This window comes from Brachionichthys hirsutus, chromosome 6, assembly GCF_040956055.1.
Source record: "Brachionichthys hirsutus isolate HB-005 chromosome 6, CSIRO-AGI_Bhir_v1, whole genome shotgun sequence".
In the NCBI taxonomy this organism is placed as follows: domain Eukaryota; kingdom Metazoa; phylum Chordata; class Actinopteri; order Lophiiformes; family Brachionichthyidae; genus Brachionichthys; species Brachionichthys hirsutus.
In genome coordinates this window covers 15,136,925-15,280,496 of record NC_090902.1, presented here as the reverse complement: position 1 = coordinate 15,280,496, position 143,572 = coordinate 15,136,925, and the positions used below count along the sequence as shown (strand labels likewise).

Below are 143,572 nucleotides of genomic sequence, written 5' to 3'. Positions count from 1 at the left end.
CTGCATCATTCTAGCACTCCTGGACAAACCAGATGTGTGACACAGCTGTTACCGATCAGAGCGGCGACCTTCGGACTCGACGGGAGGCGGCTCGGGTCAGATTCTAGGATTCTAGTTCTCGTTCAGCTCCGGTTTACTGTGATTGGACAGTTTGAGCGGTGACATCATCAGCCCGTTGCCAATCAGTGACCCGATGAACCCTCTAAGAGCATTTCCTCTTCACAGACACACAACCGGACCGCTGAGATCCGCTCACTCACCTGCGGCGAGTCCAGCCCGGGCTCCTGGCTGTGGTACTGGGGGGTCTGGGGGCTGAAGGCCTGCTGGGGGAGGGGCGGCGTGGAGCAGAAGCCCAGCTTCAGCCTGCTGGACAGCGGCTGGTAGATGGCTGGGGGCCAGTGGGCGATCTCCGGGCTGGCGAAGGCGGCGGCGGGTAGCTGGGGGCGGTGGGAGGGGCCAGCGGGGACGTTGATGCCGATCCTCATGTCGATGGCTCCGCTCTGTGTCGGCGCCAGGCTGGCTGCCGGGACTGTGGCGTCCTGTGACATCATCAGCTGTCTCTGCAGCGGAGCCAACATGCTGACGTCTGTCTGAACGTCCTCCATCGAGTCCACATCAGACGTGTCCACCGGGTACGAGTCCAGCCTTTTAGGCTCCCGGGACTTCCTCTTGAACTTCTTATTGGCGCCCGGCGTGCTGATCTGTATCGGCTCGTTGATTGATCTCTTGCAGGTATTACTCAGTGAATGCGGGTTCTTCATTGTCCAACAACGAGTCCAACAAGCTGAAGACAAGTCGAGCTGGACGCCGGTTTAACGCTCGCCTCGTGGAATCATTGTTGCAAACAGTCGATCAGGACTTTGCCCAAATGTTTAGTCCAAGTCAAAGTGGAACGTTTCAGTTTAGAATGTAAAAAGACAACAAACGTGGAACACTCGCCGTCCAGCCAGCAGCCGGCAGGCGTCCTGTGGCGCCGCTCCGTCTGCGGAACAATCCACAGTGGGACATCTGCTGCTCTGCACAAGTCCTGCCTCCGGACCGAGCCCTGCAGAGACAAGTCCTGCCTCTGGACCGAGCCCTGCAGAGACAAGTCCTCCCTGTGGATCTGCAGAGACAAGTCCTCCCTCTGGCTCTGCAGAGACAAGTCCTCCCTGTGGATCTGCAGAGACAAGTCCTCCCTCTGGCTCTGCAGAGACAAGTCCTCCCTGTGGATCTGCAGAGACAAGTCTTCCCTCTGGCTCTGCAGAGACAAGTCCTCCCTGTGGCTCTGCAGAGACAAGTCCTCCCTCTGGCTCTGCAGAGACAAGTCCTCCCTCTGGCTCTGCAGAGACAAGTCCTCCCTGTGGATCTGCAGAGACAAGTCCTCCCTCTGGCTCTGCAGAGACAAGTCCTCCCTGTGGATCTGCAGAGACAAGTCTTCCCTCTGGATCTGCAGAGACAAGTCTTCCCTGTGGATCTGCAGAGACAAGTCCTCCCTCTGGCTCTGCAGAGACAAGTCCTCCCTCTGGCTCTGCAGAGACAAGTCTTCCCTGTGGATCTGCAGAGACAAGTCTTCCCTCTGGCTCTGCAGAGACAAGTCTTCCCTGTGGCTCTGCAGAGACAAGTCCTCCCTGTGGCTCTGCAGAGACAAGTCCTCCCTGTGGCTCTGCAGTCCTCTACGTGCACGCGCTGGCGGCCTGCAGCGGAGCTGCGTGCGTGCGGCTCCAGTCAGTCTGCATAGCAGCACTGAGAATAGCCCGCTGGTCCCAGAACAGTGAACCGGATGCCTGTCTCACCAGCAGAGCGGGACAGCGTCCTTCACCATAGTATGAAGCCGCGACGGGAGCAACTGTCCCGGTACGGGCTCAGCCGTCCCCGGTGAACGGTAACGATGGGTCGGTCCGGTGGGACACCGGTAACCGGTAGGCTGCTCCGGTCCCGGTTGGAAGCCAAAGGGGCCGATGCTGAAGCTCGGCTGGCGTCGGTCTGACTGAGGCTCCAAGACCCCCCCCCCCCCCCCCCCCCCACACACACACACACACACACACACACACACGCAAACACGCGCACACACAGACGCGAGGGAGGGGAGAGAGAGGGAGAGAGAGGCATGATCTCTTTCTCTCTCAAACTTTAAATCATTCGGAATCGTGTTCCTCTCTCTCCTTTGTGTGAGACATGGAGGACAACAACGAGCACGCAGGGGACAAAGTCCCCGTCTCGTCCTTCAAACGGTCCCCTTGACCTTGAAACGCTCGTTTTCCAGAGCAACTCAATGAAAGCAGCCAATTCTCACTTTAGAAGCCGGAATCAACACATTTGACTTTGACTTGCGTTCTTCCTCCAATGGGGGGCGCTGTGACACAACTCCGGACCCGACCTGGAGGGACCAGAGGGTCCTTTGTTCTCTGCTGCCACCTACTGGAGGCGGCGGGGACTGCGCCGCTCAGCGTTCTGACCCTTTCCTCGAATGATAACATGATTGGCTCTGTTAGATATTTGAGTTCTATAAAGGTCACTGCCGTAGAGCATTCTGGACTCTGTAGTCCCGAATGCTCTATGGCAGTGACCTTTATAGTGGGCGTGAAAACACCCTCCTCCCGGGGGGTGCTTACATTCGTAAGTAAGAACATCTGTCCAAATTATATATATATAAAAAAAAAGAATAGGATGTTCATCAATTTTGACCCACATCAGTTGATAGGAAACAGCAATTCAAAGCCCTAATCAATAAGAGCAGTGCCATTGGGACTGATGTTAGTGAGTCTGAAGAAAACAACAAGACTTCATTTTATTACCACAAAGTGTGTAGAGATAGAGAAACTGAGTGTTTGTGCAGCCTGTGTATTGTTTTACCTGCTGGTGTGAAATGTCTGCGCAAACACAAACCCCCCGAGCAGTCCCTTGGACAACTTTGAGCAGGATCATAATAATACAATTTATTTTAAACGCACTTTACATTTGATGTCTTCACAGACATCTTTAACACCTCCCTGGAGTCCTGTCGTGTTCCAGCCTGCTTCAAGTCCTCCACCATTGTCCCTGTCCCCAAGAAGCCAAGGAACGCAGGACTTAATGACTACAGACCGATAGCACTGACATCTGTAGTCAGGAAGTCTTTTGAGTGCCTGGTTCTCCACCACCTGAAGACCCTCACCGCCCCCCTCCTGGACCCGCTGCAGTTCGCCTACCGAGCCAGCAGGTCTGTAGACGACGCAGTCAATCTGGCCCTCCACTTCATCCTGCAGCATCTGGACTCCCCAGGAACCTACGCCAGGATCCTGTTTGTGGACTTCAGCTCAGCTTTCAACACCATCCTCCCGGGACTGCTCCAGGACAAGCTGCTCCAGCTCGACGTGCCTGACTCACTCTGCTGGTGGATCACCAACTTCCTGACGGAGCGGAGGCAGCATGTGCGGCTGGGGTCTACGGTTCGGACACCCTGACTATCAGCACCGGATCCCCCCAGGGCTGTGTACTTTCCCCCTGGCTCTTCTCCCTGTACACCAACTGCTGCACCTCCAGCCATCAGTCCGTCAAACTGATTAAGTTTGCGGACGACACCACCCTCATCGGGCTCATCTCGGACGGTGATGAGTCGGCCTACAGGAGGGAGGTGGACTGGCTGGTGTCCTGGTGTAGCAGCAACAACCTGGAGCTGAACAGCCAGAAAACAGTGGAGATGATTGTCGACTTCAGGAAAGTCACAGCCCCACCGCCCCCCCTCGCCCTCACAGACACCCCCACCCCCATCTCCATCGTGGACTCTTTCCGCTTCCTGGGCACCACCATCACCCGGGACCTCAAGTGGGAGCCGACCATCAGCTCCCTCATCAAGAAGGCTCAGCAGAGGATGTACTTCCTGCGGCAGCTGAGGAAACTCAAGCTGCCGACCCAGATGTTGGTGCAGTTCTACACCTCCATCGTGGAGTCCGTTCTCACCTCCTCCATCACCGTGTGGTACGCTGGCGCCACCACCAGGGACAGACACAGAGTGCAGCGCATTGTACGTGCTGTGGAGAAGGTGATCGGCTGCAAGCTGCCATCGCTCCAGGACCTGTATGTCTCCAGGACTCGGAGGCGTGCAGGTCGGATCACAGCCGACCCTTCCCACCCTGGACACGGACTCTTTGACCCTCTCCCCTCAGGCAGGAGGCTACGGTCCATCCGGACCAGAACCTCCCGCCACAAGAACAGCTTCTTTCCCTCAGCCGTAAGACTAATGAACACTTAATAATCCTGCCCCGGACTCCTGAATACAACTTGCACTGTTCCATTTGCACTGCGTGATGACGATAGTTTACTGCTGCTAGTACACATCTGTGTAACCACTCCGGCTGCTGTTGATGTCTGTACCTGTATAGTCTTTGTATTTTGTCCTTAATGTTAGATGTAGCACGACTTCACCGAGCAACGTTCCTAGTCTGTGAACCCTCACTGACAATGGCAATAAACCACTTCTGATTCTGATTCTGATTCTGAAAGCAAATCTCAAAGTGCACAATAGTATAAAAATAAAGAGCATAAAAACAAGAGATAAAAATCAACAAATAAAACAGATAAAACTAGAAAGACAGTCAGAGATTGCAGACCCCGCCTCCAATAGACTATTGGATCTTGTGAGACAGTAAACAGGGCTTCCGGATCAGAGGGGCCAAACCTGCTCTAGCTTGCTGCTCCGGAACGTACTACAAGACTCCTTCTGGACTCTTTTTCCCATCATGCCATCCGTGTCCCTCCCTCTTAAAGTGGCAGTTTACAGCACAGGCACAATTCCAGATGTAAAAATAATTCTAGAATCTGGATCCAGATCCAGATCAACGCCATTCTCGGGGAGGACCGAGCCACGGACAGAACCTTGCTTGTGTAAAAATTTAAAGTCGATTGGGTTACTAGTTTTTGAGTTATGCGCTTGGACAGACAAACAAACAGACAAACAGACAAACAAACGCATCCAATTGCAATACCCTCGCCTCCGCTTCGGCGAGGGTATTGAACAAGCAAAGGATGAGTGTCCTGTGGTCCCGCGACAGTCCTGGAACTCCGATCACAATGGCGTCTATTAGCTGCGTAAAAACGTGTGAATCTCGTCATTATCTGGAGCAGCCAGCCACCGTGGAAAATGGAAAATTATTTTTAATTTAGGTTGGATGTTTTTTGTGCGCAACGTAGATTTTCGCTGCGTGGAGAGCGTAACAGCTGTGCGTAATCACGCACGAGCGCACCTTAGAGGGAACGCTGGGGGTGTGTGTTGTTCATCTTCAAGCATCAAGAGACTTAAATAAACAAATGAGCTTGCGCTCAAACTTTAATGTCGCAGTGTCTTTATCGTCCCTTGTGCTCCATCTGTGATCCTGTTCTGCCCCCTACTGGTCACATAGCATATCACCATTACATATCAAGACTTCACTTCACTTCACTTCACTTTTATTGTTTTGTCCCTCGGAGGGCAATTTGGTTTACAGCAGTTCCACACACTTTGTACAACGTTTAAGGGACATGTAAGACAAGAGTTATGTTTAAGGGACATGTAAGACAAGAGTTACGTTTAAGGGACATGTAAGACAAGAGTTTAAGGGACATGTAAGACAAGAGTTACGTTTAAGGGACATGTAAGACAAGAGTTTAAGGGACATGTAAGACAAGAGTTATGTTTAAGGGACATGTAAGACAAGAGTTACGTTTAAGGGACATGTAAGACAAGAGTTACATTTAAGGGACATGTAAGACAAGGGTTACGTTTAAGGGACATGTAAGACAAGGGTTACGTTTAAGGGACATGTAAGACAAGAGTTACGAGCAGCATCGTTGTAAAGGTGAATAGTATCCATGATAAAAACAGTGCAAACATGCAAACCGGTTACATCCACACACAAACACAGGCAGGGTCACCTCCTTTCTGCGGCGTTCAGGGCCCTGATGGAGAGTGGGACAAAAGAGAACTTGTATCTGTTTTTAGTAACCGGGGGGAGTGCCAGTCGAGCCCCCGATGGAAGCAGCTTATATTCCTGATTTAGGGGATGATTTTTGTTCCTGTAAATCGACTTGGCTTTCTTCAGCAGGTGAAGCTGAAGAACTTCATCCAGACTGCTGAAGTTCACCCCGGCTACCTTCGACGCTACACGGACGATGTTTCTCAGGCAGTTTTTGTCCTTGATGGCGAGGTTACCATACCAACAGATAGCCGAGAAAGTGATGACGGATTCAATGAAGGCACAATAAAACATCATCAGGCTCCTGTCCACCTGGAATTTGGCGAGCTTCCTCAGGCAGAAGAGGCGCTGCTGGCCTTTCTTGCAGAGCGTCTCACAGTTCACGTCAAATTTGAGCTTGCTGTCGATTACGGTGCCCAGATATTTGTATTTGGGCACCAGCTCCACTAGGTGGTTGTTAATAGTACTGCAAGGAGGAACAGGGGATGGACGTCTGAAGTCGATACACACATTTGTCTTAGAGGCATTGATCTGGAGGAATGCTTCCGTGCACCAGGTTGTAAAATCATCTAAGACCTGTCCATGACTGACTTCCTCATCGCTTCCTCAGGCTGACAATGGTGGAGTCGTCAGCGTATTTAACGATGAATCTGTCCTCATGACGGCTCAGACAGTCGTTGGTGAGGTGAGCCTGTGGAAGATGGAAGGAGGCCGGACAGTGTTCCATTCACTCGTACCTGTTGTGATCTGTTAGTCAGAAAGTCAAGAATCCAGCCAACTTTTTTATTTTTCCAGTAGAATTTAGTGATGGCTGAATCCAACGACTGGAAGCAGTTGGAAGTTGGTTTAAACGGAATCATTGAAAATAAATAATTGATTTGTGGTAGAATTTTCATTTTGATGGTGGCTATTCTTCCCAGAAGGGATATCGGGAGGTTATTCCAACGCTTCAGATCACTGCTGATTTTATCCAGAAGTGGGGTGAAGTTTAACTCAGACAGTTTAGTTGAAATATTTATGCCCAGGTACTTTAAATTGCCCGTAGGAAAGGAGTAGTTTGGGTCCTGGTCTGCAGGGTTCCATGACCTTTCTGTAATGGGAAGTAATGTTGATTTTGTCCAATTGATGGAATAGTCTGAAAGTTGTGAAAGTTTAGCGATCAACTTGAATACTTCCTGCAGCGAAGCCGAGGGTTCTTGTAAATAAAGCAAGATGTCATCAGCATATAAATTAATTTTGTGTTCTGACACCGCACGCTGATTCCCTTAATCCTGGTATTTTGCCGCACTGCTGCTGCTAGAGGTTCAATAAATATTGCAAATAATAAAGGAGAGAGTGGGCAGCCCTGCCTGGTACCTCTCTGCAAGGTGAAGCTCTGTGAGGTAATCCCGTTGGTGGTTACGGTCGCTTTGGGAGAGTTATATAATACTGACACCCAGTGAATAAATGACTCTCCAAACCCAAGCTTGTGTAGGACGGCAAAGAGGAAGGACCAGCTAACTTTATCAAAGGCTTTTTCTGCGTCCAGCGATACAACCACTGCCTTTTTTCCAAGTCGCTGCGACATACTGATCAGATTTAGCAGTCTTCTGATATTGTTGGTGGAATGTCGACCTTTAATGAATCCTGTTTGGTCGCTGTGAATTACAGTCGGGATCACTGTCTCCAGCCTGGATGCGAGTGCCTTTGCTATCATTTTGATGTCGGCGTTGATTAATGTTAGAGGTCGGTAGCTTGAAGGGAGGGTGGGGTCTTTGTCCGGCTTCAGTAGAAGTTTAATTGCTGCTGTATTCATGTGGGGTCGTATATGACCATTGTTTTTCATTTCTGTCACTGATCTGAAGAATAACGGCGCTAACATAGTCCAGAAATGCTTCATAAATTCAGCCGGGAAGCCGTCCGGGCCTGGTGCTTTGCCGTTAGGCATACTATCTAGGGGGCGCTGTGGAGTTCATTTATAGACAGCGGAGCTTCCAGAATGTTCTTATACTCTGTTGATAGTTGAGGAGTATTCAGATTACTGAGAAATGCCTCAATATCCTCCGGGTTGGGTTTATTAGCTGCTGAATACAAGTTGTGGTAGAACGTGTAAAATATATGATTGATTTCTTCTGGTGATTGCGTGCACTCACCATTTAACCCTTTCGTTGCTGTTATGAGAGATCTTTCTCTGTTACGTTGGAGTTGATTCGCCAGAAACTTGCCTGATTTGTTATTATATTCAAAGTCGTTGTATCTCAGTTGTTGTAATATGAACTCTGTTTTCTTTGATAATATATCATCTAGTTTTAGTTTTGTGTTTTGTAGTTCAGTCCACGTTTGATTGCTTGAGTTTGCTGCGTAAGCATCGGTTAATAGTTTAATTTTCTCCTCTAATTCCTTTTCCATTTTCTGTTCCTGTTTTCTTTTGTAAGAGGCATATGATATAATTTTACCTCTGATTACGGCTTTCCCTGCTTCCCAGAGTAAAGACGGAGATGAGTTTGGAGAGTCATTTGTTTCCAGATAGTCTGCCCACTCTCTTCTTATGACCCTATCAAATTCTGCATCTTTAAGCAAAGAGGTGTTAAAGCGCCACGTCGACGGGGGTTCAAAGGTCGCTGCGATTTGTAAGGTAAGCGTGACCGGAGCATGATCGCTGATAATTATAGGGTTAATTTTAGTAGAAATATTCTCAATCACAGAATTATTTGTGAGAAAATAATCAATTCTTGAGAATGAATGGTGCACAGAAGAAAAGAACGTGTATTCCCTCTTCATTGGATTTTTTAATCTCCAGCCGTCGCCAAGGCCAAAATCATCCATATATTCCAGTAGTACTTTGGCTGATTGTGTACTGTAGTACTGGAGCGATCTACTGATGGATGTAGAACTGTGTTGAAGTCCCCGCCGATGATGATAGTTGATTCTGCTGTTAGCTCGAGTAGCTGGGAGAACAATGTGTGGAAGAAGGCCGAATCATCACTATTAGGAGCGTACAGATTCACAATTGTGTATAATTTACTGAATAATAATGTATCGGCCCTCTGGATCCGTTACAGTGTTGTTTAACGTGAAGAGTAGTCTCTTGTGTATTAATATAGAGACTCCTCTTTGTCTGCTGTTATAGCAGGCAGAATAAACTTGACTGAAGTTTGTGTCTGTGAGTAATTTCTCTTCTGACTTTTGTAAATGGGTTTCTTGTAGGAGACAAATGTCTGCTTTTAATTTTGAGAGATGCTCTAAGATGTTGATTCTTTTTGCCTGAGAGCGAGCGCCACACACATTCCAAGATACCAAAATGAAGTTAGACATACCGATGGTGAGCAGTCAGGTCTAAATGTGTGTATCTCTGTAAGCTGCTTACTATTCTCTGCATGTGATAAGTTAAAGTCAAGGTGTTCAGAATCAGAAGAATCAGAATCAGAATCAGAAGTGGTTTATTGCCATTGTCAGTGAGGGTTCACAGACTAGGAACGTTTCTCGGTGAAGTCGTGCTACATCTAACATTAAGGACAAAATACAAAGACCATACAAGTACAGACACATCAGCAGCAGCAGGAGTGGTTACACAGATGTGTACTAGCAGCAGTAAACTAGCGTCATCACACAGTGCAATGGAAAAGTGCAAGTTGTATTCAGGAGTCCGGGACAGAATTATTAAGTGTTCATTAGTCTTACAGCCGAGGGAAAGAAGCTGTTCTTGTGGCGGGAGGTTCTGGTCCGGATGGACCGTAGCCTCCTGCCTGAGGGGAGAGGGTCAAAGAGTCCGTGTCCAGGGTGGGAAAGGTCGGCTGTGATCCGACCTGCATGCCTCCGAGTCCTGGAGACATACAGGTCCTGGAGCGATGGCAGCTTGCAGCCGATCACCTTCTCCACAGCACGTACAATGCACTGCACTCTGTGTCTGTCCCTGGTGGTGGCGCCAGCGTACCACACGGTGATGGAGGAGGTGAGGACGGACTCCACGATGGAGGTGTAGAACTGCACCAACATCTGTGTTGGCAGCTTGAGTTTCCTCAGCTGCCGCAGGAAGTACATCCTCTGCTGAGCCTTCTTGATGAGGGAGCTGATGGTCGGCTCCCACTTGAGGTCCCGGGTGATGGTGGTGCCCAGGAAGCGGAAAGAGTCCACGATGGAGATGGGGGTAGGGGAGTCTGTGAGGGCGAGGGGGGGCGGTGGGGCTGTGACTTTCCTGAAGTCCACGATCATCTCCACTGTTTTCTGGCTGTTCAGCTCCAGGTTGTTGCTGCTACACCAGGACACCAGCCGGTCCACCTCCCTCCTGTAGGCCGACTCATCACCGTCCGAGATGAGCCCGATGAGGGTGGTGTCGTCCGCAAACTTAATCAGTTTGATGGACTGATGGCTGGAGGTGCAGCAGTTGGTGTACAGGGAGAAGAGCCAGGGGGAAAGTACACAGCCCTGGGGGGATCCGGTGCTGATAGTCAGGGTGTCCGAGACCGTAGACCCCAGCCGCACATGCTGCCTCCGGCCCATCAGGAAGTCGGTGATCCACCAGCAGAGGGAGTCGGGCACGTTGAGCTGGAGCAGCTTGTCCTGGAGCAGTCCCGGGAGGATGGTGTTGAAAGCAGAGCTGAAGTCCACAAATAGGATCCTGGCGTAGGTTCCTGGGGAGTCCAGATGCTGCAGGATGAAGTGGAGGGCCAGATTGACTGCGTCGTCTACAGACCTGCTGGCTCGGTAGGCGAACTGCAGCGGGTCCAGGAGGGGGGCGGTGAGGGTCTTCAGGTGGTGGAGAACCAGGCACTCAAAAGACTTCCTGACTACAGATGTCAGCGCTATCGGTCTGTAGTCATTAAGTCCCTCCGGTGGCCTCAAGGTCTCCATCTCGAATAAAAACCGCTGCTCGAGTTGGATTTCTCTCCTGGTACCATGTGTTGTTCATCTTCAATCAAGAGACTTCTTCATGAACAAATGAGCTTGCGCTCAAAATTTAATGTCGCAGTGTCTTTATCATCCCTCGTGCTCCATCTGTTGTGCCCTCTACTGGTCACACAGCATATCACCATTACATATCGAGACAGTGGTGAAGCCAGCATATTTACATGTCAGCACATGCTGGGGAAAACAAAAAAGTTCAGTCCTAGATTTCCACTGTGTGTAAATCCTTTACCACAATCTGAGCAACTGAAAGGTGTCTCTCCTGTGTGCGTTCACATGTGCCTGAGAAGCACTGATTTAAATGGAAAACTCTTTGTACAAAATAAACTAAATGGTTTCAGTTTGATCTCCACTGTGTTTCTGCGGATGTTTCTCGTCACCAGAGCTCGAAACACATTCAGAGGAGCTAACTGGTGTATTTTCAGTACTACATTCAGGTTCTTTGTTGTTTCTCAACTGATCCGAGTCTGACTGAGGTTCACTGGTCTCCTCCAGGTCACAACTGTCCCCGTCCTCTGGTTCAGAGGAGTGTGACATCTCGTCTTCCTCCGGTTCTGGGCCTCAATATTCTCCTCCATCAGCCTCTTTTTTCATCACATGAAAGAAAGCTCATACGTGTCATTTAGAGCACAGTGAGCCGAGTGTTAGACAGCGACGAGTCCATCCCGTCTGTCGCTCTGGCTTCTTGTGGTCTCCGTTCTTCAGTGAGGACCAGGACAACCCAAGAAATATTGTGTCAACAGAGAACAGACCATGAGCAGAGGCTGTTCTAACAGGAAACCCGAAGGCACCATCTAGTGGCGAAAAGTGTAACAGGCCAAAGCAACTTCAGCGATGGAGTGAAGTCACACAGCAGCACACCAAAGGTCCCATCTTCTTGTTGGGTCCACGTGCAACAGAGACCAAACCGAAACACTTTGTTCACAAACAGGTTGCCATAGCAACTGAGCTTACGCCATAATGAACTTGTTTTATGCGAGTGAACTGAGTCAGACAAAGCCTGGGTGAGATGGGCTCTTCCTTATTTGACAAGCGTCCATTAAATAAATAAGAACATGAAATGAGATTATTTATTGATCATTTATTCACAATCGTTTAAATGTTCAACAGTAATAACCATGAAGTACGAAGCGCTAAAACGATTAAATATTCACCTATAAAGCAATCAGCTACTTAACCACAAACTGCTGACTGCTAACAGGAAGTCAACCATCAACCGTACCCCCGGTGGCGGGAAAGGCTCACGGCGTTGGGATCTTCGTCTGCGGGTTCAGTTCTTCTGAGGGCGACGGGGCTGCGAGCCCAAAGACGCAGCGGTCTGACGGTGGACAGGCTTCAGAAACCGAGACGTGGAGGAGCCAGTCTGGTGCAAACGGGCAAACAGAGGCTGTGGACGCTACGTTATCTGTCCTGCAGTCTGAAGGGACGGACCAGGAGAATAAAAGCAACTGGAATAAGATCCAACTCGGGCTTCGGACTCCGCTGAAGTAAATCAGAACGGGGGTGGGAATCCATCTTCACCACTTCATTCCAACTCAGTCACGATGCAATCGTAAAAGAAGAGCTGGCGCATCGCCGTGACAACACAGCTCAGGTGTTACTCCTTAAGTTCATTGGGCGATTGAACAGGAACTCAGCAGGAAGCTGAGCTGATCCAGATGTGGGCAGATACTGGATCGATACAGATGGAACTCAATCTGCTTTTAATGGTATTGACAAGTCAGTGTGGAATTTGGGGCAAAGCATCTCCGGCACCAAGACGCCCCACTTTATTCTCACCAGACAGATGGCGTGTTTGTGTAGCTGTACACACCACATCACACTGCTCTCACAAATTGGCACTTTCATTTATTATTTCAACTGTTGTTACTAAGACACTTGTGTTGCTCTAAATGAGAACCGCTCTAAATCCTTTACCACAATCTGAACAACTAAGGCTTCTCTCCCGCGTGGGTTCCCATGTGCCGTCTTAGACTTCCACCTAGTGCAAATCCTTTACCACAATCTGAACAACTGAAAGGTTTCTCCCCTGGGTGGGTTCTCATGTGCCCGAAAAGCGCCGATTTAAATGGAAAACTCTTTTTACAAACTGAACAACTAAATGGTTTCACCGTTTGGTCTCCACTGTGTTTCTGCGGACGTTTCTCGTCACCAGAGCTTGAAACACATTCAGAGGAGCTAATTGGTGTATTTTCAGTACTACATTCAGATTCTTTGTTGTTTCTCAACTGATCCGAGTCTGACTGAGGTTCACCGGTCTCCTCCAGGTCACAACTGTCCCCGTCCTCTGGTTAGGGTTAGGGTTAGGGTTGGGGAACGTCACCTCTCTGGCGGGGAAGGAACCTGAGCTGGTGTGCGAGGTTGAGAAGTTCCGACTGGATATAGTTGGCCTCACCTCGACACACGGCAAGGGCTCCGGAACCACCCTTCTTGAGAGGGGTTGGACTCTCTTCCACTCTGGAATTGCCACTGGTGAGAGGCGCCGGGCAGGGGTGGCAATACTTATTGCCCCCCGGCTCGGTGCCTGTATGTTGGACTTTACTCCAATAAATGAGAGGGTAGCCTCCCTCCGCCTCCGGGTGGGGAGACGGATCCTGACTGTTGTTTGTGCCTACGGTCCAAACAGCCGTTCAGAGTATCCACCCTTTTTGGAGTCCTTGAAGTGGGTACTGGAGAGTGCTCCTTCTGGGGATTCCCTCGTTCTGTTGGGGGACTTCAACGCCCATGTTGGCAATGACAGTGAGACCTGGAGGGGTGTGATTGGGAGGAATGGCCCCCCTGATCGGAACCCGAATGGTGTTTTGTTATTGGACTTCTGTGCTCTTCACAGATTGTCCATGAATGAATGAATGAATATATTTATTAGATAGAATGTTAGAGTACAAGTACAGTCACACAGTAGCATGTATTACAGTACAAATAAAGTCAAACATCCTGTCTAAGGAGCATTTCAAAAAAGCCCTTGCGGTCTTGTTTCCGTTGAAAGTCCTTCGTACATAAATCATCCACAATTAACAATACAAATTTAACAATACCAATAAAAATAAAACCAATATTCAATAACTCAATTTATGCAAAGTAACATTAGAAAAATAAAATGATTTTACACCGCCGATGCAAGCTAACAAGTAATCGAAAATAAATTACACCACTGATGCAAAATGACAATGAATGGCAATAGTTTACATAAATTACAATAAATTACTAAGGCAATTAATGTGCAACGTAGGTGGACAAAAAAGGGGGTGGGGGGGGGGGGGGGGGGGGTTTGATCCGGAGAGAGGCTTGATGACTATCTCTGTTTCTGTCCCCCTAAAAGGTGTATTTTTTGGGCCGTTTTGAAGGAGGCCAAAGAGGTGCATGTTTTGAGGGCGGGAGTCAAACCGTTCCACCCTTGGGTGGCCGTATTGTAAAAAGATGATTTACCCATGTTAGTCCTGTAGGAGGGGGTAATCAGGTTGTTGTTTGAGCTCCCTCTAGTGTTGTGGCTGTGGGTGTCACTAAATCTGTGGAGGTGTTCCGTCAGGTATGCAGGGATTGAGGGGACTGAGGGCAGAGCTGCATTGACTATTTTAAATCCCAATCCCATTTTGAGTTGTTTAACCCTGTCTTCTACCCTGAGCCATTTTAGGCTAGCAAAATGTCCAGGAAGAAGGTTGGTCATGGGCCCCAGATTGAGGAGTAGCCGAATCAGTTTGTTTTGGAAGGTTTGCAGCCTGGTTTTCAGGGACATTTTGATGTTTGAATACCAGGAGGTGCTAGCATAGTCAAAGAGGGGCTGAACGAGGGCTCCAGCAAGCGTCCGGAGAACACTTTTGTTGAAAAAAGCAGACATTCTGCCCAAAAATCTTGTTTTTTGATTGACTTTTTTGATCACCTTCGTTGCCATACTATCGGCAGACAGGTATTTGTCAAGAACACAGCCCAAATAGGTAATCTCTTCTTTGCTGGAGATGACTGTATTATCGACTGTGACCTTGAAATCTTTAACATTTATCTCACGTAGAGAGTGTTTAGACCCAAAAAGAATAGATTCTGTTTTACCAAGGTGTAGTGACAGTTTGTTATCGGTAAGCCAAGTACGGATTCTGGTGACCTCAGAGCTGAGAGCTTCCTCAACCTGCACTTTGTCCTCTCCCGAAATCAGGAGTGCTGAGTCATCAGCAAACAGGAACAATTTGCAGGTACAGGCAGCACTCATGTCGTTAATGTATAGGAGGAACAGTAACGGCCCTAGAATGCTGCCTTGAGGAACCCCACAGCTCACCGGGAGGGACGAGGACAAGGTTCCGTTTGTGTCTACCATTTGTTCTCGTCCCTCTAGGTACGATTTCATCCAGTTTGTTGATGTGCTATCAAACCCAATCGCCCCTAGTTTATTCAATAGGATTGAATGGTTAACGGTGTCAAAGGCCTTCTGGAGGTCCAGCATAACCATGCCGCAGTATTTGCCCGAGTCTACTTCACGCTTGACGTAGTCGGTCAGATATATGAGGCACGTGTCAGTGGAGTGGGATGTTCTGAAGCCCGATTGGAATTCAAAGAGCAGGTTATGCTCGGCGAGGTAGCGGTTGATTTGCTCCTGGATTATTCTCTCCATAACCTTTGAGATGGAACAAAGGATGGAAACAGGGCGGTATTTGCCAGGTTCTAATTTGTTTCCTTTTTTATACAGAGGGATAACCCGCGCCGTCTTGAATTCCTGTGGGACGTGGCACTGATTGATGGATAAATTTATCAGATGGGTTACTACGGGGGCAATAGAGACAGCTGCGTCTGAGGAACCGGGTGGGTATGTGGTCGAGGCCCGTTGCCTTGTTAGGTTGAAGGGCAATTTGTTTTTTTTAGCACATCAACGGTATTTACAGGTGTGAAAGAGAAAGTGTCCTTTTTAGCACCTAGCTTCTCATAGTGAGTTTGGATGTGGTCAGAACCATACAGACCTGAGTGCGGGGGGAGTTTGCTGACCAACAGGGTGGCAATAGTGGTGAAAAAGCTGTTAAAACAATTACCTAGCACCAACCTGTCGGTCTGGAGCGAACCACTTGAGTTAATGCAGATATTACTGGTTTTTGTTTGGAGTCTGTTCCTGCAGCCTAATTGTTTTAGGGCCTCCTACAGTTTTTGTGGGTTGCTTTTGTTTGCCTCAATGTTCTCATTTAAGAAATTCTTTTTGGCATTTTTTATCATTTTGTTAACCTCATTGCGTAGTTTTCTGCTTTTTTCAAGTAGTTCCTCGTTGTTGGGTTTTCTGTACTGAGAGTAACATTTGTTTCCGAGCTTGATGGCATTCAATATTTCCCCCTTCATCCAAGGTTCTGTACGGGCTCTGACCCGAACAGCTGTTATGGGTGCTATCTTATCGATTACGGACAGAAATGCAGATTTAAAGGAAGACCAGGTCCCCTCGACAGAGGCGGAGTTTAAAGCATCAGACCAATCAGTTTCCTCCAGCGCTGTTGTTAGAGCTTCTGGGGAGTAATGCTTCATGGTTCTGCAGTTTATTGTGGTATGACAATGGGCTGCAGGTCTATGAATTTTTCGAGTGCAGAAGATCATGTTGTGATCACTTAGACTGCACTCGATGACACCACTGTTTTTGATTCTAGATTTGTCCGATGTCAGGATTAGGTCTATGATGGTTCTAGAAGTGGTGCTTACCCTTGTAAATTGCTGAATCAGCTGGGTAAAGTTATGCAGATTACAGAAGCTGCTGAAGGATTTGAAAGTGGGAGTGTCTTTCCGAAGGACATTGGTGTTACAATTTCCTATCAGAATGACCTCCGAGCTTCCCAAGCCGATCACATGCTTCTCCAATAAATCATAGAATGAATTTTGGTCTGGGGGTCTGTATACTGCGCCAATGACCAGAGGTTTAACTCTGGGATAAATGATCTTTACCCAGACAGACTCTGTGTCTGTTCCTAGTTCTGGTAGAACGGTGAAGTTGAGGTCTGATCTAACGTAGATGCGGACCCCGCCCCCATGACGGTCCCTGTCCTTCCTGACAACAGTGTAACCCTTAATCTCAATCTCAGTGTCTTTACAAGAATCATCCAGTTTGGTTTCAGAAAAGGAGAGAATTCCAACCTTACCGTTGCCAAACATCGATGTTAACTCGGACATCTTGGATTTGCATGTCAAGCTGTTCACGTTGAGATGAATAATGTGAAGACCTCTCCCCGAGAAAATGTTATTCATATCTTAGTAGAAGATGTTGGATAAGATATTGGAATCAATGAACAATGAACAAATGCTTCAACATGCTCGAGTAACAATTGGAAACCTTTACAAACAAACAGCGCTAATTAAGAGAGTGGAGGAAAAGGAGCAGCAAGGCTCCGATCACGAGCGTCACATACAAGCTCTTGAACAAAAACTGATTGGAACGCAAGAGATCAACGACAAACTGTCGCCAAAATATGATTTTGAAGGGCGCTAAAGGCGCAACAACATAAAAACAATGTGAATATAGGGACCCGGTCCCAACTAAGCTGCTTAAAGAAGTCTTCCCCTCAATTAGAATTGCTTTGCTAAATATAATTAATTTATCCCTACTCACAGGCTATGTACCCAAGTCTTTAAAACAGCAGTCATTAAACCGCTTCTCAAAAAACCAACATTGGATCCTGATGTCTTGACTAACTATCGGCCAAATTCAAACCTTCCATTCCTGTCAAAGCTTCTAGAGAAAGCAGTTTCCAGTCAGCTGTGTGAATTCTTACAAGACAATCAGTTATTTGATGTTTTCCAGTCGTGTTTCAGAGCTCATCATAGCACAGAGACAGCATTAGTTAAAGTCACCAATGACCTTTAATAGCGTCTGATAATGGACTTGTCTCCGTGCTTATTTTATTAGATCTCAGTGCAGCCTTTGACACAATAGATCATCAGATTCTGTTACAGAGGCTGGAACAATCTGTTGGTGTTAGAGGATCTGCATTGAACTGGTTTAGATCATATTTATCTGATAGATTTCAGTTTGTACGTGTTCATGATGAATCTTCTACGTACACTGAAGTTAAATATGGAGTTCCACAGGGTTCAGTGCTTGGACATATTCTGTTCACGCTGTATATGCTTCCCTTAGGTAACATTATTAAGAAACATAGCATAAATTTCCACTGCTATGCAGATGACACACAATTGTACCTGTCAGTTCAGCCAGACAAAGTCGATCAGTTGGTTAGACTTCAGACGTGCCTTAAGGACATTAACTCCTGGATGACCGAGAACTTCCTGTTATTAAATCTAAATAAAACTGAGGTTCTGGTTCTTGGGCCGAAGCATCTCAGAAATGTTTGTTCTAGTGTTGTAGTTGAACTCGATGGCGTCTCAGTGTCCACCAGCACCACGTCCAAGAATCTGGGGGTAATCTTTGATCAGGACCTGTCCTTTCAGTCCCAGATAAAGCACGTTTCAAGGACTGCGTTCTTTCACCTTCGGAATATTTCAAAGGTCAGGCACCTACTAACCCGAAAAGATGCAGAAAAAAATAGTCCATGCTTTTGTGACTTCCAGACTGGACTACTGCAACTCCTTACTGTCCGGCTGCCCAAAAAGGTCTATTAAACATCTCCAGCTGATCCAGAATGCAGCAGCTCGGGTTCTGACGGGAACCAGACTGAGAGAACACATTTCCCCTGTTCTGGCGTCTCTGCATTGGCTTCCTGTTAGGGAACGGATTGAATATAAAATCCTTCTACTCACTTTTAAAGCCCTCACCGGCCAGAGCTGATTGTGCCATATTGCCCCACTAGAACCCTAAACACATGCAGGTCTCTGCTTTTAATTAATTAGTGTTATAATTAAAGTCAGTGAACATCAACCTTCTGGTCTCTGGTCAGAACCTCTGCTTAAACAGATCGTTAGCCTTCCTCAGGAACTGAACTGAACCTCTGCTGGATTTCACAGAACCGGATCTAGGCAGACTAACCAGCACCAGCTGCTCTTATTTGCTTTATGGATCGAGCCCTTGGACTGGTTGCATGTGGAGAAACCAGAACGGACTCCTGAGCTGGACTTCCTGAACTCGGACACACAAACATGGTCCTTTGATTTAACCCCAACAGTATTCAGTAAATGTACCGATCTCCATCCCAGCAGTGAGAACCAGAACCAGAACCAGAACCAGACTGGACCAACCTGCTCTCCGGAGGTGGACTCGAGGACCCAGAACAGCGTCCAGCAGCTTCTGTCCTCCCCGAAGCTTCTACGTTTTCCTTCTCAGTCTTCTTCTATGATGGCGGTAGTCAAAGGGCTCTCCAGCTCACTGCTGCCACCGTCTGGACAGGAGGGTGGATCAGAACGGCTTTGATCCTGATAGACTCGCCTCCATTTATAAATATCTCGTTTATCCTGAGTTGCCTGCACACATGTCCACCCTGATCTGTCACTGAGCATGCTCATGCTGTTCCTGAAGACTGTCTGACATTCATCCTGATTTAGCATCATTCAGTTTTACCACACTTGAAACAACTAATAATAATAATCATACATTTTATTTATAACGCACTTTATATTCCGAGGAATCTCAAAGTGCTACAGGTAAAATAAAACAAGGTGAAAAAACAAAGTACGCATCATATAAAAACAGAAATAGGCCAGGCATTAAAAAAACGTTACAAAGCATAGACGTAAAGAATTAGGGAAATTATTTTCTAAAAGGGAAGGTTTTAAGTCCAATTTTAAAAGCCTGAATTGACTGAGATGCTCTCAATTTCTCGGGGAGGGAACTCCATAGGGGAGGGGCTGTATGGCAGAAGGCCCGGTCGCCCTGGTGTTGGGGACAGCAAGAAGGTTAAAATCCGATGAACGGAGACTTCTGGTAGCAGGTTTGGGGGGGGGGGGGGGGGGGGGCATTTCCATAGATGCACTGATGTGTGAAGAGGGCAATCTAATATTCAGTCCTGGTGGAAATGGGGGGCCAGTGAAGAGAACGGAGGATGGGTGAGGTGTGGGCGTATTTACGGAGGATGGGTGAGGTGTGGGCGTATTTACGGAGGATGGGTGAGATGTGGGCGTATTTACGGAGGATGGGTGAGGTGTGGGCGTATTTACGGAGGATGGGTGAGATGTGGGCGTATTTACGGAGGATGGGTGAGATGTGGGCGTATTTACGGAGGATGGGTGAGGTGTGGGCGTATTTACGGAGGATGGGTGAGGTGTGGGCGTATTTACGGAGGATGGGTGAGATGTGGGCGTATTTACGGAGGATGGGTGAGGTGTGGGCGTATTTACGGAGGATGGGTGAGATGTGGGCGTATTTACGGAGGATGGGTGAGGTGTGGGCGTATTTACGGAGGATGGGTGAGATGTGGGCGTATTTACGGAGGATGGGTGAGGTGTGGGCGTATTTACGGAGGATGGGTGAGATGTGGGCGTATTTACGGAGGATGGGTGAGATGTGGGCGTATTTACGGAGGATGGGTGAGGTGTGGGCGTATTTACGGAGGATGGGTGAGGTGTGGGCGTATTTACGGAGGATGGGTGAGATGTGGGCGTATTTACGGAGGATGGGTGAGGTGTGGGCGTATTTACGGAGGATGGGTGAGATGTGGGCGTATTTACGGAGGATGGGTGAGGTGTGGGCGTATTTACGGAGGATGGGTGAGGTGTGGGCGTATTTACGGAGGATGGGTGAGGTGTGGGCGTAGTGGTCTGTGCTCCGATTGCTTCTCTAGTTATTGAATGAATCTACTCAGAAGTTCAGGAAGGCTGACGTCATCGGGGTCGACCCCCCCCCCCCCCCCTGTTGTCGGAACGTCTCTCGACTTGTTTTCTTTCTGTTGATGCCACAGACAAAGGGGCAGCTGAGGCTTTAAAGCCCCCCGTGGGGCATCTAGCAGCAGTCAGCTCAACGGAGGAGGACGCCACCTCAGCCAGGACGGGCTGAGAGGACGTCAGACGGGTGAGACGACCCGTGCTTGAAGATGAGACTAAATACTCATCACCCAGTCTGTGTACTCCTTTAACCAGAATCAGAATCAGAATCAGAATCAGAATCAGAATCAGAAGTAGTTTATTGCCATTGTCAACCACTTGTTAGTAATACTTTTACTATGAGTACCGCATATTTAACAGAACTCCTTTTGTTTAGGTAGATAGAGAGATGGGTACTTTATTAATCCTGAGGGAAATTCTACATGGGTGGCGCAGTGGTTAGCGGTGTTGCGTCACAGGTTCAAATTCAACTTGCGACCTTTCTGTCAGGAGTTTGCATGCTCTCATGTCTGCGTGGGCTCTCTCTGGGTTCTCTCCAGGTCTGCGTGGGTTCTGTCCGGGTCTGTGTCGGTTTTCTCCGGGTCTGCGTGGGTTCTCTGGGTCTGCGTGGGTTCTCTCTGGGTCTGTTTGGGTTCTCCAGGTTCTCTCCGTGCCTGCGTGGGTTCTCTCCGGGTCTGCGTGGGTTCTCCCTGGGTTTTCTCCTGGTCTGCGTAGGTTCTCTCCGGCTTCTCTCCGGGTCTGCGTGGGTTCTCTCTGGGTTCTCTCCGGGTCTGCGTGGGTTTTCTCTGGGTTCTCTCCGGGTCTGCGTGGGTTCTCCGGGTTCTCTCCGGGTCTGCGTGGGTTCTCTCTGGGTTCTCTCCGGGTCTGCGTAGGTTCTCTCCGTGTCTGCGTAGGTTCTCTCCGGCTTCTCTCCGGGTCTGCTTGGGTTCTCTCTGGGTTCTCTCTGGGTTCTCTCCGGGTCTGCGTAGGTTCTCTCCGTGTCTGCGTGGGTTCTCTCTGGGTTCTCTCCGGGTCTGCGTGGGTTCTCCGGGTTCTTCCCACAACTAAAAACATGCAAATTTGGTGAACTGGTGCCACGAGATTGCCCGTAGGTGTGAGTGTGAATGATGGTCCTGCGATAAACTGGCGGCTTGTCCAGGGTGTAGCCCCGCCTCTCGCCCGCTGACTGCTGGGGCCCTGGACTCCAGCCCGACCCGGTAACGGACAACGAGGGAACTTCTCTAACCCGTTGCTCTTAACACATACGTGTAGATGAAATACACAACGTGTGTTTTGTGGCACACGCGTGTTGAGCAGCCTCCCTCACCACGGCAACCCCTCCCCTGTTCGGAGGGGCGGGTCCCTCCAGGTTCTGCGTCAAAGACCGACGCCCATTCTGCGTTTCTGGCCGACGTGAAGAAAGCCCTCGGCCCAGAGAAGTCCGCTCGGCTCTTCCGGACCGTCTGTCGCTACGAGAAGACGGACGACTACGACGCGCTGGTGGCCGCGGTGGTGAGCCTGTTCACGGAGCGAGACGAAGACTTCGGCCTCCTCCTCAGTGAGCGCTCACGCTGGCGTTGCTTTCATTGGATGGGGCGGCGGCCCGGCTCGTGTCTTCACGTGTCTTTTCTTCAGGGTTCGGCGTGTTCATTCGTCCTCACCACAAGACGCAGCACAAACGCACGCTGGACGCTCTGGCAGGTCTGGCTGACTGTGGCCACGACGCTCCTGCTGCCCGGGGAGGTCAGCAGACTAAAGGTCATTCTTACTTCTGCTCATTACCCTCGCCGAAGAGGAGGCGAGGGTATTGCAATTGGGTCTGTTTGTCTGTCTGTCTGTTTGTTTGTTTGTTTGTCTGTCCGAGCGCATAACTCAAAAACCAGTGAACCAATCGACTTGAAATTTTTACACAAGCAAGGTTCTGTCCGTGGCTCGGTGCTTCCCGAGAATGGCGTTGATCCGGATCTGGATCCAGATTCTAGAATTATTTTTACATCTGGAATTGTGCCTGTGCTGTAAACTGCCACTTTACGAGGGAGGGACACGAATGGCATGATGGGAAAAAGAGTCCAGAAGGAGTCTTGTAGTACGTTCCGGAGCAGCAAGCTCGAGCAGGTTTGGCCCCTCTGATCCGGAAGCCCTGTTTACTGTCTCACAAGATCCAATAGTCTATTGGAGGCGGGGTCTGCAGTCTCTGATTGTCTTTCTAGTTTATTCTGAATTAGTGCTGACACTTTCACACATTTGGAAAGTTGGCATCGAAACGAGGGCAGTGAAGGTTGTGCCTACACTGCCCCCGGTGGCTCACCGTGGTAATGACATCCATTTCTGTTGCCACTTCCGCAGATACAACCAGCGTCATATTTTATTCTATAAATCATCCATCATATAACTTTTGCATAATTGCAACAAGACTTAGAGTAATTGTTCTTGTTTTTCCCCCCCAGCTCCATCTTCATCTTCATCACCTACTTTGATGACACAGAGCAAGATTTCCAGTTTCCTCAGCAGCCAACGGGAATAGAATGAAGGTTACAGCCACAATGAATGACGAAGTCGTGGTTGTGAAGTGAAGCAGCCAGGAACCGTGTTCTGTCTGCTGAGGAGCCGTAACAGTGAGACTGATTCTGATTGGACCAAAGAGCCATGATCCGTCTTTACCCGCCAGCGTTCACAGCAGGGCCCTTCGTGTTTCTGTACCTGAACAAATGCAAAGTAGATGAATGGCTGTGCCGAACGATCCTGTTGACACAGATAATACTGCAAAACTCTGCTCGGATGAAAATGCTTGTACCGGTATTTCAATGATAAAGGTCTGGAGAGAAAGCGTGAAGAACGTCCTCTGGACTTGAACCGTCCCAGCTGAGGACGTGGCTTCACTCAGATCAGCCTCGTGTAACGTTGAACCGTCAACCCTGGAAAATCACTCCCAGCTTTGGAATAATGTCCTTTGAGGCCTTTTTTTTTTTTAAATAAAGTTTTCAACAATGGAGGATTGACATTTGCTTGTTATCTGGTTACGACGCTGTGGAGCTTTTTGTTCGGACGCTTTTCTATCTGATCGATGACTTTGACACATCGAACACCTCAACAGTTGTTTACTTCTAGAAGACAATAAAATCAACACTATTTTGATGTAATAACACATTTATTATTTACATTAACCGTACGACCGCTCGTCTGAGGGATCCGGGTCAGGCCCACTATATCCGGACCCAAACCATCAGCTGACCCGTAAGTTGCGGTTTGTGGTGACACACGCCACGAATCGGAGGGATTCTCGCCGCTCGGTTGGTCATCAATGTTGGTCCGCGTCGGCAGCTCTGGTAGCTCTGCAGCTCCGTGATCATCGTTTTTATATAAAGTTACGTAATCTTAGTACCGTGACTCGTACTCTACGGCGTTACTGCCTACACTTCTCTGATCGCTCCTGCGCCGCCATTTTCCTTCCTCCTCTCTGAGTCCTCACCTTTTCTTCACATTGCAATTTATGGTGATCATCCACCTAGAAACAGCAATGCTGCCCCTGGGATGATATTGATTTATTGTTAGAACCGGCCCGCAGCCCGCAGATCTTTTACACGCACCAATACTACATTTCCCACAATGCAACGGTGACGCACCGAGCAGTCGGCCGCTTCATTTCAATATTTATTAGCGCATCAGTCGTTAGCATAACAGTAAAGTTAGCTTTCAGATACACATCAAATGGCAGAACTGAAGGTGGACCGGGGGTTTCAAGGTGGGAGTCGGAGTCCATGTTCATGGAGGTAGCTGGAGAACCTGCGTGTCTCCTGTGTGGAGGAAGTGTGGGGTACTGAAAGAGTATAATCTGAGACATTATGGAACGAAACACGGACAAAAACAAGAATACGGACACGGAACAAAGGCTACAGAAGGTTGAGGAATTAAAACGAGGCCTCAAATCTCAACAGGCTCTGTTCAGAAAAGCCAAATCACAAAGCAGGCTGTCGTCAAGGCCAGTTTTATTTTGGCACAAGAGATCGCTAAATCAGCCCGGCCATTTACAGACGGTGATTTCATCAAAGACTGTCTGCTTAAAGTTTGTGATGAAGTTTGCCCAGAAAAAAAGCAACTCTTTAAACGTGAGCCTGAGCAGGAACACCGTTGCCATGGGAATAGACCAGTCGTCCATCAATCTAAAGAGCAGCTTGACTATATGCGGCCATTTTAACATTTATCAATGAGCATTCGATCAGTCCGGCCCTCGGCTTGGAGCTAAACTTTTTATTTGGCCCTCCGTCCAGTTGACTTTGACACCCCCGCTCTATAACATCCGACTCCTGTTGATCCAGCTCGTTCTCCTCGTGCCATTTGCAAAGATCCACCACAGCAAACCTCCAATGAGAGGCAGGCGGGTGTCTGATGGAGTCCAACGCCTCCGAAGCCCGTCCCAGCAGAGGGGGCTGCGGGGCTGGACCGAGAGACGGCGTGCCGTCTGCCCCTTTGCTCTGACTGGCTCAGATTCCTGAAACACTGGTTGGCTTTCAGGAGACTGGTTATCCGTCTGACGTTCTCCCGGTGAGGACGTAACGACGCGTCTTTACAGGGTTTTTACGTCACCCACAACAGATTTCACGACTGTCCTTCGTGGACGGTTCAACCGTCGAGATCAAAGGCAGCACTCGCTGCATACATGCGGGCGTTAGCTGCAGCAATGGTCTTCAGTTTCTGCTCATTCAAGCTGGTATGCTATTTAGCTTTAGCATCCATATCAACACTTCTGGGATGCTTGGGGGTTACGTCATCATCCCGACAGGGACTCGGCTGGCTTCCAAACAGAAAAATGTTCGTCGTCACGTCATTCAATAATTAATGCTCGTGTTTTAGGGTTTGATCCATGTCAGTGAGCAGAGAACTCAGAAGTCGTTGCCGTAAATCCAGAACCCCAGCAGGAAGTAGTTCATCTGTACCTACGCGAGCCACCCCAGGTGGGTTCTGGGGCAACACGCCCACGGTCTGACAAGCTGCAGAACTGCTGCTCTATCGCCTCAACCAGAAGGTCCCATTCTCAGCAGAGCGGGTTTATCTTTCACTGTAAGCAGTATTAGAGAAAAACGATTGGACGAATTTCCATTCAACTTGGTCGGGTTGGACTTATTAAGAGAATAAAGGGAATAAAGGGAAGAACCGACCGTTTTTTAAAAACTATTTTACTGACGATATTTAGCTACAAGACAGACTTTTATGAAACTGGGATGAATTGTTGGGAGGCGGAGTCAGCAATGTTTTGTTGTTTAGCACTGCACAACACAAGGCTCCTCTGGTTACGTGTTTTTTAATACAACACAATTACTATGACACAGAGGCAAAGGGTTGGGACCGGAAGAAAGCATAATTAGTGAAATACCACGTTTCTGGAATGACCAATAATAATCTCATCTACCAACAAGATCCAGATTCGAATGGCAGGTTCCCCGAGCCGCATGACGAGGATCCGCCAGCGACGGGATTGTCGCCGTCACGTGTGATGACATCGTGCTCTCTGAGGCGCAGCGTCTGCAGGCGACACTGACGGGGCTTTCGGAGCTTCGTCGGTTTACAGTTATGGACTTGGCATTCACCGGGAAAGGAACGGAAGTGTTGACGGCATGACATTTGCCCTGATAAGACCGACTGACAGCGTCCTCCGTTTCGTTCCTCTTCTCTCACCGAGCAAGCCGTGATGATCAGACGGGTCTGATGCTCAGCGGGAGTAGAGCTCACGAGTCCTGCGGTGCGTTTTCAGTGGAGCTGCTCCGTGCGGCTCTTTGCGGTTTCTTTTTGTAGCTGGGCCAGCGGCACACTGGACAGCAGTGTCTACCTGCAGCCAACCAAATCACAACGCACTGCTGGTGAAAGGCGTGGCCACAGGGCAGACCCATCAGCAGCTCCTCGCTCACAAAGTTCTCCAAACACACCACACACTCCGAGCAATGCAGAATGTCACAGGGCCACCATGACCGACCGCAGGGCTCATGCTGAGAAGCACCGTCCGGCGTGAGGCGGCTGAAGGTGCTTCCCCTTTCAGCCGATGGACAGACGCCATTCTCGTGACCCGAGGAGGCGGATGTTTCTGCAGCAGAGTCCACGCTGACTTGTGATTTATTGTTGTCGTTGTGTTTGCAATATGATCTCTTGCGCCTTTTGTAGCTGGAAGGAGGTCTGCTGGGACTGCTGGAGTCTGAATCCGTCTCTTCTTCCAGGTGAAGACCAGAACGTTCGCTTGCGTCTCGATCAATAGCTCTGAAAGTCCAAGTTGGCAAGGATTTAATGTAGTCCATGTTTACCAATGGGCGAAGCCAGAGATCAGGGAAAGCCAAACGCTCAAAGAAGAAGTTTGCATCATCCTCCCAGTCTGATTGGTCTGATGGGAACTGTTGCAACGACGCAATTGGATGGAGCAGACAGGAAACGTACCAGTCCCACAAACTGGCCAACCACTCAAGGTTGGTGGTGTTGTCCTCTTGGCTTCTGATACCATGACGCCGTTTCTTCTCAAAGTAGTCGACCAAGAGCCCATGGGCCAGGTAGGTGGACAAGAAGAGAGCAGGGTGGGACGAGTAGAAGGTCCAGTCGGCTCTAACCAGGCTGGCCAGGGTGGTGGTGTCAGCATATCGGAGCAGCTTTAGACTGTAACCATACAGACTATCCAGATAGGGCAGCTGGAGGAGAGCCTGGGGAAGTGATTGATCAGATTAGTACTATCAGTTTAGCCATCCACTCTGTTAAAACAGGACAAAAGGTTAAGGCTGCATCCATAGCGATGCCACTTTAAAATGAATATTATTGTTGATTTAGCATAATTAAAAAAATATCTTATCAAAGATTGTGTTCCTGGTTGGCTTTGGCAGAAGTGTATACAGGAAAAGAGGTGAGTGAAGAAGAAGTGGGACATTGAGAGGACAGGGGGGAGTAGACAGGGGTACAGGAGGCGGAGCTAGAAGTGGAGGAGATGAAGATGCTGAGGTTCTCCTTGGGAGTGACCAGGTTGGACAGGATTAGAAATGAGACAATGAGAGGGACAGTGAAGGTTAGACGTTTTGGAGACAAGGTCAGAGAGACCAGACTTTGATGGTTTGGACATGTCCAGAGGAGAGACAGGGACTATATCGGTAGAAGGATGCTGAGGATGGAACTGCCAGGGAACAGGGCTAGAGGACGACCCAGGAGAAGAGACATGGACGTAGTGAGGGAGGACATGAGAGTGGCTGGTGTTGGGGAGGACGATGCAAAGGACAGGACTAGAGGACGACCCAGGAGAAGAGACATGGACGTAGTGAGGGAGGACATGAGAGTGGCTGGTGTTGGGGAGGACGATGCAAAGCGGAGAGTTAAGTCAATGAATAACTGTTACGTTTTTATCATTCATATATTGAATACTAGAAATTGGTATACAGTAGTCCCTCATTTTCCGCGGGGGTTACGTTCTAAAAATAACCCGCAATAAGTGAAATCCACAATGTAGTCATCTTTATTTTTTTTCAATTATTATACATGTAAATAAATGTTTTAAGGCTGTAAAACCCCTCACCACACACTTTATACACGTTTAACAGTCAGGCATTAATCTAAATAGATTGTTTCAGTATTATAGAATGAAACCAAAGATCAAAACCTTTTCAGAACTAAACATTTGTTTGAGGAATATAAATATATAGTACATACAGTAAACGTTTTCCTGTTAATAATGTTAAGGCGTGCAGGTCGAGGAAAGAGCCGCTTGGAGTGCAGAAGAACAAATATTCTACTCGTGCTGTCTTTAGCCTCTCATGCTGCTTTATTGGATAGCTTAGCACAGCGGAGCGGCAGCGGCTACATGTATCAACAGGAAGAAACAAAACCCAAAAGGGACGTGACGTTTATGCTCCTACAAAATAAAAGCCTCTTTTTACACAGAGAATAAGAACGCTATAAAACAAACGCTTAACAAATAAACACAATAGCTTTTAGAAATAACAAATTTAATTTTAATGATCAACCTACGAGGTTGAACACATGAGAAGTTATTAATAGCAACTCGCGCGTATTTCACAGTTCCTCTGACCGCGCCCCTTCGTCTTGCGCCGTCTCAAGGCGCGTTCAAGTGCAAAAACAAAATTGCACTAAAAAGCTCCGCGAAGCAGCGAAGTCATGGAAAATGAACCGCATTATATCGAGGGACTACTGTACATGCCATTTATAGCATGTTTTAACAGGGGTTACACATATGTATGTATGTGAATATATACAAAATAATTTTTTTAAATTGTCGTCTTGCCCTCCCGGGTGGTACGGTGTCTAATCCAAGCTCGGGTTCTCTACCAGAGGCCTGGTAGCTTGAGGGTTCTAGCAGGATCTAGCTGTTCCTAGGACTGCCCTCTTCTGGACGGAGATGTCGGACATTGTTCCTGGTATCTGCTGGAGCCATGCACCTAGCTTGGGGGCTACCGCTCGCGCGCTCTCTCTCTTGCGCTCTCTCAAATTATTTGACATTCCCTTTTATTTGTACGTTTTAATTGCTTATGCAGATTTATTGATTTTTACATGCGTAAAAATTGTACTGCGTAATTGTGTTTCTGCGTATTATTGTTTCTGTATATAGAGTATGAGGGGTATTTATTCAAGTCGGACTAAGTAATACATCACTGAAGGCCGAGGTGTGAAATGCACGGCCGGCCACTGATATACACACACATATATATATGTAAATAAGAGACCCATATTTATACATATATAGATTAATTCCTACCAGTACAGGAAGCCATGTCACCAGCAGTACGGAGTTGTAGGTTCCAAGTGTTCTGATCAGAACGACAAATCGTTTCACTGTTGCTCCCTGTTCATAAAAAAGAATTATCAAAATAAAGACAATTCAAAGTTAACCTTTGCCTGTACAAAAACACAATTTGTGTTCAGTGTCTCGTCGGCATGGTGACGCAGATGCCACAGAGACACTGAACACAACGGCCAAATCAGGTGTTCTCTCGTTTACGCTAACGGACAAACCCCAGACAAACAAGAGACGGCAAGAATTGTTTTGAATAAAAATGATAATTAGGTAATTACCAAAGTTAAATGCATGAATGTTACCTGTGTAATGAAGAGATCCATCCAGGCCAGCAGGTTGATCAGCACAAGACTGAGAACGAACAAATCATTCACCTCCGGCTGGACCGAACGCAGGAAAGTATCCATGGCAGCCAGGGTAAGAAACTCCCCAGTACTAAAGATCAGAGGGGAGGGGAGGGGCAGGGAGACAGGTGGACAGACTATGTGAGAAAGGACATTACCAGATTTGACCATAATTCTTGTTATTACCTGTTAATTATTGTTATTATCGGCTAATTAATGTTATTACCGGCTAATTATTGTTATTACCAGCTAATTAATGTTATTATCGGCTATTTTTTGTTGTTACATGTTAATTATTGTTATCGGCTAAATAATGTTATTATCTGCTAATTGTTGTCATTACCGGCTAATTATTGTTATTATCTGCTAATTATTGTTACTACCGGCTAATTAATGTTATTAGCAGCTAATTATTGTTATTATCTGCTATTTGTTGTTATTACCAGCTAATTGTTGTTATTACCAGCTAATTATTGTTACTACCGGCTAATTATTGTTGTTATCGGCTAATAAATGTTGTTATTGGCTAATAAATGTTATTATCGGCTAATTGTTGTTATTACCAGCTAATTGTTGTTATTACCAGCTAATTATTGTTATTACCAGCTAATTATTGTTATTACTGGCTAATTAATGTTATTACTGGCTAGTTAATGTTATTTTCGGCGAATGTTTTTTATTATATGTTAATTATTGTTATTACCGGCTAATTGTTATTATCGGCTAAACAATGTTATCTGCTAATTGTTGTTATTACCAGCTAATTATTGTTATTACCGGCTAATTAATGTTATTACATGTTAATTATTGTTATTAGCGGCTAATTAATGTTATCGGCTAATTATTGTTATTATTGGCTAATTAATGTTATCGGCTAATCATTGTTATTATCGGCTAAATAATGTTATTGCTATATGCTGTACGTTGAATGTTTTTGGGGCATTGTCTCTTTTTGGCCCGGACACCTTATTGGCGGTTTGGGTTGTTTTGTATCGGCAGGTCAGCCTTTTTAAAGATCAGTGATTGGCCAGAGAATTGCTATTGGCACCACCGACCCCCCGCCCCTCCCCCAACAAAGAAAGTTGCAGCACAGTCGGAAAATGCCTCTGCGCATTTCTTGACGGCCACAAAGGAAGTGTCGATTCGACAACATTCCCTTTTTCATTTTGGTCCGGTATTTTCAGAATCCCTGGTTTATTTGTGATTTTCCTGCGTTTACAGATTTCCCTGTACTAATTTCCACACCGTTTAAATCCGGTTTTCCTGTACAGAAATACTGAGAAACTATCTTAGTTGACAGGAATGATGTTGTTGTGGTTCATTCTGTCTTAATTGTACAGTAAGTATTTGAATACGTATCTTTTGTTGTGTATATTGTATACTGTAGAGGTAAGCCTCATCATTACCAGTACCCCCTCAGCGTAGCAGGACAGTCGCCATGGGAACCAGATAAATGTTTGCCAGTCACCTTGAGTGGTCTTCACAGGTTAATTAAACAATCTTAAGGATGAATGAATGGACAGATGGATAAATGGAAGGATAATATAGATGACAGACCTGTTTCCATAGCGATACATGCCCTCGGGCATCTTGAGGATGTAAGCAGGGCTCCGTGTCACACCAATCTCTGACAGGCTGCTGTGGTTGTCCCAGTGACGTATATCCACGTAGATGAAATCGATCCTCCCAGTGAACTTGATGGACAGCGAGGAGAAGAAGGCCGGCGGCTGGGGCAGGCGGGCGAACAGAAACATCTTCAAGGGGCGGGTCCGCTCAGAGCGCCACTCCGCCAACAGCTGCGACGAACGGCGCAGCGTTTTGATGCGATGAGCCACGTGAGACGTCATCCAACGGAAGATGTGGTCAGTTCCAATATGGTGGCCCCCGTATTCCTTCAGCATGACCTTTCCCTTCGAAGCGGAAGTCTGAGGGACCGACATGATGAGCGTGGACCGCCTCCAACCACGCTTCACACACGACCTAGAAGACAGAACGTGCACGCCAGTTCTCTCATTTAACCGAAGGGCAGGCAGAGAAATACAGTCGTCCCTCGATATAATGCGGTTCATTTTCCGCAACTTCGCTGCTTTGCGGAGTTTTAATGCAATTTTTCAGATTTTTTTTTTTGCACTTGAACTCGCCTTGAAACGGCGCAGGACGAAGGGGCGCGGTCGGAGGAACTGTGAAATACACGTGAGTTGCTATTAATAACTTCTCATGTGTTCAACCTCGTAGGTTGATCATTAAAATTAAATTCGTTATTTCTAAAAGCTATCATGTTTATTTGTTAAGCGTTTGTTTAATAGCGCTCTTATTCTCTGTGTAAAAAGAGGCTTTTATTTTGTAGGAGCATAAACGTCACGTCCCTTTTGGGTTTTGTTTCTTCCTGTTGATACATGTAGCCGCTGCCGTTCCGCTGTGCTAAGCTATCCAATAAAGCAGCATGAGAGGCTAAAGACAGCACGAGTAGAATATTTGTTCTTCTGCACTCCAAGCGGCTCTTTCCTCGACCTGCACGCCTTAACATTATTAACAGGAAAACGTTTACTGTATGTACTATATATTTTTATTTCTCAAACAAATGTTTAGTTCTGAAAAGGTTTTGATCTTTGGTTTCATTCTATAATACTGAAACAATCTATTTAGATTAATGCCTGACTGTTATACGTGTATAAAGTGTGTGGTGAGGGGTTTTACAGCCTTAAAACATTTATTTACATGTATAATAATTGTAAATAAATAAAGATCACTACATTGTGGATTTCACTTATTGCGGGTTATTTTTAGTAACCCCCGCAGAAAATGAGGGACTACAGTAACGCAGGAAAACTTTAAGGGCGTTTCAAAAATACAGATTTGAGATCAGTTTCATGAAACAATATGAGGCATTTGTGAAATGCTGACAAGCTCGGAATAACAAAGCTAAGTTGAACAAATGAACCAGAACAGCCAGTTAAAGCCATTTGAGAAACAATAGTCAAATAATAAAAGCTGAAATGTGAAATAAAACGCAGCAAGCTGTGTGTGTGTGTGTGTGTGTGTGTGTGTGTGTGCGCGCCGCTGGATGTGTAGCAGCCTGATCCAGCGAGTCCAGCAGCACATCCGTTCATCATGAAGTTACAGCATGAATTCAGGAAGGAAGACACGGCAAGAACTTGTCCTACAGACCCAAATAAAAAGGGAAACTCTCTATCCCATAATAACTCATGTAAACTAGATGAATCCGTTCCTACGCAGCAGATAAATGTCCATTTACACGCATAATACAGGCATAATAAAGTTAATTTAACACAATTCCGTCTCATTTACATCCCGTTTTGGCTACGGTGTCGGGAGGGAGGGGGAGGGACAGATGGAAGTGGGAGGAGTTATTCCTTAAAAGGGAGTCCTCTTCCATAAAATGACAGGGTAACCGTCCTCCTGGGTTTTATTCCTTCTCTTTAGCTCAGTTTTTTTATAGTAAAACTCGACGGTGCCCCAGGGGGGCTGCATCTGCCCCAGGGGGGCTGCGTCTGCCCCAGGGGGGCTGCGTCTGCCCCAGGTCAGTTGCACCTGCCGCATGTAAAGCGTCTTTGAGTGCCTTGAAAAGCTCCATAAAATCAATGTATTATTATTATTATTATTATTAAAGTCTAAATCATTGATTTCTCCATCCTGGAATGCAGCGAGATCCCAGAAACGGACGCCATTTCCATATTTGGAGATTATTTCCTTCTTTAACTCAGTTGTTCTCACTACTTTCCTGTTTTCTTTTCCAGTAGTTTTACTGCTGCCTTTCTTTGGATCTAAAGAGCTAAAGAGAACAAAGAGAAAGAACATGCACATGAAGCGAAACCTCTGCAGTCTTTCTCCTATGGCAGGTCGACTCATAACGAGCCTACTCATTCAGACTCCGCCTTCATTCGCGTGTCTTCGGTTCGCCTCTGCACCACTCGTGTGATCGAATTCCGAAAATCTGTTCGACTTCGGAGGCATTTTAAACTGCATTTCTTGTTTGGGAACCGAGTTGTTAGGGAACCGAGTTGTTAGGGAACCGAGTTGTTAGGGAACCGAGTTGTTAAGGAACCGAGTTGTTCGGGAACCGAGGTTCCACTGTATTTGTATTTAAATCATCTGTACTGTGTCAGTGAGACCGGACATGAATGAAAGATGCTTTTGCTGCTGAACAAATCCTGACCTGTGGTCATGAGAACAGTTGAAGGTTCCAGTTCTGATCCCAAACTGGGACACTTTCTGCACCATCTTCCCCCAGTTGGAGCGACTGATCAGAGCTTCGCGTTCCTGACCGATAACCTACAGGTACACACAGACGAGACGTCTCTGGAATTATGTCCCTCGTGTAAATGCAGCAGTTTGACCCATTTGAATTACTGTAAGGCACACAGACCACACCCTAAAATGAAAAAGAAATGACGGGTTAATAAGACCTGCCCCAAAACAAATGTGATTTTGGGAAACGCCATGTTGACAAAGAAAGTAATGAACGAGAGAGAGAGAGAAGGTACTCAGGAGAGAGAGAGAGAGAAGGTACTCTGGAGAGAGAGAGAGAGAAGGTACTCTGGAGAGAGAGAGAGAGAGAAGGTACTCTGGAGAGAGAGAGAAGGTACTCTGGAGAGAGAGAGAGAAGGTACTCTGGAGAGAGAGAGAGAAGGTACTCTGGAGAGAGAGAAGGTACTCTGGAGAGAGAGAGAGAGAGAAGGTACTCTGGAGAGAGAGAGAGAAGGTACTCTGGAGAGAGAGAGAGAAGGTACTCTGGAGAGAGAGAGAGAGAGAAGGTACTCTGGAGAGAGAGAGAGAGAGAAGGTACTCTGGAGAGAGAGAGAGAGAAGGTACTCTGGAGAGAGAGAGAGAAGGTACTCTGGAGAGAGAGAGAGAGAGAAGGTACTCTGGAGAGAGAGAGAGAGAAGGTACTCTGGAGAGAGAGAGAGAGAAGGTACTCTGGAGAGAGAGAGAGAAGGTACTCTGGAGAGAGAGAGAGAGAAGGTACTCCGGAGAGAGAGAGAGAGAGAAGGTACTCTGGAGAGAGAGAGAGAGAGAAGGTACTCTGGAGAGAGAGAGAGAGAAGGTACTCTGGAGAGAGAGAGAGAGAAGGTACTCTGGAGAGAGACCAGGGGCCTCATGTATCGAGACGTGCTTGGACTTCCTACTGAAACATGGCGTACGCACAAATAAATCCAGACGTATGAATACAAGCACATTTCCTTCATACATCCCAATCAACGTGGAATCGAGGGCACATGTTGGAGTAGCCAGCCCCGCCCTGTCCACGCCCCCATTTACATACGAAAATAAAATTTAAATGACCCCTGCACCTGAGGATGAGTAAGCCTGAAAAAAAGACGAACTTCAACGGAAGCGAGTTGGAGACACTTTTAACTGAAGAGGAGGAGTGAGGCACGCTGTCCTCGGGTACTAGCACTAAGTGCTAGAGGAGTGAGGCACGCCGTCCTCGGGTACTAGCACTAAGTGCTAGAGGAGTGAGGCACGTCTTCCTCCGGTTCTAGCAGTAAGTGCTAGAGGAGTGAGGCACGTCTTCCTCCGGTTCTAGCAGTAAGTGCTAGAGGAGTGAGGCACGCCGTCATCGGGTACTAGCAGGAAGCGCTAGAAGAGTGAGGCACGCTGTCCCCCGGTACTAGCAGGAAGCGCTAGAGGAGTGAGGCACGCTGTCCCCCGGTACTAGCAGTAAGCGCTAGAGGAGTGAGGCACGCTGTCCCCGGTACTAGCAGGAAGCGCTAGAAGAGTGAGGCACGCTGTCCCCCGGTACTAGCAGGAAGCGCTAGAGGAGTGAGGCACGCCGTCATCGGGTACTAGCAGGAAGCGCTAGAGGAGTGAGGCACGCTGTCCCCCGGTACTAGCAGGAAGCGCTAGAGGAGTGAGGCACGCTGTCCCCCGGTACTAGCAGGAAGCGCTAGAGGAGTGAGGCACGCCGTCATCGGGTACTAGCAGGAAGCGCTAGAAGAGTGAGGCACGCTGTCCCCCGGTACTAGCAGGAAGCGCTAGAGGAGTGAGGCACGCCGTCATCGGGTACTAGCAGGAAGCGCTAGAGGAGTGAGGCACGCTGTCCCCCGGTACTAGCAGTAAGCGCTAGAGGAGTGAGGCACGCCGTCATCGGGTACTAGCAGGAAGCGCTAGAGGAGTGAGGCACGCTGTCCCCCGGTACTAGCAGGAAGCGCTAGAGGAGTGAGGCACGCTGTCCCCCGGTACTAGCAGGAAGCGCTAGAGGAGTGAGGCACGCTGTCCCCCGGTACTAGCAGGAAACGCTAGAGGAGTGAGGCACGTCTTCCTCCGGTTCTAGCAGTAAGTGCTAGAGGAGTGAGGCACGCCGTCATCGGGTACTAGCAGGAAGCGCTAGAGGAGTGAGGCACGCTGTCCCCCGGTACTAGCAGGAAGCGCTAGAGGAGTGAGGCACGCTGTCCCCCGGTACTAGCAGGAAGCGCTAGAGGAGTGAGGCACGCTGTCCCCCGGTACTAGCAGGAAACGCTAGAGGAGTGAGGCACGCAGTCCTCCTTTTTAAAAATCGGTGATCGGTGCTCCCCTAGGTGCTCCACTTGCTTCTGAAGCATTTCGAACACGTTCCAGTTTGCGTTCGGCCTGTCCATAGCGCTTTGGACCAGATTATAATTCTAGTTCAGCTGTTGCACGAGCCGGAAACGCCGAGCTGATGCACATCGTGTTCACCTGGGGTCCCGGACCCTGACATGCATGTCTCCCTGTTGAAACTGCAGGAAGTGATTCAGGCACTCGTCTAATAGCATGATGCGTCTTTGGCACTTTAAAGTAGGGCGCCAGTCCAATTGTGGGCAGAGATGCGGATTTGTGTTCGACACAAGCAAATCTCTTTGCTATTTGGCTGTCTGGAAAAATAGCCTGGTAAAACATGGCTTTTGTGAAAAGTGAGCATTAGATACGTCTAGCGCCCATAAAACCTCCGAGGTTAGCACCTCATTTGACAACATTTGAGAGAGTCCCTTGTTTCTAGGAGGCGGCGGTCGGGCTGCGGTCGCGCTAGCTTCGTGGGCAGCCACAGCAGCTAGCCGCTTTGCTCCTTTAGCATGGCTGATCAATGCAGCCTCCCGTCTCACTGCTTGCCGTTTAGCTTTGCCTTTGGTGCTCCGTCTTCTCCAGCCAGGACTTGTATACTCTGTGCAGCAAAATATTGCTGAACGAGCACTTTCCTGACACACTGAGCTAAACTGTTAGCGCATGTTGTCACTCGATTCGACCTTGCTACGCGCGACCTGACGAGAACACAGGCTGGTCAGATCAATGTGCGTTACCTTTAAATATTGATCAATTTTAAATCAACCTTGTATGCAGTTATTATTTAACTCGCCATCAGTCTTTGAGCGCTGAAGGAGAGGTGGAACGTCGGCTGATTACTCAACGCAGAGGTTGACCCCAAGCCTGAGAACCTCAACGCATCCACAGATCGATCGGAGCCCCCGACTCTCGAAGCGAAGGCACCTTGCAGCGATAGAATCAGGTGACTTGTGTCTGACCATGCAGTACAATCCTGGCATCCCATCACCACTTGGCAGTTCTGTAGTGTTTCACCTGAACCAGCCAGATCCCGTCCTTGGTGTCCTCCACCAGCTCGTAGAAGTGCATTTCTCCACTGAACTGTGTGGTGGGGGCGTCTCCGGCCTGCGTTGTCCTGATGGCCGAGTACAGCTCTCCCTGGGTCAGCTCTCCTGGAGGAGAACGACAAGAGTTCAAGTCAAACATCTGATTTAGATATGAGGTCATTACAGGACCATTTAAACATGGCAGCCACGAGACGAGTAATCAGAGTAAACATGCTCTGTGTGCTCGGGTTCGGGCTCGGGCTCGGAGTGAGCACCCTGTGAGCTTTGTCCTGCAGGTTTGGGTCATCAGCCTGTCTTGTTATTGTCCTCGGAGATTTATCAAGACAAATCTGAGCCAGGAACTTCCCAAATACAGACAGTTTATTAAATGCCCCACCAGAGAGGAGAACACGCTGGACCATTGCTACACGGCGGTGGGCGGGGCCTATCGCGCTGTGCTCCGCGCCGCCCTCGGACTATCAGACCACGTTATGTCCCACCTCATCCCAGCATACAGACAGAGACTGAAGCTTGCTAAACCAGTAGCAAGCACAAGCTAGATCTGGACCGGTGAGGCCGTTGAGGAGCTCCGCTCGTGTTTGGAGACGACAGACTGGGACATATTTAGGGCTGCTACGCCGAAGCTCAGCCAGATCAGACGCGAGACAGAGACAGCTACAAGGAGGTGAAGTACAGGTTTAGCAGGGAGCTGAAGAACGCTGAATCAGCAGATTCACGCAGGCTCCAGCAGCAGCTCTCTAACGAACGCGTTTCAGAAACCTTACTGGAGGGGGCTGGACTTCTACGTGGGTCAACAGACCAAAGGCCCGTTTCAGAGCGCCAAACACACTGGTCTAGCAGGTACAGCATAAAGGTCAGAGGTCAAACCTTGTTAAATGATTATTTCTTTTACACTACTTCTATGTTTCTCCATCTATTTCGGGGAGCGTGTCGGGGGCCGTCCGGCTGATAGCGAAGAGGCAGGCTTCCATTTCCTGGTTGCCATGGCGATGGACCGTCAGCGCTTCAGGAAGAGGCCAGAAGGCAATATCGAGTTTAATTTACCAGGCTCCATCTCTGGACTTGACTGACAGATGGCCGGTGTGCGCATGCGCAGTGGTTCACCCCGCTCTCGTCAGCGGGCCCAGATTCAGCGCCACAGCGCCGCCTACAGTTTGAACGGCGCGTCCTGACCTGATTCCTCCACCAGCTCGCTGACGGCCTGCCTCTCGTCCAGGCCGGAGTGTCCCAGGCCGCGACACTCCAGGATGGCCTTCAGCTTCTTGTAGCTGAGCGTGACCGGGTCCACCAGCTGAGTGGCGAACGAGCCCGTCTCGTACCAAGCTACCGCCTCGAACACCCGAGCCAGCATGAAGAGCACCGCGAAATACAGGAGCAGGAAGCACAGCTTCAGCCACATCTTCGGCCGGGCCGGGGGAGCCGGGCTGCGGGAGCCCCGCCCAGTCAAGCACGGGGCGGCCCGTCCGGGGCCTGCATCGGCTGATCAGGCGGAGCTAGCCGCGGAGCTAGCCGCGGAGCTAGCCGCGGAGCTAGTCCCTGGCGCTTCACCCAGCTCCCTCAGAACCCTCCTCCGAGGAGCGAAGCGGGAGGGCGGCCTCGGCACGGAAGAGCGGAACCGGTCCGTCGGGAGAAACGCACTCTGCTTCCTGCCGACAGTGCCCGAACCCGAGCCGGACTGCCGCTGCGCTCCAGCTCATCTGAACGCTGACGAATCAGCTGGCGGACACGGAGCGTGACGTCACATCCGGCGCCACCTGACACATGTAAACAAGCTACAAAATAAGAGTCTCCTTAATGCAGATCGAATGTAGTGCGAAAATACGAGGCTAATCAGAAGTAGCGAACAAAATCAACGTAATCCGATGATTGATAGGATCAAAGAAGTGTTGTGCATATTATTGAAGGATTGCTTTCCTAATCAGAAGCCAAACAATCACTTCCTACGCTTTTACAGAATCTATGAATAAGATATTCTCTTTTCATTTCAGAATTTTACGACTGGCTCGTTTTTAAAGATAATTGCGTCTCATGCTCGGACATTAATATCCACCAATCAGTGCACATTATGACGACCTGCCATATGATGGAGGTCCTCCCTCTGGTGCCAAAACGGGCCTGACCTGTGAGTCTTCCGAGTTGTGAGGTGACATCATGTCAGCTTAATTATCAGCTTCACTGGACTCATGGTGGGAACAGTGAATGGCCTCTCCACTCCTGCTCATGTTACAGCGAGCCATCAGACCAAGGAGAGCAAAGACCAACTGGACTTCAAGTCGTTTCACCTTTATCCAAGAGGCTCCTCCAGTTCTGAGAGATGTAGAGAGTTTAGATACTTCTACTCCTGCTGGAGGGTCCAGATACTTCTACTCCTGCTGGAGGGTCCAGATACTTCCACTCCTGCTGGAGGGTCCAGATACTTCTACTCCTGCTGGAGGGTCCAGATACTTCTACTCCTGCTGGAGGGTCCAGATACTTCCACTCCTGCTGGAGGGTCCAGATACTTCTACTCCTGCTGGAGGGTCATGATACTTCTACTCCTGCTGGAGGGTCCAGATACTTCCACTCCTGCTGGAGGGTCCAGATACTTCTACTCCTGGAGGGTCCAGATACTTCTACTCCTGCTGGAGGCTCCAGATACTTCTACTCCTGCTGGAGGCTCCAGATACTTCTACTCCTGCTGGAGGGTCCAGATACCAAAGCCGTCAGGTCCACCCATTTCTCCACTTTGAAGAGATTTAATTGCAATCAGCACTTCTTCCTTTGTTATTGAGAAGCAGCCTGATCATCTGACAAAGAGGACAAATCAAGCTTTTCCAAAAAATCTAAAATAACTTTGTGTAGCACTGAGGTTTCTGATAAATCTACCCTTTGATTAGGATTGTTCCATTGTAGTAAGCAGCTTCCTGCTCTCGTAAAGCGTTTGGCCTGAGTGTCTTGTCTGTCAACAACCGTCCTGGCTGAGCTCGCATCCCCACCAATCTGTGTCTGGCATGAACAACACTCGCCTCGGCTTCCTGGCTGAAGAGCTGCTTCAGTGCTGACCCAGTGGCTTCCACCTTTTTATGCAAGACTTAAGTTGAGTCTCAAAATGATTTACCTCCCGTTCCAGTTCTAATTGTTGTTTATTAGCCTCTTAATTTCGAGCTGTGCTGTAAGAAATTATTGCTCTCGTAAAAAGGGAGTTCACCCGACCAGTCCACATGCGTTTCGTGGACTTTTTGACCGTGTCCCTTGGGGAGTCCTGTTGGGGGTTCTCCGGGCGTATGGGGTTTCGGACCCCCTGATATGGGCCGTCCGTTCCCTGTATTTCCAGTGTCAGAGCTTGGTCCGCATTGCCGGCAGTAAGTCGAACACATTTCCAGTGCGGGTTGGACTCCACCAGGGCTGCCCTTTGTCACCGATTCTGTCTGTAACTTTTATAGAAAGCAACGATTCAGCAGTAATAAAATCACAAAGTACATATAGTAAGTACACAACAATGCAGTTCTGTCAGTGTCAACTAGAAAATGAAACTATCTTTCTAATATGGTCGGGAGAAACATTCTAACACCGAACAAGGGGACATAAAAGCTCATCAGACGTGTGTCGTCAGTTACAGGCAGGAGATGCACGTTAAACGGTTAAAGGACTGTACATTAGCTCGCCGGTGCCCTCTGGTGGAAGCTTTTATTTTAGTCTGGAACACTCACTCAGTCTGGACCAGACAAAGGGTTGCTCACATACCCCTTATGATAAGCAAAATAATTGGTTATGAGTTTCCCTCACCCGGACGCGGGTCACTGGGGCCCCCTCCTGGAGCTAGGCCTGGGGGTGGGGCACGATGGCGAGCGCCTGGTGGCTGGATCTTCACACATGGGGCCCGGTCGGGCACAGCCCGAAGAGCCTCCTTCCCGTGAGCTCACCACCCCCCTTGGTCCCTCCAAAGTTGGGTGCCTCGTGAGCTGGGCGGCAGCCGAAGGCGGGGACCTTGGCGCTCCGACCCTCGGCTCCAGAAACTAGCTCTAGGGACGTGGAATGTCACCTCTCTGGCGGGGAAGGAACCTGAGCTGGTGTGCGAGGTTGAGAAGTTCCGACTGGATATAGTTGGCCTCACCTCGACACACAGCAAGGGCTCCGGAACCACCCTTCTTGAGAGGGGTTGGACTCTCTTCCACTCTGGAGTTGCCAGTACTTATTGCCCCCCGGTGCTGTGGCCTTAAGGTGGTCTGTGCCTGTTGTGGTGGCAATACCCGAAGCTCTTGGTGGACACCGGTGGTGAGGGATGCCGTCAAGCTGAAGAAGGAGTCTTATCAGGCCTTTTTGGCCTGTGGGACTCCGGAGGCAGCTGACAGGTACCGACAGACCAAGCGGCTCACAAGGCAAAAGCCCGGGCATAGGAGGTGTTCGGTGAAGCCATGGAAAACGACTTCCGGACGGCTTCAAAGAGGTTCTGGACCACCATCCGGCATCTCAAGAGGGGGAAGCAGTGCACGGTCAACACTGTGTATGGTGGGGATGGTGCGCTGCTGACCTCGACTCGAGACGTCGTAGATCGGTGGAGGGACTACTTCAAAGACCTCCTCGATCCCACCGACATGCCTTCCAGTGAGGAAGCAGGGCCTGGGGACTCGGGGGTGAGCTCCTCTATCTCTGGGGCCGAGGTTGCCGAGGTAGTTAAAAAGCTCCTCGGTGGCAAGGCCCCGGGGGTGGATGAGATCCGCCCAGAGTTCTGGATGTTGTAGGGCTGTCGTGGTTGACACGACTCTGCAACATCGCCTGGACACTGGGGGCAGTGCCCTTGGATTGGCAGACCGGGGTGGTCCCTCTTTATGAGGAGGAGGACTGGAAGGTGTGTTCCAACTATACCGCTGCGTCTGCAGTGATACGGAACCTGCTCAGATCCGTCATGGTGAAGCTGAGCCGAAAGGCGATGCTCTCCATTTACCAGTCAAGCTCCGTTCCTACCCTCACCTGTGGTTACGAGCTTTGGGTAGTGACCCAAAGAACGGGACCGCGGGTACAAGCGGCTGAAATGAGCTTCCTCCGTGGGGGGGCTGGGCTCTCCCTTAGAGATAGGGCGAGAAGCTCAGTCATCCGGGAGGAGCTCGGAGTAGAGCCGCTGCTCCTCCGCGTTGAGGGGAGCCAGATGAGGAGGCTCGGGCATCTACAGTATTCCGGATTCAAGATTTCAAGATTCAAGATACTTTATCATTATGCGAACATAATAAAATCGTGTGAAGAACCACGGCTTAAGGCACTCATCGGAACATAATCAAAAACCAAATTCTCTCTCTCAAAGCAACAATATATATATACACAGTATACACAAAGAGAGTAAGAATCGGCAACCAGGACGCCTCCCTGGTGAGGTGTTCAGGGCACGTCCCACCGGGAGGAGACCACGGGGACGACCCAGGACACGCTGGAGAGACTATGTCTCTCGGCTGGCCTGGGAACGCCTCGAAATCCCCCCGGAAGAGCTAGAGGAAGTGGCCGGGGAGAGGGAAGTCTGGGCTTCCCTGCTTGGGCTGCTGCCCCCGCGGCCACAACTTCAGCCAGAAGCATCGATTCAGGCATTCAATCTAGAACTGATCAGGAATCAGCCACGAAGGATGAGTCAAAGTGAAGTTCAAACTAGAACCATGCAGACACAAACGTGTGCTCGGATGAGCCATTGTTTGGCGTAACTGATATTTGTATGCTTCAACCACCTCCCTGGACGGGGGGGGGGGGGGGCACAAGCCTCATTTGTACCCTGCGCGGTTGCTTAGCAAAGTCCATTTTTGACATTCTGAGAAGGTGGCTGCCAGTGATGAGCAGCAGTTAGGTTCACATAATTTGAGTCATGTAAACCAGAACAGAAGGCAGATGAAAGATGTCCAGACTCCCTCCTGGACTGTCAGAACCATCGTCCTCTTTTGGCAGGAATAAACTGCTCTTTGATGAAACTTCAACATTCCCATGAAAGCTGGTCGGACGCACCCTGAGGCCCGGCTCAAGTTCCAGGTATCAAATACAGTACTGCAGTACCGTCTCTTACACCTATGTGGTGCTGTCGGAGTGAAACTCATACTCTGCTACAGCGTTAAAGCGGAAGCTTGTGGTGTGTGATGTCATAACCAAAGTCGCAAAATGCATCAATAAATCTGATGGACTGATGCTTATTGTGTACAACTAATTGTATCCTAAATATCACGAATGGTTCCAGTGGTGCAGCGGTTAGAACTGTTGCTCCTGGGCTGTGATCCACCTGAGGCCGTGGGTGTGTGTGGGTTCTGTGGCTTCCTTCCCCCACCAGAAATAGGCACGACTATATATATATATACGACTTTCTATGTGGTCCGTTGATATAAATTGGTCCAAATCAGATTCTGCTGCAGCCTCGTCTTCAGACTCAAGTACTACTGATGGGCAGATGTGCAGGACACTGTGGTGTGTGAGAACAGGAAGACTCCTCGGTTGTTGCTGCCCGTTTCCCCGAGTGAAGCTTCCTTCGACTGAACAGTCCACAACGATATGAATATCTGTTAACCTTCAGTCACTGAGTTATCGAGGTACATCACAAGTTCTCTGCGATGTGGCTGAGCTGACCTCCATCTGAATACAGCCCAGAAAGCATGCGGTCTACGGAGGGGGGCTCTCTGGAGTCCTCCGGGTTCAGCCACGGGTCCTGGTGGGGCTCTAAGGTGGGAGGGTCTTCAGAGAGCCCTGGTTCGGGTACTTCAAGCAGAATCGGTTGAACGTGTCGTAAATGGCCTGTCTGGAAATAGAAGATTAAAAGAAATCAATTTGTTTAACACGAGCAGAGGAAAAGGCTTCGCTTCAGTACTTATGTGTAGAAAGTTGTGTTGATAAATGCTGAGATCGGCCCTGGAAACAAAATACACTTCAGAAATGAGTCAATGCATCATGGAAGTGAAAAAGAAGCAAAGTAAGCAACTCCCTGAAAACCAAAGCGACAGATGAGTAAAAGCTGTTCAGACAAAGCTCAGAGAGAGAGAGGAACCAGTGACCTTTCTCTGCATTGAAAACAATCGAACCCTGCGGTCGGGATAGGGCTGACCAAGGACCACGTTGCTCCCGGGCGATTACCTCAATCGAAGCAGAGAAACTTTTCAAACTCAAAGCCAAAGACAAAAAGGAGGACTTTTACAACAAAGTGGCAGAGATGTTCGTCCAGAAGGAAAGGGAATGGACTTCACTTACAAATAGAGGTAAGATGGACTTTAGTGCACTATGGTGATACAACGGTGTGTTTAAAATGGCTTTCAAGTCTCAAAAATAGGACGACACCAAGAATTCACGGTGTTCGATTAGCACCACAGACTGTAATGTTGTAAATGACTGATGAGTCAGTCAGTGCCTCCCCAACCCCAAACCTCGTCCCGGTTCATTAACGACCCCAAACCTCGTCCCGGTTCATTAACGACCCCAAACCTCGTCCCGGTTCATTAACGACCTCAAACCTCGTCCCGGTTCATTAACGACCCCAAACCTCGTCCCGGTTCATTAACGACCTCAAACCTCGTCCCGGTTCATTAACGACCCCAAACCTCGTCCCGGTTCATTAACAACCCCAAACCTCGTCCCGGTTCATCAACGACCCCAAACCTCGTCCCGGTTCATTAACGACCCCAAACCTCGTCCCGGTTCATTAACGACCCCAAACCTCGTCCCGGTTCATTAACGACCTCAAACCTCGTCCCGGTTCATTAACGACCCCAAACCTCGTCCCGGTTCATTAACGACCCCAAACCTCGTCCCGGTTCATTAACGACCCCAAACCTCGTCCCGGTTCATTAACGACCCCAAACCTCGTCCCGGTTCATTAACGACCCCAAACCTCGTCCCGGTTCATCAACGACCCCAAACCTCGTCCCGGTTCATTAACGACCCCAAACCTCGTCCCGGTTCATTAACGACCCCAAACCTCGTCCCGGTTCATTAACAACCCCAAACCTCGTCCCGGTTCATTAACGACCCCAAACCTCGTCCCGGTTCATTAACGACCTCAAACCTCGTCCCGGTTCATTAACGACCCCAAACCTCGTCCCGGTTCATTAACAACCCCAAACCTCGTCCCGGTTCATCAACGACCCCAAACCTCGTCCCGGTTCATTAACGACCCCAAACCTTGTCCCGGTTCATTAACGACCCCAAACCTCGTCCCGGTTCATCAACGACCCCAAACCTCGTCCCGGTTCATTAAGGACCCCAAACCTCGTCCCGGTTCATTAACGACCCCAAACCTCGTCCCGGTTCATTAACGACCCCAAACCTCGTCCCGGTTCATTAACGACCCCAAACCTCGTCCCGGTTCATTAACGACCCCAAACCTCGTCCCGGTTCATCAACAACCTCAAACCTCGTCCCGGTTCATTAACGACCCCAAACCTCGTCCCGGTTCATTAACGACCCCAAACCTCGTCCCGGTTCATTAACGACCCCAAACCTCGTCCCGGTTCATTAACGACCCCAAACCTCGTCCCGGTTCATTAACGACCCCAAACCTCGTCATTTCCTTTCATCTGTAAAGGCACAATCCTGCTGCGCACCTCGTTTTAGTGAGAGGCTTAAACGGGTCTGCAGGTAACCTGCTGCACAAGTTTAGTTTGTGTTCAATTAAACACGATGGGAATATTGAGGGGGAACCCCGTCAGTTATTTAAGGGGATTGGTGATCGGCTAGAACCCCCCCCCCCCCCCCCAAACACAAATACAGAGAGAAAGACGCATAGAAGGCCCATGGAGACTCCACTCTACAATGCTCGCATGCACCTCCTGGTGGCTGTTGGTGCACACTGCAACTATGCTGCGGCAGAATTAGCTCTGCAGCAGGGCATGTAAATGAGTCGAGTCGTCTGTAGCTCAGCACAGAACTGTCCACGCCGAGGCGGCAGTTTACCTAAAGACGTTCTGCTTGAACAGGTATGCACTGATGTGTCCTCCACTCAGATATCTGACTTCACATTCTGGCCAGATGTCCCGCAGACTGAGGACTCCAGTACGAGGGACGTAAGCGTCCTCTTTGGCCTGGACCACAATGATGAGACTGGTGTCAACAGGCACTAGGACAAATGGAAGGACAAATACAATATATGACATGGGGACAGAGGGACAATAACATCATTCAACATCTGATCATGGCTTCTATCCAGAGACACACACACACACACACACACACACACACCAGTCAGGCCCATGTGGCGCCGTGGTTCTCGTTCGTGGTTGCCGGTGCAGCAGTACGTCCACCGTGTCGACATGCCAAAGGCCTCGAGTTCCTGCTTGGACCCGACATCCTTTTCTCTCTGAGCAATAACTAACACAAGTTCCTACAGGTCCTTCTGGCTTAACTGTAAAATCTGACTCTCAGAAATGCGATTGATCCATGATCAGATGCAGAATACATTTTAACATTCAATAATAAGGTTCCAGAACCTGCATTTCCCATAATAAATGATGTAAACACGCCTACCGTATATTAATGAGTAGCTACGTGCGTCTAAACAGAAAACACATAAAACGGTCGGGTGGATTTCGTGATGTTTTTTGGACCAATGAGGATTTTGTCTGTTTTGTCTGTTCAGTTTGAGGAAATTGTTTCATCCCAGTTCTGATGTCGGCTAGGCAGTGGGTGAGTGTGGAGTGGACGTCAGTCTCCTCCGTGATTGGTTACTCTACCCAGTCTCCTCCCAGTGTCTGTTAGCTGCTGTGTGATTGGTTACTCTACCCAGTCTCCTCCCAGCGTCTGTTAGCTGCTGTGTGATTGGTTACTCTACCCAGTCTCCTCCCAGTGTCTGTTAGCTGCTGTGTGATTGGTTACTTCTACCCAGTCTCCTCCCAGTGTCTGTTACCTGGTGTGTGATTGGTCACTCTACCCAGTCTCCTCCCAGTGTCTGTTAGCTGGTGTGTGATTGGTTACTCTACCCAGTCTCCTCCCAGCGTCTGTTAGCTGCTGTGTGATTGGTTACTCTACCCAGTCTCCTCCCAGTGTCTGTTAGCTGGTGTGTGATTGGTTACTCTACCCAGTCTCCTCCCAGTGTCTGTTAGCTGCTGTGTGATTGGTTACTTCTACCCAGTCTCCTCCCAGCGTCTGTTAGCTGCTGTGTGATTGGTTACTCTACCCAGTCTCCTCCCAGTGTCTGTTACCTGGTGTGTGATTGGTTACTCTACCCAGTCTCCTCCCAGTGTCTGTTACCTGCTGTGTGATTGGTTACTCTACCCAGTCTCCTCCCAGTGTCTGCTAGCTGCTGTGTGATTGGTTACTCTACCCAGTCTCCTCCCAGTGTCTGTTAGCTGCTGTGTGATTGGTTACTTCTCCTACTGAGCAGATGATATCTCGCACATTGAACTCTTTCTCCGTGCCTGGTTCTGAGGGCCGGACCAGTCAGTTCTTGGTACCAGTGTGTGGGCCATCTGACCATTTCCCAGTTTGAATGTTGTGCCATGCTGGAGCCGTGTCAGGCTTCAGTGCCAGCCCAGCAAGATGGACGGTGTGATGCAGCACACGATAATCTATCAATGCGATTGACTCCAGGTCATTTAAAGAGACAGAGAAACCCTGTAGAAACCAGGAAGGACTCGGGTCTCCATCCGTCGGTGTTCTAGCTCCATGTTCTACCGAGCCGTCTTCCTGCACGGCCTGACAGCCTTACAGCGTTTGATTCCGTCACTGAACCAGCGTGAGCAACCAGAAGACCTACCAGAGAAGTTGGCCATGTGTGTGCATTCATCCATCACACCCTTCATGAAGCCGACCGACTCTCTGTGCAAGGACGTCCGACAGCATCCGGCTGGATCCATGCCCTTTCTAGGTGGTGTGTTGTCTGCAGGACGGCTTCTGGAATACAACACATGCGACTGAAGATGAGTTACTGGGGTGGGAGATCAGATAAGAGAAATGCTTTTAGTGACCCTAACCCTCCAGCCCTGCAGGGGGCAGTGCTGATGTTTTAGCAGGAGGTACGCAGAGAGCAGGAGGGATACGGTGCCGCAGCAGCGACCCGATAACTACAAGCTGCTCAGCGTGGAGTTTGAGTCACGGCTCTCAGAAGAAAGAAGCAGGATGAGGAACGACTCGGAGACCAAGGTGGAATACTGCTCTATACTCAGACGCCAACAACAGACTGAATGCAACAAGAGCGCCAAAACCACGCCCACTACCCAGAAACCTCCTGGCTGAGAGACCCCTTACCCAGCGGTCCCCACACCGTTTCTGTTTCAGTCATTAAAAACGAAGATGCTGATCACGGTGAGATCACAGAGCCGAAGTGGACCGACACCGATGTTGAACCCGGGCCGGAGCGGCGAGTCGTCCATCTCCCGGCAAACACACCGCAACTCACGGCTCAGCTGACGGTTGGGGTTCTGATTCAGGTTCTGTTCTGGGCGGATACAGAGAGCCTGGCCCGGTTCCGGCTGGATCACCGAGGAGCAGCCGTTGCACGTTGATGTATTGTTTGTAAATAAATGTGCTATTACAACATCAAAAGCTTTTTCTCAGTGTTGTTGTTGTTGCCTAGAAGCAAACAACCGTTGATGTGTCAATAAAGCAATAAATATCAGAGTTAAAGTGTCTCTGATCAAAACGCTCGTTTTCTCAGCTCTTTGGTGAAGGCGAGTGATTTTGGTGATTTCTGGATGGAGCTCAGCGGACCATGAGGGCTATTGAGTGGAATGAATGCCCCCACCAGGGCAGAACGGTGGTGTGGTGGGGAGGACTGGTATTTCACAGCAAGGAGGTTCACGGTTCGATTCCTTTCTGGGCGGAGTTTTCCTGTTTGCTCCATGGCTGCATGGGTTCTCCAGGTTCTCCAGGTTCTCCAGGTTCTCCTGCTTCCTCCCTCCTCCAAAAACATGCAACTTAAATCATTGGTCAGCAGGTGTAACCACGAGTGGGCGCCTACGAGTGGCCCCGCGTTGAACTGGAGACTACTTCAGGCAGTGCCCCGCCTCTTGCCAAGGTATGAAGACAGAGACAGTACGTAGAACCCTTCATAGGGTTCCTGCTGTTGTCACGTTGCAGCTTAGAGCTGAGGAACACACAGAAGTCAGAAGAGACCTAAAGAGCACATGAAAACACCCGGAATCTGCAGCTCCTGGTTTGTATTCACGCAAAACAAGGTCGTATCTGACACCGCCTGAATATCAGGCCCAGAATCCAAAGAGTACATTTCAGAGAAAGGTTGGAGCTGACATAAAAAAGACAAAGACAAGGTGCAGGAGCCTCGATGTCCAACAGCACGCCTCACCTGGGCAGAGAGTCCCGGGTCGTCCCACTGCTGTCGACTGAATTGGTGAATTTGTGGATTTTGTCTCCGGTCTCGAAAGCTTCAGTGCTTTTATCAATCAAGAGTCCGTGTCCTCGTCCTCGTCCTCCGGCCTCAACGTTGTGGCTCGATGACACCCTGTGATCTCCAAAGAGATCAAGCAGACGACCTAAGGAAGCGTTCTTCAAGAGTTCCTTCTTAAAGGAATCCGCCTGATGGAGGTGAACACAGAACAAAGGACTGAATCGTATTTGGAGGAGTAAAAGTCAACGACATCACGAGTGTCCAGCGGTTTAAATGTGAGGACGCTCTGTTGGGTCACGAGAACATTCGGAATGTTATAATTAGCAAATGTTGTTTATTTGATTATCAGACGATCAACGACTACTGCTACTGTCCGGTACCACGGCAACCCAACCGTCTCCACTCCACCCTGTCCTCTGCATCGTCCTCCCCAACACCAGCCACTCTCATGTCCTCCCTCACTACGTCCATGTCTCTTCTCCTGGGTCGTCCTCTAGTCCTGTTCCCTGGCAGTTCCATCCTCAGCATCCTTCTACCGATATAGTCCCTGTCTCTCCTCTGGACATGACCAAGCCATCAAAGTCTGGTCTCTCTGACCTTGTCTCCAAAACGTCTAACCTTCACTGTCCCTCTTATTATCTCATTTCTAATCCTGTCCAACCAGGTCACTCCCAAGGAGAACCTCAGATTCTTCATCTCCTCCACTTCTAGCTCCGCCTCCTGTCTTTTCCTCAGAGACACTGTCTCTAAGCCGTCCATCATGGCTGTCCTCACCACTGTCTCTGAGCCGTCCATCTTGGCTGTCCTCACCACTGTCTCTAAGCCGTCCATCATGGCTGTCCTCACCACTGTCTCTAAGCCGTCCATCATGGCTGTCCTCACCACTGTCTCTGAGCCGTCCATCTTGGCTGTCCTCACCACTGTCTCTAAGCCGTCCATCATGGCTGTCCTCACCACTGTCTTGTAGACCTGTCCCTTCGTCCTATCACAGAGCACACCTGATACTCTCCTCCCCCCGTTCCAGCCTGCCTGCACACGATTCTTCACCTCCTTTCCACATTCTCTCCATCACTCTGCTCTGTTGACCCGAGGTACCTGAAGTCCTCTCCCTTCTTTACGTCTACATCTACCTTTTCCATAACTTCATCGTATCTCATCAGCTTTATCTCTCTGTAGTTTCCACAACTCTGTTTGTCTCCCTTCTTCTTGAAGAACACCAGAACTCTTCTCCTCCGTTCCTCTTCATCTTCTTCCTCTAGGATTGTATTAAACAACCCGTTAAACTCTCCAGCTTCCTCTCCTACACACTTCCACACCTGCACAGGTATGTCATCCGGCCCAACTGCCTTCCCATTCTTCATCCTCTTCATCACCTTTCTAACTTCTCTCCTGCTAATCTTCATCACTTCCTGGTCCACAACAGGTTCCTCGACTCCCCTTTGTTCTCTCTCATCTTCCTCATTCATTAATTCCTCTAAATACTTCTTTCATCTTCCTACACACTACTGGCCTCTGTCAACACCTTCATCACTACTCTTCATCACTCTAACATGCTGAACATCCTTCCTGTCTCTACTCTTCATCACTCTAACAGGCTGAACATCCTTCCTGTCTCTACTCTTCATCACTAACATGCTGAACATCCTTCCTGTCTCTACTCTTCATCACTCTAACATGCTGAACATCCTTCCTGTCTCTACTCTTCATCACTCTAACATGCTGAACATCCTTCCTGTCTACTCTTCATCACTCTAACAGGCTGAACATCCTTCCTGTCTCTACTCTTCATCACTCTAACATGCTGAACATCCTTCCTGTCTCTACTCTTCATCACTAACATGCTGAACATCCTTCCTGTCTCTACTCTTCATCACTCTAACATGCTGAACATCCTTCCTGTCTCTACTCTTCATCACTCTAACATGCTGAACATCCTTCCTGTCTCTACTCTTCATCACTAACATGCTGAACATCCTTCCTGTCTCTACTCTTCATCACTCTAACATGCTGAACATCCTTCCTGTCTCTACTCTTCATCACTCTAACATGCTGAACATCCTTCCTGTCTCTACTCTTCATCACTAACATGCTGAACATCCTTCCTGTCTCTACTCTTCATCACTCTAACATGCTGAACATCCTTCCTGTCTACTCTTCATCACTCTAACATGCTGAACATCCTTCCTGTCTCTACTCTTCATCACTCTAACAGGCTGAACATCCTTCCTGTCTCTACTCTTCATCACTCTAACATGCTGAACATCCTTCCTGTCTCTACTCTTCATCACTAACATGCTGAACATCCTTCCTGTCTCTACTCTTCATCACTCTAACATGCTGAACATCCTTCCTGTCTCTACTCTTCATCACTCTAACATGCTGAACATCCTTCCTGTCTCTACTCTTCATCACTAACATGCTGAACATCCTTCCTGTCTACTCTTCATCACTCTAACATGCTGAACATCCTTCCTGTCTCTACTCTTCATCACTCTAACATGCTGAACATCCTTCCTGTCCCTACTCTTCATCACTCTAACATGCTGAACATCCTTCCTGTCTACTCTTCATCACTCTAACATGCTGAACATCCTTCCTGTCTCTACTCTTCATCACTAACATGCTGAACATCCTTCCTGTCTCTACTCTTCATCACACTAACATGCTGAACATCCTTCCTGTCTCTACTCTTCATCACTCTAACATGCTGAACATCCTTCCTGTCTCTACTCTTCATCACTAACATGCTGAACATCCTTCCTGTCTCTACTCTTCATCACTAACATGCTGAACATCCTTCCTGTCTCTACTCTTCATCACTCTAACATGCTGAACATCCTTCCTGTCTCTGTCTGTCCAGCCTGTTTAGATCATTCTCTCTCTCTTTACTATCTAACCTGCATACAGGTCATCATATGACCTCTGTTTGACCTTTGCCAGCTCTACCTTTTCCTTGTGTCTCCTCCCCCCTGTCCTCTCAATGTCCCACTTCTTGCTAGCTAACCTCTTTCCCTGCATACACTTCTGTCTTAACATATCAACTAGTCATAGCCAATCATGTCCACATATAGCTTGACTTTTAAAGACACTTATGCTGGCCTGGCTAACACAGTAGCTCAGAAGTCCTGCTCAACCCTGCGGTGACAGAGCGATGCTTGAGAAAGGCTCGGGGGTAACACACCCCGCAGTACTGCAGCAGACTCAGGATCTCCTCTTCGTACACCGAGTTGAAGGCATACTGCCTCTCCAGCGCCGTCCAGTTTATCGCTCTACTCAGGACTCCCTGCACACACACACACACTCAAGTTTACCTATTAGTTCAGTATCACTTATGAGCGTGTGGCTGGACACCGTTACCGTGGTGAAGACGGTGGACGCAGTGGACCAGGACAAACAGGGAATCAAAGGGATCGGCTTGGGCCAGTTAGTCGCTGCCAGCGATGCCATCTGGACAGAAAGACAGAGAGACTTCAGTGAAACAAACGCGGGCGGGGTCGCCTATCATGTGCTCAAGGCTTTCATCTCGGATGAAAGGAAGCGCTTCAGTTTTGCTGACTCACATATCCTCCCATGGAGATGCCCGTCATTCCCAGCGGCCAGTATCCCTGTCCCTCCAGCCAGTGGAGCAGCACGGTCGACTCCAGGATCAAAGCACTTCCCATCACCAACAGGTCCGACACGTTCTTCAGACAGGATCGCCTGAAAAGGCCAAGAACAGCCCTTCCTTTATTCTTTGCTTCACATTAAACCTCAACGCACACACAGAACCCCAAACAGCAGATTCATCCAGACTCACATCTGGATGAACTGTCAGAACGGTTTTGGAGATTGATCATAAAGACAGATGGTCGTCCACCATGAGCCTGAGGTTCTGTCCAAGGTTTCTGCCTGTTAAAGGGAAGGTTTCTCCTTGTTGGGTTCTGTCTTTGCCTGCTACACCTGTAAAGTGCCTCGAGATGACTTCCCGTTATAGAAATAAAACTGAATGACTTTAAATCTCATTGCTGCTTGTTGTTCAACTGATAAAGCGTTTTTAATTGGCTTTGATAACGGCGATGTTCAGTATGACAAGCTTTGCTGCTCAAACAGTCGGTGGCGCTGACGGACCGATTTGAGCCGGGTTCTCCTCCTTCGGCTGAGGAGGAGAACCCGTCCGGCTGCATGAGCTGCAGCTCAGCTGGGAACAGTGCCAGAATATGTTTCTGCCCTTTTATTATTGACTGACCGGATGTTAATCTGCTCTCGATGCTTTTATTGTGACGCATCCCAACATATCCACAATAATTCTGCTGATTTTCTACACCTGCTGTGGATGAATCGCGTCACGGTTTAGTTTACAGAGTGGAATTCCCCTGAACGAACCGGACAGGACGAACTGCAGGCTGCTCGTATTTCTGACTGCCCGATGGCGCCTCCTAGGGTCGCCCTGGTGCGCTCGCTCAGCTGTAAGAATAATGAACTAATGAACTATTAATTATTCTGTCCCGGACTCTTGAACATTTCATAACTGATAACTTGCACTGTTCTGTTTGCACTGCGTGATTACGCTAGTTTTACTGCTGCTAGTACACATCTGTGTATCCACTCCCGATACCGCTGCTTTGTGATGTGTCTGTACTTTGTTTTTTGTATTTCGTCATTACTGTTAAATGTAGCACGACTTCACAGAGAAACATTCCTCGTCTGTGAACCCTCACTGACTATAAACTGATTATGATTTTCAGATTTAAGATCAAAAACTGTAGTTTTTTGGCAAATCATCACTTAGTGAGGTGACACAACGTCAGCCAACAAAGGCGTTGTTGTTTTTAGTTTTTAAGACTGAAGGTGAATCACATTTACCCACTTCTGTCTGAAATATTCATCCTAACAAGCTGCTAAACTGCCAGGGAAGTACTTACAGTTGGTCCTTTGGTTTACGGTAGCCATGTAGAGTGCGTTAAGGAGAAAGGGAATGGCTGCAGACGCCACAAAACAACATTCAATCCTGTGCTTGGTGCGATTACGCTTCATCCTCGTCTTCCTGAAGCATCAGAAGTGACTGTCGTGTAGCATGCTAGCTAATCAGCATCCTTTGATTTAGTGTGAAGCATGAAACATCCCAGAGCTACACCTCACCGATTGATTTCGCTCAAAAAGGGAACTCCACAAGGTCCAATCTTACTGGTTCAGGCATGAGCGCCACAAGACCTGCAAAGGCGTGCTGTGGTGTGTGCCAGCAAAACCACGGCAGCGGATCCACTAAGTCCTGCCAACGGGAGCTCTGTGGGTCGGATCTGATTGCTCAACGGATCTGATTGCTCAACGGAGCAGTGCGGTGCGGCGCGGTGCGGAGCGGTGCGGTGCGGAGCGGTGCGGTGCGGAGCGGAGCGGTGCGGTGCGGAGCGGTGCGGTGCGGTGCGGAGCGGTGCGGAGCGGTGCGGTGCGGAGCGGTGCGGAGCGGTGCTGTGCGGAGCGGTGCGGAGCGGTGCGGAGCGGTGCTGTGCGGTGCTGTGCGGTGCTGTGCGGTGCGGTGCGGAGCGGTGCGGTGCGGAGCGGTGCGGAGCGGTGCGGAGCGATGCGGTGCGGTGCGGAGCGGTGCGGAGCGATGCGGTGCGGTGCGGTGCGGAGCAGTGCGGTGCGGTGCGGAGCGGTGCGGTGCGGTGCGGAGCGGTGCGGTGCGGTGCGGTGCGGTGCGGTGCGGTGCGGTGCGGGCGTGACCGAAGGCACGACGAGACATTTCTAGTTTGAGAACGGGGAATAAATCCATTCTGATAACGACATGCAGGAACGTGATGCAACACAGAGGGATCGGCCCCACATAGTTTAGCACTAGCACGATCATAAAATCCAACATTAGGGCGGAGCAGCAACCTCGAGAAGCTGCAGGTTTGAGTCCAGGCGTCAATCTGGCCTTTTGCCATTGTCCTCATGTGATTGTTCTACACACACTCACTATAAGCCGCTGCTCACCGTTATAATCATTTTCTCTCTGTGGCCCAAGAAATGCTTACGTTGCAAAGTTTGAGCAAATGTTTCTCAGAGCAGTTAAACGTTTGTATTTATTATACTTACTTCAGGAGGAGCAGTTTGTGTTTATAAAGAAACAGAAAGAAGAGGATGTGAAAATACAAGGATATAATAAGGGTTCTCCAGAAGCAGCGAAGCCATTCCAGCCTCTCTGATCATAGGCCGAGCCATCAGGGTCCGCCGGCGCCAGAAGAACTGCACACAAACGGGTAAACACAGTCCTGAATATTCATGTGTTCATGTACAGCTCATGTGTTCATGGTCCAGTCGGGCTGGGCAATCGGACCTTTGTATTAGACACCTTCTGGCACGTAAAGTCAACATGCAAGCAATAAGCGATACGATTTGAAGGCATCTGTGCCGTTTCTGAACGTAAACGCGGGTCATCGCCGAGTGACGTTTCTAAACCTAAAGCTCCGCCTCCAGGCGTCCAGACGCAGACGCGTAACCGGAGTGTTCAAACGCCTTCGTTCTTAGTGACAGAATTCTGCGCTTTCGTGTGGATGTCAGGCCGAACCGGACAAGCATATCTTCGCTGCTGGAGACGTGGGGACACGGGGGGACACGGGGGGACACGGGGGGACACGGCCCAGGCGAGCTGCCTCCCAGCAGCAAGACCCAAGCAAGCGCCAAATATTACGCCTGCTCAAAATGCCCTTTGAAGACAAGAACAATCCTCATTACGTCAAAAGGCTTCATGGTCCAGAAACCACGGCCGGAGTCTGACACAAAACTGGTGCATCTTATTTTACCAGCACTGGTTACCATAGTATCCTGGCTGAGATGCAGGCTAGCACTGGTTACCATAGTATCCTGGCTGAGATGCAGGCTGACACTGGTTACCATAGTATCCTGGCTGAGATGCAGGCTGACACTGGTTACCATAGTATCCTGGCTGAGATGCAGGCTGACACTGGTTACCATAGTATCCTGGCTGAGATGCAGGCTGACACTGGTTACCATAGTATCCTGGCTGAGATGCAGGCTGACACTGGTTACCATAGTATCCTGGCTGAGATGCAGGCTGACACTGGTTACCATAGTATCCTGGCTGAGATGCAGGCTGACACTGGTTACCATAGTATCCTGGCTGAGATGCAGGCTGACACTGGTTACCATAGTATCCTGGCTGAGATGCAGGCTGACACTGGTTACCATAGTATCCTGGCTGAGATGCAGGCTGGCACTGGTTACCATAGTATCCTGGCTAAGATGCAGGCTGACACTGGTTACCATAGTATCCTGGCTAAGATGCAGGCTGACACTGGTTACCATAGTATCCTGGCTGAGATGCAGGCTGGCACTGGTTACCATAGTATCCTGGCTGAGATGCAGGCTCACACTGGTTACCATAGTATCCTGGCTGAGATGCAGGCTGACACCAATTACCATAGTATCCTGGCTGAGATGCAGGCTGGCACTGGTTACCATAGTATCCTGGCTGAGCTGCAGGCTGACACTGGTTACCATAGTATCCTGGCTGAGATGCAGGCTGGCCCTGGTTACCATAGTATCCTGGCTGAGATGCAGGCTGGCCCTGGTTACCATAGTATCCTGGCTGAGCTGCAGGCTGACACTATGCTTCATTGTTATTTCACTATGAAATATTAATTTTAATAAAAGAACACATTCCTGGAGTAACAGCGTTTCTCACTCAACACTCTTTTCGGTCTTATCTCGAATGTTTGCTTCTCGGCACACTTAAAGGTTATCGTAAAGCTTGAGAGCCTCACGTGATCTCCAGTCCCTGCCAAGTGGATGCATACTGGTCTGTTCTTCTGCCACCTCTTTGGAAGTATAAACTGGAACCTGAAATAAAGCAAACACAAATAATTAAATGTTTGATCAAGACATTAGATAACAATTGTACTAATTTTTTACAGCAGCAGTGATTTAAAATAGAAAACATCCTGATCTCATAGAACCTCATCGATCATCTGGTCTCAGTACGCTAAAGTCGTTTTCACACCTGATCATGTGGACTGGGTTCAGACTCGGTTCAGACGGTTTGATTGGGGAGTTGAAAGTTGCAACATTGTTGCATTTATCACCCGTTTCGGTTCTGCTTTCACACTGTGTTTTATAAAGCGAACCGAACTTTCTGACAGCATCACGTGGTTGAAAGGGGCTCATTGATAGGACAAAGTAGGAGGGGAAGTCCCTCCCTCTCGCCGTGTTGGTTTTGAATTGGAATGCGCACTGTACTTCCTCTACCGGAGATGCGTAGCGTTACTACGTGCATCTGGTCCTGTGTTTGGTCCGGTGAGCTTTCACACTGCTTACGAACCAAACCAGGTTTCACTTGCAAGCGAACCGAGACCCACGTTTTCAGCCGGACTAGAGTTCGCTTGTTCGATCTGCATCAGAGTTCGGATGAGCTTTAACACCTGCCCAAACAAAGCAGACCATCCAAGGAAACGAACTGATCCATTTAAAGGGGACCAAACAGCGCTGCTGTTATTTGATTTAGACTTGAGAGCAGCGATGCGTAATGCTGAAAAAGCATCCATAATACCAAGACGAACTCTTTCTGTTCCCATAATTTATTGGAAGGGAAGGAATAATGGATTGTTGACTTTATGAAGAACAAATTAAACTGCAACAGTTACGTCACTGTGACATCATGGGTGTTTGTGCTGAAAGGAGGTCCTGTCGTGATTCAGCGGGTCGTCTTCCTACAGTGGCAAGCCGCTCTCTTGCCATCCTTCTGGCAAAGTATTGTAGTCACCTTTCTCTGTCAGAAAATGTTCATTTAATTGGTTTTCAAATTTGTTTTTTGGACTTGGATTGGGGAAAATGAAGTTTTTCACAACTGATATTACAGTGTGCATCTTCAGTTTCTCTCACATTCAGTGTTCTTTATTCAGCCAATGGAAAGACAGCACAGCATATAGCAGTACAATCCTAGTTTCTGATTGGGTGGGAAGCCGACAGCCCGTCTCCACTCAAGATAGCAGAGATCTGTTAACGTTGGGTTCTCTGCCTGAATAGCCGTAAGGAGACCTTTTGGGTCACGTTAGCCCAGTTCAGCTGCGATGTGGCTCATGGAATTGATAACAAAAATTAAACCATGTCTAAATCTTCTCTGAAGCGCAAAGGTAACTTTATTATCAATTATATCATTATTTTGTTTCCCCAGAGAGTATTGATTTCTGGTTATCCAGATTTCGAGTATTAAATGCAGATGTGTGGGAGCATTTTTGTTTCAAAAACAAAAAGGAAAGCGACGATTTAGACAGGAGTATGGCGGTTTGCAAGCTGTGTCACAGAAACATGAAGTTCTCTGGAAACACCACCTAAAACTAGGGATCGACCAATATGATGTTATGATGTGTGCCTTAAGCCGTGGGCCTTCTCACGATTTTATTATGCTCGCATAATGACAATAAAGAATCTTGAATCTTGAATCTTGAATATGGTTTTTTTAATGGCAGATACCGATACCGATTATTAGTAGTCAAGGAGGACGATAACCGATATTTGGAGCCGATATTCATTTGTAGTAAAAGTGAAAATATTGGCATCAAAATATAGATCGGGTCCGCAAGCTGGCACTGCGTCCTTTACCTGGCTTTGACGGCCTCTGGGGGCAGGATCCCAGGAAGAAAGTGCTCAAGAGGTGAGAGAAAGAATCCCTCAAGGATCTGGCAGTCGCTGAGGTCCTCTGTCTGCTCACAAAGTCACAAAAACATGCAAATCTGTGAAAATCGAAGATATGTTGAACTCGCGAGCCAATAGAGTACCTTGCTTATGTATACTGGATAGTCCTTCGGCACCAATGACTTGCACTTTTCTCTGTCTCCAACGACCTTACGAAACTCAAAGATTCTGCAAAACAAAGCGCAGTGAAACCAGTTCAACGTAAATGCAGATCCATCTGTGTCAAGTGACTCTACAACAGCACTCGCAAATAAAGACCACGAAAAGGAATCATCTATCCTCTTCCATTTACCAGGGTACGACTCATGGGGGCAGCCAAAACCTCCAGCTCCAATGGATACCATGACCGTGAAGGACCATCCAACCTGGAACCAATAACCTGCCTCTGTGCAACGTGACTCTGGTATCGCCCCTCGTCACCACTCTCTGTGGCGATCTGGCTGAGGGGGGTTAGGCCAATTCAGAGCAGCAGTGGGGTTGCCTCGAGTCATCGTCCACAGTCCCATTGACTTTTTGATCGTCTTTTAGTGTCCTGTTATACAGTTCTAGGCATTCCAGTAGCAACATGTGTGGCATTGAGTAGTCGTGTTTCTGTTTCTTTTTCTTAATTCCTATCTGTCTGCATTTACGCTCCAAAATGACAACGGACTTGTAGAAGTCAATTCAGGGTGAGCAGGTTGGTCTGTCTGCTCGTCAGTCGAGAGCAGGCATGGGCAAACTAAGACAACGGGCAATATACGTGTGTGTATATATACACATATATACGTATACTGTATACATAAATGTTGGTCTTTCTAATCCGGCCCGCCGAACTTGTCCAGCATGAGACGGAGTCAGCGAGAGACGGAGTCAGCGCGAGACGGAGTCAGCGAGAGACGGAGTGAGCGAGAGACGAAGTCAGGGTGAGACGGAGTCAGCGTGAGACGGAGTCAGCGTGAGACGGAGTCAGCGTGAGACGGAGTCAGCGAGAGACGGAGTCAGCGTGAGACGGAGTCAGCGAGAGACGGAGTCAGCGTGAGACGGAGTCAGCGCGAGACGGAGTCAGCGAGAGACGGAGTCAGCGAGAGACGGAGTCAGCGAGAGACGGAGTCAGCGTGAGACGGAGTCAGCGTGAGACGGAGTCAGCGAGAGACGGAGTCAGCGAGAGACGGAGCCAGCGAGAGACGGAGTCAGCGCGAGACGGAGTCAGCGAGAGAGCGACCGTTAGTTGCAGTATTAGTATTAGTATAGTATGCAGTAGACAGTACTTGTGATTTGTAGTTGCTACTAAACTCTTTGCTCCCTACCTTTTGAGGTCTTCAGGCTTACCCCATCCACCGATGAAGAGTTTGGTGAGGAGCAGCCTTCTGTAAAATACATCCAATCTGCTAACACCCATGGACAGGCACCTAGAATCTACACACACACACACACACGCACACACACGCACACACACACACACACACACACACACACACCTTAAATCAGAACTGGAACGCAACACTTTCATCCTTCTTTTTCTCAGGCTGACAGAAAATAAATTGTCAAAACTAAAAATAATCTAAATGACGTGCTTGAAGTTACTTGACATCTTTTTTCTGAAACATTATGTGTGTGTGTGTGTGTGTGTGTGTACTGTATACATATATACAGATACACATATAAACATATACACACATAAAAAAAGATAAAAAATAATCTCCCCCCCCCCCCCCCTCCCTGGGCAGTACGGTGTCTCCTTCAAGCTCGGGTCCTCTACCAGAGGCCTTGAGGGTTCTAGCAGGATCTAGCTGTTCCTAGGACTGCCCTCCTCCGGACGGAGATGTCGGATGACGTTCCTGGTATCTGCTGGAGCCATGCACCCAGCTTGGGGGTTACTGCCCCTCGTGCCCCGACCACTACTGGAGCCATGCACCCAGAGTGGGGGTTACTGCCCCTCGTGCCCCGACCACTACTGGAGCCATGCACCCAGAGTGGGGGTTACTGCCCCTCGTGCCCCGACCACTACTGGAGCCATGCACCCAGCTTGGGGGTTACTGCCCCTCGTGCCCCGACCACTACTGGAGCCATGCACCCAGCTTGGGGGTTACTGCCCCTCGTGCCCCGACCACTACTGGAGCCATGCACCCAGAGTGGGGGTTACTGCCCCTCGTGCCCCGACCACTACTGGAGCCATGCACCCAGAGTGGGGGTTACTGCCCCTCGTGCCCCGACCACTACTGGAGCCATGCACCCAGCTTGGGGGTTACTGCCCCTCGTGCCCCGACCACTACTGGAGCCATGCACCCATGTCGCCATAACGACCTCAAACCTCGTCATTTCCTTTCATCTGTAAAAGCACAATCCTGCCGTGCACTTTATTTTGGTGAGAGGCTGAAGCGGGTCTAGTTTAGTTTGTGTTCAACGAGATCGGAACCCTGAAAGATGTGCTGCCAGTTACTGCAGAAGTCGCTATCGGCAGGTCAGGACTTTAAGGATCGGTGATCGGTGCATCCCTAATAGTTATTGTGGTCGTTTTTATAAATACTGTATTTCCAACAGGCACTGAACTTAGTTCCCAAAGTCACATGACGTCACCTGCCCTTTGTCTGCGCGCGCACATCCGCTTTCAGACAGGCTGTCAAATGTATGAAATTCAACTTAGCTAAGCTAACCTGAACCTAAGCTAGCAGTGCGAGCGTCGCTGTTACGCACAGACCGCCTGGGCGGAACCGGAAGACCGGACCGACACGTTACCTCACACCGAACCAACGCCTCGGTCCTCGGCGGCCCTCGGCTCAACACAAGCTAGCGGACGCCATGTCTCCTTCCAGGGTGACTGGCCGGCGCGTCACACAAACTGCGTCGCGTACTTCCGGTTGCGGCTTTCAAAATAAAGTTATCCGCATTTTCAATCAAGGATCTTTTTTTTTGTCTCAATATGCCGCGTTTACGAGGTGACGGAGGAAAACACGAGAGCCTTGGCGAAGCAGACGTTCACCGTGGATGCGCTACAGCAAAGATCCACCAGAGGGCAGCACAGACCGTGGAATAGTCGAGAAGCCACACAGCCCATCTTGAGCTGCAACAATTGTGGTGGCAGCCATCCAGCGCAAAGGGAGAAATGTCCAGCATTTGGTCAGCAATGTCAGCAGGATGAACCATGACAAGAAACGCTGCAAATCAAGGCTCGCGAGTCAGAATCCAGAAAAAAGAGGCTTCACAAAGAGGAGCTACTCCAGAAAACCAGTTCATCAGGTGGAGGTAGAGCAGTCTGAGCAGGCTGACACTGATGACACTTTGTATGTTGATGGAGTATCTGTGAACACAGTGGATGATCCGGCACAGGACCGAGACGAGGGTTTTGTCACTCTGCATGTGAACGACAAACCGATTGAAATGAAAATTGACACAGGAGCAAAGTGTAATGTAATGGCGAAAGACACTTTCCAACAGATTTCAGGAGGGAACATCATCCCGTGTGGCGAGAACACGAATCTAGTGGCTTATGGAGGCTGCAAAATTGAAACTGCAGGCCTCATCACTCTGTCTTGTCATTTAGATGGAAAACAACAGAAGCTTCTTTCTTCCTTGTAGAGCGTGATGTTACACCACTCTTGGGGTTCCACGCATGTATGCGTCTGAATCTTGTTACCCTCAGCCCTCATGTTCACCAGGTCAGTGCAGAAACTAAAACGGACTTTGTTAAGCACATTAAAGAGCAATACGAGGATGTGTTCAGTGACGAGCTGGGAGAGTTGCCGATAACTTATTCCATGACGTTGGATCCAGCTGTGCAACCAGTTGTACGTCCGGCGCACCGCATTCCCTTGGCAATGCAGGATCGTGTGAAAGCTGAACTCGACAAGATGACGAACAAAGGAGTCATCATCCCCGTCTCTGAGCCCACGGACTGGGTTTCAGCAATGGTAGCGGCACATCAAAGAGACAAAGAGGAAGTAAGGCTGTGCATTAACCCCAAAGACTTGAACACTGCTTTAAAGAGACCCCACTATCCGATGCGTAGCGTGGAGGGAGTCGCCACCCAAATGTCAGGTGCAACTTTGTTTTCAGTGCTCGATGCAAAGAATTCTTTTTGGCAGATCAAGCTAGATCAGAAGTCATCCAGGTTAGCGACATTCAGCACACCTTTTGGACGCTATCGGTTTCTCAGGATGCCGTTTGGCATAAACGCAGCAAGCGAAGTTTTCCAGCGCTCAATGGAACAACTGTTCGCTGGCTATCCATGTGCTATTATTGTTGAGGACATACTCGTGGGAGGTCGTGATGCTGCTGAACATGATGCAAATCTGAGGAAGGGACTTGACCGCGCACGAGAGATCAAACTCAGACTCAACCCGCAAAAGTGCAAGTTTCGTCTAGATCAGGTTTGCTATGTAGGTCACATCTTCACAAAGGAAGGTCTTAAAGCTGACCCCACGAAGACTGAAGCCATCACGAACATGCCAGTCCCAGGATTCTCTGGCAGTGCAACGTTTCCTTGGTATGGTGAACTATTTGGGGAAATTCATTCCAAATCTGAGCAACATCGCAGCGCCGCTCAGACACTGCATGGTGCTGGCCCCCACAACACCAACAAGCATTCGACCATCTCAAGTCATGCTTATCCAGGTCACCGGTTCTGTCAGACTTGTTCAGAAACGGTACTACGATGCAGCCTCTCGCAGAAGGTCAGGTCGTCAGACTACAGACCCCCCAGGGATACGACCGCCTCGCAAGGAGCCACGCCCCTACTTCATTAAATCTGAGGGAGGCACCTACAGGAGGAATCGCCGCCACATCCTTCCGGTCCGTGAGCCATCTCCACCTCCACACGTCGACCCTGATGATCCTTCTTCCCAACCGACTGTATCTGGTAAACCGATCATTATTCCATCATCACCACGATCACGTCGCTCTTCTCAGCCGACGATTCACCGTTCCACCTGTGAGCAACCAAACGCTCCGGCTCGCTCACCAGCCCAGCTGCCACACGGTGACGCCCCTTATGTTACACGCTCAGGTCGGGTTTCTAGACCGAATCCGAAATATAAAGACTGAACTGAGTGTTGTTGTTTCTTAAAAAAAAAAAAAAAACCCGAATAAACAGGGTGATGAATGTGTTATAAGATGTGATAATATGTTGTGTTTTCATGCCCGATATCTCAGTGTTTAATACTGTATGAAAAAAGGGTTCATAGTTTGAAAAGTTATGTTGATGTTTTACAGCCTGAGTGATTTACGTTTTTCAGTGTTTCTCGTACAACATTATTTAGGTATAGACACATACTTGGTTAAAGCACTGTTAAATATTTAAGTTAATAAAATGCTGCTAATTTCATGCAGGAATGTTTACGCTAGAAATGTTTGCATAGATGATGGCAGTACACTTTATTTTATTCCTAGAGGCACAAGCTAAAGGAAGAGGATGTAGATCATGCAGTATAAAGATCGGTTCGTGCTGCGCATGCTCGGGTTCTAGTTTATGGTTTTGTGTTGTAAAGCCACGCACGGGAGTAAGAGGCAATAAAGACGTGTTACCGAAAATAAGTATCTGTTCTCCTTGCACGGACATTTTACATGGCACCGGAAGCTCGCTCTCTTTGGCTGCCATGAGGGGGAGCTGTTCCCTCCTCAGAGCGAGGGTGATCTAACACCGGCTAAAGACATGATGGAGTGATGAATCTCTGGTTAATGGTCCTAAGATGGGGACCTCCAGCTTGTTATCTTCCTGTGTTAGCGGAGATTCTCCACCGATGCCGGAGGAACTTGGACGTCACGGGATTGAGTTTTCTGACGGTACGTGGCTCCTGGTGGTGTTCATGTCTGCCTGTAATATATGCACAGGCGATATTATTTTCTGGTTATTTCCGTTTTTGTTATAAATGCAATTTAAGGTTAAATCTGTGTTTTGAATGTGTCACAGTCGAGTTTGATTCGGGCTGCAGAGTTCGAGCTGCCGCGCATGCCTGTAGTCCACAAGCTAGCACGGTGAGTTTAATGAACTACAACCACCTGGACATGCTGTAACGACGCCATTTTGTTTGATGCTGTTTAGGATTTGGTTCTGAATCTGTTTTAGGAACACAACCCACTCCAGTTATTTTGTTGCATGTGCAGAGAAACCTGTTTGCTAATACCCATTAATCCCCAATTATCAATGTTGCTCTTTTGAGCCAGCACGCCCTATGTATGTGTAAAATACCGAAAAATCAGCTGTTAATGAGACTGCGCCGAATCAGCAGGTGCGTCACATGGTCGTGAAAATTCGGTACAGGGATTAAACTAGCGGTTATTGTATTAGCAGAGAGAAGTTTAGAGTTGAGGTCATACAGAGAGATGGAGACAGACAGAAGGGAGGAGGAGAAGGAACGAGTATGAGGAGGTGAGGAACCTTTTCTATCTTGGATTAGATGTCATGGTTGAGATCCAAATATCTTCCTGCCCCCCCCCCCCCCTGTTACCAGCTAAAAGCCAGGAATGAAAAGCGTGTTAAGATGCAAAGAGAACAGTGCCGGTTATCGGCTGTAAAATGTTCGAGAGTCCGAGACCTCAAATAACTAGAAGTATAAAAGGATGATGCATGTAAGCAGTTAAAATGAAGACGCAGCTGAATCAAGACTGACTGAAGGACCTGGAATCAATGTGTAGATCCTTCAATTCCTGGCACCTATGACGGCAGCCGGCCACTAGAGGGCACCAGTAGGGTCTTTACCTGAGGCCTATGACGGCAGCCGGCCACTAGAGGGCACCAGTAGGGTCTTTACCTGAGGCCTATGACGGCAGCCGGCCACTAGAGGGCACCATTAAGGTCTTTACCTGAGGCCTATGACGGCTGCTGGCCACTAGAGGGCACCATTAAGGTCTTTACCTGAGGCCTATGACGGCAGCTGGCCACTAGAGGGCACCAGTAGGGGCTTTACCTGAGGCCTATGATGGCAGCTGGCCACTAGAGGGCACCATTAAGGTCTTTACCTGAGGCCTATGACGGCAGCTGGCCACTAGAGGGCACCAGTAGGGTCTTTACCTGAGGCCTATGACGGCTGCTGGCCACTAGAGGGCACCAGTAGGGTCTTTACCTGAGGCCTATGACGGCAGTCGGCCACTAGAGGGCAAACCAGTACAAACTGGAAGGAAGCCTTAAAATCTTCATCTTTAATAAAAATATGGCATCTATTACAAAATAAAACTGCTTACACAAACCAGGGAAACCCCGGAGGAGAAAACGGTTCTGGGATCAGGCAAGAAGAGCATAACGGGCGTGGGAGGTGATGACCGGGCCCCGAGGTTCGGTGAGGAAGGGCGTTGGTTCATGGCAGTGTCTGAGTAGGTGCGGCCAGTCCGTCTGCTGCGGCGCACGAATCAGAAGAAGGCAGCAGAGACCGGATGGCCAGAAGGCAACACTCACCTGGTCTGTCTCCCCCTTTGTCTTTAAGACACATGCGTCAACCGGGTGTCCACCCAAAGACTCCCAATAAGTTCAGGAAGTGCAGCCATCGCTCGTGGGACCAGCAGATCAAATTATGGAAGGTCAAGCTACATGCCTGGGACCCCCCCCCAGAAGAAGGCCAAGACAAAGTTCTGGAGAGCAGGTAGGCGATGATGGGCGTGTAAACGTGTCTACGGTTCCTGGACTGCTGTCGCCCAAGGTCACCTTGTCACCTGTTCCCGCAGAGACGAGCTGGATCTGGACGATATTACGGACATTCAGCTGGACTTCCCTGACCTGCCAGAGTCCCCTGAGCTGTCGGCCTCGCTCGCCCCTCATGGACTTCAGGTGAGTGAGTGCATCGTTTTGTTAAATTGTAACGCATCTAAAGTTCAAACAAGCTTCTGGTTGAGACTTCAGCACCGATGGTCGATGTAAAAGCAAGCTGGGGCGGGCTCCGGCAGAGCCGGCAGAGCCGTCGGTAGCCGAGACGGTAGCCGAGCCGAGGCCAGAGGAAGAAGTAATACGAATATAACCTCGAGCCAGGAAACGATTCAGGAACTGAAGAGAGGTAATAGTCGTAATAATAGGGCACCAGACCATAATAAGCACTGTACGAAGAAAAAGGTCGTACAAGAACAAGTGAAGAAAAACGGTGACGGATGCTTTATTTTAAGTCTTTGCATTTTGCTTTTACCATCAATAATTTCACTTTAAATCAGTTGTAAATTAAAGCTCTGTTTCAGGCGGCCTGACCCCCCCCCCCCCATTGGGGCAGCCTTAAGATTTATCACCAAAAAAGTTTTAGTTCTTCGTATTCCAGAATTTCCTTCTGGATCAATAAAACATATCTGCCTGTTTCTGATAGAAGTGACGCCGACACATTAAAGTTGTTAATTTATGCTTTGCTTTTTTATTTATTCATTATTATTACCAAACCAAAAACGAGATGTCCTATTTCAATATCTGTAAGACATTCCTGGAATAGCGTTAGGTGGGGAGTTCACCTGATTTCATTACGTGTAATCTGCACAACAATTGCAAATGTTTTTCTGGATAATCGTCCCTAAACCGACGGAGGAGACTCGCTGGACTCGAGACTCCAGAAGGGGAACCGTCAACCCGACGAGACGGATCCTGCTCAGAAAGAAGTTTAGATACGTCCAGAATGCAGATCACCTCCGACAGCAACGTCTTCCTCCCCATGATCCATCCATCCATCCAACCATCCATCCATTTCATCATCCATCCATCAATCATCCATCCATCCATCCACCCACCATCCATCCATCCATCCATCCATCATCCATCCATCCATCCATCCATCCATCATCCAACCATCCATCCATCCATTCATCCATCCATCCATCCATTCATCCATCCATCATCCATCCATCAATCATCCATCCATCCAACCATCATCCATCCATCCATCATCCAACCATCCACCCAACCATCCATCCATCCATCCATCATCCATCCATCCATCAATCATCCATCCATCCATCCATCCATCCATCATCCATCCATCATCCAACCATCCATCCATCATCCATCCATCAATCATCCATCCATCCATCCATCATCCATCCATCATCCAACCATCCATCCAACCATCCATCCATCCATTCATCCATCCATTATCCATCCATCATCCATCCATCCATCATCCATCCATCAATCATCCATCCATCCATCCATCATCCATCCATCATCCATCCATCCATCAATCATCCATCCATCATCTATCCATCCATTCATCATCCATCCATCCATCCATCATCCAACCATCCATCCATCCATCATCCATCCATCAATCATCCATCCATCCATCCATCATCCAACCATCCATCCAACCATCCATCCATCCATTCATCCATCCATCCATCCATCCATCCATCAATCATCCATCCATCCACCATCCATCATCCATCCATCATCCAACCATCCATCCATCCATCATCCATCCATCCATCCATCATCCAACCATCCATCCATTCATCCATTCATCCATCCATCATCCATCCATCCATCATCCATCCATCCACCCACCATCCATCATCCATCCAACCATCATCCATCCATCATCCATCCATCCACCCACCATCCATCCATCCATCCATCATCCATCATCCATCCATCCATCATCCATCCAATGTAACTGTACGTTTGCACTTTATGTCCGTCTTGCATTTGATAAATAAAAGTATAAAAAAAAAATAGAATATGGGAACCAAAATAAAAAATTGTATTTGTAAAAAAAATAAAAAATAAATCATCCACCATCCATCCATCATCCAACCATCCATCCATCTTCTTGCAGGTCTGCTGGAGCCTGTTTCTTTATGTATCTTGTGCAGAATTGACGCCACGCACGGAGTTGTTCTTTTATTGTGTGGCGCCGCCTGGTGGCTGCACCTTGTAATGACATCACAACGCAACCTATCCTGACAGAGCCCATCGCTGCTCTCTGCGGGCGCGAGGCAGGCCTGGGTACACCCCGGATGAGTCACCAGCTCATCACGAAGCCGACCCCCCAGAGTAAATACATGTTTCCTGTTGACATGCACAGATTCATCATTCATTCAGTCGACGGCTCCGATTACATTTGGGCCGGTTCAGCTGCATTGTGGGAATGTGATACCGGGCGGACACAAGGATGATTCCGTCCCAAACCGCCCCGAAACCAGCTCCCTCTGGGTTTCCCCGGTTGGTGGGCAGAACCTGTATCGGTCCGGCTGGGTCGCGCTCCAGGGCCACAGCTCCGCACAGTTCCAGGAGGATTACCAGCAGGACCCTGAAGCGGCTGACGAGCCGGTCGCCACCCTGTGCCGGTACTTCCTGTGCCGGTACTTCCTCTCTGTCCACTCCTGTGATTGCAGGCGGCTGCAGGTTGACGCACGAGGCCTCTGGTGACTTTGAGCTCTCCTGTGAGGTCCTTGGCCCCTCGCTGCTGGCCTCCTTTTTTAATAAGGTGACACTACCTCTAAACCAGGCGTGGGCAAACAGCCCGGGGGCTTTTTAATTCCGCCCCCCTGGACTTGCCCAAATTCTACCATTAAATTACATCTTATAATTAAACCCCATTCATTTTACCTTCTCCCTGTAAAAGGCCAAATGGCTTTTACATGTCTTTTTATTAGTTCACGCAAACGCCCCGCCCCTCTGTTCATGGCCCCGCCCCTCTGGTAAGTCTTAGAACCCATCGTGGCCCGCGAGTCAAAGAGCTGGATGTCGATGATTTATGTATGAAGGACTTTCAACGGAAACAAGACCGCAAGGGCTTTTTAGAAATGCTCCTCTTAGACAGGATGTTTGACTGTACTTGTACTGTAATACATGCTACTGTGTGACTGTACTTGTACTGTAATACATGCTACTGTGTGACTGTACTTGTACCCTAACATTCTACTGTGTGACTGTACTTGTACCCTAACATTCTACTGTGTGACTGTACTTGTACCCTAACATCCTATCTAATAAATATATTCATTGCACCGGGTGTCGTTTCGTGCTGGTTCCTACGAGCGCCCCTCGTTCCTGCTGCAGCGGATGAAGCAGCGCCCCCGTGTGGCAGCAGGGTCCGATCAGTCTTTATTTGATGACACAGCAGAATCACAAGCACCACCACCGGCCTCCACCCCGCCTCCACCCGGCCTCCACCCGGCCCAGACGAGCCGTTACTCAGAAGCACTGCCCAATCCCTCCTGAGGAGTGACTGGCAGCTCCTAACCGGTCCCTCGTGGGCTTTCAGGATCAGAACAATCAAACAACCTCCAGACTTCCTCTGAACCTACTCGGACAGAGGCCGTGCACGCGCCGGCCGGACCCGCCGGCTGGACCCACCGGCCGGACCCGCCGGTCAGCCCATGTTGTGGCGGTTTCCGTAGCCTCGGCGATGAGTGTCCTTCCAGTCATCCCAGCCTCTCGCTTTCTGCAGGGACTCTTCGGTTTCCTCTTTTTCCTCCTCTTGCCCCTCCTGTGCATCGGCGCCCTCCCCCGCGGTCCCTGGGACCCCCTGGTCGGGCAGGACCCCGCGTTTCCTGTGCTGATCGTACCAGTCATCCACCGTCATGGTGGGAAGGCTCGGATAACCGGCCCCGAACACCTGGGCCTGAGGAGAGAGCAAACGGGTTCGGTCACTCGCTGCTGCATCATGGGGGGGGGGGGGGGGGGCGCATGCCTGGGGGGAGCTCAGACGGCGTTACTGAAGGCATTGGTTCCTTAAGGAGGGGGACCAAGCCAGGAGGACTCATTATGCACGCTGGTGTAAAAGTAAAAGGTCTCGTCTCTCCCGTCAGTGAAGTAATGGGTAACTTCCCGTCCTAGTTACTTTACCGTGCATGAAGTACTCACGTAGTATTCTAGTATTACTCATCAGTGAGCGTCTCCCCGTCCTAGTTACTTCACCGTGCATGAAGTACTCATGTAGTATTCTAGTATTACCCATCAGTGAGCGTCTCCCCGTCCTAGTTACTTCACCGTGCATGAAGTACTCATGCAGTATTCTAGTATTACCCATCAGTGAGCGTCTCCCCGTCCTAGTTACTTCACCGTGCATGAAGTACTCATGTAGTATTCTAGTATTACCCATCAGCGAGTGTCTCCCCGTCCTAGTTACTTTACCGGGCATGAAGTACTCATGTAGTATTCTGGTATTACCCGTCAGTGAGCGTCTCCCCGTCCTAGTTACTTCACCGTGCATGAAGTACTCATGCAGTATTCTAGTATTACCCGTCAGTGAGGGTCTCCCCCCTCCACATGGAGTCAGCCGTTCTGCCTCACCTGCACCTGGTCCTTGGTGAGGACGAAGGGTTTGAAGGCCGGCCTGCCGGGCGGCTCCGGCTGCAGGGCGCCTCCTGGTTTGGGAGCATCCATCTTGTCGAGGATCTCCACCTCCTGCTCGATGCTCTCTACTTCCTCCAGAGACAGAGCGATCCACCTCTTGACATTCAGAAGGTAGAAATCTCTGCAGACCTCGTCGTCGGCTTGACCGCCGTCCACCGCTCGCTTTACATCCGACAGCCTGCGTTCCAGCTCCTTCTTCTGACGGAAGCGCTCGATCTTAGCTTGTCTCTTTGCAGCCAAGGACACCAGGTCGGACGAGGCGGGCTGAAAACAAGGAGCGCACTTTGACCCGTTCCTGCATCGGTTGGGTTCCAAACTAAAGATCGGCCGAGCGCTCCGTCGGGGTTTATGTTTAGTCAAATCCGCATTGGGATAACATGGGACACATTGGCCGTCGCCTTGGCAACCGTGTAAAAAATGCAGCATGGGTGTCACTGACTTTCACGACCGGCACGTGTGTGAGAATGTAGAGGGCAAATTTGGGGTGTTTCCGTGGTAATATACATCATACGTCATTTTTATATCATTGGAGGTTTTTCGGCCGCATTAGAATAACATGGGGAATTTTGGCCATCGCCATGGAAACGACAAAAATAACATTTGGATCCAATTTGCTTTTTTGATCGGGATTTAAGTCATTTCTGTAAAAACTAATTTTTGGATTGCCTGTACAATTGTTTTTCTCGTCCTGCAGGGGGCGCTGTGAGGCCCATTGTCAAAGTTGAACTTTCAAGGTGTCCAGGTAGGAAGGGTCAATAAGATGAATGAGAGTCGATGACCTGGAACAGGATGGACGAATGGACGACCTGCTGATAACAGGCTTGAAGGAGACCGGAGCTGGTGAGGAAAACAAACAAGCCCCTCCCTCAATCCCTCAGGTGAGAATCAACCAATCAGATTACTGAAAACAAACAAACCCCTCCCTCAATCCCTCAGGTGAGAATCAACCAATCAGATTACTGAAAACAAACAAACCCCTCCCTCAATCCCTCGGGTGAGAATCAACCAATCAGATTACTGAAAACAAACAAACCCCTCCCTCAATCCCTCAGGTGAGAATCAACCAATCAGATTACTGAAAACAAACAAACCCCTCCCTCAATCCCTCGGGTGAGAATCAACCAATCAGATTACTGAAAACAAACAGACCCCTCCCTCAATCCCTCAGGTGAGAATCAACCAATCAGATTACTGAAAACAAACAGACCCCTCCCTCAATCCCTCAGGCGAGAATCAACCAATCAGATTACTGAAACCAAACAAACCCCTCCCTCAATCCCTCAGGTGAGAATCAACCAATCAGATTACTGAAAACAAACAGACCCCTCCCTCAATCCCTCAGGCGAGAATCAACCAATCAGATTACTGAAAACAAACAAACCCCTCCCTCAATCCCTCAGGCGAGAATCAACCAATCAGATTACTGAAAACAAACAAGCCCCTCCCTCAATCCCTCAGGTGAGAATCAACCAATCAGATTACTGAAAACAAACAAACCCCTCCCTCAATCCCTCAGGTGAGAATCAACCAATCAGATTACTGAAAACAAACAAACCCCTCCCTCAATCCCTCAGGTGAGAATCAACCAATCAGATTACTGAAAACAAACAAACCCCTCCCTCAATCCCTCAGGTGAGAATCAACCAATCAGATTACTGAAAACAAACAAACCCCTCCCTCAATCCCTCAGGTGAGAATCAACCAATCAGATTACTGAAAACAAACAAACCCCTCCCTCAATCCCTCAGGTGAGAATCAACCAATCAGATTACTGAAAACAAACAAACCCCTCCCTCAATCCCTCGGGTGAGAATCAACCAATCAGATTACTGAAAACAAACAGACCCCTCCCTCAATCCCTCAGGTGAGAATCAACCAATCAGATTACTGAAAACAAACAGACCCCTCCCTCAATCCCTCAGGCGAGAATCAACCAATCAGATTACTGAAACCAAACAAACCCCTCCCTCAATCCCTCAGGTGAGAATCAACCAATCAGATTACTGAAAACAAACAGACCCCTCCCTCAATCCCTCAGGCGAGAATCAACCAATCAGATTACTGAAAACAAACAAACCCCTCCCTCAATCCCTCAGGCGAGAATCAACCAATCAGATTACTGAAAACAAACAAGCCCCTCCCTCAATCCCTCAGGTGAGAATCAACCAATCAGATTACTGAAAACAAACAAACCCCTCCCTCAATCCCTCAGGTGAGAATCAACCAATCAGATTACTGAAAACAAACAAACCCCTCCCTCAATCCCTCAGGTGAGAATCAACCAATCAGATTACTGAAAACAAACAAACCCCTCCCTCAATCCCTCAGGTGAGAATCAACCAATCAGATTACTGAAAACAAACAAACCCCTCCCTCAATCCCTCAGGTGAGAATCAACCAATCAGATTACTGAAAACAAACAAACCCCTCCCTCAATCCCTCAGGTGAGAATCAACCAATCAGATTACTGAAAACAAACAAACCCCTCCCTCAATCCCTCAGGCGAGAATCAACCAATCAGATTACTGAACGTTCTCCACTTCACCCTGTCCTTTGCATCGTCCTCTCTCACTACGTCCATGTCTCTTCTCCTGGGTCGTCCTCTAGCCCTGTTCCCTGGCAGTTCCATCCTCAGCATCCTTCTACCGATATAGTCCCTGTCTCTCCTCTGGACATGTCCAAACCATCAAAGTCTGGTCTCTCTGACCTCGTCTCCAAAACGTCTAACCTTCACTGTCCCTCTTAGTGTCTCATTTCTAATCCTGTCCAACCTCTCTATCTTTTCCCGTCATCGTCTCTCCTCTTCCATTCCCTCTTCTCTGGCTGTTGGTGGACCCGTCTTCCTCCTCCTCCTCCTCCTCTTCCTCGTCTCTGTCCCACAGTAATCCAGTGTCCAGCAGCGTCCCGTGGGTTAACGATGCTGCTGGCGGGCCTTGACCGATCCGATCCGATCCCCCCCCCCAGTAGAACGGTTCTGTGACCGGCTCACTTTTAACGTGACGTTTCCACGGACACGGAGGAACCCGTTACGTTTCAAGCGAACGCGTTACCCGCGCACTGCCGACCCGACCCGGTACCGGTACCGGGCCGGGGCTGAGCCGAACGCTTACCGTTGCTGTCGGTCCTCCCCCCCGCGACGCCCCGTCGGCCCCTTCCCGGGACGTCGGCAGCTCAAACTGCGCTAACTTGTACTCCTTGCATCGCCTGAGGAAGTCCATGAAGTAGGCCCGGGCCGTCCGGACCAGCTCCAGCCGGCCGGCCCGCCCGGCCCGGCCGGCCCGCTTCAGGGTGAGGCCGCCGAGCAGCGCCGGCAGCAGCAGGTACTTCAGGTCCGCCGTGGCGACCTCCTCCAGCTCCTCGTTGCTGCTGAACAGGTCGAGCTGAGCGACCATTCCGGACGCCTCCTCCAGCATCCTCAGGCCGCGCCGCACGCGCGCCTGCACGCCGGCCGAGGCCAGCGGCTCGTGGGTGCTGTCCAGCTCCTCGAACGTCCTCCAGCCCCGGTCCAGCAGGTCGGACACCTTCAGGGGCTCCGCGTCCGGGTCGGACGCGTGTCCCGCGTCCGCATCGCGCTCTAACGCCGCCATGTTGTGTTGTGTTGTTCTCCGGGCGCTTCTTCTTCTCCTCTTTCTAATGCAGGGTTCTGATTCTTCTTCGTTCTCAAACTGCGGGGAACGCCCCCATGAGGGGGCGGGGCGAACAGCAGGCCACTGGAATGGCCAGTCCTTTTGCAGGCGGAACCCGAGGTCCGGGTCACCCGGACTTGTTTTAGCGACGCACCACACCAAGAATGATGGAGACGTTTCTGACAGGAGCAAAAAGAAAAGTCCGCCATGTTCCTGAAACTAACGACTAGAAAGACAGTCAGAGACTGCAGACTCCGCCTCCAATAGACTATTGGATCTTGTGAGACAGTAAACAGGGCTTCCGGATCAGAGGGGCCAAACCTGCTCTAGCTTGCTGCTCCGGAACAGGACAAGATACAACTACAACTGTAACATATATGAAACTAGAATGGACTATGAGTGTTCACACCAAATCTGAAGCCTCTAGCTCCAAAATTGAGGTCGGGATGGACTCCTGAAAGATGCCGATTTTAGAACGTAAATTAGCTCTCAGATCCGGATTGTGATCCGGATCCGGACGAAATTAGTCCTGGTAATAGACCTTTAAGGAGTACTTATGTGTGATTTTTTTCAGATCCGTACCGCCATGCGTTTTGAAGAAATTAAGAAAAATGTCAAAAAAGTTGCCCTGCCTCGCAATGTTAAAGAATCCTTTAAAAAATTCTAGAATCTGGATCCAGATCCGGATCAACGCCATTCTCGGGGAGGACCGAGCCACAGACAGAACCTTGCTTGTGTAAAAATTCCAAGTCGATTGGGTTACTCGTTTCTCAGTTATGCGCTCGGACAGACAGACAGACAAACGGACAAACGGACCCAATTGCAATACCCTCTTCCAAGCCGAAGTGAACAACGATTCACGACACGGTCCCGTGTCTGTCCGGGGGGGGGGGGGACACTCCACCTCCACCTCCGTCTCTCCGCCCAAGCCGTTCACCTGAGCTGTAATCTGTTGCCACTCGTTTGTAGTCCAGCTATGATTCGGGCTGGAACTGAAAGAACACACGACACAAAGGCAGTCGGGGCTTTTAATGACAGGAAGTCATCTCAGACGGAACATTCCGTCCCGCCTTCCGTCTGAAAAGCGTTTTCATGAGCGAATGTGCCTGAGAACCCACACCGACGTAGAAACCGGAACCGAACCCGAACCCACCCGGCAGTGGTGGAAGAACAAAGACGTCCAACACAGAAGGCGAGAAGAAAGCCCCCCCCCCCCCCCCCCACACGCCCAACAGCATCCCCGCAACACCAAGAGAGGTGATGGGCATTTTCAAAAGGAGCACGCCCCCCCCCCAGCTGAGGGGTGAGCAGAGGTAAAGCTGCCCCCCCCCCAGTTAATTCTACAGCGAGAACTGGAATAAGACTAACTGTTAGGTATTTAGAGGCTAAGATGTCGCGACATCGTCCTGAAAATGGCGGCTTCAGTCTTCAACAAGCAGCTCGTCGTTCGGATCGGTGAAACCCGACACCACCAGATGATCCGGGCTATAAAAATGAGCCGGATCAAACTTTTAGACCGTTCTGTCTCCAGCCCCCCCCTCATCTTTATGATGTCATATCCTTTGATATAACATGACATAATATAATACAGTACATTAAAAAAACACACAGAATCATTGAAAAATCAAGACACGGACAGATTTCCAGACTCAACTATTCAAAATTACAAATCCTGATCGATTCGTCAAAACTTGCTGAGTCATTGTGAAGGAAGGCACAGTGTTGATGGCCAGATGAGTGGGATCCTTCCCATGGAGAGCCCCCCCCCCCCCCCGCTTGGCCTGGAGTTCATACGAGTGATGAAAGCAGAGGATGCTGGGAAACTAGCTCATCAGGAAGCTGAAACAGACACAACCAATCAGAAAGGAGCCTTCGTCCCGGGCTCGGCGGGCTCGGTGTCGGGTTACCTGTACGGGTATCCGTGGTATTTTGCTCTGAAGATGGACAACAGCCAGCTGAAGAACAGGATCACCAGACCGATGCCTGCAACGCACACAACTGACACACACGAGCACGGCGTCACCACAAGATGACCGTTTACAGATACTAGTACAACAAACGGAGTATCAGACTACTCTCCCCCACACAACTGACACGCACGAGCACGGCGTCACCACAAGATGACCGTTTACAGATACTAGTACAACAAACGGAGTATCAGACTACTCTCCCCGCTAGTCCGGGTGAGAGTCCAGAGCCACGCAGCGGTTCTGGTCCGTTCCCTTCATGTCCGTCAGATCTTTGCTCGTCTGCTCTGATCAGGACCCTCTTGAAAACGAGACGTTTCATCTCAGGGGCTTTTATCCTTTCAAATAATAAATACATTTGAGTTGATTGATTCTTGAATCCATAAATGGGTTTCACTGTTAAAATGTAATATTTGTTCCCGACCTCGTTCTGGATCCGATCCAGATGAAATTCGGTGGAGAGACCCCCCCACCCCCCCCCCCCGACTGTGCCAAATCCCATAATCAATAATCAACCAAGATACTGAGGAAACCATGTTGAAGCTCCGTCGACTGTAATGTAAACAAACATTTTAGAGTGATCCAGAATTCTGGATCACTTTAAAATGTTAACTGTTCCTGGAAATGAGGGACGCTGTCCTGCAGCATCTGTTTGAGACAGAAATGAGGGACGCTGTCCTGCAGCATCCGTTTGAGACAGAAATGAGGGACGCTGTCCTGCATCATCCGTTTGAGACAGAAATGAAGGACGCTGTCCTGCAGCATCCGTTTGAGACAGAAATGAGGGACGCTGTCCTGCATCATCCGTTTGAGACAGAAATGAGGGACGCTGTCCTGCATCATCCGTTTGAGACAGAAATGAGGGACGCTGTCCTGCAGCATCCGTTTGAGACAGAAATGAGGGACGCTGTCCTGCATCATCCGTTTGAGACAGAAATGAGGGACGCTGTCCTGCAGCATCCGTTTGAGACAGAAATGAGGGACGCTGTCCTGCATCATCTGTTTGAGACAGAAATGAGGGACGCTGTCCTGCAGCATCTGTTTGAGACAGAAATGAGGGACGCTGTCCTGCAGCATCCGTTTGAGACAGAAATGAGGGACGCTGTCCTGCATCATCCGTTTGAGACAGAAATGAGGGACGCTGTCCTGCAGCATCCGTTTGAGACAGAAATGAGGGACGCTGTCCTGCATCATCCGTTTGAGACAGAAATGAGGGACGCTGTCCTGCATCATCCGTTTGAGACAGAAATGAGGGACGCTGTCCTGCAGCATCCGTTTGAGACAGAAATGAGGGACGCTGTCCTGCATCATCCGTTTGAGACAGAAATGAGGGACGCTGTCCTGCAGCATCCGTTTGAGACAGAAATGAGGGACGCTGTCCTGCATCATCTGTTTGAGACAGAAATGAGGGACGCTGTCCTGCAGCATCTGTTTGAGACAGACATGAGGGACGCTGTCCTGCAGCATCTGTTTGAGACAGACATGAGGGACGCTGTCCTGCAGCATCTGTTGGAGACAGAAATGAGGGACGCTGTCCTGCAGCAGATATTTCATATACGTGCTGGAGAACTGCGTTAACTTTTAGAAAGAGGGTAGAATATGGGACTTTTAAAACTTGCAGCGAGTTGCTCCACTGAATTAGCAAAATAGGAGTTTAATTATTAATTTTCTATTTCCAAAGTATTACTACTAGTTCCATGAATATTCAGTTTTGTTTTTATTGTGTTTAGTCTTTGGAGAGAATGAGATTTAAAAAACAAAGACAGTAAACGAACCTTGAAGACGAAACGCGTGGAATACTCAGAATTACCTGCCGACGGTGTGAGTGTGTGTCTGTGTGCGTGTCTGTCCGTGTGCGTGTCTGTCCGTGTGCGTGTCTGTGTCCGTGTGCGTGTCTGTGTCCGTGTGCGTGCCTGTGTCCGTGTGCGTGCCTGTGTCTGTGTGCGTGTCTGTCTGTGTGCGTGTCTGTCTGTGTGCGTGTGTGTGAGTGCGTCTGTGTGAGTGCGTCTGTGCGAGTGCGTCTGTGCGAGTGCGTCTGTGCGAGTGCGTCTGTGTGTGTGTCTGTGTGTGTGTGTGCGTGTGCGTTACGTACTCTTCCTCTTGCCGATCTCCATGTCAGACGTAGCAGCTTCACAGAGCAGCACCATCCCCACGGTGATGGCGCCATCTGATGGTCGGGGTCAAGGTTGAGACAACAAGCAGACGGAAGCTCCATCCAACGGAACAGCTCGGCCTCCCGGGCGCCACATTGAGACGGGGGGGGGGACGGGGGGGGACGGGTGCACAGGACGTCCCGTGGAGCAGCACTGAAACTCGATGGAGCTGCTCTCTAGACTCTCTGCTGAAGCTGAAGGATACTGAAGAGCAGGACGATGTGAGTCTCTGCCACGAACTGGGCCTGACTGCTGCCATGGATGTAGCTCTGCAAGTAGTCAAGTACTCTGATTACACGCGGTCGAGTACTCTGATTACACGCAGTCAAGTACTCTGATTACACGCAGTCAAGTACTCTGAATACACGCAGTCAAGTACTCTGATTACACGCAAGCACACAGTCAAGTACTCTGATTACACGCGGTCAAGTACCCTGATTACACGCAGTCAAGTACTCTGATTACACGCGGTCAAGTACCCTGATTACACGCGGTCAAGTACCCTGATTACACGCGGTCAAGTACCCTGATTACACGCGGTCAAGTACCCTGATTACACGCGGTCAAGTACCCTGATTACACGCGGTCAAGTACCCTGATTACACGCGGTCAAGTACCCTGATTACACGCGGTCAAGTACCCTGATTACACGCGGTCAAGTACCCTGATTACACGCGGTCAAGTACCCTGATTACACGCAGTCAAGTACCCTGATTACACGCGGTCAAGTACCCTGATTACACGCGGTCAAGTACCCTGATTACACGCGGCCAAGTACTCTGATTACACGCGGTCAAGTACCCTGATTACACGCGGTCAAGTACCCTGATTACACGCAGTCAAGTACCCTGATTACACGCGGTCAAGTACCCTGATTACACGCGGTCAAGTACCCTGATTACACGCGGTCAAGTACTCTGATTACACGCGGTCAAGTACCCTGATTACACGCAGTCAAGTACTCTGATTACACGCGGTCAAGTACCCTGATTACACGCGGTCAAGTACCCTGATTACACGCAGTCAAGTACCCTGATTACACGCGGTCAAGTACCCTGATTACACGCAGTCAAGTACCCTGATTACACGCGGTCAAGTACTCTGATTACACGCGGTCAAGTACCCTGATTACACGCGGTCGAGTACCCTGATTACACGCGGTCAAGTACCCTGATTACACGCAGTCAAGTACCCTGATTACACGCAGTCAAGTACCCTGATTACACGCAGTCAAGTACTCTGATTACACGCAAGCACACACAGTCAAGTACTCTGAATACACGCAAGCACACACAGTCAAGTACTCTGATTACATTGCTTTACATGGTTCACTGAAACATGAGAACAAGCAACGCAGTAGAAATATCTGCTGAACATACCCAAGTAGGATTTCTGGTATTTCAGCTGAACTCATTTGTCCTGACTTCAACACACTGAGCTTGAGTTCTTTACTCCTCCCACTCAAGCCGGTGGTCATCATACACCTCAGAGTCGTAGCACCAGGTTTCTATCTGCATGCACCTCAGAGTCATAGCACCAGGTTTCCGTCTGCATACACCTCAGTCATAGCACCAGGTTTCCGTCTGCATACACCTCAGTCATAGCACCAGGTTTCCGCCTGCATACACCTCAGAGTCATAGCACCAGGTTTCCGCCTGCATACACCTCAGAGTCATAGCGCCAGGCTTCCGTCTGCATACACCTCAGAGTCATAGCACCAGGTTTCCGTCTGCATACACCTCAGAGTCATAGCACCAGGTTTCTATCTGCATACACCTCAGAGTCATAGCACCAGGTTTCTATCTGCACACACCTCAGAGTCATAGCACCAGGTTTCCGTCTGCATACACCTCAGTCATAGCACCAGGTTTCCGTCTGCATACACCTCAGAGTCATAGCACCAGGTTTCCGTCTGCATACACCTCAGAGTCATAGCACCAGGTTTCCGTCTGCACACACCTCAGAGTGTGCTTTTTCACGTCCTTCTGCTTGATCAAGCTCCTCGTCTCTGACAGTCGGGCTTACCACTTGTCCAGTGCTGGGGTTCTTGTGTGCATACGGGGGTCCTCTGATGTGGTTCCACATCTGGCCCGAAGTCATGATCAGCGCAAAGCACTGAAACAGAGAGGATGACACCACAAAGATCAGGATATATTTACATGAAAAAACAAATTCTCTGCATTTAGGATTTCAATCGATATTGAGCCTCAACATTAATTGTGATTAAAATATGTCGGCCTTTCTGGTGCTACAGACAAATAATCACATCTCAAAAATAAAGCTTTCAACGCGTGTTGGATAAGTTCAGGATTGGGAATTCTTATCATCTCCAATGGTCTGCTTTGACCTTCACCGTTTCCCGTCAGTCAGTGATGCTGCCGACGATCCGTCCGACCAATCAGAGGTCAGCAACACCTCCACGATCACTTCTGATATCTGATATCGCCTCGGCTTGCTTTGAACCTCGGCCGTTAGTCTACTCTTGAACACAGATGGTGTCTGTCTCACGAACCAATCAGGGAGCTGATTCCATAATAAAAGGAGCCTGATAACTGGAAGCTCCGCCCCCCTGTCTGCTCTTGAAAGTTGTCACCAATAGCAGGCCAGCATTTTGGAACCGCAGGGTCCTAGTGGGGGGATATGGGATAATCATCTCTGCAAGGTGAGGAGGGTGTTTGGGGGGGGCTCTTTTGTTGTTCCTGTTGTAGGGAAAACTTCCATGTACTCGTTTGTTCACGTGCGTGCGTGCGTGTGTGTGTGTGTGTGTGTGTGTGTGCGTGCGTCCATACCAGTCCAGAGAAGGCCCAGACATTCTTGTTGAAGAGAAACTCCAGGTTGTTCCTCCGTAGATACGCCAGGCCTCCGATCACCGCCAGCAGGAAGCCCAGCAGCAGCGGCCCGGCGTAGTTCGGAGGGCGAATGACACGAATCTAGAAACGGGCGAGACCAGCAATCAGGGAGACGGCTCGGGTCCAGCAGGCCTGAAGACGGACTCCTCCCTCCGTCCTCACCTGCACATCGGTCCGGTCGGCCACCCATCTGGCCAGCTGCTCGGCTGCGAAGCCTCTGACCTGCAGCTCGTAGCTGTCAGACCTGCGGGGCTTCCCTCGGGGGGGGAAGTGCAGGAAGGTCGGCGCGGAATTCATGTTGAGCTGCGACACGGGGACACGATGGGGGACACGATGGGGGACACGGGTGAACGGAGACGCTCTAAACATGCCGTTTCGTCCCAGTCAGACGTCCGTCCTCGTCGTCTGATGCAGAGTCTCCGGTGGGCGGCGTCATATTTAGCCCGCCCCCCCCTCGAGGGACAGCTGGGGGACAGCCGGGGGACACACTCACCCACCGGTGGGGGGCTGCTGCCCAGCCCTGCCTCCGTGCGAGCGGAGTTGGGATGGATTAGCATTAACGGTTATCCATCGGGCCTCAGACGTATCCTGCAGCAGGAAAGCGGCCCAAAGGGGGGTTCTGGCTCTGATCAGAGTCTAATGAGGATTAGAGGCGCGAGGCGGCCCCCCCCCAGCCACAGCAGGAGTCTGGAACAGCCCGGCAGGAGTCCGGAACAGCCCGGCAGGAGTCCGGAACAGCCCGGCAGGGTTCCCTCAAATCCCGAAGGCTGGTCACACCAAATATTGATTGGATTTACTTTGTAGATCAATAAATGACTGTTCACACCTGCTGAAAGCCTTTGTAGTGTGTGTGTGTGTGTGTGTGTGTGTGTGCGTGTGTGTGTGCGTGTGCGTGTGCAGCTGATAGTTCTCTGCACACTTGACAAAAGGACGCGACACTAACGCAAGCCAAACCGCTTACGACCGAGCGCGCTCCCAGTCAGGACCCCGACTCGTCCGTCACACGATTGGACGGCCCGGCGTCTCAACGATCGGACGAAGGACGACGGCCCCGGAGACGCAGAAACAAGAAGCCGTCTCACCATCTGAAAGACGTCGGAGCCCTCGTCGAAGTCCACAGACGCAAAGAAGACTTTGTTGGTAAAGGCAGAGGAGTAGCGCCAGGAGTTAGCCAGGACCTGGAACTCCTCGTCAGCCTGCCTGGAACGAGACGTTCAGATAAGGACCCCCTCCTCGCCGGTTCTGGTTCTGGTTCTGGTTCCGGTTCTTACTTGCAGACTCCACACTGCCTCTGCGGCTGCAGCGCCGTGAACATGACCACCACCGAGTAGTTCCTGGGCGGGGCCTTGACGAAGCGGTGAAACTTCTCTGCGTTCAGCCTGATGACCGAGCGCTTGGCGGTCCAGTCCATCATCTGGGTTAGCTTCTCCGACATCAGCGTCTGCACGGGACACGCAGGAGACACGGGAGACACGCAGGAGACACGGGACACACAGGAGACACGGGACACGCAGGAGACACGGGAGACACACAGGAGACGCGGGAGACACACAGGAGACGCGGGAGACACACAGGAGACGCGGGAGACACACAGGAGACGCGGGAGACACACAGGAGACACGGGACACACAGGAGACACGGGACACACAGGAGACACGGGACACACAGGAGACACGCAGGAGACACGGGACACGCAGGAGACACGGGACACGCAGGAGACACGAGACACGCAGGAGACACGCAGGAGACACGGGACACACAGGAGACACGCAGGAGACAAGCAGGAGACACGCAGGAGACACGGGACACACAGGAGACACGCAGGAGACACAGGACACGCAGGAGACACGGGACACGCAGGAGACACAGGACACGCAGGAGACACGGGACACACAGGAGACACAGGACACGCAGGAGACACGGGACACACAGGAGACACGCAGGAGACACGCAGGAGACACAGGACACGCAGGAGACACGGGACACGCAGGAGACACGGGACACGCAGGAGACACGAGACACGCAGGAGACACGCAGGAGACACGGGACACACAGGAGACACGCAGGAGACAAGCAGGAGACACGCAGGAGACACGGGACACACAGGAGACACGCAGGAGACACGCAGGAGACACGCAGGAGACACAGGACACGCAGGAGACACGGGACACGCAGGAGACACAGGACACGCAGGAGACACGGGACACACAGGACACGCAGGAGACACGGGACACACAGGAGACACGCAGGAGACACGCAGGAGACACAGGACACGCAGGAGACACGGGACACGCAGGAGACACAGGACACGCAGGAGACACGGGAGACATCCAAACACCGGCGTCACTTGGACATTCAAAGACTCGTTTCTTTGCTTTAATTCGAGATTTGCTGGTTTACATGCAGAAAATGTACCTTTAAAATTCACAACTAAAAAAAATCAAGCTTTATCAAATATATTCATGGGAAGAGTCTTCAGAAACAAACATGCGTTTAATCCTTTTTTATAAACGTTTTGACGTCATAGTGACGTATGCCGCCGCGGTGACGACACTCATCGCCGCAGATTAGCCACGTAGCATTAGCTTGGAGAATGGACGACGAGAAACTTCCTGAACACGTCGCCAACTCGGGAGAAGTTTCTCCGCGGGGCGAAGCTCACCTCCTTCTTGCCCTGCGCGGACGCGGAGTGATCGTAGAAGAAAAAGAGGGCCGAGAGGCAGAAGCAAAGTCTCCCCAACATCCTGTCCGCCTGTCCGCTTCCGATTGGGCTCCTCTTCCTCTTCTTCGTGAGTTTTATCGGTGGCTGGCCACCTTTATGAAGGGCACTACCGCCACCTTCTGGTCGGGATCGGGTCAGTTGGTCTCTCCAGGGCCGGACCGGGACTGGAGCTGCGAGGTTCGGTTTGTTCCCCGGTGGTCGTCGGTAACAATCGGCGCACAGACCGATGGAGGAGGCGCCATGTTCGTCAAATCAAAATGAATTTGTTCAGTTACCTTCTCAGTCACTAAAGCTCAAGAGACCGAGATCCTGGTGTTTCATTTGGTGATTTAAATTGGGCCTGGCTCTCTTGGTACTCAGAATGTTTGAAAGTACTCTGTTACTCTTTAAACCAGGGGTCCCCAAACTATGGCCCGGCCCCCTGAACAATACCGGAGACCAAAAAAAAAATTGTTTTCTTCTTTTTCACATGCTGCCCCCGCCCATCAGCAGAATCAAATCCCTATCAGATACTAATGCTAGTTCAAAGCTTCCTCTTCCTGCCAATATTCAGGTTGACTCGGTTGAATTAAAGTACACAGCTGTTATTGTGAATCAGTTCATCAACACTTTATCAATGCAGGGTCAGCGTCTGACCCCACACCCTTCTGACCCATGGTCTTCATCCCCTGTAACTGAAACAGGAACCCATCGCATTCACTCGAGTCCACAAAGCTCAAAGGCAGAATCCTGGATCCGTTCCTCTTAAAGACAGCTGCAGACACAATCGCTGAGCCGACTGCAAATATTCTCAATTTAAGTCTTCAAACTAACACGATGATGATGAAGATATTTATTAGATAGAATGTTAGAGTACAAGTACAGTCACACAGTAGCATGTATTACAGTACAAATACAGTCAAACATCCTGTCTAAGAGGAGCATTTCTAAAAGCCCTTGCGGTTTTGTTTCCGTTGAAAGTCCTTCGTACATAAATCATCCACAATTAACAATACAAATAAAAATAAATCCAATATTCAATAACTCAATTGATGCAACGTAACATTAGAAAAACAAAAATAAAATGATTTTACACCGCCAGTGCAAACTAACAATTAATCTAAAATAAATTACACCACTGATGCAAAATGACAATGAATGACCATAAATAACTTACATAAATTACAATAAATTACTAATTAATATGTGCACAATGCCTACAGTTTGGAAAACTGCATATGTTCTTCTCGTCCATCAAGGCGGAGACTTCTGATTTAAACAACGATCGTCTCATTTCCAAAGTAGCAAAAATAGTTCTGCCGTTGCAATGTTTTTGTTCTGGTAATGTATGTGAGCATCAGTCTGACTTTAGAGAAAGTGCTCGTTGTCCCGTCGCTGTAACAAATGGTGACTGGTGTCCTGGACAGAAAACAGCATTGTGGTTGCACATCTCTCTCGAGCTTTCGAATCAGCCAATCATCTTTAACGCAAACTCAGGTATGCTGGCTTTGCTTCCCGGGCTCTTTAATGGTTTAAAAACAACTCACTCGGTAGAACGCAATGTGTCCAAGCAGAGGGCCACAAATCGCACTTTCTGTGGAAAACTAAATTTGTTCCCTCAAGATTGCATTTTGGCTTCTAATTCATTTTCAATTTTAATAAATGACATAAACACATTCAAGTTAAATTTCATTTATATGCGGCTGTCTGTACATCTGCTCCCTCTGCAGCTCAGGCGATCGAAGTACTTCAGTCCGCATTTCAGATATTACAAACCACTTTGAAGGGTGTAAACGTGGCTTTACATTCCCATAAAACCAAATTCAATGCAAAGGTGTCCACCTACAAGCATTTGGGAATATGGATTGATGAAAAGCTTTCATTTATTGTGCATATCTCTAATTTACTTAAGGAACTCAAATTGTAGATCTGCTTTTATTTTTCGGAATAAATAGTTTTTTTTACATTCTCTGAAAAGAAAAAAACTTGTGGAAGCCACTTTTCTATCTGTTATTGATTATGGTGATATAGCTACCGTACCGTAGCATGCAGCCCTACATTTCATTTCAAACGTAAAATATCTCGCTCATCACTGCGTTGGACATCACTGAGTATTCGTAGACAACAACACTATATATTCATCTACATACCTGTCAACCAGTACGTTTTTGCCGTACAAAGTACGGTTTTTATGCATTTTAAGACGTGTACGGCGTAGAAGAAAATCTGTACGGAAAAACACAAATGTGAAAATTATGGTTACCATCCGGTAAGCACCGAATATCAAGAAACGGCAAAGCAAACGAGTTCGCCACGGTAGCCTCCATTCCGTATTCCTACTGTCCGCATGCGTGTGCCGCCTCGGTATTTCCCATTGCATCATTCCGATCACGTGTGAACAGAGCGAAAGCCCAGTACTACGTAGTTTTAAACTTTTTTTGGATACAATCATCAAGTCGCGATGTCCGAACCTGAATCAAGTTAAATGGAAGAGGCAAACATCAAAGAGTGGGAGCAAATGTCAGGACCATACGAGGGATTGATACAAGCTTCGAAGAAAGGTGTGGAATATTCGGATTGTGTTGCTGCAAAAAAGACGTGGAAATAGCTTCCTCCGGTTTCTATGATCTAAAGACGCATTTTGATACAAAGAGCCACGCCAGAAACGTAGACGTCTCGAAAACCTATCGATCAATGGATGCTCATTTTGCTCCTTTACATAATTTATTAAGCAGGTATAGAAGAATATAACGAAACAAGTGTAAATTATCAAATGTTAAACTGTATCATAATTAATAATGTCCAACTATGTACATAAATAAACGCATTTGAAAAAAAAAATATGGTGTACGATTATTTTGTATTTTGTAAGGAAAAAATCCAACGGTTTGTAAGGCCATGGAGCCGTGGAGGTCGACAGGTATCTATAAAACTCTGCTGGGTAAACTCCCAGAATACCTTCTTCCTATCAGCTCCAGCCTTCTTCCTATCTGTTCCAGCCTTCTTCCTATCTGCTCCAGCCTTCTTCCTATCTGCTCCCGTCGTTGCTCTCTCCGAGCCTTCGAGCGGCTGCGTTTGAGTGTCCCTCGGGCGTTCTCCGATCATTCACCATGCTCATGGAAGAACCGACAAAAAACTGTCAGATCAAAACCACTCATATCCTTTAATGATTTATGACTTTTAGAATGCAGTGGAAGAGGAACGCCCCTCTCTTTGAGACGCTACTCGCTTTGAATAAATGCCACTTTTTACTGTCGTATACTTCTTTTATGTGTCGTACCTGTTTCCTGAGCTTGCATGGCTGCTACTTTGGCCAGGTTTCTATTCTCAAACATATTTATAATCTCAATGCGACTTCCTGGTTAAATGGAGGGTCAATAAAGAAACAAAAGTTCAGAACGATAACCGCGTTTTACGTCGTCAGCTCGTCGGTGTTACTATTTCCCACCGCCGTGAAGTGTTCACGCGCGAGCGCGTCACCCACAGAGAAAGGGCAGGGAAACAAGATGGCGGAGTGAGCAGCTTATGCGTTGTACGATCGGTTGTGGCCCTTCTAAGTTAACCGAATGAACGCTGATGATTGATAAGTATTGAAACGCCAACGATACGTTCGGAACTTTGATTATAACGGCAGTTCGTGCCCCTCCGCGCAGAGGAAATCCAGCCAGGTTTTGCACGGCGTTAGCTCGATGCTAACGTTAGCCACCGTCGGATTCCATTTAGCTCCTACTTCGAGGTAGCTCGGTGCTTGTGCGAGGCCGAAGGGCTGCTGGGTTCCGCCTGGGAAGTGTTCGCGCCGACACCGGGACACGACATTCCGCGAACAGGTTTCAGATGGACGGAGATCAAAGCTAGCCTGTTAACGCGGACACCGGATTAATCGAAGTCATCGCCCGTCTCGCGTTTCGCACAGGCGACCATTGTCGGTGAAGTCCTCGGCGCGTTGCTCGTGATAGCACCGAGGGAATATAAAGGACTCGGCGTTTGGTTAGAATCTGGGCTTCCGCGGAGAAATTCCTAAAGCGAGCCTGCGGAGATTGTCGTTCGGTGGTCATGGCGAGCAGCAGCGGCTCCAAAGCCGAATTTATAGTCGGTGGGAAATACAAGCTTGTCAGAAAAATTGGATCTGGATCTTTCGGCGACATATACCTGGCGATCAACATCACAAATGGCGAGGTAAAGTATACCTGTGTGTCTGTGTGGTCGGGTAGTCGCTAGCATGATGCTAGCTGTGCTACTGGGAGGTTGCAACATAACTTCGCGAGCTAGCGCGTTAGCCCCGGCCATCAAGGCGCTGGCGACGCGGGGATGTGTCGCTGCGTGCCGGTGTTTGTGTTGGATCACTCCGCGCGTCCAGCTATTTCTCCCGACTGGTCTGTTTCTATTTCTCCTCGTCGTGGCTGAACGTGTTCTGTGTTGTTTACAGGAGGTAGCTGTAAAACTGGAGTCGCAGAAAGCCAGACACCCTCAACTGCTGTACGAAAGCAAGCTGTACAAAATCCTGCAGGGCGGCGTCGGCATCCCGCACATCAGGTGAGCCGCCGGCCCCGCGTCGCGCTGCTTCCTCGGGAAGGCTGATGGACGTTCCGCGGCTTCGTTGTGAGGCCTGTTTGCATGGCTAGCATAGCACGGATTAGCATGTTAGCGGCGTGTTTGCGGAGACTCCGTCCGGCTCGCCGCAGCGGAGCTGCTGCTTTATTGGTGAAGAGCTGCGGTGAGCGCGGAGGACCGGGCTGCAGGAAATGGCCGCTCCTCTTTGTTGTGTGTAGCGTCCAACATGTCTTCCTCTACGCGCTTAGAAAATGGCGGCGGCGACATCGGCGTAAACAATGATCGCAGCCGCGCGCAGGAGCACGTTCCGCCGCCAGGTCGCCGCGCTGGGGCTCAAAGCGCTGCCCGGAGCGTCCAGAGAGTCCCGGGAATAAACCGCAGCCTCCGAGCCTCGGCTAACAGCGAGGACGCGGCCGGGGGGGCGCTGCGGGGGGGGGGGGGGGGGGGGGGGGGGGGGGGGTCTGTAGTCCACGCTACCCAGGTCGGAGTCCTTCATGTTAGTATTTGCTCACACCGGAACGCGGTGGCGGGAGACACGTGATGGTTCAAAGGAGCAGGTTCTACTGGGTACGTTTACTTCGTGTGTCATTGGTCGTCCCTCGTTTATCGCGGGTGTGACGTCCCAGGACCCCCGCGGTAGGTGAGGGTCAGCGTAGTCGGGGACACGTTTGTATTTTTACCTTGATGAACCCTCCCTCTACTGTATTAGCCTTTCAACACGCCTAAAACACGTTTGTGTTCTAGTACAGTAACGATACTGCATATTTCTTACGCTCTTAAACACTGTCAATGCTACCTGTACTCTTAATCCTAAATGAGTAATACTGTACAGTATTATCTCCCTCCCCACACATGGTAGTAACTTTACCAGGCTAATGTGTGAGAGCAGAGCGAGGTACTTGCCAGAAGGTACTGCAATGAGGCTTGAACATGGCGATGCTGAACTTGCTGTGCTGTAATGATGGCGATGACGTTTACTGCACAGCCAATCAGACTTTTGCAGCTCTTCTGGTGGCGGCGCAATACTGTAAACGTGTTGTAATGTGTTTCTAAAGGTACTCTGTACCTTTAAGATGGCTCAAGATTCAGTTCCTCAATATCTCTGTTGATTATTGGCTGATGTTTGTGGAGTTAGACGGCCATGTCCGGTGGGGGTCTCTATCTCGCCAGCGAAGCTCGTCTGGATTGTGGATACTGTCGTGATCTGGATTTTCCCATCTTGTACAATCTGCATTCTATTCACTCACCAAACATCCCAGTCATGAGGGGGTCCGATACGAACCGTCATGAGACATGTCTCCTGGTTCTGATCCAGAATGAGGTCAGGGGAAAATCGGACATTTTATCATTAAACTCCATTTGTGAGCGTTGCTATGGCGACAGTTGCTGCAGGCTGGTTTCTGCCCTGCACGGCTGCGGAGGCATTGCTGAACTGAACGCGACCCACCTGTTCCACGTCTCACCTGATCGGCTGCTGCCTCTTTGGACCCGCCTATGGACGGTTCTCTGCCAGATCGTCCTCTCTGGTTCCTCGGTGTCTGTAGGTTCTCCCGTTCTACGCGTCGCCCCGTATTCCCTCGGTTGATATCTCGCCCGGTGCGTTTGTTCCTTTGCCGCTGTGCAGTGAGTATTTTCTGTTCACACTTTGATATCATTTTTTTTGTCCATTCGTTGCCCTGGACAACCAGCCTGTCTTCCTTTGGTGTTATCTTGTTTAGGCGGTGTTTTAGTGTTAAACCCTTTTTAGGTGCCTGGCTGTCTATTATCTTTCATTTTGTATATAAAGTACTTTCGTTATTCTTGAGTTTTTCCTGTTCCGCATTGGGTCTAAATCCTTGCTCAGCTAGTACCACCCATTTACTTTTCATTGTTGGTAGTATATTTACACGCCAACCATCTAGAACCTTGTGATGATGATCCAGATCACCATGTGGACGGTGACAATCCAGTTAGGAGGGGAACGAGCTGCTTGGGGGAGGTCTGTGCTCCGAGTGCTTTCCTTGTTCATTATCTCCTAACTGTTTTATTTTTCTTAGGCTAGAAAATGCTTATTTCATCAATAAAATAAGGGAAGTTAGAAAGTGTATACATCACGCGGAATCCCACAATAAAGCGGTAAATCGGTGTTATATATAAATGGATATTCTCAGCAAGGAAACCCGCCATGCTGTGGCGAGTGGGACGACGAACTGCTTTCTGAAGCCTCCTGCAAAGTGGCAGCGCTGATTTACCTTTTCTTCTCATGCACATGTAGCAGATTTGTGTCTCATGCCAGCTTGACAGCATTCATTAAAAGGTTTACACCTTCTTAGATTAAATAGTACAATAATTCAGATTCATGTTTAACTTTGTTTGTTTTCTCTCCTGCCAGATGAATTATTCTCAAAATACCTGTCAAAGGAGGTATTGAAACGAGAGTGCAGTAACTGTACAACTGCAGTTTTACAAACACAGGATATGGTGTTATCACCCAAAGTGCACTGGACTCTGCACGGCAGGGGCATCCTCATCCCTGAGCCAAACTTGTCTGACTGCATACCGGAATGGGACTGGATGTTACAATCCTTTTTTTTTACCTTGATAAATGGGTAGGGATTATAGTCATCACAGGGCAGGATAGAAGGGGCTAAGGGTTTCATTGGGGTCATCAGGTGGGCACCCTCCATCATAGGTGTTTCACTGAACAGGCCCACGACACCTCAAGAGGGTTCAGCAGCAACACCTGGCGTCCCGGGTGTGCCCCCCTCTGCCTTACCCCCTTCTATACCCCCTGATGTTGTCTCTGTCATTTTGGGGCCCAGCTGTTGTCTCTTCTCCTGATCCAGAGCCACTGGCTTGCTCGTTCAGCAGCACTGGACAGGGCTTTGATGTTTTGCCGTTGGGCCTGGCCCCGGATTCCCATGCCCCTGAGGAGACTAGTAGCAGTCCTGCCTACAAAGCCTCTGCAGCCCACTTCTACAGGGAGGACTGTGGTCTTCCAGCCCCGTTGTTCAGCATCCGCTGCCAGCTCAGCATACCGAAGCTTCTTCCGCTCAAAGGCCTCGCCTATATTATCCTCCCATGGCACTGTGAGCTCTATGATGTAAACACTTCGAATTGAGGTAGACCACAACACAAGATCTGGCCTGAGGTTGGTCGTGGCGATCTCCACCGGAAAGCAGAGTCTCTGCTCCAGATCAACAAGGAGCTTCCAGTCCCGTGCTGCTCCCATCTGTCCTACCTCTGATTTTGGAATACATCTTTTTTGTTGTTTTTCCCCCTCACGGACAAAATGTCCTAATGATGTAAGATGGGAGGAAAGGGGGGGCAGGGCATTGACGACCATTCTTCTATTCTCCAGTGCAGCTGCCAGACACTTCAGGACTTGATTGTGCCGCCAGGTGTAACGGCCTTGTGTAAGGCTAGTCTTGCAGCCAACTAGAATGTGCTTCAAGTTTGCTGGAGATGGACAGAGGGGGCATGTAGGATCTTCTCCGTACCATTGGTTGAGGTTCTGTGGTGATGGTAGCACATCATATGTCGCTCGCAGGATAAAGCTGGTTCGATAAGCTTCCATGTCCCACATCTCTCTCCAAGAGAGCTTGCGCTTCTCGACATCTTCCCAACGCATCCATTGACCTTGCTTTCCTTGTGAGACAGCCTTTGCACACCTTGCAGCCTGCTCCTCTCGGCGAACCTCCTCGACCACCAGCCCACGTCGCTGAGCTGGAGATGCCTTGCACCAGGATGGTTTACCCTCCTCTAGGCCAATGCCTCCTCTTCCCATTTGCACGTGGCCGACAATATCCCGGTGCTTAAGGGCTGATTTAGCCTGGTGTATAGCTACAGTTGGAGTCCACTTCCTCCCAGTTGCAATTGCAGGAGCGGTTTGAGCTACACAGGGGTCTCGAGAATCTGTCAGCATCATCTCCAGCCTGACTTTGCTGCTCTTGTATTCCTCTGTGAGGCTACATAGAGGAAGCTCCAGGATGCCTTTACCATACAGTGCTATGTTGGTAAGGCACCTGGGAAGCCCAAGCCATTTCCTGGCAAAAGAGCTGATGACCCTCTCCAGCTTCTCAACCTTCGAGCACGGTACCTCATAAATGGTCAGAGGCCACATCAGCCGAGGTATGAGACCAAACTGAAGACACCAAAGCTTCAGCCTGCCAGGGAGCATGGTCCTGTCAATGCTCTGAAGACCGCTGATGGCATCCCGTCTAAGCTGCTCCACTTGAACCATATCCTTAAGGGTTGCATCGTACCAACGCCCGAGGCTCTTGATTGGCTTCTCTAACACAGTTGGTATGGGCTCCTCGCCGATGTTAAAGCGCTGGTCTGATAGCTTCCCTTTCACCACAGATAAGCTCCTGGACTTGCTCGGTTTAAACCTCATCCGGGCCCATTCGATGTTCTCCTGCAACTTCTTCAGCAGCCGTCTTGTGCATGGAATGGTTGAGGTTAGAGTGGTCATATCATCCATGTATGCCCTAATGGGAGGGAGGCGCAAGCCTGGTTTTAGCCGCTCTCCTCCCACCACCCATCGAGATGCACGGATAATGACTTCCATGGCCATGGTGAAGACAAGTGGGGAAATGGTGCATCCTGCCATGATGCCCACCTCCAGATGCTGCCAAGCCGTGGTGTACTCTGCTGTTGACAGGCATATCTGCACGTCTCGGAAGTAGGCCCTGACGAGGGCAGTGATAGCATCTGGAACTTGAAAATAGCTAAATGCCGACCATAAGATGTTGTGTGGAACCGAGCCAAAGGCATTGGCCAAATCAAGGAAAACAACATGGAGGTCTCTTCCATCCCTTTTTGCAGCCTGGACTTGGTGCCATATCATGCTCAGGTGCTCCATGCACCCGGGAAAGCCTGGCATCCCCGCTTTCTGCACAGATGTGTCAATGAAGTTGTTCACTTCCAGATAGTTAGTCAGCCTGTGAGCCACTACACTGAAGAAGATTTTACCCTCTACATTCAGGAGACTGATTTGGCGGAACTGGCTAATATCAGTAGAGTCCTTTTCCTTTGGGATCAGGATGCTCCCTGCCCTTCGCCAGGCTGTTGGTATCGTCTGCTTCAGCCATACCAGCCTCATCAGTCGCCATAGGAAACGCAGGACATCTGGTGCATACTTATAGAGTTTGTATGGCACCCCGTTGATCCCGGGGGAGGATGCTGCTCTTGCTCGGCGTACAGTTCTTTCTACTTCACTCCACTTGGGAGGGCTGACGTCTAGCTGATGTTTTGGAGGATGTAACGGTGGCATGTCATGTGGTAGTGAGACCTGTTCATGTCGGCGGCTGTCGGAGTATATTTGTGATAGGTGGGCTTCAAGGTCTTCCCTTGTTGTTTGGAGGTTTCCATTTTTCTCCTTCGTGAACAGACCCTTTACAAACTTGAAAGGGTCTTTGAAGAAGTTAGCTCTTGCCCATTCCTTCTTTCTACGCCTCTTTCTAAGGTTTTCAGCTCTTCTCAGTACTGATAGCCGGTTCTTAATTTCTGCCTGCAGCACGTTTATGCCCTCCTTCTCTTCCTCTGTGGTTTTCCTCCACTGTTTCTTCAGCTGCCTTCTTTCTTTGACCAGTTGAATTATTTCCTGCTGTCTCCTGGATTGAATAGGGATGGATGGTGTTTTCTTCCTTTTGCTTGCAGCTCCGAAGCGTTCAGCTCCATAGTTGTAAATGAGCTCTCCCATTCTATCCAGTTTCTTCACTGCATTTCCACGAAGCTGCTCCAACAGCAATATGAGGTCTGTGTTGACTGTTTCCCATACCTTTTTGTCACAGGATTTTGGCCAGTTAATGGGTGACTTCCGCTCCTGGGTCTTCGTTTCTGTTGCATGATGTTGTATGCTAGGCTCATGGTACTCTGCTGTGCTTGATTCCTCCTCCTCTTGGACAGGGGGATTGATGTCCTGCGGACTATGGTTTACGTCCTGCCGCTGAACTTCACTTGACTGACTGACATACATAAAGTGCAGTTATGCTTAACTAGTTAAAAGGTAACCAGACAAACTGATTTAACAGGATCTACAAGGTGCAAAATCTGCTGTAACCACAATATGAACAGAAACAAAATCCTTTGTGGACAGCGGGGGGGACAGCATTAACTCTGCTTTTTAGCCGTTTCAAATGATCATTTATACCGGAATATGAATATTATCGCCCATCCCTAATAAATAACGTAAGTCACTGCCCGGATTGAGCGTCTCCGTGCCCCGGGCAACTGTTAGTCGCACCCTGGACGCTCCAGCAACACCTGCAGCCCGCAGGATGGACAAAGCAGCTGTAGACACGACGGAGGTCGTCTGGTCTACAAGAAGACGGACGTGAAATTGCTACGTTTGTAGTGCGTTTAATGATATTCTGGATAGAAACTTTTAGATTTGAACTCGCGTCTCCATTTAGAACAAAGGACTGTTGCATAAGAGAACAAGCAGAATATTGCATTGCTCTATCTTGTGCATATTTTGAAGCCGCATGTACAATAGAATGAGTCATGTGCTGGCGAGTCGGGCTACATGTTGGAGCCTGTCGAACCTGCTTGTCCTGCTGCCGCTCCCTTGCTCTGACTCACCTGTGTGTGTTCTCCACCGATGACGGTTTACTTCCCTATTGCTACGGTTGATTGTTCACACAACCTGTAGTCTGAGACTGAGCACGGTCATGACATTTGGGAGATACAGGCACGCACAGCTGTTAAACTGGATAATATTGTGTATTGGAATTGACTACTTCACTAAATAACTTGTGTAAGACAGACAGTAAGTATAAGTAATCAGAATCAAAGACTTGGTTTGTCGCCGAGGGCTCAATTATGAAGAGAGAGAGCAGCACATTAAAGAGCAGGAGAAGATTCACACGGGCGGGTGGACGGAACCAACCCATTTGAGTGCTGTGGCGGTCTTACTCCCAGCGACTATCAGAGTTTACTGCAGGGCAGAGTTGGCGTTCTGAGTTCGAGTTGTACAGTGATACGTGTGATACGTACCAAAAGCTGAACGTGATCCCTGACAAACACAAGCATCTACCTCTGCTGTGTAAATATATGTACAAAAATATATAATTATAAGCGAAAAAATCCGTTTTGTTTGGGGGTCTGCGGTGTTGTTTACATTGCAAGGCATTCTGGGTGTGACGTAATTTGGTTGTCGCGGCAGCAGCCTTTACAGCCTGAACCACGACGAGGACAGTGAGGAAGAAGACCGGTGTGAAAATGGAGATTAAAATCAACGGGAGACCTCTCGGTTTGGTCGTTCTCACTGCGGCGTCTGCGTCGCCATGCCGACAGAGAGAGAGAGCGAGTGCATCTGCTGAAAAGAGTTCCGCCTCTCCCCGGAAACAGAGGCAACTTCCTTGACCCGAGAAAGCGTTGGAAAATGAATATAAGCTATTGAAGAGTAATTAATTCAAGAATGTACGTTAAAGGACTTTATTCAATTAAACATCACAGCCAAATTCTGATTAACGCAGCGCTTACCGTATTCCCATTCTTGTCTCCAGCGTACTCCTAAATACATGATACACAAAATACCTGTTTTTGCTCTGTTACTGTTATAAACATGTTATAACAGGCTTGTGTTGCCAGACTGGGCTGCAACCTTTTTTTTGTCCTGTGCATAATGTACATGTTGCAAATGTGTTGTTCTTATCAGGCTTTTTGAAATAAAGCCACACGGGGGGGCTACTTTGCTTAACATCCTTATCTGGGGGGGATCTTTAAAGCGATCCCTTACGGGTCTAAGAACTCAAGAATTTACCTCTACTACGTAAATACATAGGCAAAAATATATAATTATATGTATATATTTATTTATAATTATTAGGGGCTGCAAATGTTGTTTACGTTGCAAGGCATTCTGGGTGTGACGTGAAACGGCCGTAGTGCCCAGCTCACTGCTATTGTTTAGCCCAAAAACATTCCGCAAAAAATAGTGCAGCATGTATAACATGTTCACAAGTCAACATGTAATAACAAGAATTAACGTGTAATAACAAGAATTAACACGCCTCAGGGCGTTCAGTGGCGGTTTATTTTGATGAACAAAAGCATTTCTGCTTTTTCACCAGACAGGCGACTTGTTTTATCTACATGTCCATGTCTACTCGGCAAGTAGGCGGGGCTAGCAGAGCAGAAGGGGACAGCGGCTGACTTTCAGACCTTTGCGGAGGTAGATAAGATCGTTGGGCTTCATATGGAGGAATCGGCCGATCCCACAAAATGAAGGAACTCTCTATGCTGTCCCTTTTCTTATCGCCATGACTACGTTGTTTTTGTTGACAACGGAAACCGAATGTGCGGTTATTTGTTCGCATGCTCGGTTGTGACTTTTGGTTTTTCAGACAGCCGAGACCGAGCTGGTTTACAGCACAAATTTATAGATTGGAAAATTTTACATTGAAATTGTCACAAAGCTGCTGCATTTTGTCTTTTTGCGCTACAAGAACTCAAAGCTGAAGCTCAGGACACCTCATTGGTGGTTTAGCTTGTCCTGATAGTTATTTTATTAACGACCTCAAACCTCTTCATTTCCTTTCATCTGTAAAAGCACGATCCTGCTGTGCACTTTATTTTGGTGAGAGGCTTAAACGGGTCTGCAGGTAACCTGCTGCACAAGTTTAGTTTGTGTTCAATGAGATTGGAACACTGGGGGGGTACACCGTCAGTTATTTCAAATAATCTGTATCCGTATCCGCAGGTCAGGATTCTTTTTAAAGATCGGTGATTTTGCAATCAGAGCCACCCCCCCCCCCCCCCCCCCCATTGAGATGCACCAGTAATTCTCTCTCTCTCTTGCTCTTGCTCACTGTCTCTCTCTCTCTCGCTGTCTCTCTCTCGTAACTACATTGTCTGAAAAATATTACTTGCTCATCAAGATGGGACAATAAAAAGATTCTAAGTGACTTTATCATGCATACAACTTGGCGAGAGATTTTTACGTGTGTGTGTGTAACCTAATAACATGACAAACTGGCTGCAGCCTTTGATTTTCTTGAGCATTTGCTGGAACCCGCCCTGACTTGTATTCATATCCAACTATTAATTATTAGCATAATTACTGTGTGTTCTACTTGCAGCCTGCTGCTAACACATTGTTCGTGTTCCACTATGTGAACTGCATGCATTGATGAAGGTTTATTGCGAAACTCTAATTCCATTTTACAATATTTTCCCTACACTTGGTTCACTACGTCTTTCATTCGTTTCGAATTGTAATAATCCACAATGCTGCTATTTCCCGTTTCCTTTATGGGCCTGGCTAATTTCTACTTTGTCTTCCATTTTTCCATTGATCAAGCTTACTGCTGTCATAATGCAGCTAAAGAGACTTCTGTTCTCAACCACTTGGCTTTTGACAAATGAATATACCAGAGATCAAACGTGTGGCTTTTTCTCACCAGGTGGTATGGCCAAGAGAAAGACTACAATGTCCTAGTCATGGACTTGCTGGGACCCAGTCTGGAGGATTTGTTCAACTTTTGTTCTCGCCGATTCACGATGAAGACTGTCCTTATGTTGGCAGACCAGGTAACTTAATCTTTCTTTCTTTACTTATAAGTGACTGAGTTTTCCAAAACGGCATCAGCATGCCTGAGGAGCGAGTGTAAATGAGAGCTGTCCGGTTGACCGAAAAACCAACTCGGTCTCGGTTGTCTGACAAAAGTCACGACCGAGCATGCGAACAAATAACCGTACATTCGGTTTCCGTTGTCAACAAAAACAACGTAGTCACGGCGATAAGAAAAGGGACATCATAGAGTCCGATTCCTCCATATGAAACCCACCGATCTTATCTACCTCCGCAGAGGTCCGAAAGTCAGACGCTGTCCCATTCTGCTCTGCTAGCCCCGCCTACTTGCCCGATCCTACGGCTCCGCCCCCTGCTGTAGGGAAAGCGAGAGCCTGTTTAGCTTGGCTGGACATGTAGATGAGAAAAGGAGTCGCTGGTGAAAAAGCAGAAATGCTTTTGTTCATCAAAATAAACACCCGCTGAACGACCTGAGGCGTGTTAATTGTTATTACATGTTAATTATTGTTATTGCGTGTTAATTATTGTTATTGCGTGTTAATTATTGTTATTGCATGTTAATTATTGTTATTGCATGTTAATTATTGTTCTTGCGTGTTAATTATTGTTATTGCGTGTTAATTATTGTTCTTGCATGTTAATTCTTGTTATTGCATGTTGACTTGTGAACATGTTATACATGCTGCACTATTTTTTGTGGAATGTTTTTGGGCTAAACAATAGCAGTGAGCTGGGCACTACAGCCGTTTCACGTCACACCCAGAATGCCTTGCAACGTAAACATTTGCGGCCCCTAAAACAAAACAGATTTTATATCTTATATATAATTATATATTTTTGCCTGTGTATTTACGCAGTAGAGGTAAATTCTTGAGTTCTTAGACCCGTCAGGGATCGCTTTAAAGATCGCCCCCCCCCCTCCCCCCCAGATAAGGATATTAAGCAAAGTAGCCCCCCGTGTGGCTTTATTTCAAAAAGCCTGATAAGAACAACACATTTGCAACATGCACATTATGCACAGGACAAAAAAAAAGGTTGCAGCACAGTCTGGCAACACAAGCCTGTTATAACATGTTTATAACAGTAACAGAGCAAAAACAGGTATTATGTGTATTTTATTTAGTAATTTATTTAGTCGTTTATTATGTACCAATTTGTAATGTTACCCTTTTCTCACAGGTTGTGAGTCATTTACAAATTTATTATTCAATAAATGTGAAACCGAAACCGAAGGACGATTCCCACAACCGGGCAGCTCTAGTGGGTGTTGCCTCACATCGAGAAGGCCACGGTTGCAGTTTAGTTACGCATCATCTGCTTCATTTTATGTGGCTAGTCCAGTTCCTCCCATACTACTTTGATTGCACATACTACAGGACAGGAGACTCTAATGAGATTAATGTCAACCCTACCGCTGCAATACCTTAAGATGTTCTCCTTTTCATCTTCAGATGATCAGCAGGATTGAATATGTACACACAAAGAACTTCATCCACAGAGATATTAAACCTGACAACTTTCTTATGGGCATTGGCCGTCATTGTAATAAGGTAAGACCAGTTCGAGTCCTCAAAGTGCTGTTGGTGTGTATTATTGAAGGTCTGTGCAGACCTTGTACCAGATAACTGTCTACCTGTTTGCTCCTTCATTGATCAGGAATATTCTTTAGAAATCAGCATGTCTCCATCTCATAGCCTTTATTCTCCTTAAAAAAAACTTTGACTATGGCTTGATGTGCCTTCACTTTTTCAGAAAATCTTGTAGTTGGCACATGCTATATAGTGAAAGCTATCTGTAAGTTCAGCAGCAACTACAGTTCCTTACTCCGTGCTTCTGTCACCATTTGGACTGACAGTACCATTTCCTGCTACAGTAATACCTTGAGGTGCGAGTAATTTGTTCCATTTCCTAGTACAGTATTACCTCGAGATACGAGTGTAATTTGTTCCATTTCCTGCTACAGTAATGCCTTGAGATACGAGTGTAATTCGTTCCTGGACGTAGACGTTGAATATAGTTATATATATTGTGCATTATTTAGCTATCAAAAACCCTTTCTCAGCGTTTGTTTTCTGGAAGGAAACCACTGTTGAGCTGTTTGCTGTGTCACTAAAGCAATACCGGTACATATTAGCGTCATCACTGCTGCTGCTTGACACAGCTTTTTGGTCAAACTGGTGTCTTTGGCGAAACCATTCTATGCTCAGCTGCCGATAACTAAAGAACTGAAAAAGGTAGAGACCAAAAAAACATTCTGATGAAAGAAGAGACATTTCTCTGTCTGTCGGTAAAGTTCGGTCTTTACACAGTACTCTGTGGGTCTTGAAACATTGATTAAAATGTTCAAACAGCTATCATTGAGGGTGTGGCTGCTATGAGTTCCGAGTCTTGCCGATGGATAAGATCGTGATGAAAGGATTCATGCAAAACTGGATAGAAATAAATATTTTATCATTGTAGAAGCTTATCAAAACAACAGCACATTGTGAATGTTTGCCTGAGACAAAGCTAGAGGTGGTCCAATAACATATTTGTGACCATTTTTTGGTTTCACCGTTATTTTTGGCCAGGCAGTGGATGTCCCCTCTATTCGGCCTGTATTTGACTTGCCGTACTTTATTTATTCCTTACATTTTTCAGTGCGGTCGTTCTCGGATAGGTTATATGTATTAACACGTACAAGTGTTAACAGTATTAGTATGAAGTATGAACAAGGAAACACTCTTATTGCAAATCATGTAGACGGTTATTCCGCTTTCTGTGAAAAATATTGCAATGTCTACCTTCCCCGGGAGCAGAGGCTTCAGCCAGCTTTCCTCTCTCTCGTTGACAGCTAAAGGTCAGAGCAAATTAGATTTGGACGGTTAGGTATTTGTTGTGAACCTCCAGAGCTCTCTGGAGTAACAGCCCCGCCAAACTAATGTCCTGGCATCACAGCGTGCGCTGTGATTGGTCCATTAGTTAGTCCTCTTCTTTGAAGGCTTATGGCAGTTGAGACATCTGTTACTCAACCTGCCTCCATGAGTTAAGAAAGGGAACTGCTCAATGTGTGCATTGGCCAGTAATACCTTGACATACAAGTATAATTTGTTCTAGGACTGAGCTTGTAACTCAAATCACTCGTATGTCAAATCAATTTTTTCCATGTGAAATAACTTGAAACAATTGAATCCGTTCCGGCATCTAAAACACTCAAATCGATGCTAATAACAATTGATTTTTTTTAATTGCAATATAGACACACACACACACTAAACGAATAACCACTAATATATATATTACAGTGGTTATTCGTTTAGTGTTTGAGACGGACGGTAGTGCTAACTTATCCAGCCAGATCGATCGCATTTAACCTGAAAGCTGCATCAAGTGCATTTCTTTGTGTGTTTTCCATGATGAGGCTGGGAGCAGACCTGTCTAGTACTACTACTACTGCAGACCTGTCTAGTACTACCACTACTGCAGACCTGTCTAGTACTACTACTACTGCAGACCTGTCTAGTACTACTACTACTGCAGACCTGTCTAGTACTACCACTACTGCAGACCTGTCTAGTACTACCACTACTGCAGACCTGTCTAGTACTACTACTACTGCAGACCTGTCTAGTACTACTACTACTGCAGACCTGTCTAGTACTACCACTACTGCAGACCTGTCTAGTACTACCACTACTGCAGACCTGTCTAGTACTACTACTACTGCAGACCTGTCTAGTACTACCACTACTGCAGACCTGTCTAGTACTACCACTACTGCAGACCTGTCTAGTACTACTACTACTGCAGACCTGTCTAGTACTACTACTGCAGACCTGTCTAGTACTAGTACTACTGCAGACCTGTCTAGTACTACTACTACTGCAGACCTGTCTAGTACTACTACTACTGCAGACCTGTCTAGTACTACTACTACTGCAGACCTGTCTAGTACTACCACTACTGCAGACCTGTCTAGTACTACCACTACTGCAGACCTGTCTAGTACTACTACTACTGCAGACCTGTCTAGTACTACCACTACTGCAGACCTGTCTAGTACTACCACTACTGCAGACCTGTCTAGTACTACTACTACTGCAGACCTGTCTAGTACTACTACTGCAGACCTGTCTAGTACTAGTACTACTGCAGACCTGTCTAGTACTACTACTACTGCAGACCTGTCTAGTACTACTACTACTGCAGACCTGTCTAGTACTACTACTACTGCAGACCTGTCTAGTACTACTACTACTGCAGACCTGTCTAGAACTACTACTACTGCAGACCTGTCTAGTACTAGTACTACTGCAGACCTGTCTAGTACTAGTACTACTGCAGACCTGTCTAGTACTACTACTACTGCAGACCTGTCTAGTACTACTACTACTGCAGACCTGTCTAGTACTACTACTACTGCAGACCTGTCTAGTACTACTACTACTGCAGACCTGTCTAGAACTACCACTACTGCAGACCTGTCTAGTACTACTACTACTGCAGACCTGTCTAGAACTACTACTACTGCAGACCTGTCTAGAACTACCACTACTGCAGACCTGTCTAGTACTACTACTACTGCAGACCTGTCTAGTACTACTACTACTGCAGACCTGTCTAGTACTACTACTACTGCAGACCTGTCTAGTACTACTACTACTGCAGACCTGTCTAGAACTACCACTACTGCAGACCTGTCTAGTACTACTACTACTGCAGACCTGTCTAGTACTACTACTACTGCAGACCTGTCTAGTACTACTACTACTGCAGACCTGTCTAGTACTACCACTACTGCAGACCTGTCTAGTACTACCACTACTGCAGACCTGTCTAGTACTACCACTACTGCAGACCTGTCTAGTACTACTACTACTGCAGACCTGTCTAGTACTACCACTACTGCAGACCTGTCTAGTACTACCACTACTGCAGACCTGTCTAGAACTACCACTACTGCAGACCTGTCTAGTACTACTACTACTGCAGACCTGTCTAGAACTACTACTACTACTGCAGACCTGTCTAGAACTACTACTACTGCAGACCTGTCTAGTACTACCACTACTGCAGGCCTGTCTACTGCTACCGCTAGTACTGCAGGCCTGTCTACTGCTACCGCTAGTACTGCAGGCCTGTCTACTGCTACCGCTAGTACTGCAGACCCGTCTACTGCTGCAGACCTGTCGACTACTACTACTACTACCACTACTGCAGACCCGTCTACTGCTACCGCTAGTACTGCAGACCCGTCTACAAACTGTTTGTCCCGCCCCCATCAGGGAAGCGGTTCAGGACAATAAGAAGCAGCACTACGAGGCTCAGGAACAGCTTCTTCCCCCGAGCTGTGAAAGCAGTCGTTCCCTTGCAGTGATCTGGGACGCTTTGTGCCTGCCCTGTTGCTGCTGCTGCTATTCTGCACTACTGCCTGTGATTCACACTCTCTGTGTGTATATATATATTGTTTCTTTAAGAGAGAGAATTTAGTTTTTGATTTGATTATGTTATGATGAGTGCCTTAAGCCGTGGGCCTTCTCACGGTTTTATTATGTTCGCATAATGATAATAAAGTATCTTGAATCTACTACTACTACCACTACTGCAGACCTGTCTTCGACTACTACTCCTCCTGCATACCCGTTTACTACTACTCCTACTGCAGACCTGTTCACCACTGATGAAGGAAAACTGGATTATTTTACTCCTTTAGAGTATTCTGATAGTAAAGCATATCCATATTATTACCGCTTCAGTGATGGATACAGGAAGACAAATATATTGGAACTGATATTTTTGATAATTCTTGTTGTCTTATTCCTGCCACTCTGAACTTAGTAGTAATTTTAGAGTCTGGGAAAACGCCCCTGAACACAGAGAACGTGTCGGAACACGCCGGAGGCAGGTTTAATGTACCGTTCCTGCCATCGTAACTTCCAGCTCTGGTTTATCTTTGGCAGCGTCCGTGTGTTTGGTGAAATTTAACGGCGTCATTCCGTTCAACTGCCTCTCATTTTCCTGTTATTTAAATTTCCCCCCCAGTTTTACAATGTCTCCTCGTCCGGAATGGCAGGTATCGATCTCCGTAAAGCAATAAATACTGGAATTGCTATGATTGTTCCCTTTAGATTTACGCGACCGCTCAAATTCCTTCTCATATAATGGTATATACAGTATATACTTGAAGCAGCTTCACACAAATCTACGACTTTTCTCATCCTGATGTTGCTTGTGGTTCAGAATATTTGGTCGACGTGACCATTTGTTGATTATGGCTGAATTACTGTCTGCCATAGGCGTACTGGTAAACAGGTCTGTGTGTGCGTGAAGCGCAAATTGACTGAAGAATAGATTCATGTGTGTGATCATTTCATTAGTCTGATGTGACTAAATGTATTGGCTGCATTTTTAGCTCGTAAAAATCCATAAATTAGCTGCATCGTTGTAAAACCTGCAGGGTTCAAAGCGTGGGGAAGTAGCGGCTTATAGTCCGGAGAATACGGTAGGTCACCCTATGGTCTAGTCTCTTCTGGAAATAAGTAACTATTGCCATTTACATCCTTTTGGTAAAGTCCACCACCATCTGTCCTTCTCGGTTCCTGTCCTGAATACCAAACTTGTCCATCACTTCTTCATCTCCTCTATTTCCTTCACCAACACGCCCACTGAGGTCTGCTCCAATCAGGACTCTCTCACTGCTAGGATGCTCTGAACCACTTCATCTAAGTCAGTCCAGAACTTCTCCTCCTCTAACTCACCTCCTACCTGTGGAGCGTAAGAACTTCTCCTTCTCCTCTAACTCACCTCCTACCTGTGGAGCGTAAGAACTTCTCCTTCTCCTCTAACTCACCTCCTACCTGTGGAGCGTAAGAACTTCTCCTCTAACTCACCTCCTACCTGTGGAGCGTAAGAACTTCTCCTCTAACTCACCTCCTACCTGTGGAGCGTAAGAACTTCTTCTCCTCTAACTCACCTCCTACCTGTGGAGCGTAAGAACTTCTCCTTCTCCTCTAGAACACTCTGCACCAACTCCTCCTTCAAGATAACTTCTCCTCCATTCCTCTTTCCTCTCCTCCGTTATAAACAACTTCAATCCTGCTCCTCAGCTTCTAGCCTTGCTTCCTTTCCTCCTGGTCTCCTGGACACACATCGACCTTCCTCCTCCTCGTCATCATGTCCAGCAGCTCTCTAGCTTTTCCCGTCATTGTCCCGACATTCAAAGTCTCTACTCTCAGTCCTAAACTCTTCCATTCCCTCTTCTCTTGCTGCTGGTGGACTCGTCTTCCTCCTCTTCCTTGTCTCTGTCTTTGACCCACAGTAGTCCAGCAGCGTCCCGTGGGTTAACAATGCTCTTGGGGGGGTCGTTGTTAACCCGGGCCTCGGCCGATCCGGTGTGAGTTTCTTATTTACGTTGATTTGCATGTTCATTTTTGTCACATTTTTCTACCGGATGTCATTCCTGACGTAACTCCCTGCATTTTTCCGGGCTTGAGACCGGCACAAGGGAGAAACTGGTAATGCTACATTAGCTCCTGCTAACCGCACTACTCGTGCTACCTATGAGGCCGCCTTATCTACAAAAACCTTTTCCTTAATACATTTAGTGGGTGCGACTTGTAATGCGCTTAATAGTCCGGAAAATACAGTATATTTAAAGATACCCTTTTGGAATAAGAAACTTTTTCAGTCAAGAAACGAGAAGTAAAGTAACTTAATTTGTAAATAGAATAATAGTTACTGTTTATCATGGAAAGTAGCAGACAATGGGTAGTTTTCATTATATAAAATGAAATTTTAGTATTTAACATTCAACTAAAATGTTACATTTTCATATTTGCTTTTTCTGCAGCTTAAGATTGAGAGTTTATAAAAAAAGCTGCTTTTTCAATCAATCTGATTGTTTTTAAATAACTGTTCCCCATTAACCATATGTGTACCTCCGCTCAGGCGGGAGGGTTATGTGATTGCCAGCGTTTGTCTGTCCGCCCGTCTGTTAGCAAGATAACTCAAAACGTTCTGGACAGATCTTAGTGTAATTTTCAGGAGATGTTGGGAATGTTACCAGAAACAGTTGAATGAATCCTGGTGGTGATCCAGAAGAGATTCAGGATTCTGGATCACTTTGAAATTCTCATTAACATTACAGTCAATCGCGTTTCAAGATGTGTTCCTTAATATCTCAGTAGATTATTGACCGATGTTTATGGACTTTGACGCAGTCATGTAGGGTGGGGGTCTCTGTCACCACCGAATTTCATCTGGATATTATCCAGAATGTGGTCAGGAACAAATGTTACATTTTAACATTAAAACCGATTTATGGATTCAAGAATCAGTTAAAAATACTCACTAATCAACTCTGATTTACTTTGACTTTTCATGGTTGGTGTATAAAGATACCAAGAACAATCGAGAACCTTTTAGTGCTGATCCAGATCACCATGTGGACGGTGTAGACCGTAGATCCAATTAAGAGGGGAACGAGCTGCTTGGCGGAGGTTTGTGCTCTGAGTGCTTCTCTAGTTTCCATGACTTTTTTTCAACACCTGTTTGGGCGTGTGAATGCAAATGGAATTCTCTCATTCTTTTTTGATAAAGTCCAGTTACTCAACAGTGTGGGTGCCAGCTGTTGTGTGTCTGCCTGTGACATTCCGATGCATCCCTTGCCATGGACACCAAGATATTCCCATACTATAGCTGATTCTGTCTTTTGAACGAATGAATCTGCAACACCTTTGGTGATAGTCTGAAAAACACAATATTGCTGCGTACCCTTGACTGTGCATTTGGCATTCGGGAAGTGTCTTGTGTTGCTAGACTATGTATGCGTGCCTCTCAGGGCAACGATGGAAGCTACACAACATTAAGTCTCCCAAACGCACAATATTTTGTGAAATGCAAATTGCATCTTGAGTTGTGCTCCATGTCAGTATAAGTAAACGTATGAGTTTTATGCTCCTATACACTTTCAATGCCCGCTCAAATTGTGATATCCATGAGTTGCATAGCTAGAAGCATTAGATTGGAATGCTTGAAATGTTGTGTTATGGGCACATAATGTTGTGGAACCTCGACCCGACCAACTGAAGCAACCTCAGATGATCCACAATTTGGCACGGTAGGCACTAGGCATGATGGACACTGCTCCGTCTGCCTCTCTTCTTTGTCTGATGCACCCAACACGGAGTCATTTTTGGATTGGGTCCTCTCCACCAGGTTTTCTTAAGGATAAACGGCAGCTGAGTCTAAACTTTTCTTTTCAGTGTGCATGTGGAAATGCACTTTCATTATTAATTGTTAATTTTTTACAATTGACTAAATGTTTTGTGAAATCTCTTTTAGATAAGCTAGGTAGTCACGCCTGGCTATTTTGGCCACGCAGTGTATAAACATGTGGACAAAATTGTTTGTAGCCCTCTGTTAATACAAAAAGCAAATAGTCACTGAAATCATTTGAAACTGACAAAAATAAAAATGCGCTGAAAATTACAAGACGATTGCTTGTATGGCTGACAGTATAAGGTTGTACTCAGTGTAAGGATGATGGCAGCCCCTTTTGATCGGTGACTTCAATTCCAGAGACAAAAGAAGCATTGCATGCTACACCGTTGCCCGCTTCAAGTGTGGCTCTGGGTCTTCAATCTCACTGACTGTATGCAGAATTAATGATGAAGCAACAGTGCCCACACTTTGTTTGCCAAGGATAATAGTACATTCAGTAGTTCAGTAGAAAAAGGTATGTCTGTAGGAAGTTTATGTAAATGAATGTTCCTGCTGGAAGATGGTCAATCAAAAGGCCTTTGCCATTGGCTGCCTAAATGCACAGTCCCTTTGGTCTTCTCCGAGCCATGGCCTTTGTCTTGCCACTGTGACGGACTTCTTCTTGTTGGAATTTCAACAGACCAACAACACACTTAATGTCTTGTTGTACAGGCTTGATCTTTCCATGGCTGTCCTCACTGAAGAAAATCAGTCACATGGTTTCTTCTACGCTGATGGCCAAAATGATCACATCTGTACCACAATGACTGAAAAGTGAGTTTATTTTTATTTGTTACATATTGTAGGTCCATCCTTGGATGTTTGTGAAGGAGGTGCCTACGCTTGCCATACAGGACACTGTATGGCACTGTTATATCAAAGACAGTAACCCATGTGGTTGCTACTAGTCGTTCCTGTGATTCTAATGCTAACTGTGACTGCAGGTGGATAGAGGCTGTGTAATTTTGACCCGTACCCCTCTACTGTCTGCCCTAGTGTTTAGACTCGTCAGTGGGGAAGAGGAAAAGAAGCTTGGCTGTTAGCTCTTCTCAGGACCCATCTTTCTCAGGATTAAACCAGGTGTGACCTTTACCACAACACCAGCTGCCTTACAACAGCAGTTGTCTCTATCATACGTAACTACACTGTAAAAAGTGCATCGGACCATCGGCACTTATTTTGCACTCATAATATCCAATGTATATACTTAAGCACTCCATCACAGAGGGAGAGGACAGCAAACGTCTCACCGGTGTTGCTGAAGGAGTAGCTATTGTCCACATTGACTTTAACAATATGCCTCAGTTTCCCCGAGTCGTGACTTGGGTAACCTTTTTTTACCACCCTGAATGCCAGTTGGGCTTGATTATACAATATTAAATCACTGCACAGTGAGTTTTTATCTGAGTGGAACATAAGGATTCATTCATTCCTTCATACCAAAATCAAACTTGAACACAGAGATAAGACGCTATCAAAATATTATTCAGTCACTCAGTTTTCAAAATAGTATTACTTGAGCAGTATTTTTATGCTGCGCGTCAAATTCCAGTGATTAAGTGAATCCCAACCAAGCTATGTCTGAAATGTCAATTTAGTCATACAAGGAGGATGACATTGCTGGTGGGTTTCTGGTGGGTAGCGGCATTGCTGGAAGTTGTTCGACCCCTGTTTTCCTAAAGGCTCCTAATATCAGGGTCAGACTTGAGACAGGAGAAATGTGCTTTGAATATTGACATCTGCTGTACAGAAATCAGTTTTCTTGACCTCTGCTGGAGAGGTGTGTGTGTGTGTGTGTGTGGATCAGAAGCTGGTACTCGTCTTTTGATTAAGACTTCTGACATCCAGGCATTCAGCAATAACGCGTCTTTCCATTAATCATAAAGATACCCACATCAGATAACACACCAGCGGACATACTGTACTCCATAAAATGTCACCGGGCAGTGATGACATGTTGCTTATTGGTTGTGTATTAAGACCCTGCCTGCATAAATACAGGGGATACGTCAGCAGTACGATGAAGTTTTCCTTCTTCCCACCCCTTTTGGAATTTCTTTACTTATGTATTCTGTGAATGCTCGGAATAAACAAACTTTAATCAATCAAAGCCATGTGAAAGTCGACCATTTTACCTTTATTACATTTAATCATGGGCTGGTGTTGTAGTGAAATACATTTTTGATACAAAGCTTATGTGATCAATTTAAGATTTAACTGATCCCAAAACTAAATGAAGGGAATTTCAATGGATGGAAAATGTAGTGAAGTTTGAGAGCATCTTCTTGTTTTGACTGACCACTCAAAGGGCGTGACGCATTGTGTAGTGCATGTTCAAATCCCAATGAATGCAATGGAATAGATTAAAGCCCAGGACTTTCCTCAGGGACATCAAGCGATGCACCTTCTGATGAGTCAATGAGCCGCCCCCCACAATTTGGGGAGTGGCACCATGTCATCTGTCATGCGAACCGAGGCCACATCAATACCTCAAACTTGTATACCCAACCCCAGCGGCCCCCAACCTTTGTCCTGCCGTGGACTGGTTTCATATCGAGCAATTTCTCTGCTGACTGGGGGGTAATTAAATTTTAAGAGGAATGTAAATTTTAATAACTATTGGACCAAAAGCTACCCGCTGCATTTCTTGAAGTTGTGGCCCTAAATTATTGCTTCAGTTCTTCGTGTTCACGTTTGAGTTTCTTGGTTAAAACGATTGCAAGGGCTTGTCGTGTAATCCCGGGTGTCTGGTCTCTCTACGTCGAACCAGTTTGTTAGATTTCTTTGCCTCGTTTTCTAGCTTGTCACCACATTTGATGCAGAGCGGACTTGGTGTATGGATCACCTGTGGTTAAGCCTGTACTTTAAGTGAGTCCTGGTTTGTCTGATAAAAAGAGGGATGTACCGATCGATCGGCGCCAATTTCCTTAATTTAGCGCGACGGCCGATTTCTCCCGATGAAACTGATCTTATCCACCTCTGCAAAGGTCTGACATTCAGCCACTTTCTCCTTCTGCTCTGCCATCAAATCATTGACAGCCCCGCCTAACTGCCGAGCCTATGGCTCCGCCCCCTGCTGCCTGTTTAGCTTGGCTGGACAGTAAATGAGAAGTATTTTGGTGAGGCTTAAACAGGTTAAGGTTCTTGTTTTCAATAAAACAAGATTGAACGTGTGAAGATTCGCTGGCCTGATGGTTGGGGACCCCTGATCTATTCCTGAACCATGTTTATGTGCATTATCCTGCTAAAAGAGGTTACTGCCATCAGGAAGGGTGTAACGGTTCACGTGATGTATAGAACTGCTTCGGTTCTGCATGTTCGGTTCGGTCCACTTGCTTATTGTTTCGGCTTTCTGGTTTTATGTATTTTTTCTCATTTAATTTATTACTAGCGTGATCTCAGCGCTCCGTGCGGAACTGAAGTCCTGGGCGAGTCCTGGGTGGCTCTTTGTGTTTTCTGCACGCAGATCTTGTTTAATACGTACAGTACTGGTACTGTAAGAGGAGATATTGCTTATCTACGACATGACAAACTGATCATTCGCCCTCGCAACAGTGCTTCAAAGTAGACGCGACAACACCAAAGACGTGCATGTTTTGAGGGCAGGAGTCAAACAGTTCCACCCTTGGGTGGCAGTATTGTAAAAAGATGATTTACTCATGTTAGTCCTATAGGAGGGGGTAATCAGGTTGTTGTTTGAGCTCCCTCTAGTGTTGTGGCTGTGGGTGTCACTAAATCTTTGGAGGTGTTTATTCAGGTATTTAGAGCTTTGATTTTGTGATTGCAGAAGTACGATCTCTTCTCGAGACGATAAATAACGGAACATTGCCTGGAAAAGTTCTTTCTTTTGAAACTTAAAACACTGAACCATTTGACCCTGAACGAGAAAGCCGGCCCATGTGCTTTGGTTTTGCCAGTGATTGAAACAGGATCACGATGTGGTGATGTGATGTACAACAGGTTGGAGTTTGTGTTTCAGGAAACTAAACGTGTGCAGGTCATTGAGAGCAGGGTTTACCATATAGAAGGAACAAGTTTAACTGTGGGTCTTTACTTGTATCTAGTTTCAGGATGCATGTCGCTGTTTTGTTCACTGACCGATAACTGTCATGTGCTTCCTCTCAGCTGTTCCTTATTGACTTTGGATTGGCAAAGAAGTACAGAGACAATCGAACTCGACAGCACATCCCCTACAGAGAAGACAAGAACCTGACTGGCACAGCGCGCTATGCCTCCATCAATGCACACCTTGGCATTGAACAGAGGTTTGTGCTCATGCCATAATTCTTCAACTACTTCACTTGATTTATTGTCCCAGTCTGCAAAACTGGACTTTACAGCCAAATTAAGGTTGACCTTTGTGCCAGAATGAATGACATTGAAATATAGAAATTGACTGTTGGGTTCTGTCTTTCCCTGCTAATCCTGTAAAGTGCCTTGAGATGACTTCCTGTTGTGAACTGTCGCTATAGAAATAAAGTAGAATTGAATTGAAGTATGAATACAGTGGTCCCTCAATATAACGCGGTTCATCTTTCGCAGATTTTTTAAATGTAATTTTGCATGGTTTTTTTTACAGTGCTTGAACGCGCATTCTGTTCTGCTGTAGCACAGCCACATCAAATCAGGAGAGAATGGACCTTTCGACAGTAAAGATTAACGGTTAACACAACTTTATTGACACACAAAAACAGAACAGGCTGAATAAATATAACAGCTACGTGTCTTTAGAGATTTGGGGCTAATTTCATGTTTTAGCGCTGTTTGCTAACTTACCAAACATCTGTCTTCTCACACAAACTTCTTGACTGAAGGAAATGACGCGTCGGGTTGAGGGTTTTGACTGACAGCTCACGTGTCCAGTAGCATTCAAGAAAGGGACCAGAAATGTTCCAAGCGATTATGAGATAGCCAATTAGAGGGTGCAGGGGTTGAAGTCCTTTTGGCTTTAACGTGTACAATATAACGTGTGGTAAAAGGTTCACAGCCTTAAAACATGTATAATTAGCTGACGACTTCATGGATTTCGCCTATTGCGGGTCATTTTTAGAACGTAACCCTGGAGATAAATGAGGGACCACTGTACACCTATTTTTAATGGTGAATTGCAAAGGATGAACATAGCACGCTCAGTTCGTGGTGAGAGACAGATCTTATATCTGTTGCTACAGCAGCTAATAATCTCTCCCAGTGAAACCTACAAGGATGAACAAGCTGCTCCGGCTCTATACTGACATCTTAGCAACACCGATCATGTATGTTGTTATGGCGTGCCTCAGTTCAAACATACTAGAACGTTTGCTTTTGCTCTTCTGCAAATCTCAAAGAATTCGTCATGCGATATTCCTTCATAAAGTGTAATGTAGTCAAAAATCATTAGCTTGAAGTAGCTAGTGGTCATTGATGCAACTGGCCTAGCTGACCTGACATTGAATTTTGTTTTCTTTTTATGGTCAATGCTTCAAAATGTATATCAAAAATTGATATGCATTTCCACCGTATATATGAATTCATGGGAGAATCTGTTGCCGTTGAGCTGAGCAGCCCGGATTTGATTTGGCTTTCTGATGTCCAGTTCATCTTGGTTTTGATGCAAACAATAATGGTACATGTTTCTTTTGTTCAGACAAAAATAGTGTTTTTTAGATGTTTTTCCGACCTGAAGACTGCAGTTGTCAGTTGAAACTGTCAGGTAGGAAAAACACCTAAAGAATACTACTATTGTCTGAACAAAAGAAAAATGTACCATTATAGATAAAGATAAGAAGACAAAATGATAATTATCGATCTGTTGATGCAAACAGCCTCACACATTCACTGAACGTTTGTAATGAATCTACTATTTGTCCAGTACTTTGATTATGCCGGAGAAGTAGTGACGGCCAGCTCGTGTTCACGTTGTATGCCATTGTTTGCAGTCGACGCGATGACATGGAGTCATTAGGCTACGTGCTGATGTACTTCAACCGGACCAGTCTACCATGGCAGGGATTAAAGGTAGGAATCGCTGCCAGTGAACGTTGTCCACGTTGCCTGTAGTGCTTAGGGTTAGTCAGTGTTCCATGTAACGGGTATACAGCACTATCATGGTCAACCACAATGTGTGGGTAGAGAATCTTTAATTGGTAGACACAAAAAATGTCCACCTCTTTTGTCGGACTGTTCATGCCAGCTACTGCGACAAACTAGCGAGCGTTGTCGTTGGATTGGCAGATAGTAACAGACATCTTGGTTACAAAAGCAACTTTTGAATTCTAGAAGATTTCAAAGTGCGATCCATCAGTATTTCCCTCCAGTGTTGCTGTGTAATATTTTGTACGTTGCTCAGGCTGCCACAAAGAAGCAAAAGTATGAGAAGATTTCAGAGAAGAAGATGTCCACCCCTGTTGAGGTCCTCTGTAAGGTAAGGACACGTTAACCTCAAAGGATGTCTTTAAAGCCATTGTAAATCTTAATACTAGGGCTTTTAGAGTTGACAATATGGAGGAGTGGAAAACTAGTCGTTCACACGTCAAGACATGGGTCAGAGAGGCCAAAGTGGAATCTGGGAAGAAGCTGGGGAGGAAAATCACACATCAGGACAATCGTTGGTTCCACATGTTGACAGAAGGCACAGTGAAGCCCCCACTCACCCGCTGCTGGACCGGGACTCCTCCATACATCAATGCTACACTTGAGAGAAGACTCCATTTGGGGAAGGCCTCAGGATGCTTAAAGCCTGCTCTTCTTTGCTGTGTGGACTAGTTTAACTCGTCTTCAGCATGAGACTGAGACTGCAGAAGGTCCCTGTGATGTGGAGGAGGTCCTGTTCCAAAGACGGCGTGCTGAACCGGAGCCAGGGACTGCAGCCCTGTGGCACCGACTGAACACCATTGACAGAATGGTCCTGGAGCAGCAATTCGCCAACCAGCCCTGTACTGGAGTTGAGGACGCCATTGTCTGCCTGCTGATCCGTGTCCACATGATTTTTGACTTCTCATGCCGACTCTTCTAGGCTAGAACATGATGGCTATGCAGGTGGACCGTCCTCTAGTGTCCTGTATTGTTTACTACCTGACCTCCAGACCAACAGTTTGTGTGTCTGACAGTGAGGTCAGACACACAAACTGGCTGGCAGTGAATGAGTTAACGGGAGGAATCTGTGTTTCCAGGGTTTCCCAGCAGAGTTCGCCATGTATCTAAACTACTGCCGCGGCTTGCGCTTTGAGGAGGCTCCAGACTACATGTACCTGCGTCAGCTGTTCCGCATCCTCTTCAGGTAAAAACACACGCGTGTAAAAAGGTCTCATTGTCTGAAGTTGTTTGTAAAGGAAGAACGGTGGCGCAGGTGGTTGAGCGGGTCGTCCTATGATCGAGAGGTTGGCGGTGCGATTCCCTGCTCGGGCGCATGTGTTCACTGTCGTTGTGTCCTTAGGCAAGACATTTCACCCACATTGCCTGTGTGAATGAGTGAGCGATTGAATGTCGGAGGGGTCAGGAGGACTGATGGCTGAGATTGGCAGCCTCGCCTCTGTCACCTTACCAAGTATGGAGTGATTGAATAATGTACATACCATGTAAAGCGTCTTTGAGTACCCAGAAAAGCGCTATATAAAATCAATGCATTATTATTATTATTATTAAGAGTTAAAGAAAAATCACCTGGACATGCTGAAGGTTGGTTGTTGTTGTGCTCCTCTTGACCAACACAGATTGTAGTTTCGAGCTCGTTGAGTCGGAGCAACAGAACAATATGCCAAAACAAAACGATGAACTGATATTCTCAAAGTAACTAAGATTAAAGATGCTAAGGGATTCATTGAAATTGGACTGGGACCTCGGTTATAAACGATGAATTCGAACCCCGTAGTCTTCATGCTAATCTTGTAGATCACGTTGCACATAAAAGGGGACTCGTGGAATACAAAGTACACACAACCGACCGGCAGCGGATGCTTGTGATGCTAAAGAAGATCTTGGGACGTAGCGATAGCTTAGAATCGCTGAGTCGAGTTGTTTCAGACGGTTTGAAGATGCTGAGCGAGCTGCAGCTGTGGATCCGATCTCCGGACTCTTTTGATATATCGTGCAGCCCTGCTAGAGATGTTAGTACAGAAATACCTTGGCAGAACTCGTTCCTGGACCGGGCTCGTAACTCAAATCAATGTTTCCCATCTAAAATGACTGCAAACAATTTAACCGTCTAAAAACGCTGAAATCAATAATAACAATGGAAACAACTTTTTAAGTGTTATATAGATATACAATGATTTAATAAATGATGTACACTATTACTGTCATATAAAATGTGCTTTTATTATGAGTTTTACCTTCAAGACAGACACGCTGGTATGTGAAAGCACTCCTATGTCGAGGTATTACTGTACTTGCGATTAGTTAAGGGATAGTCTCTCCACAGTGCCACCTAAAATATTTGAGAATCAACACTGGTCATGCTTTCCACATCTGAAATTTGGTTGAAGCGTCACATTAATTTGTACCACACTGCATTTTGAACATGAGGAAGTCAATTTGTTGCATTTACATATTTTTCAACATTTCCATTTTTGGCTCAGCTCTATGAGAGTAGTTGTGGTTTTCTGTCCAGTCATCGCAGAAAACCTTAGTTCTCTTTTCTGACGGTGCCTTTCGGGTCGTCCACGCGAGGAGACAAGCAGCTTCACAAACTATTTAGAAGTTCTGAAAGTTGCATATTTTGTGTTAATGTGTTGAATTTGTGTGTGTTGTAGGACTCTGAACCATCAGTATGATTACACGTTTGACTGGACCATGCTGAAACAGAAAGCAGCCCAGCAGGGGGCCTCCGCTGGGGGCCAGGGCCAGCAGGCACAAACCCCCACAGGCAAGCAAACTGACAAACCCAAGCCTAACATGAAAGGTTAGTAGCAAACAGCCAAGCGACGTTTTTTACAGACACCAATTGCTCTCATATTTATTTTTTAGCATTGTATTTAGCACTATTATTAGCATTGTTTTATCTCTTGACCCACACCCCAGTGCCCCTTTTTGAAAAAAGAATGAATACACCAAATTGTTAATCAAAGGCAAATTACATTTATGATTCCTTCTGGAATAATGAAATTGCATCCAGTACCATTACATGCATATTATTGCAAGTTAAGGAGGCACCTTAAAGAACAGAATCATTAGCTACAATTGGTCTGTCTTGCAGAAGCAAAGACGTCCTTGGGGAATTTGACTACTAACTTGACTGCTGTGCTCTTCTATCCTTTTGTTGGGACTGGACAATGGGCTTTCTCTATTGTGAAACTCCTCACTCTGACCAACACACCTATGTCCTTTAACAATCCTTGTCCAAACATGGCAATGCTGGATTGAACTTTGTTTCCTGTCTTGCATGACACACATCTTCCTTTCACTACGTGAGTTTGGCATTAATGGGCCACAATTGTAAAAAGTAGATAGACCAAGTGTGGCCCATTTTTGTCCCAATACCCTGATGTATTGAACTTTATGGGTGGACCACAGGGTATACCCGAGCTGTCACTGTCTGCCCATGTTTTCAATTGGCCTTCATCAGCAGAAAACATGAAGTCTGCTCTGCACATGGTAAACAAGAGTCACTGCAGCAGAGGCTACGTCCAGACGGCATTGTTGTTCGCACCTTGGCAACCTGTATCTGATCTTTTCATGACAGTCTGAACGACACGCATCTAAGGCCGCTTCCATGCGTGGTCCTACATCCGAGAGGTATCTGATCTTTTGCCGTGCGACTCGTGTCTGAACGGCCAGGTCGCATTTATCCGACCGACGCGTCACGGAGACATGACATAGTGACCATTGTGTGTTCAAGTAGGCGCGAGCAGGTGTGAAGCGGCAACCGTGGCGGGCGACAATGGTTGGAAAGTGGAGTCTCTGAATGAACCGATATTTGGGGGGACGGCTCTCTTCAAGCCGAACTGGTCGGAACCGGGCTGGATTTGACAACATTCCCAAAGAAACGGCCGAGCGCGGTTAGAAACGGTCTTGGCTCCAAAGCCAATGAAAAATAAAGAGCCTCCGAGCCAAATATAAGGAGGCCAAAGGGGGGGGGGTTAGGGTCTCCAGGCGTTCTCAGGCCAGAAACAGTCTCTCCAGCGTGTCCTAGGTCTTCCCCGAGGCCTCCTCCCCAGGGAGGAGTTCAGGAGGCATCAAATAGATGCCCCAGCCGCCTCAGCTGACTCCTCTGGATGTGGAGGAGCAGCGGTTCCACTGAGCTCCTCATACCCAGAGGTGAGAGTAGGAAATGTTAGTTTTCTAACTGTCCCGGTTCTTTAATCCCATTCGGAAGTGTGTAATCAATGAAGAGAATGTTGGTAAAGTTCAGACATTTAATAAAAACAATTCAGGTACAAGTTGGTGAGGAAAGTCAGCGCTGAGATTCAGTAATGTTCCTTGTGGCTGTCCCAGGTCCAAACAGGACGACTTGGCTTCTGCCCCTCCCCTGAGGGAGGGGCCTTCACTAGCCTATCTGCAACCTCTGTGGATCAGTAGCAATGTGTCGTGTCTTTTATGTGACTTATTGTGATCAGTGTAGTCAATTTAACGAAATGTTGTGCAATCCTGTTCTGTCGGCATATTATTCATTATATTCTGGAATCACATCTAATATGGAAATTCCCTACGGAACGTAGATTAACCGGTAAACCGAAGCTTTACCACGACGGGCTGCACCGATCCGTCTGTCACTCTCACGCTCCATCCTTCCCTCAAAGGAACGATGGAGCGTGAGAGGAGCTGCTTGGTGGATTTGAGGTTTCGCCTTGAAGGTGGAAGTCTTCCTAATCAGAGTTTGTTTGACTGAGTCATTTGATTTTGAACCGATACCGAGTCCTGATCCGATACTTCCATAATAGCCGACACAAATGTTTTAACATTTAAAAAAAAAGAGTGAAGAAACGGATCCAGGATGCTCTTATTTCGATTCAGTGTTCAAAATTGATTAATCACAATTCGATTTGATTCAGCATTAATTGATGGATCCAGATTCATTTAGAGATACTGACGTACAATTTTGAGTTGTAACCTGATTCACGACCACGACCAGTCACCGCGAGTCACCGCGAGTCACCGTGAGTCACCGCGAGTCACCGCGGGTCACCGCGAGTCACCGTGAGTCACCGTGAGTCACCGTGCACAGGGGCGAACGTAGTTTTTTTTACCCAGCCCTAATTCTAACAGCACTGTGAGGCTGCTGAGTGTTCGTGGGGACATCACGGACAAAGCGTTGCTGCAGCACTGTGTGGACTTTAGCCGAAGGTCAAAACGCCATCGTGTTGTTCACAGCCAGACTTCCATGTTTGCCCAGTGGCAGCATAGCGGTGTTGGGTAAGTTACTCAAGATCAGTAATATATTACTAGTTACTTGCTGGACAAAGTAATTACTTTACTTATTGCTCCCTGCCAAAAGTAACTAGTTACTTTTTCTATCAATAATTGCATCCTTTCTCCCCTAAAGTGTTACTTTTCATGTTCAACATTAGCGGATGTTTCTTCTCCTCTTTTCTACATTGTAACTTCTCATTGATGGTTTAACTCCAAACAGAGTCCTGAACACATGACATGATGAGACATGAGTCCTGAACACACGACATGATGAGACCTGAACACACGACACGATGAGACATGATGAGACCTGAACACACGACACGATGAGACATGAGTCCTGAACACACGACATGATGAGACCTGAACACACGACACGATGAGTCCTGAACACACGACACGATGAGACCTGAACACACGACACGATGAGTCCTGAACACACGACACGATGAGGCCTGAACACACGACACGATGAGGCCTGAACACACGACACGATGAGGCCTGAACACACGACACGATGGGACCTGAACACACGACACGATGAGGCCTGAACACACGACACGATGAGACCTGAACGCACGACACGATGAGACCTGAACACACGACACGATGAGACCTGAACACACGACACGATGAGTCCTGAACGCACGACACGATGAGACCTGAACACACGACACGATGAGACCTGAACACACGACACGATGAGACCTGAACGGACGGCACGATGAGTCTGTCTGAGTCGATCTGGACCCTCATTTGAATTAAATGAACATGAAGACTTTTACTTTGTAGGGATTCATAAATTCACTCAGTGAAACCACATCTGGACTCAAACTGATGTTGAAACACTTTTTGAACAACTTCAGTTGTTTATTAAAGCACACAACAAGCCCAAAGTGCTGCTGGGACATGAGGCGACGTGTCCTGGTGCATTTCAATGCAAACAATCTGCACATTAGTGTAATAAGAAAAACAAGAAAAACATTTATTTTAATTTTTAGAAGTTGTGCATAAGGTGCATCAGAACATTCTGAATGTATCAATACTACAATTACTGCAATTTAAATACATCTCCAATATTCATGTAAATATTAATCAACATTTTTTATTCTAAAATTGAGTGTGAAATGTCTAAATGGTAAAAGCAAATCCTGATAAAGAATAAATATATTTTCAGTATAAATTAGACCCATATTCTGTGGCTAAAGTGCACTAATTGTGTCTTTTAGATTTTATTTCTCACCAGTTTATTTAATCTTTGTCTTTGCATGCAGCCCTGGTGACTGTCTAACTAACCGTAGAACAAACATTTGGTAACACTTCACGAATCCCTGCAGAAGCCTGTTGACGACGAAAACAAGGTTCCCTTCACGCCTCCACCCTGATCACGGCATCCAGCTGGTGAATCTAGAACCCAACAAGGTTCCGTTCACGCCTCCACCCTGGTCACGGCCCGCAGCTGGTGAATCTAGAACCCAACAAGGTTCCGTTCACACCTCCACCCTGGTCACGGCACCCAGCTGGTGAATCTAGAACCCAACAAGGTTCCGTTCACGCCTCCACCCTGATCACGGCACCCAGCTGGTGAATCTAGAACCCAACAAGGTTCCGTTCACGCCTCCACCCTGACCACGGCACCCAGCTGGTGAATCTAGAACCCAACAAGGTTCCGTTCACGCCTCCACCCTGATCACGGCTCCCAGCTGGTGAATCGAGAACCCAACAAAGGCCCTTTCTTTGGACGGAGTTCTGTTCCCCTCGGAGCGGCAGCCATGCTGCTTCTTCCTGCTACGGAAGCCCACGAGCAGGAATCGTGGAACGGAACACGGGCAAAAACTTGAGTTTGCAAAATAAAAAGATTCTAGTACAAAACGATTGCTAAATCGATTTTCCCCCACAGGAATTTAAATGAAAATGAAAATCTGCAATTGGTCGGTCAGAGTAAGACGACGGCACGAGTTTTATTGTGAGATTAACTTCAAGACAGACGGTCGTGCTAAGAGCGGTGAGCAGTGCTCTGGATGGGGGGGCAGTACAGTAATTGTACCTTGCACGTACAATTAGACATCGTAGTCGGAAGGTTTTGTGTTCGTACATTATTCATCCACTCCGTATTTGGTGGTGGTGAAGCTGCTATTGTAGCCACTGTTACCCCGGGGTAACTGACAGAAGCACCATCGGCCCCCTCCTGACCACCACCAACATTCACTCGCTCACTACATTCACACAGGCAATGTGGGTGAAGTGTCTTGCACGAGGACACAATGACAGTGTGTGGGAGCCGGGATTCAAACCGCCAACCTCTCGATCATAGGACGACCCGCTGAACCACTTGAATCACCGTCGCCCCCAAACGGCGTCCTTCATGGAATCCGCTCGTCCTGGCGTGTCCCATCACTTACGGACACCACGGTCACGTTGATGGATCATTTCGTGCTTCATCTCCATCGTCATCCTCACCACTCAATGGTGGCGCAGTGGTTGAGAGGGTCGTCCTATGATCGAGACGGTTCGATTCCCGGATCAGGCACAAGTTTACACTGTCGTGTCCTTAGGCAAGACACTTCACCAACACTGCCTGGGCGCATGCAGACTACAGTTAGACTGTAACTGCTGTAAACCAAATTGCCCTCCGAGGGACAAATCAATAAAAAGTATTTAGTATTTATTGCACCCATCACTGATCAGGAATACTCAGAGGTACAGCCAGAATCAGGCCAATACTGGAAACGCCATGGAGACGAGGACGGAAGGTGGACAACACTTGGACTGGACCATTGAAGCTAGCCAGTTAGCAGCGCTCGGCCAGCTAGCGCCACCATCTGGAAGCTACTCATGTCTCGGGAAACGCTGGAATGTGAGGTGTTACTGTAATTCACTGGAAGGATCGTTCAAATACAAATATTTGTGGAAAATGTACCCCCCCCCCTTAGCCACTGGGCTGAGAAGGTTCAACTCTTTTTAACCTTAAGGCAGGGGTGTCAAAGTCGGATGGACGGGGGGCCAAATAAAAAGTTTAGCTCCAAGCCGAGGGCCGGACTGATCGAATGCTCATTGATAAATGTTAAAATGGCCGCATATAGTCAAGCTGCTCTTTAGATTGATGGACGACTGGTCTATTCCCATGGCAACGGTGTTCCTGCTCAGGCTCACGTTTAAAGAGTTGCTTTTTTTCTGGGCAAACTTCATCACAAACTTTAAGCAGACAGTCTTTGATGAAATCACCGTCTGTAAATGGCCGGGCTGTTTTGGCGATCTCTTGTGCCAGAATAAAACTGGCCTTAACGACAGCCTGCTTTGTGATTTGGCTTTTCTGAACAGAGCCTGTTGAGATTTGAGGCCTCGTTTTAATTCCTCAACCTTCTGTAGCCTTTGCTCCGTGTCCATATTCTTGTTTTTGTCCGTGTTTCGTTCCATAATGTCTCAGATTATACTCTTTCAGTACCCCACACTTCCTCCACACAGAAGACACACAGGTTCTCCAGCTACCTCCATGAACATGGACTCCGACCCCCACCTTGAAACCCCCGGTTCTCAGTGTGAAAGTTAACTTTACCGTTATGCTAACGACTGCTGCGCTAATAAATATTGAAATGAAGCGGCCGACTGCTCGGTGCGTCACCGTTGCATTGTGGGAAATGTAGTATTGGTGCGTGTAAAATATTTGCGGGCTGCGGGCCGGTTCTAATAATAAATCAATATCAACCCAGGGGCTGTAGAAAACCTTCTCGCGGGCTTGATGGGGCCCCCGGGCCTTGACTTTGACATATGGGCCTTAAGGGCACCTGAAAATAAATGAATTCAAAGTGTCGCCTGACGCTGGTGAGAAACTAAAAACACGGCGGAAGACTTGTCCTCGGTTCTGTCCTGTCCTCTTCACCCACGAGTCGTCGTCTATCGCTGCTCGTTTCAGACACTGAGCTGTTGTGGTCAGTGTATATATATATATATATATATATATTTTTATCACTTTGAACTTTATTCACAGAAAAAACAAAACGAAACAAGTACTAATAATAATAATAATAATAAATTAAAAATAAAAATAAAAAAGCTACTAACATTGTTCTGAGACCGGGCATTACGCAACGTAAATGAATTGCCATTGCAATAACTTAAAGTGAAGGCTAGTTTGTGACATTATTGAGAAAGTTCTTGATTAAATCCCATTTTCTTTCAAAGACAGGTGTTTGTAACTGTAATTGTGCAGTTTGTAATTCTCCCAAAAAAAGAAATTGGAAGCATATCCCATCTGTTTAGATCATTTTTTATGTCTTTCAATAATTTGTCATAATTTGATGAAAACAGCTGTTTGATTTTAGGGGTAAGAATTACGCCAAGTTATCTGAACCCCTTTTCGGAGTGTCTGAATGAAACAAGATTATCCAGCTTTGACGGCCAGTTTCCAGTGATCATTAATGCTTCTGATTTGTGTGTATTAATTTTATAACCTGATACTGTGCTATATTCATTAAGACTATGGATCAGGGCTGGGACTGAAATGATAGGATTCTCCAGAAATAGTAAAATATCAGCAAAAAGCGACAGTTTATGCTGGACATTGGTGTCCGGCTGTGGCCGGCTGTTGGGGGCGGCTGTGGCTCAGTTGGTAGAGTGGGTCGTCCAGTGATCAGAAGGTCGGTGGTTTGAATCCCAGCTCTGACTGTCTGCGCGTCGAAGTGTCCTTGGGCAAGACACTGAACCCCAAATTGCTCCCAGTGGGTCTGGCCGCACCTTGCATGGCAGCAGTCGCCCACTGGAGTATGAATGTGTGTGTGAATGGGTGAATGTGAGGCCTCATGTAAAGTGCCTTGAGCACCGCGAACGGTGGAAAGGCGCTATATAAGTGCAGTCCATTTACCAGTCCATTTGTCTCTTATTCCCTGTATAAGAGGATTGGATCGCATCATTTCGGCTAATGGTTCTATACTCAGAGCAAATAATGAGGGAGACAGAACTTCCCCCTGTCTAGTACCGTGTCCCAATGAAAATAAATTTGAGCAATAGCCATTTACCCTCACTCGTGATTTTGGGTTTTTATAAACCCACTTAGTAAACTTATTGTTGAAACCCATATGTCTGTGTCTGTTGGAGGAATCCCCAGTCCACCCGATCGAACGCCTTCTCGGCGTCCAAACTAAGAAGCATTGATGGGGTGCTCCTTCCCTGCGCCTCTGTTTGAAGGTTTAATGCCCTTCGAACATTATCAGATCCCTGTCTGTTAGTAATAAAACCTGTTTGATCAGGTTTAACAAGCTTTCTTATAACTTTTTGTATTCTGTTTGCAATGATGGCAGTAAGTATTTTGAGATCAACACAGAGGAGGCTGATGGGGCGATAAGACATACATAGAGTTGGGTCCTTGACTTCTTTATGAATAACACTAATAATAGCTTCAGACCATGACTGAGGAGGATCACCCTCTGCCAAAGCATAGTTATAGACTTTATCCAAAAGTGGCGTAAATTCCTTCTCAAGCATTTTGTAGTATTCTCCTGGAAGACCATCCACTCCTGGAGCTTTATTATTATTAAGTTTTAAAATACTACTTTCTATTTCTTCTTTAGTGATTGGACCCGTTGAGAGATCAGCTTCCTCCTCTTCAGTCAGTTTGGTAAGCTCTATAGAGTTGAGACGTTTCTCAGTATTTTCTTTTTTACTTGGACAGCTTTCTTCTGTATATAATTCCTGGTAGTAGGTAGCAAATGCTTTTGCGATATTCTCAGGTTGAAGTGAAATGTCCCCTGTGCTTGGACACTTGATTTTGTGAACCACTCTACTTGATTGTAGTTTTCGCAGTTGAAATGCTAGCAGCCGGCTTGCTCTATTGCCCTGTTCATAATACTTTTGATTTGTGAATCGAAGCTGCCCTTCTGCTTTATGGGTTAATAAATCATTTAATTTCTGCCTACCGTAATTGCTGAACTATTATGCGCACCTGTGAAAAAGCCGCACCCACTGAATTAAAAAATATATATATTTTGTACTAAAATAAGCCGCACATATTCGTAAGCCGCAAGTGCATTGAGACAAATGATATTTAACGGAACACGGCTCGTAACGATATCCGCAGCAGGTCTCCAAGGTGAACAGCGTCTGGCATGTTAGATCAAGGGAAGTCGGCGAATCAGATCCGTAACTTCGGGATAAGGATTGGCTCTAAGGGCCTTCATCCCTCTCTTTTCTGGAGCAGACCTCCACTTCTCTAGTTTCTCCTCTACCTGCTCCCTGCTCTCACTGCAGATCACAATGTCATCTGCAAACATCATGTTCAGAGGAATATGATGTTTGATTCAAAAACACGGTTTAAGCAGTCAACAAAAATTTCATAGCAGCTCGTAGCAGTTGTGGCAATGTGTTCCAAAGTGTGGGTGCAGCAAGACAAAATATTAAAATCTGTAAACATGTAATGGCTGCAGGTAAAGCTTTGTGTCGCTTTGACGTTTTCTCGTGAGGAGCGACCGAAGCAAAGCTTTCATTGGAGATTTGTTGTTTCCTCTCGACCTCGCTGCTGTTTTTCAGCATGACTTTCAAATAACTTGTGTCTGTGATTCATCTTGTGTTGTAAAACCAAAGTAGTCACACATTCCGGAGGTGCAGTGTCTTTTATAAACGAGTGGCTCCCTGCTTTCGTATCTTCGTCTCCCTCCATGCTTGTTTTTCCTACGGTGTAGTAGTGTGTACTCCGTACGGAGGACGTAGCGAAGCCGCACCTTCAGACCCATTTAATTAAGGTTGGGCCAGATCGGTCAAAGCGCGTGTGTAAATAAATGTGTGATTTATACGTAAATCATTTGAAATTATTGCGCATATTTTCAACATGGATATTGCACGTGCCATTAAAGCCATAACAATATTTTTTCGATATATCGTGCAGCCCTATCGCTGACTGCATTTTGGTGCCGAAGCCGGATAACCTATTGATTTTGTTTGTTCTGTAAGGTAAATAGCATAACAAAACCAGATGCCCTTGCCCAGAATGGATGACTGATCTCGTCTGCGATCTATAATTTGCGAGCAAATTTGATTTGTTAAATGGGTACTATCACCAGATATTGCTTCATTCGTTAGACCAACTCGACTTTATTCCATTAAACCTGTAACTGTATCTGTGAATTGAAAATTCCTTCACATCACTATTGTATGTGATGTCACAGAATGAGTGCGAGGAGGAAAGAAATGCCATTCATGTGCATGGGGGGGGGGGCATGGAGACACACGGCGTGACTTGGGCCGACATTCAGGTTGCTTGGTCACTTGGCCTCCGTAGCGCTCGACTCCTCAGCTCCATGACTTCACCTTTGTTGGACATCCTCCTTTTCAAGCGCTGAAGCATCTGCTTTCTGTGTTCTGCCACGTTGCCTGCATCACTCCGCTTCTCCATGATGTCTCCTCCTGCTCTGTGCCCTTCCAGAACCTGCTCCGCGTTAAATAGTAATATAACTTGATCAACCACACGCTTGTAAGTCCTCATTACAGTGTAGGAGAGGACTGATATTTACTGTAGACCTGCGCATCCTTCACGTATGTCCTCCTGAGACCCAGCCCGTTGACATGCGTCCTCTGTAATGGACAAATGGATCCATTATACCCTCTGACCCGGATCACCTGGACCCGTTCTACTGGGTTCTGCATCCTTTTTGCATCCTTTTGTTAACGAGCGCAGCGAGTCAACCATCGGGCGACCAACACACCCACGCCCACACACACGACACTCAACAGCACACACACACACACACACCCTGACACTAAACAACACACGTACAGACACACACAAACACGAGTTGACGAGCGCAGCCCTCATCGAGACCATTCCGAAAATGTACAGCCACGAAATTCGGTACACACATGCGTCAAGTCAGGGCAAAAAAATATATATATTATGGCCACGCCCCCAGACACACAGGAAGGCGGCCATATTGGATTAAAACTTAAAAACTGCTGAGTCAGCGTTTGCACACACACACTCCAATCCAAACCAGATTTTAAACACTTATTGACCCTTCCTACCTGGACACTTTAAAAGGGAATCTTTGACAGTCAGCCTTACAGCGCCCCCTAGAGAACGATAACAAAAATTGAATGGGAATTAAAAAAAATACTTTGCCAGAAATGATTGAAACTTACCAGAAAAGTCCCTCATGTGGTCCCGATCAAAAAACACAATCGTAACCATGTTGTTGTTTTTACGGTGTTGCCGTGGCGATGGCAACCCCTCCTATGGGGAGGGGTCCGACGCCAACTTTGTCGGACAGCCACGACATTCGGTACAGACATGCGTCATGTCAGGGCAAAAAAAAAAGTATTATGGCCACGCCCCCAGACACACAGGAAGGCGGCCATATTGGATTGAAACTCCTGAGGGCAGATGGCCATATAATCCAAATAACAATTTGACTAAACTGTGAGCTACTCATGCAGCTCAAATCGAAACACTTGCGAAGCTCGCGGCTTTAATTGGTATTCTTTTTTCAACTTTCTAATTTTGTTTTCCAATTCAATTTGTTCAGAAAGTCTTTCTTTTTTTAATCTTGAAGAAATTGAAATAATATTTCCTCTCAGGACGCTCTTGGCTCCCTCCCATAATATAGATGGAGGTACTGTGTCATTATCATTAAATTCAATATACTCTGTTATATTGAATTTAATGATAATGACACAGTACCTCCATCTATGTTATATGGTCTTCTATATTATTGGTGCGTGTAAAAGATCTGCGGGCTGCGGGCCGGTTCTAATAATAATTCAATATCAACCCAGGGGCTGTAGAAAACCTTCTCGCGGGCTTGATGGGGCCCCCCGGGCCCTGACTTTGACATATGTGCCTTAAGGGCACCTGAAAATAAATGAATTCAAAGTGTCGCCTGACGCTGGTGAGAAACTAAAAACACGGCGGAAGACTTGTCCTCGGTTCCGTCCTGTCCTCTTCACCCACGAGTCGTCGTCTATCGCTGCTCGTTTCAGACACTGAGCTGTTCTGCTCAGTATATTAACCCCCCCCCCCCCCCCCTCTCTCTCTCTCTAGGTTTCTGAGTGGTCTCTAACTGGATCAGCTTCTCTGGAGTCTTGGTGACCAGGACGGACAAGTGTCTCTTCCTGGACAAGCGACAGACAGTCTGTCTCTCCTTCCACAATAACTATCTATGTAATGGAAATGTATAGATTCACACACTGTGCTGTGTCATCTATATATTCATATGTATATATAAATAAAACTCTGCACTCGGAAAGAAAATAATGAAAAAGCAGGTTTTTGGACGTGGGGGGGCTGCAGCTCCCTGCCCCCACCCCCAGATACACCCCTGCCCCCTTTTTGCCTCTCCTTTCAGTTACTTTATTTTTGTGTTAAACTGAGTTTAAGATAGTCAGCTGACCCTCTCAAAGCATCTCGGCCCCCCCACTCGATAAATCCACTCCCTTTTTACAAGCAAATGTTAAAACGTGTAAATCTTAACACTGTTCTTTTAATTTCGGGAACGGCCCCCGATGTTACTCCAGAGAATCTCACGTTGGCCGTTTCTTTTTTCCGTTTTTCCGATGGTGGTTCGGCGTTCTCCTGTTGACGGTATAAGCGGTTCATGCTAACGTGTAGAACGAAACTTTGGCTCTCCCGCTCTTTAGAGCTCTGAATTATTATGAACTCTGTTGTAAAACCTATGGTCTTCAAAAATACCAATAAAAACATGACATAAGTCCCGAGTCCAAGTCATTATCGCCGTGAGACGGCCGCGTCTTCCCGTTAGCCTCCGTGCTGCTGCTCATGCTAGCGACGGAGGAGTGTTGATCCTGGTATCCACGTTCTCCATACTTCAATCGGAGACCAGGAGAAGAGAGTTTACGACTATCTTAAGCAACGACTGCATTGGGTAGATGACGGGTTCAAGTTTTTTACCGATGTCTGAAGAAGAGTTGGAGTCCAAACCTTCACCGGTCCCGGAGGATGTTCATCCAGTTGAGTTTCGTAGGATAAAAAGATAAATTCATTTAAAATGGAAACTTCATGGTTGTAGAACCGTAAAAGAAGAGAGCCCGGATTCTCTCGTCGGATCAGACCCTCCGAAGAAGCGTCTCGTCTTCGACCAAACTTCGACGAGTCCGGGTGATTCTCTGTGCTCGCCGTGATTGACCTGGACGATAGACCTGGAAGAGCATCGAATGCCGTGATCATCCTGACGCTCAAAAATAGAGGCTGAACGCTGCAGCTCAATCTTGTGTTGGGTCTTCATCGTATTGGGCCACAACTTCCATCCATCATAATCCAGCATCCATCACCACCACCATCCAACATCCATCACCATCCATCCAACCACCACCATCCATCACCACCCAACATCCATCATTCACCCACCATCCAGCATCCATCATCCATCCATCATCATCCATCACCACCCAACATCCATCACCATCCGTCGTCCATCACCATCCGGCATCCATCACCACCCAACATCCATCACCATCCAACATCCATCACCACCACCATCCAACATCCATCACCACCACCATCCAACATCCATCACCACCCAACATCCAGCATCATCCATCCAACCACCACCATCCATCACCACCCAGCATCCATCCATCACCACCACCATCCAACATCATCTATCCAACCACCACCATCCATCACCACCACCATCCAGCATCATCCATCCAACCACCACCATCCATCACCACCCAGCATCCATCATCCATCCACCACCCAACATCCATCATCATCCATCACCACCCAACATCCATCATCCATCACCACCCAACATCCAGCATCCATCACCACCCAACATCCATCACCTCCATCATCCATTATCATCCATCACCACCCAACATCCATCATCATCCATCATCCATCCATCATCATCCATCACCATCCAGCATCCATCATCCATCCACCACCCAACATCCATCATCATCCAGCATCCATTATCCATCCACCACCCAACAACCATCATCCACCCACCATCCATCATCCACCCAACATCCATCACCATCCAACATCCAGCACCACCCAACATCCATCACCATCCAACATCCATCACCACCACCATCCAACATCCATCACCACCCAACATCCATCATCATCCAGCATCCATCATCCATCACCACCACCATCCATCATCATCCATCCACCACCCAACATCCAGCATCCATCGTCATCCATGACCACCCAACATCCATCGTCATCCATCACCACCCAACATCCATCACCACCCAACATCCAGCATCCATCATCCATCCACCACCCAACATCCATCATCATCCATCACCACCCAACATCCATCATCATCCAGCATCCATCATCCATCCACCACCCAACAACCATCATCCATCATCCATCCACCACCCAACATCCATCATCATCCATCACCATCCAGCATCCATCATCCATCTACTACCCACCATCCAGCATCCATCATCCATCTACCACCCAACATCCATCATCCATCACCACCCAACATCCATCATCATCCAGCATCCATTATCCATCATCCACCCAACATCCATCATCCACCCACCATCCATCATCCATCCACCACCCAGCATCCATCATCCATCCACCACCCAACATCCATCATCATCCATCACCACCCAGCATCCATCATCCATCTACCACCCAACATCCATCATCATCCATCACCACCCAACATCCATCATCATCCAGCATCCATCATCATCCAGCATCCATTATCCATCCACCACCCAACATCCATCATCCATCATCCATCCACCACCCAACATCCATCACCATCCAACATCCAGCACCACCCAACATCCATCACCATCCAACATCCATCACCACCCAACATCCATCACCACCACCATCCAACATCCATCACCATCCAGCATCCATCATCCATCCATCATCATCCATCACCACCCAACATCCATCACCATCCATCGTCCATCACCATCCGGCATCCACCACCACCCAACATCCATCACCACCATCCAACATCCATCACCACCCAACATCCATCACCACCACCATCCAACATCCATCACCATCCAGCATCATCCATCATCCATCATCATCCATCACCACCACCAACATCCATCACCATCCAACATCCATCACCACCACCATCCAACATCCATCACCACCCAACATCCATCACCACCACCATCCAACATCCATCACCATCCAGCATCATCCATCATCATCCATCACCACCACCACCATCCAACATCCATCACCATCCAACATCCATCACCACCCAACATCCATCACCACCACCATCCAACATCCATCACCATCCAGCATCATCCATCATCATCCATCACCACCACCAACATCCATCACCACCCAACATCCAGCATCATCCATCCAACCACCACCATCCATCACCACCCAGCATCCATCATCCATCTACTACCCACCATCCAGCATCCATCATCCATCTACCACCCAACATCCATTATCATCCATCACCACCCAACATCCATCATCATCCAGCATCCATTATCCATCATCCACCCAACATCCATCATCCACCCACCATCCATCATCCATCCACCACCCAGCATCCATCATCCATCCACCACCCAACATCCATCATCATCCATCACCACCCAGCATCCATCATCCATCTACCACCCAACATCCATCATCATCCATCACCACCCAACATCCATCATCATCCAGCATCCATCATCATCCAGCATCCATTATCCATCCACCACCCAACATCCATCATCCATCATCCACCCACCATCCATCATCCATCCACCACCCAACATCCATCACCATCCAACATCCAGCACCACCCAACATCCATCACCATCCAACATCCATCACCACCCAACATCCATCACCATCCAACATCCATCACCACCCAACATCCATCACCATCCAACATCCATCACCACCCAACATCCATCACCACCATCCAACATCCATCACCACCCAACATCCATCACCACCACCATCCAACATCCACCACCATCCAACATCCATCACCACCACCATCCAACATCCATCACCACCCAACATCCATCATCATCCATCACCACCAACATCCATCATCATCCATCCACCACCCAACATCCATCATCATCCAGCATCCATCACCACCACCATCCATCATCATCCATCCACCACCCAACATCCAGCATCCATCGTCATCCATGACCACCCAACATCCATCGTCATCCATCACCACCCAACATCCATCACCACCCAACATCCAGCATCCATCATCCATCCCCCACCCAACATCCATCATCATCCATCACCACCCAACATCCATCATCATCCATCATCCATCCACCACCCAACAACCATCATCCATCATCCATCCACCACCCAACAACCATCATCCATCATCCATCCACCACCCAACATCCATCATCATCCATCACCATCCAGCATCCATCATCCATCTACTACCCACCATCCAGCATCCATCATCCATCTACCACCCAACATCCATCATCATCCATCACCACCCAACATCCATCATCATCCAGCATCCATTATCCATCATCCACCCAACATCCATCATCCACCCACCATCCATCATCCATCCACCACCCAGCATCCATCATCCATCCACCACCCAACATCCATCATCATCCATCACCACCCAGCATCCATCATCCATCTACCACCCAACATCCATCATCATCCATCACCACCCAACATCCATCATCATCCAGCATCCATCATCATCCAGCATCCATTATCCATCCACCACCCAACATCCATCATCCATCATCCATCCACCACCCAACATCCAGCACCATCCAACATCCAGCACCACCCAACATCCATCACCATCCAACATCCATCACCACCCAACATCCATCACCACCACCATCCAACATCCATCACCATCCAGCATCCATCATCCATCCATCATCATCCATCACCACCCAACATCCATCACCATCCATCGTCCATCACCATCCGGCATCCATCACCACCCAACATCCATCACCACCATCCAACATCCATCACCACCCAACATCCATCACCACCACCATCCAACATCCATCACCATCCAGCATCATCCATCATCCATCATCATCCATCACCACCACCACCATCCAACATCCATCACCATCCAACATCCATCACCACCACCATCCAACATCCATCACCACCCAACATCCATCACCACCACCATCCAACATCCATCACCATCCAGCATCATCCATCATCATCCATCACCACCACCACCATCCAACATCCATCACCATCCAACATCCATCACCACCCAACATCCATCACCACCACCATCCAACATCCATCACCACCCAACATCCATCACCACCACCATCCAACATCCATCACCATCCAGCATCATCCATCATCCATCATCATCCATCACCACCACCAACATCCATCACCACCCAACATCCAGCATCATCCATCCAACCACCACCATCCATCACCACCCAGCATCCATCATCCATCTACCACCCAACATCCATTATCATCCATCACCACCCAACATCCATCATCATCCAGCATCCATTATCCATCATCCACCCAACATCCATCATCCACCCACCATCCATCATCCATCCACCACCCAGCATCCATCATCCATCCACCACCCAACATCCATCATCATCCATCACCACCCAGCATCCATCATCCATCTACCACCCAACATCCATCATCATCCATCACCACCCAACATCCATCATCATCCAGCATCCATCATCATCCAGCATCCATTATCCATCCACCACCCAACATCCATCATCCACCCACCATCCATCATCCATCCACCACCCAACATCCATCACCATCCAACATCCATCACCACCCAACATCCATCACCACCACCATCCAACATCCATCACCACCCAACATCCAGCATCATCCAACATCCATCACCACCCAACATCCAACATCATCTATCCAACCACCACCATCCATCACCACCCAACATCCATCACCACCACCATCCAGCATCATCCAACCACCACCATCCATCACCACCCAGCATCCATCATCCATCCACCACCCAACATCCATCATCATCCATCACCACCCAACATCCAGCATCCATCACCACCCAACATCCATCACCTCCATCATCCATTATCATCCATCATCCATCCACCACCCAACATCCATCATCATCCATCACCATCCAGCATCCATCATCCATCCACCACCCAACATCCATCATCATCCATCATCCATCCACCACCCAACATCCATCATCATCCAGCATCCATTATCCATCCACCACCCAACAACCATCATCCACCCACCATCCATCATCCACCCACCACCCAACATCCATCACCATCCAACATCCAGCACCACCCAACATCCATCACCATCCAACATCCATCACCACCCAACGTCCATCACCACCACCATCCAACATCCATCACCACCCAACATCCATCATCCATCACCACCAACATCCATCATCATCCATCCACCACCCAACATCCATCATCCATCACCACCCAACATCCATCATCATCCAGCATCCATCATCCATCACCACCACCACCCATCATCCATCCACCACCCAACATCCAGCATCCATCATCATCCATGACCACCCAACATCCATCGTCATCCATCACCACCCAACATCCATCATCCATCCACCACCCAACATCCATCATCATCCATCACCACCCAACATCCATCATCATCCAGCATCCATCATCCATCCACCACCCAACATCCATCACCACCCAACATCCATCATCCAGCATCCATTATCCATCATCCACCCAACATCCATCATCCACCCACCATCCATCATCCATCCACCACCCAGCATCCATCCACCACCCAGCATCCATCATCCATCCACCACCCAACATCCATCATCATCCATCATCCATCCACCACCCAACATCCATCATCATCCATCACCACCCAGCATCCATCATCCATCTACCACCCAACATCCATCATCATCCATCACCACCCAACATCCATCATCATCCAGCATCCATCATCATCCAGCATCCATTATCCATCCACCACCCAACATCCATCATCCACCCACCATCCATCATCCATCCACCACCCAACATCCATCACCATCCAACATCCAGCACCACCCAACATCCATCACCATCCAACATCCATCACCACCCAACATCCATCACCACCACCATCCAACATCCATCACCACCCAACATCCATCACCACCACCATCCAACATCCATCACCATCCAGCATCATCCATCATCCATCATCATCCATCACCACCACCACCATCCAACATCCATCACCATCCAACATCCATCACCACCACCATCCAACATCCATCACCATCCATCATAATCCAGCATCCATCACCACCACCATCCAACATCCATCACCACCCAACATCCTGCATCATCCATCCAACCACCACCATCCATCACCACCCAGCATCCATCCATCACCACCACCATCCAACATCCATCACCACCCAACATCCAGCATCATCCATCCAACCACCACCATCCATCACCACCCAACATCCATCACCACCACCATCCAACATCCATCACCACCCAACATCCAGCATCATCCATCCAACCACCACCATCCATCACCACCCAACATCCATCACCACCACCATCCAACGTCCATCACCACCCAACATCCAGCATCATCCATCCAACCACCACCATCCATCACCACCCAACATCCATCATCCACCCAGCATCCACCACCCAACATCCATCATCATCCATCACCACCCAACATCCATCATCCATCACCACCCAACATCCAGTATCCATCACCATCCATCATCCATCACCACCCAACATCCATCACCACCACCATCCATCATCCATTATCATCCATCATCATTCATCACCACCCGACATCCATCATCATCCATCACCACCAACATCCATCATCATCCATCCACCCCCCAACATCCATCATCCATCACCACCCAACATCCATCATCATCCAGCATCCATCATCCATCACCACCACCATCCATCATCATCCATCACCACCCAACATCCATCGTCATCCATCACCACCCAACATCCATCATCATCATCCAGCATCCATCCACCACCCAACATCCATCATCCAGCATCCATCATCCATCCATCATCATCCAGCATCCATCACCCATCACCACCCAACATCCATCATCATCCAGCATCCATCATCCATCCACCACCCAACATCCATCATCATCCATCACCATCCAGCATCCATCCATCTACCACCCAACATCCATCATCATCCATCACCACCCAACATCCATCATCATCCAGCATCCATCATCCATCCACCACCCAACATCCATCATCATCCAGCATCCATTATCCATCCACCACCCAACATCCATCATCCACCCACCATCCATCATCCATCCACCACCCAACATCCATCACCATCACCATCCAACATCCATCACCACCCAACATCCATCACCATCCAACATCCATCACCACCCAACATCCATCACCACCACCATCCAACATCCATCGCCACCCAACATCCATCACCACCACCATCCAACATCCATCACCATCCAGCATCATCCATCACCACCACCACCCAACATCCATCACCACCACCATCCATCACCATCCAGCATCATCCACCCACCATCCATCATCATCCAGCATCCATCACCACCATCCAACATCCATCACCATCCAACATCCATCACCACCCAACATCCAGCATCATCCATCCACCACCATCCATCACCACCCAACATCCATCATCCACCCACCATCCATCATCATCCAGCATCCAGCATCCATCCACCACCCAACATCCATCATCATCCATCACCATCCATCATCATCCAACATCCATCATCATCCAGCATCCATCACCACCACCATCCAACATCCATCATCATCCATCACCACCCAACATCCAGCATCCATTGCCACCCAACATTCTCACCACCACCATCCGTCATCCAACATCCATTATCATCCATCATCATCCAGCATCCATCACCACCACCATCCAACATCCATCATCATCCATCACCACCCAACATCCATCATTATCCATCCACCACCCAACATCCAGCATCCATCATCCATCACCACCCAACATCCATCATCATCCATCACCACCGCCATCCAACATCCATCATCCATCCACCACCCAAATCCAGCATCCATCATCATCCATCACCACCCAACATCCATCATCATCCACCACCCAACATCCATCATCCAGCATCCATCATCCATCCACCACCCAACATCCATCATCATCCATCACCACCCAACATCCATCATCATCCAACATCCATCATCATCCATTACCACCCAACATCCATCATCATCCAGCATCCATCACCACCACCATCCAACATCCATCATCATCCATCACCACCCAACATCCAGCATCCATCATCACCCAACATCCATCACCACCACCATCCATCATCCATCCACCACCCAACATCCATCATCATCCATCACCACCCAGCATCCCATAGATCAGTGTTTCCCAACCAGTGAGAGATGAACCATTGTCGGGTGTCTGTGCTGTAATAAAGTGTGTTCCGCCCGTAGATCGCTCCTCAGACTCCAGCGGTGCACCTGAACACGGTGTCGCTCTGTTCCTCTCTGCCGCTAACTAGTACAGCAACTTATCCTTGCACTACAAAATAAAAGTGCACACTTCAAAATAAACGTCACGTAACTGCGCTGCATTTAGTGTGGCAGATAAAAAAACGCATTTATTAAAAAACAGAAAACAAATATTTCCCCAAAAAGGTTATTCATGCTTTGGCTTTTGCCTAATATTCACTTTGTGAGCGCTTCGGTTCCCCTTGGTGGAGAAGTTTTTGAGAGGAGGTCCGGTGGTTGTCGTACGGCAAAGTGCTGGCCCGTGTGTACGAGCTACGAGAAGAACTTAAAGTTTTTCTGACAAACAGGAGGTCCGATTACTCAAAGCTGGCGTACCTGTCTGATATATTTCATCTGAATGAACTGAACACATGGATGCAAGGCCGAAATGAAAACCTGCTTACCAGCACTGATAAAATGAACGGATTCCGTTTAAAGGTGCAGCTCTGGCAGCAACAGGTGCAGCGTGGCAACCTTGAGATGTTCCCATTCACCGAGAAACTGCATGATGGCAACACTGCTGCGATGTGCGAGGTGATTTGCACACATTTGAAAACTCTTGAGGAGAAGTTGTCATTTTATTTCTATTCAGCCTCCACAGAACGCCTTGACTGGGTTAGGAACCCATACAGCTCAGCATCCGGTGCTGGAAAGGACCTGACTTCAAAGGAGCAAGAGGAACTCACTGAACTGAAACAAGATGGTGGTTTAAAGCTAAACTTTGCTGATCTTCCTTTGGACAGTTTCTGGTTATCTGTTGCTAAGGAGTTCCCCGTTCTAGCCAACAAAGCTATTCTGACATTGCTCCCGTTTTCAACCACATATCTGTGTGAGCTGAGCTTCTCAAGCTCGACGGTGATAAAAACTAAAAACAGAGAGAGACTGAGATGTTGAGGAAGAGCTTCGTGTGTGTCTTTCTACCATTACTGCAGGATATCCATTTTGTGTTCATCCAAACAGCCCCAGGTTTCCCACGAAGTATAAATACATTAAAAAACTATATTATTAACTATATGTATTAGAATAAAGGTCGGTCATCTAATCTAATATGTACTGTGTTAGAGTGTCATTTTGGTTGGTGGCTCAAAAATGGTTGGAAACGCTGCCACAGATATCAAGAGTCGACGCCGCATTGGCTGCTGCGGCTCAACAAACCTGGTGGTGATCCTCTGTCAGCATGAAGCAGCAGAGATCTCAATCTGATTTGAGTATCAGGAACAATTTGTTAATAATTCTGCAAATATTTTCATAAACCTTGATGTTGCATATTCATAAATACAAACGTTTGTATAAAACCCAACACTGAACGTGGGGAAGCTCTGCGTGAAATACAAAGCAGACTATCGAGAGCATTAGAAAATACTATTACGTGCATGTTGCACGGTAAACAAACTTTTTAGAAATAAAAACTCTGTACATAATGTATATAATAGATGTGTGTGGCGAGCACATGGTAACAGGTCTCTGGGTTTCTGGGTAGTGGGCGTGGTTTTGCGCCCATAATGTTTTGCCGCTCTTATTTCATTCATTCTGGTAAAGAGCAGTCATCCACCTTGGTCTCCGAGTCATTCCGCCTCCTGCGAGCAGCCCTGGCCAATTCCCCGTGCCTAATGACCTCCGGGGTTTGGCTGAAGAAGCGGATCGGGTCCTGCTGACGTCCAGACGTCCCGCCGGGCAGTGGGTGGCGTCAACGTCCCTGCAGGACGCGGGTCCGGCCATGGTGGCTGGAGTCGCCGCGCGTGAACAGCGCAGAGGTGACCTGTGTTTTTTCCACCGGCGTTTTGGCTGCAAGGTTAATGCCTCTTCTCAGTTCACTTCGTGCCCTGCTATAGGCCCGGCGTGCTACGGGTCCAGGACTCCACTCGCTAGATGCTTCACCTGCTGAGTTGGTGTTTGGGCAACCGCTCCGCGTTCCGGGTGAGTTTTTGCCGGAGAGTTCTGCCCCGCAGTCGCATCGTTTTTTGTCAGACGCTGCTCTGTCTCCGGTGCCGGTTCATCACTGTTTTCCACGGTCGTTCGTGCCGCTGGAGCTCGCAAAAGCTCGTTTTGTTTTCCTGCGACGTGACGTTCACCGCTCGCCTCTCCAGCCTCCTTATGATGGCCCATTTAGGGTACTCGAAACGGGCGCGAAAAAGTTTGTCATAGACATGGGGGGACGTAGAGAATGCGTCACGTTAGATCGGCTTAAGCCAGCGCATGTTCCCCGTCGGGGTCGTCCCCCTTCCAGACGCACTGGGGTGTCCCAGTGGGTGGAAGGTCCTGAAAGGGGGCCTTCTGCTAAAGGTTCCTATGGTGGGTCAGCGCAGCCGTTATAGCAGGCTGATCAGGCCCCCGGATTATCCAGATGTTCCCTCTGGGGGGGGGGGGGGCTGCTGGAGCCTATCCCAGCAGTCAATGGGCGAGAGGCGGGGCTACACCCTGGACAAGCCGCCAGTTCATCGCAGGGCAACACAGAGACAGACAACCAGCCACACACACACACACACCTACGGGCAATTTAGCGTCACCAATCAGCCTAGGCTGCATGTCTTTGGTGGGAGGAAGCCGGAGAACCCGGAGAGAACCCACGCAGACACGGGGAGAACATGCACACAAGTCAGATTCGAACCCGTGACCTCGCTGCTGTGAGGCAACAACGCTTACCACTGCACCACCCGGTGGCCCCTTTTTATATATATATAATAATAATTTCCTGAACGGCTTGCCATAATATACATACATATATATATATATATGTATGTCCAGGGTACTGCTCAGGGGTACTGGAACCACGCTCGACTTTGAATACATCACACCAATGAGGATAAGAGTATTTGTACGACAAAACATCCAAGTCAAACAATGAACGATCCAAAGTTGAGACTTTATTACAGAAGAAAGCGTCCCTGCTCCGTCCCTGCTCCGTCCTCGTCTCCGTCCCTGCTCCGTCCTCGTCTCCGTCGGAACGTCAGGCTGCAGCGATGGACGCCTCGTCCAGCTGTCGACCCTGAGGCTGAGGACGGAGACCAAAGATTGACACAGAACAAAGCCGGACGTCTCCACGAGTGTGCGCGTGTCGGCGTTACCTTGACAAAGATGCGTTGGGGGAGGAAACATCTGAGCGCGTGCGTGTCGGCGGTCGGGCGGCGCGGCAGGCTGACGTTCAGCTGAGGCAGCGTTTGGAAACCGGCCATCAGCGGATAAAAGTTATAGAGCATCTGCTGCTCGGAGCCGGGGAGGACACGGAGACGCACCTGAGAGAGCACGCACACACACACACACAGAGACACACACACACACACATAGACACACACACGCACACACACACACAGAGCATGCACACACACACACACACAGAGCACGCACACACACACACACACACAGAGCAGACACGCACACACACACACACACACACACACAGAGACACACACACACACACACACAGACACACACACACAGACACACACACACACACACAGAGCATACACACACACACACACAGAGCCCGACACACAAAGCAGACACGCACACACACACAGACACACACACCATGCACACACACACAGACACACGCACACACACACACAGACACACACACACACAGAGCCCGACACACAAAGCAGACACGCACACACACACACAGAGCATGCACACACAGACACACACACACACACACACACATGGACACACAGACACACACACACAGACCCACACACACACACAGAGCATGCACACGCACGCACACACACACAGACACACACACACACACAGAGCAGACGCACACACACACACACACACACACACACACAGACACACACACACACAGAGCAGACACGCACACACACACACACACAGAGACACACACACACACACACACACATAGAGCATGCACACACACACACACACACACACACACACACACACACACACACACAGAGCAGACACACATACAGACACACATACAGACACACACACACACACACACACACATAGAGCATGCACACACACACACACACACACACACACACACACACACACACAGAGCCAGCATGAGAAACAGTCTCAGCAGTCAGTCAGTTCAGTTTCCCTTCCTGATTGGCTGATGCTCATCATGTGACCCACTAGAATCTGGATCAGACGAGTCAAGCAGCAGGTCCCGGACCGTCCCACCGGACACTCGTCCGTCTTTGGTTCAGAGACGTACCTGTTTGAGTCCGGAGAACATGAAGGCGTCGGACGGTTCCACGGCCATCTCCACCTCCTGAACCAGAGCCGTCCGGTTCTCGATGTGGAACCGGACCGAGAGAGACTCTCTCACTCGGCCGAACGACGGCAGATCTGAAAGCCAGAAAGAGACGCCGAGAGGAAGGCCTGAGTCAGCGGTCGCCGGGAGACGAGAGACGTGTGTGTGTGTGTCTGTGTGTGTGTGCGTGTGTGTGTGTGTGTGTGTGTGCGTGTCTGTGTGTGTGCGCGTGTGTGCGTGTGTGCGTGCGCGCTCACGCCACCGACCAGCGTGGATGTAGAGCGGGACGGACTCCAGGACGATGTGGGGCAGAGCGACTGCAGTTTGGATGAGAGGGACGTCTTCACTGGACGACTTCCTGTGCAGCAGAGTTAAAGCTTTAAAAGCAGATTGAGGCCAGAACCTGTCCAACGTCCCCGGGGGGGGCAGGGGGGGGGGTACACACCTCCTCCATGATATCAGGTACTGTCCTGGAGCTACACTACCATTGTTGTGGCCCAGCGGTGGACACCGGAGACAGAAGCACTCGCTGGCACACTCGCCTGTCTGTAGAACAACTGGGGACACACACACACACGTTTAGGGCGTGGTCGGGGGACGGACGGCGTCCTCCCTGCTCAGACAGTACCTCCCTGCAGCTGGGACACAAGCTGGGGCGAGCTGCTGGTCACGCTGAGCAGCTGAAGACAGGAGGACACCAGCTGCAGAGGCCAGGGAGACATGGACAGGACGTCCGTCATCAGCAGGAAGGGGACGTCCACGGCGAGCCTGTCCACGGGCTCAAGCTGGAGACAGGCAGAGACATACGAGGACACCTTTCACCGATCAGGAGAACTACGACTGTAGCTTCAGTCGGTGCAACGTTAAGACAACACCGTCACCGTTTCCATGGCGACACCCGGCAAAGGAAAAGAAATCTAAGAGCAGAGCCCTGATGGACGCCCCCCCCCCCCCCACACGTCTTTATTGTCAACCACCGACCTTGATTGATACAAATTTTGCAGACACGTCGAATGGGACCACGGTCTCTATGGTAACCGTCTCGTCCTGGAAGACAGACAGAGGGATGAAGGACTGTGTGACCGGTAACGTGCGCTGCAGCAGGACACGGCGCCGTGTCTTACCTTATGACACCGACAGGCTAGCCGTCGTCCGTCCACCGTGGCGTCCACGCTGTAGGACACGTGGAACAGGAAGACCCTCGGTCCAGTGGACACACACTTTACGTACACACAGCTCTGTAACTAGGGACAAACAGGCGGTGAGGTCTGGGACGCCGTGAGACAGGGAAGTAACGATCACATGTACAGAAGCTGCTGCCATGTCCTCTGTCCTCTGTCCTCTCTTCTAGCCGAAGTCTCGTATGAGAGTCAGAAACCGGCTGCTGTTTGGACAAACGAAGGACGAGAGCTTTCTGAGGAGACGCACTTATTACCGTTCACAAACAAAAAGGTGTCCCGCTCGTACCAGGAGACATCTTCTACCGCTTGTCCACAAGTTAACGCAGTTCA

General features: G+C 48.2%; 7 protein-coding genes across 15 annotated transcripts in view; 1 reads left to right on the top strand and 6 right to left on the bottom strand.

Annotated features, from left to right (window-relative positions):
* atoh8 (atonal bHLH transcription factor 8) overlaps positions 1 to 761 on the bottom strand; it is a 9,867-nt gene extending 9,106 nt beyond the window's left edge. The window contains exon 1 of the mRNA XM_068740692.1: positions 261 to 761. Within this exon, the coding sequence (XP_068596793.1) occupies positions 261 to 761 (501 nt within the window). The remainder of the gene's footprint in view (positions 1 to 260) is intronic.
* A 16,807-nt stretch (positions 762 to 17,568) lies between these two features.
* rnf103 (ring finger protein 103) lies at positions 17,569 to 38,597 on the bottom strand. Of its 4 annotated transcripts, none has more exons than XR_011105519.1 (8): positions 38,372 to 38,597; positions 37,167 to 37,303; positions 33,790 to 33,905; positions 31,170 to 31,592; positions 29,571 to 29,703; positions 29,230 to 29,316; positions 18,942 to 19,081; positions 17,569 to 18,161 (listed from the first exon to the last, which is right to left on the bottom strand). XR_011105519.1 is itself a non-coding variant. In XM_068740095.1 (8 exons), coding segments are annotated over exons 1-8 (1,380 nt in total). In that variant the 3' UTR covers positions 26,642 to 26,743. The 4 variants fall into 4 exon arrangements, 2 of the variants coding, with proteins under 2 accessions (XP_068596195.1, XP_068596196.1); XR_011105520.1 differs by lacking the exon at positions 17,569 to 18,161 and adding an exon at positions 18,375 to 18,466; XM_068740095.1 differs by lacking the exons at positions 17,569 to 18,161; positions 18,942 to 19,081 and adding exons at positions 26,642 to 26,744; positions 26,919 to 27,175.
* A 5,214-nt stretch (positions 38,598 to 43,811) lies between these two features.
* On the bottom strand, positions 43,812 to 61,997 carry abhd18 (abhydrolase domain containing 18). The gene is made up of 14 exons (XM_068740288.1): positions 61,854 to 61,997; positions 60,425 to 60,533; positions 59,222 to 59,306; positions 59,046 to 59,146; positions 57,212 to 57,287; positions 55,589 to 55,673; positions 54,371 to 54,398; positions 53,030 to 53,168; positions 52,827 to 52,916; positions 52,651 to 52,752; positions 49,428 to 49,657; positions 47,880 to 48,016; positions 46,082 to 46,244; positions 43,812 to 43,937 (listed from the first exon to the last, which is right to left on the bottom strand). The coding sequence occupies exons 2-14, from the start codon at positions 60,514 to 60,516 to the stop codon at positions 43,859 to 43,861; spliced, it is 1,407 nt and encodes a 468-aa protein (XP_068596389.1). The 5' UTR covers positions 60,517 to 60,533; positions 61,854 to 61,997; the 3' UTR covers positions 43,812 to 43,858.
* A 7,724-nt stretch (positions 61,998 to 69,721) lies between these two features.
* On the bottom strand, positions 69,722 to 74,967 carry igbp1 (immunoglobulin (CD79A) binding protein 1). Its single transcript, XM_068740516.1, has 3 exons — positions 74,484 to 74,967; positions 71,311 to 71,637; positions 69,722 to 70,639 (listed from the first exon to the last, which is right to left on the bottom strand). The coding sequence occupies exons 1-3, from the start codon at positions 74,958 to 74,960 to the stop codon at positions 70,388 to 70,390; spliced, it is 1,056 nt and encodes a 351-aa protein (XP_068596617.1). The 5' UTR covers positions 74,961 to 74,967; the 3' UTR covers positions 69,722 to 70,387.
* A 1,335-nt stretch (positions 74,968 to 76,302) lies between these two features.
* LOC137894705 (magnesium transporter protein 1-like) lies at positions 76,303 to 84,750 on the bottom strand. Its single transcript, XM_068740157.1, has 10 exons — positions 84,631 to 84,750; positions 83,240 to 83,409; positions 83,051 to 83,168; positions 82,131 to 82,271; positions 81,909 to 82,049; positions 81,145 to 81,234; positions 79,325 to 79,388; positions 79,059 to 79,133; positions 76,907 to 76,997; positions 76,303 to 76,838 (listed from the first exon to the last, which is right to left on the bottom strand). The coding sequence occupies exons 1-10, from the start codon at positions 84,709 to 84,711 to the stop codon at positions 76,823 to 76,825; spliced, it is 987 nt and encodes a 328-aa protein (XP_068596258.1). The 5' UTR covers positions 84,712 to 84,750; the 3' UTR covers positions 76,303 to 76,822.
* A 3,412-nt stretch (positions 84,751 to 88,162) lies between these two features.
* Positions 88,163 to 128,994, top strand: csnk1a1 (casein kinase 1, alpha 1). Of its 6 annotated transcripts, none has more exons than XM_068740568.1 (12): positions 88,163 to 88,845; positions 89,096 to 89,202; positions 98,610 to 98,736; positions 100,189 to 100,287; positions 108,974 to 109,057; positions 112,103 to 112,242; positions 113,896 to 113,974; positions 114,306 to 114,380; positions 115,129 to 115,235; positions 116,707 to 116,819; positions 124,870 to 124,916; positions 128,328 to 128,994. In XM_068740568.1, exons 1-12 carry the CDS (start codon positions 88,723 to 88,725, stop codon positions 128,373 to 128,375), a joined length of 1,149 nt encoding a protein of 382 aa, XP_068596669.1. In that variant the 5' UTR covers positions 88,163 to 88,722; the 3' UTR covers positions 128,376 to 128,994. The 6 variants fall into 6 exon arrangements, with proteins under 6 accessions (XP_068596669.1, XP_068596668.1, XP_068596670.1 ...); XM_068740567.1 differs by having other exon boundaries at positions 116,707 to 116,855; XM_068740569.1 differs by lacking the exon at positions 108,974 to 109,057 and having other exon boundaries at positions 116,707 to 116,855.
* Positions 128,995 to 140,667: 11,673 nt separating this feature from the next.
* trappc11 (trafficking protein particle complex subunit 11) overlaps positions 140,668 to 143,572 on the bottom strand; it is a 20,326-nt gene continuing 17,421 nt past the window's right edge. The window contains exons 19-26 of the mRNA XM_068740117.1: positions 143,186 to 143,305; positions 143,043 to 143,108; positions 142,690 to 142,846; positions 142,507 to 142,618; positions 142,328 to 142,419; positions 142,023 to 142,156; positions 140,905 to 141,072; positions 140,668 to 140,831 (exon numbers count right to left, since the gene is read on the bottom strand). Coding sequence (XP_068596218.1) covers positions 140,787 to 140,831; positions 140,905 to 141,072; positions 142,023 to 142,156; positions 142,328 to 142,419; positions 142,507 to 142,618; positions 142,690 to 142,846; positions 143,043 to 143,108; positions 143,186 to 143,305 — 894 coding nt within the window. The 3' untranslated portion in view covers positions 140,668 to 140,786. The remainder of the gene's footprint in view (positions 140,832 to 140,904; positions 141,073 to 142,022; positions 142,157 to 142,327; positions 142,420 to 142,506; positions 142,619 to 142,689; positions 142,847 to 143,042; positions 143,109 to 143,185; positions 143,306 to 143,572) is intronic.

What these genes read in the sequence shown, in the direction of transcription:
- abhd18 (XM_068740288.1), bottom strand. Translation starts at nt 60,516, where the DNA reads ATGGGTGTTAGCAGATTGGATGTATTTTACAGAAGGCTGCTCCTCACC. An exon ending in ATCCAGTATACATAAGCAAG is followed by an intron (nt 59,147 to 59,221) that starts GTACTCTATTGG and finishes CTTTGTGAGCAG; the next exon opens with ACAGAGGACCTCAGCGACTG. An exon ending in CCAGAGGCCGTCAAAGCCAG is followed by an intron (nt 57,288 to 59,045) that starts GTAAAGGACGCA and finishes GCTTTATTTCAG; the next exon opens with GTTCCAGTTTATACTTCCAA.
- igbp1 (XM_068740516.1), bottom strand. Translation starts at nt 74,960, where the DNA reads ATGGCGGCGTTAGAGCGCGATGCGGACGCGGGACACGCGTCCGACCCG. An exon ending in GGGGAGGACCGACAGCAACG is followed by an intron (nt 71,638 to 74,483) that starts GTAAGCGTTCGG and finishes CCTTGTTTTCAG; the next exon opens with CCCGCCTCGTCCGACCTGGT. An exon ending in TCACCAAGGACCAGGTGCAG is followed by an intron (nt 70,640 to 71,310) that starts GTGAGGCAGAAC and finishes CTCTCTCCTCAG; the next exon opens with GCCCAGGTGTTCGGGGCCGG.
- csnk1a1 (XM_068740567.1), top strand. Translation starts at nt 88,723, where the DNA reads ATGGCGAGCAGCAGCGGCTCCAAAGCCGAATTTATAGTCGGTGGGAAA. An exon ending in CTGTTCCGCATCCTCTTCAG is followed by an intron (nt 115,236 to 116,706) that starts GTAAAAACACAC and finishes TGTGTGTTGTAG; the next exon opens with GACTCTGAACCATCAGTATG. An exon ending in ACCCAAGCCTAACATGAAAG is followed by an intron (nt 116,856 to 124,869) that starts GTTAGTAGCAAA and finishes TTTCTTCTTTAG; the next exon opens with TGATTGGACCCGTTGAGAGA.
- rnf103 (XM_068740094.1), bottom strand. Translation starts at nt 38,597, where the DNA reads ATGTGGCTGAAGCTGTGCTTCCTGCTCCTGTATTTCGCGGTGCTCTTC. An exon ending in CGAGCTGGTGGAGGAATCAG is followed by an intron (nt 37,304 to 38,371) that starts GTCAGGACGCGC and finishes GTTCTCCTCCAG; the next exon opens with GAGAGCTGACCCAGGGAGAG. An exon ending in ACGGGATCTGGCTGGTTCAG is followed by an intron (nt 33,906 to 37,166) that starts GTGAAACACTAC and finishes GTGTACCTGTAG; the next exon opens with GTTATCGGTCAGGAACGCGA.
- LOC137894705 (XM_068740157.1), bottom strand. Translation starts at nt 84,711, where the DNA reads ATGTTGGGGAGACTTTGCTTCTGCCTCTCGGCCCTCTTTTTCTTCTAC. An exon ending in CCGACCGGACCGATGTGCAG is followed by an intron (nt 82,050 to 82,130) that starts GTGAGGACGGAG and finishes GCCCGTTTCTAG; the next exon opens with ATTCGTGTCATTCGCCCTCC. An exon ending in TCTGGGCCTTCTCTGGACTG is followed by an intron (nt 81,235 to 81,908) that starts GTATGGACGCAC and finishes TCTCTGTTTCAG; the next exon opens with TGCTTTGCGCTGATCATGAC.